The sequence below is a fragment of the Amphibalanus amphitrite genome, unplaced genomic scaffold (assembly GCF_019059575.1).
Source record: "Amphibalanus amphitrite isolate SeventyFive unplaced genomic scaffold, NRLGWU_Aamphi_draft 000305F_arrow, whole genome shotgun sequence".
Lineage (NCBI taxonomy): Eukaryota > Metazoa > Arthropoda > Thecostraca > Balanomorpha > Balanidae > Amphibalanus > Amphibalanus amphitrite.
This window is the reverse complement of record NW_024881800.1, coordinates 137,592-269,876: the sequence shown is the minus strand read 5'-3', so window position 1 is coordinate 269,876 and position 132,285 is coordinate 137,592. Positions and strand designations below refer to the sequence as shown.

The 132,285-nt window shown below is 49.5% G+C and overlaps 1 protein-coding gene and 1 long non-coding RNA gene across 3 annotated transcripts in view; one reads left to right on the top strand and one right to left on the bottom strand.

Annotated features, from left to right (window-relative positions):
• Positions 1–31,125: 31,125 nt before the first annotated feature.
• On the bottom strand, positions 31,126–75,460 carry LOC122387994 (ubiquitin carboxyl-terminal hydrolase 48-like). 2 transcript variants are annotated; one of them, XM_043378720.1, is made up of 22 exons: positions 75,207–75,460; positions 71,937–72,158; positions 71,347–71,553; positions 70,778–70,918; positions 69,946–70,128; positions 69,414–69,549; positions 66,541–66,647; positions 66,127–66,284; positions 65,659–65,760; positions 65,052–65,362; positions 64,512–64,742; positions 63,909–64,066; positions 62,484–63,529; positions 61,847–61,971; positions 61,100–61,284; positions 54,527–54,628; positions 46,605–46,717; positions 35,215–35,336; positions 34,751–34,879; positions 34,251–34,376; positions 32,446–32,527; positions 31,126–31,836 (listed from the first exon to the last, which is right to left on the bottom strand). In XM_043378720.1, exons 2-22 carry the CDS (start codon positions 72,071–72,073, stop codon positions 31,814–31,816), a joined length of 3,924 nt encoding a protein of 1,307 aa, XP_043234655.1. In that variant the 5' UTR covers positions 72,074–72,158; positions 75,207–75,460; the 3' UTR covers positions 31,126–31,813. The 2 variants fall into 2 exon arrangements, with proteins under 2 accessions (XP_043234655.1, XP_043234656.1); XM_043378721.1 differs by having other exon boundaries at positions 71,937–72,153; positions 75,207–75,459.
• A 53,758-nt stretch (positions 75,461–129,218) lies between these two features.
• LOC122388002 overlaps positions 129,219–132,285 on the top strand; it is a 7,771-nt gene continuing 4,704 nt past the window's right edge. The window contains exon 1 of the long non-coding RNA XR_006257721.1: positions 129,219–129,741. This is a non-coding gene — a long non-coding RNA (uncharacterized LOC122388002). The remainder of the gene's footprint in view (positions 129,742–132,285) is intronic.

Genomic DNA, 132,285 nt, shown 5'->3' with positions numbered 1-132,285 from the left:
TGCCGCCCCTGTCGACCCTGCCGCCCTCGACTCCCTGCGCCGTGTCACGCCAGTCGGGCGCTGAGGTCAAAAGGTCGACGGCCGCGGCGGACACAGTCGAACCACGAATGTTGCCAGCAGCACCCATTATCGCTCCATACGGCCGACTTTTTGCCCGGGAGTTATCCGGTCGTGAGCTCAGAGGTCCAGTGTTACAGAGTAGGGGCAGCTGCTGCCACCTAGGAGGGATCGGATGAACTGCTGGTGTGGTGAAGGCTGCTAGATGGCGTTGAGGGTTTGGTTAGCCCTTTGCTATATTGGGGTGATAAACGTATCAAGAATAGGTAGGTACCGTATAACTTAGAAGTCGGCGTGTTTTTGGATTAGGGTGCAGCGCTTGGGGTATGGGCGCCAACCAGGCGATACATTGTCATTTGTCTCGGTAGGGATGATAGGTATTGTACGGTTACACGTGCAGGGGTCCTTTCGACCTATCGAGGATGATGGCACCGAATCGCCGAATGCCGGTAGTTTTTTATATCTTAGTCTCCCAAAAGGTTAGCTATTCAAGCGAAAAAGATCCGCTGTGCGCCGATGTAGAACATACTCGGTAAGGGTGGCCAATATTATTTTGCACACTGCTAATTGTTTTTTTTCCCCGAGGCTGACGAAATTCGGAACAACTCTAAGCAAAAATATTCTCAGCCGGCGATTTTTATGTTGATTTACCTGGCCTCTGACATCTATCTCTGGCTTCTCCGGTGGCCACGGTAATAATGCTTCCTCACTCACTCATCTATACGGCGAACTTTGTACACATGTAGCGGTCAGCGGGTCAGTATGTAAGGCTCATGCTGTTCACTCACTCAGTCAGCTTAGTGTTTTCATGCGCTCTCCCCTGCAGCAGCAGCTATAGGTTATGTTGTCTGCGTGATGCCAGCTAAGGGCAGCAAACACGGAAGCTCGCTAGTAAAACCGTCAGGGACGCACCCATTTGCTGGTCCGAGTTACAACAAATTTCCGAATTAGAGAGGCAACGTTTTTAGCAACCTTTTTCTTTGCAAGAACGCAGGATATAAAGTGATCAATGCCTTAACAATGAATAACATACCCATAAAACGGGACTTGGGTGCGTCACTGGCTGGTATTCTACTATGCATAGCGTAAGTAATAGCGCAATAATAATTAGTCGCAAAGGTAGGGGCGGGGTTAGTAGCTGGGTTAGCCATTCTGTCAGATAAAAATGTCTTTACCTGAGCCTTGGGATCGTACTCTGGATAGACACCGTACTGGAAAAGAAACGCCACACATGTTACGCCAGGTCACAACAACACTTATTAGCGGACACAACGGCGGGATTAACACTCGAATTTTCAGTCCTATCCAGGTCACACGAACATTAGGTACTCTAGCATGTATGTGTTTATGTACACTTCTTCCTAACAATAGGTACCATTTAAATTTTAGGAAACATGAAGTTTGGGGTTTTTGGGATCTGAAACGAATGAATTTTACTCTGATCACTGGGGCGCTGGTTATCTCTTTTCTGTGCTCGGATTAGGGGTTCATGCTTCGAGAATTCACATCGTCCCTAGCGTGCTTCTTTCTAATCTAAATATTATTCATATTTTTTTAATATAATTGTTTCGGAAGCAATCATGGCATCAGTGGGTTCTCCTAAACATTCAATGCAATGCTTTTGATTTTTCTGCTCCGCTCCTTTTACCAACCATCAGAGTCACAATCACACTCATTGTTCAATGACAACTCCACCGCCAAATTACATAATCAATCTCTCAACCACAGTGCAAACGGCTCGCAGTTAATTGCCACTTATGATTGACGCCTCAACATCCGGTAGCAATGCAACCGCCGCCGCGGGAATTCCCAGAGGTCACGTGACTCAGCCGCGGTCACGTGACCTGCGCCAACGGAAACCGTATTGACCAAGGTCAGTGGTGCGGGCCCGCGGGCAGTCTGTTTACAGTGGGACAGAGTATCGGAGCGGGGGTAGAGGACCGGAGCGGCTCAGACAAAGAGCTCCGGCTCACTGGGGGCAATGGGAATTTCCAGGGTGGTCGCGGCGGTGCTCCCGGGGGCTGAGTGCTCATTTTGAGTCAGCCGAGGGCGGTCCGCCGGCCGGACTAGGTCAACCTGAGTCACGTCAGCTGTGAGACAGTAAAAAGTGTTGATGGAATAGGATGCATGTTCTTTTCAGAATATGAATAATTGAATGCACATTGCGTTTTAAATGTGCATTGGCGTGAATTATTTCGAAAATTGAATAAAGAATACCTACAAAAGCAAAAATTTTGTTTTATAGAGGGGTCATGTAACGAAACAAATGTCATCGATGAAACATGATGAAGTGGCAGCCAATCACAAATAATTGTAGGTTTACCTTTCGGGTGTGTCTTCTTGATCACTGGACTGTGATTTTAGCAACTGTGACTATAGTCACAGTTGCTAAAACACTAAAACACTAATCTAAAACACTAATCAGACACACGCTCATATGTAGGAGGTTCATCCTGCTGGCGAAACATTATTATGGAAAGGTGAGGCACTTTTACCAATATGGCGCGCGGTTATAATCTAGGCCAATTATTTAGTTGCGAGAATGAGGATATGGGCAGACTGGACTGGATCAGGACATGATAAGCCATGAATTGATTGATTACGTTTTCTAGAGATTTGAGAAACACGTATGATCTATGAATGTCGTTACCGCATAATGTCTTGCGCCATAGACACCTGAATTGTGCTTACTGCCGTATTGGTGACGCTGCATAAACTCACCTGAGATGAAGAACGGTAGCGTTTTATCTCATGTGCTTCTGGCACGTTCAACGCTCTCTCAAAGCTTCACTCAAGAACCGTCAGCGCAATGAAATACAACACTCGGCCCGTCTACAGATAAGTACCTACCTCGAGGAGGTCTTCAGTGGTGGCAGCGGTAAAGAACTCAAAATTGTCATACCATTTAGCTTTTGGTCCGTATCCGTACAAAGTTGATCTAGAAAACTATTCATTGCGTTGCCATGTTAATGTCATTAAGGTCATCGTTGCTGTTGATACGAGAGTGTGTTTTGTTGTCATCTCTGTTTTGCTCTTATTGTTCTGATCTCTGACGTGGGGCCTATTTATCATGAATGCCATTCATGTTATGAGAGTATCAAAATAAGCATGCCCCACGTTGTGCGCAGGCTCACGTTAGATAGCCGCTCCCGTCTGCATCGTGTGCCGGTCACACCGAATTTGTATTTGTGAGATATCGGACCATGTCTAGGCGTACTCGCATTGACCGTTCGCCAGTTGCTCGTTTTCCAACCGCGTCACAGGCCGCCCCTGCCGCAATGGCTAGTATGAATTTTTCATTTGCACCCCCTCTCTTTAATGGACGCGACGGCAGTTTCTCGCGTTTCTTGTCAGATTTCAACATTTTTGCAAGCTTGCACTCGTGGCCTGAAAACGAGCAGCTCCTATATTTACCGCTATGTCTCACCGGTCTCGCGAGAGAGGCCTTCGAATCCCTGGATCAAAGGCAGCGACAAAGTTTCAGCTTGGCAGTAGATGCCCTCCGTCAATGTTTCGCGCCTCTGGGGGTAGTGGAAGCTCACGCCAAGCTTCAATGTCTGACTTTTGACCCAAGCGAGACGGTAGAGGTCTTCTTGATCCGTTTTAAAGCAGCCGTGCGGGCCGCCTTCCCTGGAGAGAACCACGACCGCCTCCTATTCACATATTTCTTATCCAGTCTCCCTGTCAATATTCGTTCTGAGGTCATCGCAGCAGGATGTGAGTCATTTGAACAGGCAGTAGCCAAAACTAAATGCATAGTTGCAGCTAGCCGAGCGGCCGCCATGTCAGCCCAACATATTACCCCCGAAGTCCCTGTCAGACGTATTGATGAGGAAGCGACACTCGAACGACTGCTAACTCGCCTGGAATCACTGGAGGCAAAAGTTGACCAGGTAATGGCGGGCCCACAGAGCTTCGCTCAGCCGCCAGAGGCGTCGATCGGCCGCGGGCCGTGCTACGCGTGTGGGCGTGGCGGACACAACCGCGCGGCCTGTCGCTATCGCACAGCCACCTGCCACGGGTGCGGCAGACGTGGGCATATCAGATCAGCGTGCCGTTCAAAAAACGCGGAGCCCGGGGGGCAAGCCGCGTCTTCTGGAACTCTCAGTTCTTCCAGCAGACCTCATCCGGCGCAGTAGACACTGCTGTGCAGCTTGAGCCTCCCGAATACTCTTCACCACTTAGTCGTGTAAACGAACGGCATGAGACACGAGACCCGGCCAGGGCTGAGCGTTCACAGCCAGCTCAGGCTAGCTGCTCAGCAGCACGACCCGCCCAGGTGAATGGTGGCGAGTCGTCGGTGCTAACCAGCGTGTGTGACGACAAACTTAAGGCAACAGACGATTCATTCGCAGTGAGCGCGCCGGCAGCTAAGACAGGCGAATCGGCCGAGAGCGACCGTGTGAGAGCTGATTCTCGGTGCCTTCGCGGCGCAGTAGAGCCGGTCACCGCCACGGTAGAAGCTGGAAATACGGGACGTCAGTCCCCGGCATCCATCCAGAAGGCCGCAGCAAACGTGAGCGATTCAGCACACGGGGAGCAGGCGACTCCCGCGGCTGAGCCAGAATACCGCACTCGCAGTGTACTGGCAGCTGGTGACAGTATTCCGCTGGGGGATCACCTGTCATTTGATGCTTTGTTGGCAGGGACACAATGCAGTTGTGTGCTGGACCCCGGTTCGAGTATAAGCATCATAAGTCGTGAAATGGTTGGCAAATTAGAAGGGGTTGTCATCGACAAAACGCACACAGTAGCAAAGGTTGCAAACGGGCAGCCACTCCCCCTCGCAGGACAATGCCAGATCTCTATGAAAATAGGCAGTCATGATCTACAGGTACGATTTCATGTGGCAGAGGACTTAGATGTACCCTGTCTCATCGGTTTAGATTTTCTGGAACAAGTCCCATGCATCATTGACCTGGTGAGTAAGAAGCTTGTCTTTGTCCCTTTGGGGGCAGTACGATCAGTCAGCGCGGAGGTGAGATCGGTTGGACGAGTGGTAGTTGGCCATGATATATCGATTCCACCGGGGTCGGAACAGGTGCTGCAAGGGTACGTACATTCGTGTGAGTTCGACGGACCCGTCATCCTCGAACCGTCCCTCAGCATTTCCGGGCTGCAGGCAGCGCCCGCAGTGACCCGGGTCAGCAGCGGGAAGGTCCATTGCATAGTGAGAAACATTACTGCGGAACCTATCACGATTCCGCGTCACACCACCATCGGTGATTTGGAAATTGATTATGTTGAAGAGCCTCTCGATAACCTCTCTGACAGCGAAAGGTCAGCACAAAATGTAGATTTTGATAACACAGTGAACACGGACGGGGCCAAGCTGACTGATTCTCAAAGAGCCGCATTAATATCCGTCTTAAAACGTTACGAGTCAATGTTTGACGGACACCTAGGTCTATCCGATCTAGTCACGCATGATATTGAAACCGGAGAAGCGCCCCCTGTCCGTCAGCCCCACCGTCGTATCCCTCCTCACCTCCAAAAAGAAGTGAAGGAGCAACTGGACGAGCTCGTCCGCCTCGGAGTGCTCGTCGAGGCACATGGATCCTGGGCGTCCCCAATATGTGTCGTCCGGAAGAGGTCGGGGAAGGCTAGGGTTGTATGTGACATGCGGCGATTGAACGCCGTAACATCCCTACCCTCCTACCCTATTCCCAAGATAGCCGATGTGCTTGATGGGCTCAAAGGGTCGACTATGTTCACAACGCTCGACATGAACATGGCCTATTACCAGGTAAAGATAAACCCTGATCACCAGCACAAGGCCACAATTACTACGCCCTGGAACAACTACTCGTTCACTCGCATGTGTTTCGGGCTCAGCGGTGCTAGTTTCACCTGTGCCAGGCTGCTGAATATTGTCCTCGGTGACATCATCCCATCAAAATGCCTCTGCTATTTTGATGACGTCATAGTCCGTGGCAGTAGCTTTGACGAGATGATTGACAATCTTGATGAGGTGCTGTCACGAATGTTCAACGCAGGCCTGACTCTGAATCTCGCTAAGTGCCTGTTCTGCCAGCCCAAGGTCACGTTTCTTGGGCATGAAGTGTCCAGCGAGGGGCTAGCTCCCGACCCTGTCAAGGTGCAGGCAGTGGTCGATTGGCCAGTCCCGAAAACGGCAAAGGAAATGTCGAGCTTTCTGGGGCTTAGTAACTATTTCAAGGCGTTCATTAAAGACTACGCAACCATCTGCACACCCTTGTTCAGACTCTGTAACAGGGATGTCCGATTCGAATGGTCGGAAGAATGCCAGTTGGCTTTCGATAGGCTCAAACAGTCGCTGACGAAGGCGCCCGTGCTTACGCTCCCCTCATTTGACGAAGGGGCGGGGGACTTCATACTCGAGTGCGATGCCTCAGGTACCGGTGTGGGCGCGGTGCTCCTGCAAATTACGCCGGAGGGGGAAAAGGTCATTGCCTACGGCAGTAAAAAGTTGTCAAAAGCACAGCGCAACTATTCGGCGACAAAAAGAGAGCTCCTAGCGTGCGTTTTGTTCGTCGCCCATTTCAAGCACTATCTTTTGGGCAAGAGATTCTGGCTCCGAACTGACCACGCCAGCTTGCAGTGGCTGTACAACTTCCGCAGCCCTACGGGCGTACTGGCTCGGTGGATAGAGACGCTGTCTGCCTTCGACTTTGAAATACAGTACAAGCGCGGCTCCGCCAACGGCGCAGCTGACGCTCTGAGCCGTATGCCGGCTCAGATGGCTGACGTAGCCACGCAGACCCAGCTGGACGCTCAGACCTTTCGTATTACAGACAGCCACCACTGGTCTCTCAGTTTCATCCGTGCTGAGCAGGAAGCTGACCCAGCTATATCGGAGCTGACGCAGCACGTGTCGAGGGGCGTCAAACCGCAACGCCGGGAGTTGCGACATTGCACACCGTGGCTGCGCCACTGGTCACGCCTGGTCCTGCTTCATGGGGTGCTGTTCCGCATATATCGCGCACGCCCGAACGCCGAGGATGAGTTGCAAGTTGTCTTGCCAGTGTCGCTGAAATCGTCCGTCTTAGAATCATTACATGGCGGCCCCTCGGGAGGCCATTTCGGCTCGGAGAAACTCCTGGCAGAATGTCGCCGGCGCTTTTTCTGGCTGCACATGGAGATCGATGTAAAACAGTTCTGCCGTCAATGCCGCAGGTGTGAAGGTAGAAACGCACCAGTTCCGGCTCCCAAAGCTGCGATGGGCCGTTTGCAGGCATCTGAACCGTTTGAAGTTGTAGGACTGGACATCCTCACCAACCTCCCAACTACCCCCGCAGGCAACAAACATTTGCTAGTCATTGTAGATTTCTTCACAAAATGGGCTGAGGCCTTCCCGCTGAAAGACTTGTCAGCTGCCAGTGTAGCCCAGGTTTTCGTAGACCAATTCGTGTCTCGGTTTGGGTGCCCAGTTAGAGTGCACTCAGATCAAGGGGGGTGTTTTGTGAGTGAGGTTCTGGAACTAACATGTAAGAGGTTGGGGATAGAACGATCAACGATATCAAGCGCCCATCCCAGTGGTAACGGTATCGTAGAGAGGACGAATAGGACGGTTATCTCGATGCTGGCTAAGGCGCTTGACGATGACGCTCATAACCGCTGGGACGAGCATATCCCGCTGCTTATGTTAGCGTACCGTGCCCAGGCGAGCAAAACCACCGGTTTCTCGCCGTTCAAGCTGCTGCTGGCGAGGGAGCCCAGGCTGCCGGCAGAGATCGAGCTGGAGCTGCCAGCGAGCAAGGTTAGGGTGAATAGCACCATCGAATATTTCGATCGACTTCGCGAGTCTCTACGTCAGTTTCATGCGATCGCTCGTCGCCGCGCCAACACCCGTCACAGTACAAATAAGCGCGCTTATGACCAAAAGCTAAATGAGTTTGAGTATGACGTTGGTGAGCAAGTGCTGCTTCATCGTGCGGTGGTACCCAGAGGGCAATACTACAAATTTCTGCGACCATACCGGCGCGCGGTCATCTTGGAGAAGCTGGGGCCAGTGAACTACCGCGTGCGGCTGGAGGGAGCACGCAGAGCGCTGACGGTCCATCACAACCGTCTGGCCAAGGTGTCAGAGGGCTGAGCGGCGGCCACAAGTACTCGGACAGTCGCGCCGAGGCGCGCATGGCGCTTCGATCGGAGCGCACAGTAACTGCATGGCGCGATTATCGCCTATGCAAGACTGGAGCCAGAGGGTAGCTGCTCTCCCTCACGTTCCCGTGTCACACCGCGGGCGGCCCGCCTGCCAGCCAGCCACACCGCTGCCGGCGCACTTCCCGGACCGTGGCGCGCCTAGCGGGTTTCGGCCGGCATCAGCTGTCAGCGTAAGACCTTCGACGACATTCGACGAGACGACTGGCAGAGCTTGCTGGCCGAATGGACGCATCTGTGCGACTTTTCTTCGTGCTACGGCTCGGCTCGCTCTTGGCACAACAGAGTGAGCGGAACGATTGTCTCATACCTCAGCCAACAGTGTGTGACGAGGCGGCCGGGTTCGACGACGAAACGAACATTGACGACGTTTCTGTACGAACATTGACGTTTTCACACTGCCCGCTATTGGTGTTACAAAGTGAGCTGATATGCCGTTCTTGTTACTTACAACTCACAAGACCGGCTGGTGAACTGTAGGTTATCATATTGTGTGAGTGTGTGCGTGTGGATTATGTCAAATGTGTTTGTCACCCAGTGGCCAGCAGAGTTAGGAATGCGATATGGTGTGCTAGGGTATGTAATTGTATTTGCACTGAAGTAAGCTAGGAACTGAGTGTGTAATGTTGAGGTAGGCTTACTCTTCCAAAGAAGGGTGTGGTGTAGGAGGTTCATCCTGCTGGCGAAACATTATTATGGAAAGGTGAGGCACTTTTACCAATATGGCGCGCGGTTATAATCTAGGCCAATTATTTAGTTGCGAGAATGAGGATATGGGCAGACTGGACTGGATCAGGACATGATAAGCCATGAATTGATTGATTACGTTTTCTAGAGATTTGAGAAACACGTATGATCTATGAATGTCGTTACCGCATAATGTCTTGCGCCATAGACACCTGAATTGTGCTTACTGCCGTATTGGTGACGCTGCATAAACTCACCTGAGATGAAGAACGGTAGCGTTTTATCTCATGTGCTTCTGGCACGTTCAACGCTCTCTCAAAGCTTCACTCAAGAACCGTCAGCGCAATGAAATACAACACTCGGCCCGTCTACAGATAAGTACCTACCTCGAGGAGGTCTTCACATATACATATATGTATATGAGCGTGTGTCTGATTAGTGTTTTATCATTTACTTTGCCAAAGAAGAGAAATCTTTTTGTTCTCGGAAGTTCCTAGTCTAGAGCACTTCACGGATAGGCTTTTTAGGATCCGGCCCGGCCCATATCCGGCAAGTCATATCCAGATCCGCCCATTATCCGCCTTTCTTTGAATATCAGAATCCGGCCCACCCATGGCCCGTATTGCAGCCAAACTTCCAAAAAATATCCGTAATAATCCGTTTCACCAATAACTGGTTTCACCCAAAACTGGACTAACAAATTCAATCTAAGGGACCAGACAGCCATACAAGTCTTGTGACAAGTGAGTGTCATAAAATGATGCCTATTACTTTAATCAAACCTCTGCTGCCGCTTAACACATTATGCTAATTTTTAACTTCAATGTTGAATGTTAAAATTTTGATCCGTTTTGATCCGGGTTCAACCTTCAATTCCCAAATCCGGCCCGCCCATATCCGTTCTTTTTTAACAAATTTAGAATCCAATCCTATCCGGTCCGCGGATTTATCCGTGGATAACGGATTTATCCGGCCCATGAAGTGCTCTACCCACAAAAAAAAATACATTAGCAAGACGACCCAACCAATCTTAGAGTAACGAATAGCCCGCATAATGCTACTCTATAAATATTGCTATTCCAGTCATTTGCGAGTCACCAGCACACATCAATAGGAGGTAGGAGGCCGGGTGAGCCAGGCCCATGAGCTCCCACGTAACCCAGGAACGCGGAACTCCGGCAATCAACCATTTAGCCGAGCACCGGTTTTTGCCGCCGGACCCAACTGCTAAGTAATGCTTGGCCATTTCTAAACAATACCTGCCCACTCTAAACAATCCTTGCCAAACATGGCTGTAAATTCCGGACCGGTACCGGCCCACATTGCAGTGAGAGGTAAACCTCCTGGCGCACAAAAACCTGCCCATGGGCGGCCGACGCCGGCGCCGGCACGTGCGCTGGCCGGCACGTGCCGATTTTGGACGAGCGAACCACGCCGGACTGGCGCCGCGCGGTCAACTCCGGAGGAACCGTTACTGCTGACCAGCTAAAAAGTTGCCGCCAACTAAATTCGTGTCGGGTCGAAGGGGTATTCTGATGGTCTGGAATGAAGGTGAGGCGCCACGGTGGTCTGAAATGGAACGTGCTGCGATGGAATGTTGGACTGAGTGGTCGGGTGGCAGGGAGGAGAGATGACAGCGTTAACGGTGGCGTTAATGGCTCCAGGCAGTGCATGGTTGTCCATAACGAGTTTATCCCATCCGCCGTCAGATGGAGACTAAGTGAACGGTCTAAACCAAGGTTTACACCATCCCTTCCTAAGCCAGTCTTATAAATATGCCGTTCGCTTTACGAAGAAGCTTCAGCATATCTTAGCTTAGCAATTGTCTATAACACCATACCTTTGCACCATCATCTCTATTCGCCAGTTCTCTCTTCTTTTCTCTCTCTCTCTCTCTCTCTCTCTCTCTCTCTCTCTCTCTCTCTCTCTCTCTCTCTCTCTCTCTCTCTCTCTCTCTCTCTCTCTCTCTCTCTCTCTCTCTCTCTCTCTTCCTCTCCCCATCCTCCTTCCTTTCCTTTTTCGTCACGCAAATAGATTCCAGTATAGATCCGTCTTCAACCTACACTTCCATCGCTGACGACTTCAGCGCCAGAACGGCGCGCTATCCTTCAGGGCCGCCCAAGATAAGTGGATAGCGCTATCCTGCAGGGCCGCCTGTGATAGTGGATAGCGCTATCCTGCAGGACCACCTGTGATGATTGGATAGCACCTCTATCCTTCCGCCTGTGATAGTGGATAGCGCACCTATCCTGCCGCCTGTGATCCTCGAAAGGAGCAGTGCCGGTGAGTTTTTGCCGTACACTACCCTACCCGGCACCGAGCGGCATGCAACTGGCATGGCCGGCGTGCCATGCGACAATTATGTAAATGGGAAATATCAATTAGGTGAGCGGCTTCCAGAGAACGTGGGCGAGAAGAAGAAAAAGAAGAAAAAGAAGAAGAAATGTTAGGAGGATGACGGGATGAGGATGAAAAAAAATGGAAAAAGGAGACGAAAGACAAAAAGAAAAGCAGAGGATAAGAAATCGTTTTTAACTCCAAAGTACTCAAAACCACGAGCAAATGTAGTTTCGAGCACTTTACGCAGATCTCATAGTTGGCTAATACTTCAGGGTGTTTTTCATTTATCTCACGGCTTCCCTAGACCAGAGCAGTATACCTACTGTCATGTTTCTCTGTCAGAGGCTGTACCGGTCTCGTCCTCGCTCCAATACTGACTGAGCTCAGACGTTTATTATCTCTTGGATCCGCTGATAAACTTCGCAAGGTATACAGATTGGTCCGACTTCCATCTCTTACCCTACCCCTCCCTTCCCACGCACACCGACATGTGTGTATGTGTGTGCGACCGTGCAGTTGCAGGCCTAGATGACCTTGGAAGACATATGGCCAGCCCATATGTTGACAGCTGTGGCGATGGGTGCAATGTTGACCTACACCGCGCCAAATGGATCAAAGACCAAAGTGTGGCAGAATAAGGTCGTTTTTCACACATATGGAAAATAATGAAAACGAGAAGTCTTGCAACGCACCATTTTAATGTCGCCATATAGCGTTTTGCACACGTATTTCTCGAGCAATGTCGCTGTCAGAGCAACCTGGACTGTCTTCAGCTTGAAATATTTTACTTTTAACCTTTATCCACAGAAATGACTCCTTCAAAAATTAATTTTATGGCTGTAGCCAAATATAAAGATTGCTCTCACTCAGCCCACCATTTAGAGCAAAAGCAGCTCCGTAATGTGAGAAAATTTCGTTGTCGTGTTCTCTGGGACCAAAATGGCTGCCATCCCTCCCCCTCCTCTCCCTCTCCCCAGCATCCATCATGGCCCGTCCCCTGAGTCGTGTGTCTCTCAGAGCGGCGAGCGCTGCTGGCGCCTGGCGTCTGGAGTGAGCTGACGGGGCGCCATGTCAGCCACTGAAGACAGACAGGCCCCCGAGGCGGTCCCAGGAGGAGTGGGGAGGATAGGGAGATTGGGGGAGGAGGGAGTGACAGCACAGCTGGGGATAGGAGAGAGGGGTGAGGCAGAAGGAGGCGGCAAGTAATTGTCATGTGTGAGGTGCAGCATACTGCCATATACCAGATCCGCCAGTTGCAAGCGGATTCGAGCGCCAATGGCTCTTGATATTGAGGTCTGTCAGCCACCACTCTCGTCATCTAATGATTCCATGACGTCACCTGACCTCATTATGACGTCATCGGCACCTGACCCGGCCCCGGCACCTCCCACACCACCGCGCCGCCTGCCCGCGCGTCACTTCTTATAACCCTTCTCACCAGGTTCGGTAACTGATCGACGGTAACTTTCACGAACCAATCTCGGAACAGAGGCCCTCAGGTCGGCTGTGTTCACAGTGCACAGGTCTCTAGGGCGTGCACACAAACCCTAAACGGCAGTGCACACATCCTGCTTGAGCTTCAGGTGAAAGCTGGGACAGTTTTGAGAAGTGTTTTTGTTATACATACATAGTCTGCAGAGTTGGGTCAAATTGGAGTGAGCAATTACTAAAAAGTTTTGATTGTCGATGGGGTGATGAAATGAGATGATTGTTGCTGAGCGAGGAACTACCGGACCGTCAATGAGTCACGGACCACTTCTTCTGCAATCGGTTCGTCAAATCCGGTCACATAAGAGAGTGCTAACTGTAACAGAACATGAGTTACGCTCCGCGTCACTTTGCACTACATCTGAATCTCCATGAAATCATCTTTCGCCCTCCACTCCACTTTTCATCTCTTCTCCTCGCCATTTTCACTTCCTCGCGACTGCACGAGTATGCCGCAAATCTACTGGTATGCCGGCATGATGCATAATGTGCATATGTCGCACCAGCCATAAGCCTGAAGCCATCTCATTCGGGGCCCCATTCTGCTCTCTTGCCTCAATCCCGCGTCTCAGCCTCAACACATCCACTGTCACGCATCACTGATATGTCTCACCGACGTTCTCTCGTGCCTCCATGCCTCCATGCCTCCTCTCGTGCCTCCATGATCTCGCGTGTTCGGTATTTGCTCGAGCAGAGCGAGATCTGACTAAAGCGATGCTATCATACCTACTGATCCGCCGCCGGCCTCCCGACAAGAAATCGTCCATTATTCGTGTGCCGCCTGGGAGAATTGTCCTCCTGTGGAGGGGAGAGAAAAGGAAAGGAGAGGCAGAAGGGAGGAGAGAAGATAATATAGATAGATTGGGTGGATGCTTGGTAATAGTTGAAAGTCACTTAATCTAGATTAAGTAATTTGATTTAAAAGCGAAGCAGGAAGGTGAATTTGTGATTTATCGCTTCAAAATAATTTGCAAGCATTGGATCGAAAGTTATAGACCTGACGTATACGTTTTCTCGTTTTAGAAATGACGTATACGGCAGGAATTTCCTGCTACTCCTAATGTTCGTTTGTCATGAGGCGCACCACATCCGTTCCATGATAATTAGCACTGGCTGGAAAGTGGACTGTCCCATTGTTGAGGGCTCGCCAATTGTTGAACGGGTGACGAGTTATCTTGACTTCCATTGTTGGAGGCGCATGGCTTTTTCATTGCTGGAAAGTGATGACTGATGACTATCTCCTTTCCATTGTAAAATGAGTGGCGACTTATCTTGAGTAGATAATCTGTCACCAATGTATGTATGTATATGTATGCATGTATGTGTCACCCATGTATGTCATGTATGCAAATGATTAGAATAGCATTTCGCATTCCATATTCTAAAATACAAACAAACTGTCAAAATCGAAACCCTCGTTTGTAAGAGGAAACTGCTGATTACCAGGATACAAAAAAAAAGTTAGAAAATCGACCGTTTTCACGTCATTTCAGTTCAGGGTCACCTGTTCCTAGAGCCAGACCATCCTATTTCGCCATTTCACCAGATAACTTTCCTATCAGGCGACCACTACCACTGACCCTTTAGTAACAAATAGCGAGCACCGAACAATGTGACTCGAATGAGGCGATTCAACATTTTAATTATCTCTTTGCTGAGCCGCTGAGGGAGCTGATATATGCAATCTATCCAACTATATAGTGAGTAGTAACTACTCATTTCAAACGGCTAAGTAGCGCAGAGATACTCGTCATGACAATAAGTTTATTCAGTAGCTGTCACGTAGTGGCTTGCGTGTTTTACGCTAAATCGTCCCAATCTATTCGGGGCTTTTTCGACAAGTTTTTATATGACCCACGAACAATCAACGACTTCTTTAAATAATCACATTTGGTGATGGGGAAGGAATATTGTGCTGTAATGCCTATCCAATTAGGTACGCATATTGCTCTCCATGACAGAATGACTAAAATCCTGGCGATGGCTATGTAGGGATGCAGAGACCAATCGAAGCGAAAGAGGCAATAACGGATAGGGATCCTAAGACATTTTTAAAGAGAGAAATGATGCTAGGGCTTCCGCTAGCACATTTTAACCCTCGCCCGTAAACGGCGATCTGCCACCTTCGCCCATGCAGGGGGGGGGGGTGCGACCCCCCCTGGCGTTTAAAAACGGAGCGTCGTAGAGCTTAGCGGAAAAGACCAACGGATTGCTCTCGCCGAGATCTCGCGATTGGGGGTATATTTTTTGGTCCTAGGTCAACATTTGACCTACTTTTGACCGGTCAAAGGTCAAATTTTCGGAAAAATAGACTTTTTCAAATTTTCCGCGGCGATTGCGGCAAAACGGTGGAAGATATCGACTTGAAACCTTCACTATCGTGTTCCTTGATCAATTCTCTATCGTTTGGTATGTATTTCGTTTCCCTAGCTCTAAAAATGGCGCGTTGGGAGCGCCGGAAGTCGGCAAGGTCACAGTCGGCGGCAGAAATTCGAAAAATCAAAATTTAAATTTTTGAAATCTGATTGTATTTTTGGATTTGGGATGTCCATTTGCTCCCTATAGAAGCTAATATTGCTGCATATTCCCATTGAGGTGACAAGAATTAGCAAGATAGTGGTTCGGGCGCTTTTCAAAAATAGTACCGGACGCTGTTCCTCTTGTGACGTCATAGCTCCGTGACCTGACCTGACCCGGTCAAGTTTCTTATACCATATGATAGCCAATACTTGCTCCAACATGCATGGGAAGTTTCATCACGATCCATCAACCGATGTCCGTACCACCGGCAGGAAAACTCGGGCGTTGGCACTCAGTTTGTGAAAATCCGGCCGGAGGCTGTTCCCTTTGTGACGTCATAACTCCGTGACCTGACATGACCCGGTCAAATTTTTTTATCCAAAGATGCGCAAGGCTTGCCCCATAAGGTACCCAAAATTTGGCGGTGCTGCGCGCCGCCGTTTCTGCACTATTTCCGAAAAACCTCAGGGGGGGGTTGCACCAACCCCCCCTACATGGGCGAGGGTTAAATCGTTATCATTTAGTCCATCGAACCTTCCTTCTTTGTGCTAATTCAATGGATCAAAATACAACGGTGGTAGCTCGATAAAGTTCGCAAGTTCGTGTGACCAAAATTGGACATCATAAAAAGTTAAGCTTCCGTCTCACCTACTTATCAATATGAAAGCACCTTTCCTTTAAATAATTGTATAACGACTTATTTTCCCACAGACATTTATATTTTTGAGCCAAAAAGATCTTCAATAATTCCCATTTTCCATAGGCCTGTACACATTCAGCTGTTGTGCTGTTGTCAGCTGAAATAGGCTCCGCCCACCGCTTCTGGCTGACGGAACTGTATACATTTGGCTGATGAGAAATGTCAGCACTGGCTGACTGTTCACAAATATGGCGTTGTAAACAAATATTTCGTCTCATCTTCATGTTCTTTATTAATACAATACTTAAGCAGTTAGATATATTATCAAAATATTTACTGACAATGTGCGAAAGTAATAAGTATTTTTCTTGTATCGACAATTAATTATGAAACCAAATATATGTGAATAGCGCCAACATGGTGTCCAAATTTCATTTATCTGCAGTGCTCAATAAAAATCTGGCACGTGATTTGCTTTCATGCGCCACTACCAGTGTCTAAATGCGTCATTTATGGCTTTTGCTGACGGCTCGGCATCTCTGCACTTGCTTTCTCGTAGCAGCACAGCCCGTCAGCCCATGCTGCCGGCAGCAGAGAGGTGACGTCATGTTGCATGTGCAACATAACGTCATCAATTTTTCAGCCAATAGTGTGATAATAGTGTGAGTGATTTTCGGCTGACAACAGCACAGCAGCTTAATGTGTACAGGCCTCTAGATAGGAACAGTGAGAATACCTACATTTCTCACTTATCACTTCTCCCTTTTCAATATCATAATTTTCATTTAATCGTACTTTTAGACATTTCCACTTGACCTAAACTCGTTCATACCACTCCCCTATTGAAGGATTGGCACGACTGTAGCCAAAAGCTCTCCCCTTGGTTCGCAGCGCCGTCCTCTTCAGCCTGTTTACACCAATGACCGGCATCCGTTCACACCTGTGCACAGCATCCGTTCACACCTGTGCACGGTGATAACCGACCGGTGGCGCGTGACACCGACCCTATCAGCACCTGCACTGACCTTGTCACCCGGTCAGCAAGGTCAGATGCCATAGAAACACCCCAGCGACCCCTGACGTCTCTGCTCGTCCTAACATCCCGGTCAGCGTGGCACGATACCCCGGCCCTCCGTCCCAGTCCTTCGCAGAGTCCTACCTCGGGCGTGTCCCTGTGTCGCTCGCCGTTCGGAGTCACCCACGGCTCCTCGGTGTAGTTGGGATGCCACATCCTGTCGTCAGACACGACGCACTCAGCACGCGCTCGACTCGATTCCACTGCACGTGCTCCGATTGCCCTCAGAAGCGACTTTTTCGCGCGCGCGGCCGCTGCTTCGGTGCGCGCCGGGGACGCGTCCTTCCTCGTCGGCCACTTCTTGCGTCTGCACAGCTTTCCGTGGCAAAGACTCGCGGGGTCACGCGCGCACACCGCCGGCCAAAAGCCGGCTTTTTGCGAGACGTTTTTGCGCGTGCGCTTTTTGCGCGGCCATGTTTATGGCGAGGAGGTGGCGCCTCTGGCGGCGACTGTGCGAAACAGCGACCTGCGAGCCCGCGGGCGGCCTGGCCGGCCGGGTTTGCCACCCCGAATGTTGCCGGCGGCCTGACCTGCGTCACTGTGTGTGCATATCGATCGGAGGCGCGTCGTGCGCGTTGGTGTAGGTCAGCCGCCGGGCGGCCTCGCATCGGTCTGGAGCCGCGGCGGCGGCGGCGGCGGTGGTACGCCAAAAAACATGGCGGCGCAAAAAAATTTGGTCGTCCTTGGCGGTGCGTCTGCTCGAGGAGCGATGACCCCAGTGTCGGGAGTCTGGCCACCGACTCCGCCCTCAGGAACGCCGCCATCGCCGCCGTCCGCGAACGGCTTATATGGGCTGATGGAGTTGGCGGACAGGCATTCCGAGACGCCGTCGACTCAATAGCTCCTGTCAGGCGATAGGCTGAGGCGCCAGACGAATGGCAGCCGACTTTTCTTACAGGGAATAACGTCTGGCTGCTTGTCTTGCCCAGATGAGCTTTCTTTTAACGTTACCAAGATAAGGAACTAAATGTTTGGTTTGTCCTGAAAATTAATGTTTCATTACATTATTTCATGTCTTTACACGTTGCATAACATTCTGCTGTTTCAATTATGTCTTTAGTTTAGTGGACACGCCCTGTCATTTTTAACTCAAACAACCTCGATATCACAATTCCTTTGTACGTTTTTGTGTTGAAGGATGACCTGTTCGGTCATTCTTTATTCTCTCTACAACCGTCTAGCCTTACGCAGTTCGAGGAATGGTAATAAATGAAGAGATGGTTATCCTGATGATTGAAAAAAATCGTTTTGTACAAATGTTCTCTCATTCATGCCCCTTCCTCATTCTTTCCCCATCCCTTACATCATACACGCCCTTCCTTCCTGCATTCCCGCACCTTCTTTCCCCTCCGTTTTTATGTGCACCCCTCGTGCACCCCTCCCTGTCGACCCCCACTGCCTGTTTCGCGGCCGGGCAGTTTTGCGGCCGCGCACTGTGGCCGATTTCTCGCGGACGCCGAACCGGCAGCCTGGGCGGTTCGCTGGCGTTTTTGCGCTAACGTCACGGCGCCTGTGACCGCCACAGGACCTCCAGTGGTGCACCTGTTACAGACCAGGGCCGTTCACCCCAGCGGCGGCCGCCTCGCGAAAGGAGCGGCATGTTTCGCACCGGGTGGGAAAGAGGAGGTGTAAATGCAGGTGGTAACGGAGGGAGAAGTGGCCTGTTGTCGGCGGTCGCGTAAGGCTTCCAGAGCGATTATGAGAGCTAGCGAAACATGGCAATATGATCTAGCATCAGTTCGGCGCTCTTTTCATGTAAAAAAGAACCTATCTATAAATCATGAAACAGCAGTCCTCCCCTAAGCACTTACTTAATGAGTTCTTATAACATTGACCTACCCATATGAATTCGTGTTAGGGGAGGGATCGTGAAGCTCGGTGGCAAAAACCGCTCAGTATTCGTTTGGCATGCTCTTTGGACTGTTAACCACGACATAACACTTATCAAGGGGCGGATGACATGACGACTTATCCCAGGCCCAGGGTAAGCAGATAAAGAATCAACTATCACAAAAACCATGTTACTGGTGCATTTATCTGATGATCTGACCTAATCCAAAGGCAGTTGACAGGATCAAATCGAATCGGTCTGACCCAACTCATACTGCTTACGCTAATATCCCTGATGTAATGAATTATTGACGATTAATGTTTTTTTGCTCGTTGCATTAGAAATCAATCCAACAGTTTTATTTATTTATTGGTCTATTTCTTTTTCATACTCGTATTCAAGAATGCAACTTTCGCAGATGTGATTCCATCCGAACATGTCGCCTATACTCTCCTCCAACGCGTCCCAAGCCAATCCTGATCCTGAATCCATCCGTCTCCCTCTCTGCCTCCTGGATCCTGAATCCATCCGTCTCCCTCGCTGCCTCCTCGATCCGTCGCCGCCGCCGCGGCCCACCGCTCTCCCGGCGACGGCCGCTCCTGGCAGTCCGTTTTTGCGAGACGCCGCCGTCGGCTACACGGCACCAGATTATAAATAGCGGCTCGTCGCGACGCGCCCGGCCGAAACGCGGCAATTTCGCCGCAAAACTGGCAACTGCGGCGCACCCGGTGGTGCCAGGATGGCGCACATGAGCGCCGGGTTCGCCGTTTGCGGCTCATAAAGGATAATGAGCTGCTAGTCGTCTTGGTGCTGCCTGCTGCGAGAGCAGTCAGCCAGGTAGTCGGCTACAGCGTTATGTATTTTTCGGGTCATATTTAGGGATTGGATGCTTTGTCTTACTATTAATGTAGAAATCGGGAGACATATTATTCTGTTAGGTTTTTAGGACCAGGACATTTAGACACTATCAGAAGGCATTTTGAATGACACTTACGAGAGTATCTTCTTTCGACGGTTTACAGGAGTCTTACAGCATTAGTGCACACATAATAAATCCAATAAAACGCAAAGGCAGAATCATAACCAGTAGCGGCGGAACACCCTCAAGCAAGGGGGGCACAGCCGACTTTTGGTCCCATTCTGTCCATGCAACGCCCATAGGGCTAATGTTAAAATGCCAAAATCAAAGGAGGGCACGGTGCCCCGTTGCCCTCCCCGTTCCGCCACCTATGAATTCATAACAGAAGTGTACCCAGAACGGCATTTCTAAACAAATACACTATGTTCCCCTGTTGAGCGTCACAGCCACCTTGTAGGGTTGAAATGACAAATTTATCTTGACAAGAGCACATATATCTATGAAACAACTGCATTATGAAATGCTCGATTGTGACAGATACTGTATCTCTGTATCAGTCACCAACAAAGCTTGGTAAAATTTGCACACAATATACACAGAAGGTTAGCTCTAATGCGGCGTGTCGTTTACACATTCAGCGTCAAGAACAGAAATCTAGGTCAGCCTTTTTCCTTTGCGTTGATTATTGACCAAAGCAGACTTTGAGTGGTTTTTCGCCTTGCAGAGCTACGTTTTTATCAGCGCGGTCTTTTTGTCGTGCCGATAACGCCTGTCCTAGTTTGGCAGGAAAAACGTCAGAGTGACGTCACCAAATGACCAGCTGTTTCCATCTGGCGAACAGGGCTCCCGGGAGAGGAGGGTGCGCCCGGTCGGTGACATGCGCCCCGTCAGCCTTTCAACACTCGTTTCGACGTATGATCTTTATTCACCCAGCCCAGGGCATTCAGTCGTAATGTTATATGCAATTCAGGTGATTTGATGCAATTTTCATGTGGGCATTTTTAATTATTTTCAAACATTTTAAATCAAAGAGCGGTTCCTTCACAGTCCCGCGGTCGCTACAGAGGACGACCGCAGCGCGCGGCGTCGCTGCGCGGCGGCCGGAGCCATTTTTTAGGTGGGTAGGCTGTGCCGCAGCGCTCTCGTGTCGTGCGGCACAGTCTAGGCACAGCTGGGCAGGCGGCAAATGGCAGGCGCGGAAAAAAGACAGGGCGCTGTGAGACGCCTACGAGTTGAAGCAGCATGAATGCCGTCGCGGCGAGGCATCTGGTCGAATCGATAGCTTGTCTCTATTTGATATTTCCTTGGCTGGCTTGCATATAGGAGTCACTAGGAACCTACCTAATGCACTGAAACGTGTATTTGCTGCTGAATATTGAAATCATGCATTAGGTAATGGCACAATAGACGATTCGAATGTAATTGTCTTCAACTCTCTCTCTCTCTCTCTCTCTCTCTCTCTCTCTCTCTCTCTCTCTCTCTCTCTCTCTCTCTCTCTCTCTCTCTCTCTCTCTCTCTCTCTCTCTCTCTCTCTCTCTCTCTCTCTCTCTCTCTCTCTCTCTCTCTCTCTCTCTCTCTCTCTCTCTCTCTCTCTCTCTCTCTCTCTCTCTCTCTCTCTCTCTCTCTCTCTCTCTCTCTCTCTCTCTCTCTCTCTCTCTCTCTCTCTCTCTCTCTCTCTCTCTCTCTCTCTCTCTCTCTCTCTCTCTCTCTCTCTTACACACATTCTCCTGCTTCTTGCTGGTATGAATAATTAATAAAAAAATAATTGGTTGTAATTTCATTTTGCCTTTTGCTCATAGTATTTCATTCATAGGCCACAATAATCCGTTGCTTAGTAAGAAATAAATCAAACTGTCATTTATCGAGCTTTTACGAGAGCCATTTATTGTTTCCCGTCACCCCTGTAGAAGGTCCCAAAAAACCTACATTTAATAGATATCAGCTCTGTAAATACCACTGCGGAGGCCCGGGCAAGGCCCGCCGCCCGCCCACCGGCTCCGCGGCGCATTTGAGGCGCGTATTGATCCGGCCAGTCTCCGGCGCCGCCGCCCGGCACAGACCTCATTGGCCGGCCGGACGCGATGCCAGAGAGTGTATTTTTTCCGGCGGCCGGATCGCCCGCCGATTGGCCAGCAAGACGGTGACGCTCGAAGGTGGGCGGGGCGTCCGGGGAAAATCGTTGGCCGACGGCCGACGTCCGTTAGGCCAGGCTAGAGTGGGTGGATTTTTTAGAGCTGCTCCGCCAATCGTGAAGTTTGCCCGACGGGAGAAAAATGGCGGAGATTCATGGCATGGCACGATGGCCAGCCATGGCCGACTATTTTGGTTTCATGAGCAGAAAGGCTGCATTGTATCATTGAACAGCTTGGATAGAGTTACAATGCTGGTGGGTGGTGGCTATCTTTCCACGAATGCAGAACATACAAACGTATCGATATCATGAATGTTTACAGAGTACCTAGTTATGTCAGATCAAATCGGAAGCACGATCCTTTCTGAGCAAAATGAGTACCTATTGGTATAATTATTCATGTTTCGAGTGCACGATGACAACTAAGGTGCACAGATAAGCACGGGACCAAAATATTACGAAAGGAGCTTTTGGTAACTCTTCGTGTTTGAGCCACCTACGAATTACTGGGTTATACGGTAAGAAATGAAGAAAAAGCGTAGCATGGCAAAGTTTCTGCCCCGTTTATATAAGTACCTGATTCATTTGTCAATTGTTGCTGAGGCCCATTCATTCTCTTTCCTCCAACAAAACGTGCAGAATCGATGATGTAATCTATTTCTGGCAGGTCTTTACTGTTCAGTGTTCAGTACGTTATCACTTTTTGCGCCCGATGCGAAACATCAGTAATTGCTCCGGTGATCGCTGTTCTTACTGAAATACAGCTGAATGTACCGTAGCAATATTACCAAACGCGTTATAAAGTAAAAGCGGCAGAGTCCCTTCGTTCCATCACCTCAAACAGAAAGATATTACGGCACACGATCTAACCACGCTCTCCGTTGTGCTATTATGACGGAATTTTCAGCGGCGGAAAATATGACTTACACACCCAGTCAGTGACCTCGATCTGGCGCACTTTTTGCAGAGGTTTCTTGCTGCCGTTTTTTAGCCGGTGAAGGTTTTTGCTGTCGAGGCCATCGACCCCAGTGTCAGGAGGCGTGGAGGACAGGGGGCGGGGGAGGGGAGGGGGCGGGGTGCGGTTCTTTGGCCGATGGCCCAGGAGCGGCACAAAGAACGCCCGTCATGATGACCTACATCATACCTGCATGGCATGGCGATGGAGGAAGCTAACTAATAGGATATTGCTTGATGTTTATCAGGCGGATACATTCAGCATGATCGTGTCTTAAGACGCTCGCAGTATTGCATCATCTTCTAACCAGCGATGTTAAACGGTCATTCCAGAGAAGTTAGTTTTTTTGCATTGACCAGAGATATTTAAAAGCATGTTTGAAGGGTAATATTCATGCTCATAATGAGCGTTCAATTTTTAGCTTATCATTATACTCTGATCATCTAGCCAACGAGCAACCAAAGCAACATGCAGGGCAATGTTATAGGAAGATAAGCGAAAGCAGTAATAAGGTGCGCAGCACATCATTAAGCCTTCCTGGAATAGCCAATAGCCATGTTATATGCTCATTCGCCAGTTGTATTTTAAATTTGATTATTAAAAAAGATCCGTGTCCTGGTAAAGAAACTGAGGGTCTTGTGCTCTTAAATATATCCGGAGAAATGAAGATTTCAAAAAGGTATTATTAAATTTCATACTCAGGTTATCATTCTGTTCCTGTAGTTAATTGTTGTGCTTGCCGTGCCTCTTTCCGTTTTCGGCTACATGCAGGGGTCTCTGACAAAAAATGCAGACGAGGTCTAATTTAGCCCTCTTTCAACCGCAGACCGTGTTAATTACTATTACAAGCTGCATAATTATTTCAGAAATAGTTATAATGATATCTATATAAAAATGAGTTTCAAATATCCTAAGCTATGTAGACAGCCGATCAAAAGAAAAAAAACTTCTTGCAAATAGCAAGTGACGAATGCTGATGTGGAGTGCAGAGCTAAGGAACGGCATTACAGTTCAGTTAGTAACCTTCTTTTCAGCACCAGTAAGCTATTGTCATATAACGACGGGATTTGTATTGCCATCGGCCTTCGCCACGCAGACGCATAACTGAATACTTGAACGCCTGCAGTGATACTGCGCCGCAATGGTCACTATTTTCATCTTTCGCCGCTAGATGGCAGGAGCAAAGTGCCTGCATCTATGCTGTGCCGCAATGACAAAGGTGTCTTCATCTTCTACCGCTAGATGGCAGTGGCGGAGCGCCTGCAGCTATGCTGTGCCGCAGTACTTTTTATACTAAGAATGACCGCGCGTACAGAGCTTATGGCTATATGGAAGCCTGTGGACCGCGGTTACGAAACCGTTGTTCATGTTCAACGTAATGTCAATTATCTCTTACGCCATACCCTTAGGTTCGCTTTGTGAAAATTATAAGCGCTGCGCGACATACATAACTATCCCCTGATGCATCCTTCCTTTGATCATCAGTGCCATATGCTCAATATACACCACTTGATTGCGCATAAAAACCACAGTGCAGCCAGCAGCCACAATGTGTGTTTCTGCGCGGCCCGTGCCGAGCTGCAGCTGTGTGCCCCGCTGGTGGCGAGCCGCGGCTGGCTTCGGCAGTTCTCGCCGGCCTCGCCAGCTCGCGCCGGCCAGCCACTGTATTGATCCGAGCTTTTTTTGCTGCGTGCAAAAACCGCATGGCGCGAAGAAGCTAGAGAATCAATACCGTTGCAAAAACGAGAAGGAGGGATGGCAGCGTGGTCTCGAAGGAGGATTATTTGCGAATGTAGGTCAGAAGACGGAATAGAACGGCGAACACATACGGCACAAGGTCATTATAGGCACATTGCGCGCTTCAGCGGCGTCTGGCGTAAATTGGGCCTTTGTTCGTGCGCACTGTTGTGACGGGCTTTGATATCTGTGGTTGCAACGCAAGGAGCTGGCAAGTTGGCATCCTTGCAAGGTTGAACAATCATTAGTTTTGAAAAGCCAACACACTCAATGAAGTGATGACGGCATTTATTAGCCATTATGACTATGTTATGCCTGCTTGAAGTGATTATCCTCTGTTAAAGCAATAATTACTAGCTTTCTTATCTACCCGGTGACTATCATAATCAGGCACATTCGAAACTAAATAATCAATCGACATTGTTTTCATTAAATCGCCTAGAAAGATAATTAATTTATTGATCGCCACAGCTCAGATGGAAGAGAGCCGGGTCGCTGAGCCACTTTGCACTGAGAGAGGCTAGTCAGAGCTGCCGCGGTGCTCGCTGATTCCGTCCGACGGGGACGGTCTGTGTTCACTGTGACAGTGGTCACTGCAGCCAATTCGGCTCCTTTTCACAGCGCAGGCCACTCTATATGAAGTAAAGTAGTGTGGGGTTTGTCCAGCAGAAACGTTAACCTTCGCCCTAGTGGGGGGCATATGTTACCACCCTGTCGCGTTTTTTGCGTGTGAATAAAAAACCGCGGGGGTAGCTTTTGGTACATCAATTTTGGACAATGTGTGAAATTTTTGACCCCAGGTCATGTCAGGTCAGGTCACCAGGTCAAGTTAACTGACCAAGCCTAAAAAAAGTTTGCAATCATGTCCAGCCTGCAGTGTTTGTCAGAAAGGTTTGAAACTTGGTGGATTGCATGCTGTTATGGGCGCCTACAATTTGTATATCTCTGATTTTTTATATCCGTGACCTAAGGTCAGGTCAGTGGCGTGACCTTTGCATTACAAGTCAATGGAGAAAAATGAAAATGCCTCTAGATCCGTGTGTACGCATCGGAACAGTCCAAATATTTCAGAATCACAATAATTTAGTCCACTCGTGATGACCAAGGTGTCATTTTTGCTGATAGCCTCTAGACAGGTCATCCGAGGTCACTTGAGGCTACAAACAGTTTTTTGCCAATAACTCGCGATTGGAAAGAGATAGAACGCTGGGGATGGTCTCATTGTGTTTGTCTTGCTGAGACGCATCGACTGATATGCAACATGACCTTTTCCGGTAAGGTCATGACCTTGACCTGAGGTCAAATTTTCAAGTTGACCTTTCAAGGTCAAATTATAGTTCATTCGACGCGTCTCGGCGAGGGGAACACGATTCTGGCAATAGAAATGTCGTGGCTTTTTGTAGTCGAAAGTGATTGTCGAAAAACACTTTTCGTAAAAACAGCTATTTTTGGAGTTTTTGCCCTCTGGAGGCTAAACCGTTGACCTGAGGTCAATATTGATAATGACCTTTTTAAAAGAAGAGTTCAAAAGCTATCGATTGCTCTTCAATGCGTTTTTCTAGCTACCACAGTTCCTGAGATAGCGGCATGTTTTCTGAAAAATATAATGACAATTGGCAAATTTTGACCTTTGATGACCTCTGGTGACCCCAATATTGCTCTAAGGTGAAAAATGACTGAAATACTTTCAAACGTACGCATTGAGAGCTATCGACTGCTTTTTACCGCGTCTTTCTAGCCCTCTTAGTTTTTTGAGTTAGAGGTGGGTGGTAACATATGCCCCCCCCCCCCCCCACTAGGGCGAAGTTGGCTGAGACCGCCACTGGGGCGCGGGTTAACATCGTTTATCCACTAATGCAGTGATGTATTCTGTTTCAGGCTACCACTGGGCATCATTGGCAGGCGCCATGATCGGCGCGGTCCACCAGCATTCTGCGCGACACGCCCGCCTGCTTGACTACCATATGTATGTGGAGACTCTATTCATAATGCTTGTCTACATGATTACTATCAATGGAACCCCAGCCGGCCTATCCGCCTAACTTCTATCTGGGTAACGCCCGTCGGGTCGGATGAAAGGCCTAATTAGCCCGGATTGACTGAATGGTGACGATACTTGCATAAATAGGCGACAAGCTTGAGTTGAGTGTGGGTGGTTCACTGGTATCATTGGCGTGTGGGTGGTGAATGAAGTGACACCAAACTTATGAGTGTGGTGATGTCATAGGGATTAGTAGCGTGGAATATTGTCATGGGTGTGTGTTGGAGTGGAGTAGTATCATAAGCTTTGAGCATGGGTGAACCAGTATGCCACAGGTAATGAAGAATGGGTAGCGATGAATGCACTGGATGGATAAATCGTAAGCTTTTTCGTCTGTCTGCAAATCGTAGTGATCATCCGCTGCAACCCATCCGCCTCTAGCCCGCGCCGTTTGCGCTCCGGCAGAGCCCGCCCAATGAAAGCAGACCACTGTCGACGGTGTGTGAGCGGTCGCGGCGGGTCGGTAGTGTCACCTTACTGAGCACACACCATCGAACTGGAGTCAGCGGAGATCGCGGCGTCGAGCGGCTCCAGAGTTAGTGACCAGCGCGGCGCCGAGCGGCTCCAGAGCGTGAGCTCAGGTCAGCTATGGCTGAGGGATTTGGGGAATGCAGCCAACTTAGATTCGATGTGTCGCGGATATCTAGAATCTCAATTTACCTTTTTTTGGAAAATAAAAAAGAAAAATGCTAGATTTAGGAGTCAGCAACTGAACGGGATCGCTCATCTACCAGATTGTTCTAGTCCTTCAGTATTTATTCACGGCGATGAAAATGGAAAATAGTGTTGCCGGTATACCGTATTTGCTGCGCAGAATGGTGTTGCATGTATGTAGCGTACTGCGTGACTGAATATTCAATATTGTTTACGGATCGGTACATGTCATATTGCTGATTGGATTGGTGGAAAGGTCAGCCACTGTAATGACTACTAACAACATTGCCAAGTGTCATTTGATATGTGTACCAAGCGTACCAAAAAGTACAAACTGCTCTCAGGGAAATATAACAGAGCCAATGTGTTTGTGTTTCCTATCCAGATGCGATGTTTTGATGGGAGTACATAAGGGGCGTTTAGCCTTTGGAAAACATTCCTGCTCACGTCCTACAGTTCTCCCTGACCTGTCTGGCTCTCACTCTACCCAGACTAGACTTCAACGCACGTCACCTGATACAACTGAAGGATGATACGAGCATCCCGTATTCCTACGACCTTGATATGATGCAGGAATCGGAATACCATTGGATACTTGATCTGAGGTACTTCACGCGAAAAACGCGGAAGCTGATAACGTCAGATAAATGTTTGTGGGTATTTCATTATTACTTATCTCACTGTGCGGGCAGATATTTCATTACCGAAAATATGCCTAGTTTTCGTAATTCCAGTGGGAGCTCGGTCTAAGTTTCATCAACAACATGCCATAGAACAGTGCAATATGATTATCTGCATCAGACACACAACAGAACAGACGACCTCAATAACATTGTAATGCCTTTCACAGAAAGACGAGCGAAACGCTCGTTTAGCCAACGCCCACTTTTCAATAAAACAAACCACACCCCATCCCAACACTTTCGCAGACGGCACTGCTACCTCCCCTATGACTCCCGTCTGTTTGGCTCACCTGTTTGTGGTTATACTCTGTTGGAAACTGCATACAATCGCTGTAGCATCCCGTCTCCGTCTTGATCGGTCCCGGCGGCATGCCAGACGAAAACTGCTGTACACTCTCCCGGTACCACGGGTACATGGTGACGGTACAGGCGGGTGTACTGGTACAAGGCGAGAGATCGGACGCAGTCCAGTGGCCAACGTGGAGCCGGCTTGATAGTCTGATGCGCGGAGATTTGGTCTGATGCTTGCGGTCGATGAAGTGATGTGTAGGATTCTAGTTTTTCTTCGGTTTCTCCCGAATGCTAATTTTCCTAGTTGATCTGGTTTTAGACGAAGTCGTTTCGGTTTCGACAATCGCCTTTACTGTGTTCTGTTTTCAGGAAAGCTTGGCACTTGACACTTCGAGGTCTTCAAATATCCTTCAGAAACATAAAAAGCAATATGCAAAAGAAAATACGGCTTAGTGTGAAAGTCCTACATACACTAAATTAACAAAACTTTAATTTTTCACCGTAACCAACTTCAGCCGTCGATCACAGTTCCCACTTAGAGTTGTCCTCAGCGGCACGACGCATGTCCAACTTTCACAAACGATAAAACCCACGACCGATCGGTCATCCGAGCTGTCTGGTCCACAGTCTCCCGTGACACGGTGTCCTGGCACTATCAGATGAGGCAATCTTGCCGCTCGTCCGGGAAGGTTTGTTGCCGGGGCGAGCCTTCCAGAGGCACCCGTAGATGCCGGTCAGGGCTCGATGGCTCGTCTGAAGACGTCCGTTTGATGAGACGCGACGGACTTGCAAGAGATCCTTTCCAGGAAGCTGCAAGAGATGGTTATGTAATAAAATTGTACGAGTCTTGAGACGGAAACATTAAAAATGTAATAAAACTCTAGCTCATTTAGGAACGTCAACGTCCAAGCGACTACACAGTAAACTGCATCAGGGATAGGTAATTATTGAGTGAAAAACGGAGTTACTGAGACTGAATAACAAACCAAGCACCTACGTGTAACCTAACTATCAGCTGAGAGTCATTGGATTGGATAGCTTTTCAATTAAAAAAAAATCAGAGGGATAGGTATACTTTATTAATTCGGAACTAAGGAACATTGGCAAATCCGATGTAAAGCCATAAAACATAGTATTCTTATCAGCACTCGAATACCTACATATTCCTACAGTCGATAATAGATGAAAAGTATTAGATGAAGTCCAAAGACCAAAATGAGACAAGAGTTTAATTTTACAAAAAGAAATGCATCCTCTAATTGCGAATAGTTCTGTTATTTCCTTTTACGGTACAAAACAATGAAACTCATGCTTAGATATTACTAACAGCGGCAACAGACACCAAAGGACCGAGCCTCATCAATATAGAGCACAGACACAATCGTACAGCCGACATCACCGTGCCACCTAATCTGCATATCTGCCCAGCACACCTCAGTCGCGCTGGTGTTACCCACCCACCCAGCACCGCAGTCTCCCTGACTACCCATGGCACAGCCGTCCGGCGTCCACCCCAGTTCTCACACCCGCACCCCGTTCCCACCCCTCCCCTCCCCCTTCCTATCGCGGCCGCGACTCGTCCCGCGCAAAAAGACCCGCCAAAAACCCACCTCGCTTCCTCGTAGACCGCCTCTCGCGGGCGCGGCCGCCTCTCCTTTGAAATCGTCGCCGATTTCAGAGAACCGGCCAGCGCTCGACGCAGCCGCCGCGTCGTCCACGACGCAGCCGCTCCGACGGCCGAAGGGAGGGGACGGAAGGGGCGAGACGGGGACGGAGGGCCGCGGGGCGGCACAGTGGGTCACTGTTCTATTGGCTCTGTTGAAGAATGTGAGCTAAGCAATAAGCATAGGTCGGATAAAATGGAGATGATCAATTTGCGGCATACAAATTGGTCGGGAATGGAGCACCAGCTTCCAGGCTTCTATAGAAAAGGGATAGTCGATACAAAAAAGTGGCAACGGCAGGTTTTCCCTAGCTTATCTGACAAGGTCAACCATCTGGCCGTGGCGGGACGGAAGACTGGCTGTGCGGGCCGCTAGTCGACCTGAGTGACCTTGGTCCGCTGCCCGAGGGCATTATCGACCGCCGACCCACTCAAACCCTGTCTAGCTGGCTCAAAGTAGCTGGGTAACTCAAAATCTGTCAGGTCAAACAAGCCTGCTCGAGTTCCTGGATGGGAACCTAGCTGGCTTTATTAACCTAGAGAAGTGGATGTTTTACCTGGAGGGCCCTCGCATTTGACACCAGTCGAGTCGACCTAACGCACCTGAGCTTAGTCTGCCTGCGTGCCCTCTGGCCGGCTGGCGGGTCGGCAAGCTGGCAGATTTCAGGTCCTAAACTGAGAATCGCTGGATACAAATCAAGCCTGGCAGGATTCCCTCCCACAGAGAGAAGCATATAAATGAGCCTCATTGCATCGGAACCCAGTAGCACAGCCAGGCACTCTCCTGCGTGACACCGGCGAGGCCATCATTGTCGGGCGACCAGCCAGTAGAAGATATTTACGTACTGAAGTGCCGCTACCTCGGGATTCGGGAGTTAACAACTTCCGACGAATACGATAATTGGGAGGGAAATGACAAATGTTGCGCATTGAACGCTTGTTACCCGGTGACAGCACTGCGTTGAGGGCAGAACTTGTTATGCATCTGAGCTTAACCATCACTTGGGGAATATTCGGACAAGCCGCATAACTGAAAGTCAAGCATCGAGTGTGCAAACCGAACATCCCACCCAGAGTAATCAACCGCGCAATATCCTTCCTTCCTTCCTCCTTTTTAGTCACTGCCAGCGTAGGCCGGGTCTCGTGGGAATCGGCTCCTCTCCACCAGGAAGCTCCGGATGGTTCCGATCTCCTAACTTTCGTTCTCACCTCCCTTCATTCTATCAAGCTCTCATTTTCTCACACTCGTCTTTATCGCTACGGCTGCTTCCAAAACACGCTTCAATTGCAGCCGAGCCCGTGCCATAAACCGCTCAGCAAAAACCCTACAATCCACGTCTCAGCACCAGTTTATTACACACCAGTCGGCGGACACAGCTCACAATATACAGCGCCGCGGCCTCAATCCAACGCGATCAACAAAACCAACACGGTATGGCCCCGCTGTGGACACTGTCAGCGGCCGTACCGAGTACAGAGTACCGCAGGCAGCGGTACACAGTACCAAGGGTACGCAGTACAATGGTACACAGTACACTAGTACTCAGACACAGAGTCTGGTACGACCACTCGCGTGGCGGTCTTACCTACCCCGGCTGAGCAGCGCACACACACATACAAGCAGAAATACAGCCCACCGCGGCCCGGCACTTCGGTAGAGAGATCGTCACATGCGGCCTTTGGCGACTGTCCTCCACAAGTACAGCACATTTTACAGTGTTCGCGTCTCTCTTGTCACGCTACAGTAGCGTCCGTCCAGATTTGTCGCTCACACAAAACTCCAGTCATCATCACAGGTAGGTTTTGTAAGCATGAGTCTCCTGTTGCGAAAATCACCATCAGACAGGGAAGGCAGTCGACTGTCATGCCTCCGTGTTGAGTGACGAGCATTGTGACGGACGAATATCATGGTGGACGAAGTCGGACGAGCAGAGTCGAGTGAATATCCGAACTGCTTTGGCTTGGTCTAGGCATGACCCGATACTAGACGTCTTCGGGAAACATCGATGTCTCTTCATGTCACGAGCTCACGAGGCCAGTTCCTGCGGCACACGGGTTATCATCGTGAACAACTTACTCTTGTCACCCTAAGAAAAGCGATATGACTAAAGAAACATAAAATAAGAACGCTGTAATAAACAACCTGCAGCCCCCCTACACACAACTTGGCAAATACAAAGTGCACAAAAGCGCGTGACATCACAAGCGAAACGTCACCACATCCCAGCTTTTATCAAAAACAAAGGCGGCGATAATTTCGCCGTCTAAGTGTGGCGATTCCGTATCAATTCTTCCCCACTTTTACTCGGGTGAATACCGTTCGTTTCTGGTCGGCCTCTCTGCCGTCTGGTCAGCCACCGACCCCGGACGCAGGCTCCTCGGCAGCCGGCAGGCCACTCAACCTGTCTCTAAAACCGGACCACTCAACGGAAGACTTTTTGCCCGAGATAAATGTCAAGAGTCGTTTAAAGACGGGACAGAAGCCGCCCAAGTGGCCAGTGGTGCATGATTTCATCTTACCACTTAGAGAAATAAGTATACATTGTTATAAAGTGTTGCGGAGAAGGCCTCGCATTTTCCCAAGGTGAGCTGGTTGCAATTTTGCGATTAGCAATCTGATGACGAGGGTTGAGGCTTACGTTCTAACTGACCTTTAAAGCCCATCTCGGGGTTCGCGGCGGCCGTGAGGTCCTCTGAAGAGGTAAGGTCGACAGACTCAGACGCCTCGTCCACCTGAGAACACAGGTCAGGTCAGGTCAGCGCAGGTCAGGTCAGGTCAGGTCAGGTCAGCCAGATCAGATCAGGTCGGGTCGACTGATTCGGACGCCTCGGTCACCTGCGAGCCTGGGTTAATTCGGGTCATGTTCGATGAAGTCGGGTCTGTTGTCGCCAGAACTTGGCTTGCCGGCAGCCAGCATGGCTTTAGGTCACATGGGAGGGCTTCGTGAGCAAAAACGCCGGTCCTCTTTTACCCACAAAGTAATCAAGACACGTGTTTCGAAGCACAAAAACAGGTCCAGTTGACTGGCACAACTAAACTCTCCGGACCACAACACCACAACCCCTTCAATAATACCGCCCTCTCTTGATCAGTACCGACAGAAGACACTGTCCTCCCCCTCCCTTCTCAACTCCCACCCGTGGCCGCACCTCACCCCTGCCGAACAGAGCTCAGGGTTCACACACAGGGCCCACCGCCGCTATCTGCCGGCCACGGTCCATTACATAAACACATCAGTCGGTCCGGGCCGCGCCCGTGGCCGACAAAATGCGCCGTCACCGCGCCGACCTATTTGCAAGAAAAATGAGACGATCAGGGTTTATGTGGAATGGAATCACGTAACTGGTGGATGTTTGAACAAAAGAGATAGTCAGACAACGTTAAAAAGATCGGGATAAGCGATAGTTGATAAACAACGAGTCGAAGACAATTGGTGCATGAAAGGGTTTGACCGAATAATATCACCAATTTGAAGAACAGTCTCGGCTTCAGCTTTGAAGATATCGGGTCAGGCAGAAAATGATGACCTAACAATGTCAATACTACGGAGGGTCGATAGTCTTAATCCCGACCACCAACAAGACAAAACAAGACAGATTTAAAGCGGGATAGATAACAGGTTTTTACCGTGCCCTTCACATAATTAGGCCTAATTCGGCGAACTGCTCACAACGTAACCTCATTTGTCCGCAGTATCTCGACTACTATCAATCAATACACATTAGGTACTATCTGTCGTTCCCATTTTCAGGCAAAGAACTACACTAAAACAAAAAAATATTTGTAATTTAACATTCTAAAACTTAAACCCACTGACCTAACGAGCATAAACGTCACCTTGAGAGCCCTCCCAAACCAGTAGAAGGGGACACAGCGTGCGGAGACGCCACCCGGCGAGGACACAGCGCCACCGATCGCAACATTTATCACCGGCGCTGCCTGAATGAAATTCGCGTTGACAAGCCGCTTTATTGATTGTACCGCTTCTGTGGGCCTGTGAGCCGACCCAGCCCGGCCCGGGGAGGGGTGTCTGTCTGAAGCGCGACGCCACCGTATAAGAGGGGGCGGTTCGCCTCGTCTTCGCCAGTTGCCGGCTGATGGATCACCAGAGGATGAGCCCCCCCCCCCCCCTCCCGGCGGTGGAGGGGGAGGTGAATCATATCAACGACATCGACCACGGCCGCGGCCGGACGAACGAACCGGGGGAGATTTCAACAGGGAGAGGATGGTGTGGGAAAGGAAAAAAGGAAATATGGACAATATCGCAGCTTATGACAGCTGCTAGGTGTCGATGATTGCAGTTTGATTAGCGTATCGCTCTTATTATTCGTAGTTCATAACACCGCTTTAATTAGCTGAAAAATATAGCAACAACACGTAGACAATACTTTGACATTCACTTCATCACGACTTCACTAAATCAAAGTTATCATTCTGTGCCGTCATTGTCCCCACCTTGAGCAGCAGCGTGGATCCCGGAACGATGCCGAGGTGCCCCAGCGTCGACAGGCCGTCCAGAAGGGGTACGCCGTTAAACATCAGGTGCTGGTCATACGGGGCCACCTTGAACGCCTTCATTATCTGCCAATAGCAACACCGGCCATTAGACGACGCAACATTACATTACATTGTACGGCCATTGCATTATACGACCTCGACGATGAGCTAAAAATGATGCCACAGTACCTGGTAGCAGGCATTCAGGAAATGACCACAATTAATGTAATCAATGTCGCTAAGCATCATCGAACAGTAAAATAACAATGTAATAATGGCCAGTCTAGCTTCGAGAATCCCCCCTAAAAACCTGTCTGCCCGATGACGATAATACCCACAGAAATACCATTTCGTGTAACGCTAAAGACGTCCAGCCTCCAGCACTGACAGAACCGAGTAACAGCTGAGCTCACCAGTAAAACCAATCCCCGATCGTCCCGGCTCGCTCGCCCACTCACTTGTACTTTGAGGTCCCGCAGGGTATCTGTCGAGGCGACACTGAGCGGTTTGGAGCCGGGTGCCCGCCGGGGTCGGCTGCTGCGACGGACCGGCTCGGGCGCGCCCTCCAGACGGGGACGCTTCGACGCCTGCAGGAACAGCGAGGGTAGGGTTAGGAGAGGTGTAGGGGATGATGCATGACTATGCTAGAATAACAACTGATGGCAAATACAACTGAAACGGTCTCCAAATTTTGATAATGAACGAGCAAGCGCAAAGAGTGGCTCGATACAATGAGCATGCCAAAAGTGGGGTTCCACTGTTCACAACGTTTTGATTAGGGCCTTGTAAGGGGCCATTATAAAATACAGTCTTCAAATGGCCATAATCAAGCGTCGTGGACCGATGTAACTAGTGAGTGGGACGGATAAATACACTTCATTCTTGTCATCCCAAGAATTTTGATGCAGCGGACTCAACTCACCAGTTCCTCCATCTCGTCCTCGAGGCTGTCCACCTTCCTGATGAAGATCTTGGTGGAGGCGTACTGAAGCTGCCGCTGCTGCTCCTCCGTCCGCCGGCTCTGGATACACTCCTCGCAGGGGGCTGGGGAAAAGACGAGAAGGAACGGTCACCTCACACGGTACCTCATACACCTCATACACTCCTCACAGGGGGCTGAGGGAAGAGAAGGAGGCAGCTGAGTTTTAGCTGAGTGTAAACTGTACATTACGAATAGTACTCTCATTACAGGGGAACACTGATGCACTCAGTTCGGGATGGTTTGGGAGAAAAAGGATAGGCAATAGGCATACAGGCGTTTTAAAGTGTCCACCGTCACCGATGTTCGATACTTTCCTGCGATCGACTTAGCCAATAAGCGAGCCTATCCCCTGATATCTCTCGAGGTGTTCCAACCATTCCATCAGCAACTTTCAACTGCAGCAACCACACCAAATATTCATCTTCATACCGGTACCCAACTCAGACGCTTTTCCTTAGGAATATCGCACACAGCCCTGACCTCAGCATCACAACAAACACTGCCACACTGGCCCAGTCCCGTCAGCGCGTCCTGCCGGCCCGGTGATCCGCGAAACCACGCACGACGGCACTTTTATGTACCTGTCAGACGGTCGGCGCATACCGGCGCTCCGCAAACGTCGACAACGACGAGCGTCGACAGACGGGACGACAAACGACGCGGCCCGAGCGGTGGGGTGGGAGGGAGGAGGAGCGGCAGAATGCACAACACTGGTGGGACAGAGCAGGGCAGAGGATTTACGAGGATTATGAATGGTACCCCCATAACAAAGTTGGTATGTGATTTCAGGGAATCTCGATACAGGACCATGATGCACCACGCACGGAATCACGATTATTTATTAATGCATCGTATATTCCTCCATGCAGTATTTCAGCATCAACGTGGCTTCAACATGGGACTTCCGCCATTGGCGGTCCGAGGCACAAATGAACCAGACAGTGACGCAACTACCCAGTAAAGAAGCTCCGTATGATCCCGATACACGACAGGAGACGGACACACCAAGCCTCTGGAATGTCCAGCCAGCCCCTGGAATGCACCGTCCGGCGTCTCTCCTGGCGCCATTGAGCTGTCAGCCGCCCGCATTCAGCCGACGTGCAAGGGGCGCCGCCTTCCTCATAAGAAGCGTCCGAAGAGGCGGGCAGCGGTGTGCCTCAAAGGTGGGAAAAGCTCGCCGGCTTCTGGCGCAGGGGTTCCCGGGAAAAACGCTGGAGAGACCGGGCTCCGGAATGCCGGCGGATTAGCTACCAACAAAGGTGGACAAGAGGCAAAAGCTGCTCGTGCAATTACATATGATTCACTTTTGACCGACATCGTTGGCATAAAATCTCAGACGCAATCAAGGGTGAGCAAGAAAAAAAAACTTCAAATGGATGCCTAGCACCTAATCAATAATGAAAGTTTTTGCTGTTCTAAAGCACAACTTAAACCCCTTTAATAACGTACCAGACACATCTCGAATGCCCGAAGAAATGTTAATAAATCGTGTATCTGACAGCGCCCAAACGCTGCTAAAACCATGAACCACAAAACCGTTCCACAAACTCAGTTTTTCTCCCCGCTATCACGACATGGGGTGCCCGGGGCACTCCGTTTACAAAGGGGCGGTACGGCACGCGCGTCGGAGGCGCGTGCCTCAGGTAAAAACCGGGACGGCCCGGGCGGCGGGACGTTTTTCGGGGGCGGCACCGGGGTGCTACCTGACGAGGGGCCGACGCCGAGTGGGGCGCTAACCGCCGGCCGCGCACCGCTAATGAGATACCCGTAAAAAGGAGCAGATGAAGTCATCGGACGGCGGTGCAGGCGAGGACGGATGGCCGTCACGTCCGAGGGTGGTGGCGGACGCGGCCGGAGCTGCGGGAGAGCTAATGTCCGAGAAACGTGCGGAGAGAACGCAGACAGGCACACGGCTACAGCTTCATCAAGCACAATCGGTAACTAAACGAGGTCGAGGCGCACGAGACATCTGTAACGAAACAAACAAACCTCTGACACCCATACCTAATCCCCACAAATACCAAAACCGCTCCACCCAAACCCTCACCACCGGCACCAATCTCCTCCAGCCTCATCAGTAAAACCTCTCTCCACCTGCGGCCCCAGGGGAGTGCACCGCGCGCGGGCGGGGCGGGGGCGGCCTCTCGCCAAAGTCGTGCCGAGGAGGCCCGGTTCGTGACCCCGATCCTGCCCCTGTGACGTCGCGAAAGCTCAGCAGCGGAGCGGGGACAGTCACCGTGACGACGGCGAGTCTCGGCGGGACGACGTCCGGTCGGCAGGACGGGTTTTTGTGCCGGCGAGGAGCGGGCCGCCGCCGCGGTCGGTGGTGATCCGCTCTGACAGCGGTCTGACGGCGGACCGTGCGCCGTCAGACGCGGTGAGACTGCAGAGACAGGTCAGACTGCAGAGACAGGTCAGACTGCAGACAGGTCAGACTACCGACGGCGGGCCGCGCACCGTCAGACTGCAGAGGAGGGAGGGACGGGTCAGACTACCGGCGCAGGAGGTCACATTGCCAACACAGGACGGATGACAGACAACCAGCACATGACAAAGCCGAACTCCCGAGCACAAGAGCTTCGATTCCGGCTCAACTTGCGACCCACCCAGGTTCCAAGGAGCGCATACCAAGTTCAGATCCATCGTGGTTGAACTTTTATTCCCGAATTAAGACTTTGAGCATGAAACACTTGCAAGAAGCCTCAAGCACCTTGGCAGGCGCTCCGATCCCAGGCTCCCAAAAATCCATTCGGAAGATGAGCATCACCGTCAAAATAGTCACGTTCGGCGCTTCAGCAAATCATCGTACGTCGTGAACGCCCTCAAAGCGCATCAGCAACGGAAGGTTCATCATTACTCATCATAACCCACTACAAGTCATCAAAATAAAGGGGCACGATCTCCTGTCTTGAAAATCCGCAGGCACATTTATCGATTTAAGCAAACCACGCAAACAATAAGACCCAAATCACATACCACTCTTGACCCCAACTGGCAGCGATATCCCTGTCGTTGCAGCGCCGGACGCGCATTCCGCCTTTTTGCAATCGGCAACAGTGACACAGTCATGACTGATCGCTTCTTTGTCGCCATCGGTTCTCTTGTAAAAACGACGAGCACCCGGACACGGTGAGCTGCCGGCCGATGGAACGGTAGGTCAGACTACGGGGGATGTGTGGCAACTCGTAACACACGGCATGACAGTGCCGACTGGATCATTGTGTGGGCGAGCGTTTGTGCCGACAACCCACGGGATCAGTAAGCTCAGACAACGGGCTCAGACAGTCTAGAGAACAGCTGAGACGTATGGCAAAAAGGTCGCCAGGCTGGAGAAATTCCGGATAATCCCTAGTCCAAAAATGCCTATATGACATTGGGACTTGAGAAACCTGGTAAAAGCAGAGATGTATGCTGCTTGGTGACCGGAACAATCCAAGATTTCTCAGAGCACAGGTCTGTACCAGTTGTACGGACACCTACATTATACGTCCCATCATATTCGTTCATGAAGCAGAGCAGGTAACATCTCAAGTCTACCTATTGCCTATCCCATCCTCACTAGGTGAAAAGCAAACACCCAGCTACCTCTGACCAGAGCCGCGGTCACTGCCATGTCGGACGTTCGACGACCGTTGACGGGCGGCGTTGACGGGCCGTCAGTCCGTAACCACCGCCTGTCATACCCTGGAAGTGCACCTCCAATAAGGGCACGTGACGAAACACGGCTTCTAATAACCAACAGCACGCCATGGCGGCCGAAACGCAGCGAAAAACACGAGATAGGCATCTCGGGGAGTGGCCCGGTAGATGGGCTTGGCTCGTGTGCTTTCGCCAGAAGTCTCTCGCTGCATTTAGCTAACAGACTTTTGGTTTATCACTCACTAGTCACTTCAAAGTAAACCCGTACGAGCAAGAGGTTATTGACGACCAGGATGATGCCTACGAATTGGTGTGTAAAATTCATGAATGGAAAGATGGATGGAATCATAATTCCAATGCTCTCAAAGAACAAGTAATCCCCTATCGTTTTCCTTCAAGCACAGTAAATCACTTTAGTGGGTGATTGGGTGTATCACCTGACGGGCACGTACCAAAACCCGACCTCAGTCATACAGGGTGTCCCAGAATTACCCGGACATTGTTAATTAGCGTATAAAATAAGGCAAACATGATTGCGCTTTTTTCTATTTATTGTCCTATATAGTCAACTAGGGTGGCTGTGAAGTAGCACATGCAATAGATGCGCTTGTTACAAGATCAGCCGACAATGATTGAAAATGCCAGCCATTGCTGGTCTCAGTTGTTTTACGGCTCTCCCGAAACTGGGTGAAGGCCTGTTTTCTTTGACCTGTTGCCGGAGGATAATACGATCATATAAGATAAACTTAACATCAAAGTGTTCCCAGGTCATAAGGCATTATCCCCCAAAACAAAAATTGCTGCCTACACCACTTTTGCCGCGTTTTTACATCTGAAGTGGAGAAGCTCCATGTCTGAACATGGCAGGACCTTTGGCTTCCAACAGATTTGGTTTCCAAAACAAACCCTTTCATGGCCATTTGGCTTACGGCATCCAGTTTTTTTACTGGTAGAATATTACCGCAGTAGTACTCTGTGCTAACGGTTGTCTTTGGGCCATCATATCAAGCCCAATGAGTGCACGGTGGCTCAAAATGTCTCACAATTTGATTTTCGACGGGTGCCTGGCCGTCTCTGCTGTTGGGGCGTTGTAGCCATCTGACGTTCACACACGCCTTTTTCGGGCGGTTCAAATGACAGAATACCTTCGTTAGACCACAAAGTGTGCTTCAATTTAATTTTTTGTTGTATAAATTATATTTTTGGGATGCATTGTAGTGATTTTCGCTGCTTTTCCCGTAGCTTTCGCATATTTTTCAGGCGAGGGACCCCAAATTCCAAAATTTTGCGAAGATAGTGGTGGAAAGTAGACTGATGTTCTTTAGATAATCCTGATCTATCGTTTAGCTAGTTTTTAGCTAGATCAGTGACGTTTGTTGTCCATGACAAGCAACCACCCGTTTGACAACTGGTGCATGGCCCTTTTGGCCGAGCCCAAGCTTGTCAATCAGGTTTATCTCTTGCTCTCTCTGGCTTCGTTAGCTGATATAATTGCGCTTTGCTCAATCCTAACTGCTTGCAGATGAGCTGCTGAAGCTCTCTAGCAAAAACCATGCCGAAAGTCCGTTTACAAAGTTGAAAACGGGAGTTGATTCACCATGGTTGCCTATTAGTGGCTTAAGCTGAAAACGGAAAAGTACTACTCTTACTTGACTCTGGATAATATTTGACTCGAGTCGTTACCGGTCACCAAAAGCACACAGTCCTCAAGCTCGATAGCTAAGGGATATCTTATAAAAGTATGATGCTTGTATATCATTAGAATCGAGCGCAATCGTACTTTTAGCCAGAAAATAAATGTCCGGGTAATTCTGGGACACCCTGTAGTTTAGAGCACCGACGGTGGCAGACTATCTCACTTTTTACCTCCACAGGTCAATACACGCACCCCGGGCGATAGGCCGTGCGTGGATACCGCCATTTATCAGCGAAATGACGGAACTGTCGGTCTCGTATGTCAAACGGAGCGTCCCGCCCTGTGCTGTTCACAGGAACCTAACACGGGAGGGCACAGGTGTGAGATGGTCACGTGAAGAGGGGGTGAACAGTGAGCTCGATACTGGGGATTACACTCATACACGCAACATAGCCAGGCTTACACCGTATAAATGGTGTAATGGGTTTACGCAAGGCAGCAGATGTGATACATTGGATGTGATCAGTGAAAGCCGAAAGGTTCACTTAAGATCATATATTTTTTATTTAACATGTAAACAACGACAGAGCTAATCAGGAATTACAGCAGCAAACAATTGGGTTCACGGGCCTCGAGCCAGTCCCAGCATCTTATTTAGATCCATAATATACGAATCAGGGGTTGGCAAGCACGACCTCTAACTCTCGAGCTGAGCTTGAAGCCGTTAACCCGCACTCCTTTCTCTAAAACGATGGACATCGGCCGCTCTCAAAGCCCGGAATCCCCGACCCCAGGGCTGAAAATCCTCTCTCCCCGGGTAAACCCCCACCGTCCCCAGTCCCGGAAGCGGCGCCGACTCGCCTCCGGCGGCCGACTGCTCGGTTCGTGTGCCGTTTCTTTCAATTCGGGGTAATTTTTCTCGGCGGCCGAGCAGTGCCGCATCCATCACCGAGATCGTTAGGTTTTTGTCGAATGTCCTGCGCCGCCGGCCCTAATGCATTTTCAATGATGGTTTTTGCCGGCGGTAAATGATTCGGAGGCATGTCGAGCTTAGATTGGTGTCGGCCGGCCACTGGACGGTGGAGCGGCGGACTCGGAGGGGACAGGAGAGGGACAGGAGAGGGAGAGCGGAGGGACAGGAGAGGGACAGGAGTGCAGGGTAGTGACACACCGGCGGCGCCAGAACTGACGTACGGGAACAGTCGAGAGGTGAGGTTGACTAGTGATGTCAATTACAGAAAATCGGAATACCGATACCAAACCAAATACCAACCAAAACCGTGGGAAAATACCGAAACCGAATCAACTTTGAAAGATGAGGGAAATACCAACTTTTTACCAATTTCTTAGCCTCTTATACATTAGAAAGGGTTCATAATACCAACAAAATACCAAACACATTAGGATTGAAATACCAAATACCAAGTTGGTATCGGTTTGGTATCGGTATACCAAAAAGTTGGTATCCGATTGACATCTCTAAGGTTGACAGCCCGAGCGGCAGGGTGAGACCGGAGAGGCAGACGCAACCACTGAGCCTTCTCAACGTCCATAAATAATAGTGCTTCGTAAAAAATGACTACTCAGGGTTAGCGGAATGTCTACCGAAACACAACTATATGTATGCAAAATAAAACGATATCGAGGTTTCATTTTAGCGAATGATGACGAGATCATGATTTATTATCAGTCATGAGACCTGGAAAGCAAGCGTCATCGCAATAATCCAAAATCCAGCCTAAAACCAGCCCCATGTCCCCTGACACCACATCTCTCTCGCCTCCTGCCCTCCCTGGCGACTGAAGGGCGCCGACCTGGCCTGGAGACGGTGCCGGTGCCAGGCGGCCCGGGGCGTGTGCAAAAACCGGCCCGGGCCGACCGAGGGCTCCCACGCGCCTCCCACACCCCGCGTCAGAAACGGCACCGCCGCGCGGACCAGACCTGACCTCAGCAGCGACCCGTGACCGGCCCATGACCCATGACCCATGACTCATGACGCCTGATTCAGGTGTCCGACCTGACAGGGAGGTGAGCTTTGTGTCATCGCCTGGGGTGCCAATAATCGCCATAAGAGGGTGCAAATGAACGCGCAAAACAACTCAAATCGACTGAAAATTACCCAAATGGGCGAAAACGGGTGAGATTACCGCAGCAAAGGGCCTTTTTGTACGGAGGTATACGAGAGAATAGCGGAATAGCAACAGTAGGAGCAGAGCGCAGAAGGATACCTACATAATAAGTGGGCGTAGTAACATGATACAACGTCGAACGAACGGTACAACAGCGTCCGACGACCTTGATAGCGAAGGCATACGTCACCACTAATTCACGAGGCGTTCGTCTCGAAGTCCGCCGGCCCGCAAAAAGCCGATCGATCGAGACATCGGTCAATGCTGCCGCCCGAGCACGCTTCAAAAGACGATCGGACGCCCTGGCGACCAAAGAACCACGCCTCGTCTTTGGCTTTCTCAGGCCAACAGAAGCTCCAAATGACCAGTCGGGAGTACAATTAATAGCACTAACGAACTCCGCTCCCCAGAGAGCCAGAATACAGCCTCTGAGGGGACGCGAGACTCTCCATTTATTAGCACGATAACTTTTTCTCACCGCCACCGGCGGCTCAGTTTTGTCCCTCTCAAAAACATTTACGATCGGCGCAAAGCGCCGACTCGTGTACAACACCGTGTTTACAGAGCGGGCATAGTGGGACAAGATAGCTCAGTAGCCCTCGGACACTAGTGAAGTGGTTCGAGGCCGGTTACACTGAGACAGCCGGCCGGCGGGCTCGTCATTTTCACATCAGACGAGGGCGCAAAAGTAGGAGCGCTTACTGTCATCTCCGTCGCCGTCTCCGTCGAAGGTTTATTCCGGTTCGCTCGGCCCCCGGGGAGCCGAGAGGAAGGGAGGAGCGAGGGGAGAGCTCAGCGTGTGACGGCGCTAAGAGGCGGAACGGGACCAAAGAAGTTTTATGGCCCCCTGAGAGCGCGGTCAACGGTAGGATTTACTGCATGGCAGCGGTGGTATAATGGTGCATGGCTCCTGCACCAATCAATGGATGGAATGTTTACGGGATACAACCGTAGTAAACGCTACTGTTTGATTTCAGATCCACGCGCCATAGAATGCTAATGCGTTGCAGAGCCATGTTTAAGAATGGCTTGAATGATTTGACGGTGGCACGCCCGGGTTTTTGTGGGTTTACTCGCTATTTCACATTAGTTTTACGATGTTAAACAGGAGCCACAAATCGTTAGAGCATTCCACAGGTACCCTAAAGAGAAGATCTCAGCGCACGACCATCACACCTCACCCGTGGACCCAATTAGTTTACACCGACTCCGCTCATGATCTGCTGGGTCGCCAGCGCTCCACAGAAAAAAAATTAATCCGTCTTTAACCATTGAGCTTTTTTTGTGTTGAAAGTCCTCTCCTGTCATCTTCCCACACCCAACCAAACAACGCCACTTCAGGAACGCCTGCTTCTGAAAGTAGGCGGGAGATGCCACATCTCTCCCCTTCTCTTCGCGCCTCGCCCTGCCAAAATCAGTTCCGTTCTAAACCACGAGCGTCGGTGGCTTCCCCATTGTTCCACCACCGAGTCTCGTTTCAATATCAGGCTGGCGTGTGAGACTGAGGACCCCTCTTCTCCAAACCGGCCTGACTCGCTCTCAGGCGCTGTCCATTCGCTCCGAGCGGTCATTCTTCTGTCTGCGCCGGCCGGGACGGTGCCACCTCCGCCGGCTCTCTGATGACGTCCCCGCTCCGATGACGGATCGCCCCGCCGCCGCCGGCTGAAGCGTCATCCATTAGCTGGCGCCCCACGCTGTGAAGCCGCCGCGGTCGCCGCCGGTGGCGCGGCTTCTAGTCGATCCGACATGTCGGGTGGTCACCAGCGGTCCCCACAGAGCCGAGAGAGCTTTAACCTCAGACCGAGGCTCGAGCAGCGGATGAAACCAGCGGCGCGGACCACCCGCCAAAAATCGTCGCCACAACAAAAGTCGCAAACAGGAAGGAAACGTCTCGGACGGATGCGAGGGGCGCCGCTCGGGCATTGTTCATAAGCGAGTCGTTTTGAGGCGTCAACAACCTCTAGGGGTTCAGTCATCGACTCATGCGGACAGTAGTCTCGAAGTCTCAAACGATTTCACAGACCCGCTGGCCGCTGCAATTTTACTGCACTTCATTTTTTTTATAAATTTAGTCCGAACCTTTTGATGGGAAGGATTCACAAGGACAGAGCCACCGCTAAGCGAAGCTTGTTGCGATGACCCTGCCCTCTACCCTCCGATCGCGCAATTCCGATTCTATGGCAGAATTTAGAGTCCAAAGTTTAATGTGCGCACAAAGCCGCGCACGGCCGGTCCCCTCGCTGACTTCGCCTGGCTACGGCCTGCCACCAACCGCAGCCATACCTGTCAGGAGGCCCATAAATGTCGAGCGCCCGTCGCGCTTCGAACCCGGACTGTCATAACCGGGAACGCGTGCTCTCACCACGCGGAGTCCAACGCTCTAACCAACTGAGCTACGGGACCGGCAATTTCATTGCATCATTGTCTATGATTGTAACAGGCGATACCCCCCCCCCCCCACCTGTTCAACGTATCACCCCTTGACTTTCAACTCCCTAGCCCTCCCCTCTACCCCTCCCGGCGTCGCGGCCGTCGCAGTCAGCATCACTGTCCCTTCGTTCGCCAACGACGCGTCTGTTGAAATGAGCCGGCCGGCGCGGCGGCGTGGACAAGGCGATGAGGAGCACGGCGCGAATTAGGGCCGGCGCGCCGCGGCTGTGGGGAGCGGTAGACGGCAGACGGCCGCAATCAGCCCGCAGAGCTGATAAATCACCGTCTGGGAGCGGGCAGTGTCGGTGCGGACATTGAAGGAGGGGCACGGGAGGGACGCAGACGGAGGAGCAGAGACGGAGGAACGTGGACGGAGGGATGGAGGCAGGGACGGAGGGACACGGAGTGACGAAGAACACTGCCGGCAAGGTGCAGATCGAGGGACAGGAACGAAGGGACAGGGATTGACGGGCGGAGACGGGGGACACTGCAAGAGGGACAATGACGGAGGGACGTGGACGGTACGGTGCAGATCGAGAGGCGTGAGTCGAAGCTCATAAGAGGGTCATGGATGGATGAACAAGCGCGGCGCAGAAAAGCGAATTTGGAAGCAGCCTATTCCCGACTTGATCCGATATCTCAACGAACCACCTGCAGCCTATAAAAATTGCAACACCTGTGTTGACGTGTTTCCTATACAGCTGATTTATTCAATGTCCATATTTCTCACGCCTGTTAACTGAACCCCTTTATCAAGCACCATCTACCCCTCCACCCTTCCCCACCTCGACCCTCTCCGCCCGAGCCGGGAGCTCACAACTCGTTCGCGCTCCTCACTTCATCTCCCCCCATCTAACACGACACGGCTCATCGCTACTCCGCGCGACCGATCACGGGGTACAAAGGGGTACACTCTCTCCCCACGCTGCCCCAACGGCAGATCAAACGTGACCAATGTCCCAACTGGCCAGCCGGCCGGCGGCCGCCGCTGCTCGATTGGAAGGCCGCACACGCGCCCAACAAAAGTGCGACCAGAGTGAATCAATCGGGACCTCTGCTGACCATTAGGCGTTAATAGAGTAGCGTTTGTCATTGGGAAGATAGGGAGACAGCTTCGGCAGGGGAGCAAATAGGGCACGAACGTCACCAGATGCCGTCAAAGATTAGAAATGTGGGAGAGGGGAGGGCAAGAGCTATGGTGTGAAAGTCTCCCACATCTTGTAGTATAGAGAAACAAACATGATGGAAATGTAATCCCCCGAAAGATTTGCGGCAGCTGGATAAAGCTTCACCAGAGGTCGTGAAGAGTCCAGACAGGCCGATATGATCCGACTCACCGGGGTGAGTGGCGAGGGTCGGATCTCCCTCTGTCTTCGTGATCATCACCTCACAAACCAGTCCCTCCACCGATGTGACCCCACTTACCTGGTTGGGTGGCGAGCATCGAATCGCCCTCTGTTCTCGTGATGATCACCTCACAAACCAGTCCGACTTACCTGGTTGGGTGGCGAGGGTCGGGTCGCCCTCTGTCCTCGTGATGATCACCTCACAGCCGTCGTGACCGGACCGCTTCACAATGTCCCACTCCCAGTCGTGCAGAAACACCATCCTGGAAAACACAGATGAAATTAGGTCGTTATACTTTCCAGTCGAAGAGCAAAATACTAGAGCGCATACAATCTGCTGATATAAAGGAAGGTAGTGAACCAATGTCTACCAGAAGTGAAGTGAAAGACAAGAAAATGAAGATTTTTCGAAAAATCACGAGCTTTTAGTAAAGGAACTGCGTCTAGTGGCATGCTCCTTATCGATAAATTAATTTGACATCCGATACCGAAAAAAACTGTGTTGACTGTTTCCATGCAGGTTTTTACTGTGCTGGGTTCCACTGAGCATTCAAGCCCTAAAACAAGGAAATATGACTTCGGTATCCAACTCAGGTGGGCAATGCACTAATTAGAATGAGCTAGCAACAAGAGTTTTCTCAAACCACTCAGTCTCTAAGTGGTCGAAAAGCAAAAATTAAGTACCATACAAGTCTCGGTACAACCAGAAGCCTTTCTGAACAGAATCGCTATAATTACACCATAGAAATTGTGATGAATGTTGCAGGAGTGACTCTTAACCCGCGCACCGATGGGGGTCTGCGCCAACTTCGCACCGACGGGGGGGGGGGCGGATGACCGCCCCCCCCCATGAGATCTCGAGAACGAAGCAAGATAGCGACAAGCGGTAAACGGCATCGGATACGCACGGACAAGGTCTACAATTTTTAATAAGGTCATTTTCAGGTCAGATCAAAGATGACGTCACAGGGGTCGAAAAAGTCAAAATGGCGGCGCTAGATATGGAGAGAGTTTTTCTCGAATAACTTTCGAATTAGTCAAGATAGGAACAAACTAAGGGCATCATCGTGATCCTCTCGTCAATCCGCATCGAATGATATATATGTTGACCTCGAAAGGTCAAGGTCAAAGGTTGACCTCAGGTCACGTGACCTCGAGGTCATCATGTATATCATTCGATGCGTCTTGACGAGCTGAACACAATGAGACCATCCGCGCGGCTGTATCTTGTTCCTGTACGGAGTTATTGGCAAAAAACCGCTGGTGGCCTTTGATGACGTCACATGACCTTACAGCTTCCCAACAGCAAAACAGACCTCAAGGTAGTGAAGGTTGATCGTATATGAAGTCATGTATGGTATATGGGGCCATTCCGACCCGTTTTAGTGGTAAAAACAGGGAGTTGATTTTTCCCCCATTGACTTATAATGGGGAGGTCGCGAAATTGACCTGACCTTATGTCACCGACATCAAAATTCCGAGATATACAAATTGTAGCTACTTATGACCTAATAACATCCTGCGACTTTCAAAGGCCTCCGACATCTACTGTAGCTCTGGCACGGTGACAAAGTTGCAAAAAAGTGTCTTGAGGTTGGGTCATTCAAAGTGACCTGGTGACCTGACCTTAAAAGTTAGGAGGTTCAAACTTGCACACCATGAGTAAAATTGATGAGAGAATAGTCGTACCAAATTCCGCGGCGCGTATTTCCCGCTATCCACGAAAAACCTCAGGGGGCGGATATCCGCCCCCCCCCCCCGTCGGTGGGCGTGTTAAGCGGATACAGAGCGGAATGCGAATGAGAAGTGTGTCACTTTAGCCCCACCACACACAGCGGTGACCCCGAGGTCAGGTCACAAACCCGCACATCATCATCCCTAGAAAGGGTCTCCATGTGGCGCACACACTGCCCATACGCCAGCCTTACAGATCAGCGCCGCCCAAAGTAGGCCGGCGGCGTCTTTTTGCGTTATCGAGCAGATTCCATTCAGGGGGCGAAAGTCCGCCGGTTTTTACCGCGGGGTGGCCGGGTCACAGTTGACGGCCCTGTGCAGGCTCATGATCGATGATGACCAAACGAGGCATAGGGCGGGAGCGGGTTCCATATAGGGGCCGACCAGGAGACAGCGTAACCGATACAGGAACGTGTCTCGATGGGCATACCCAGCTAACTTGTGGGATAAAATATCCATGATCGACCTAGCAATGTGTTAGAGAAAAGTGCTGTCTCTTGTTGGTGTAAAATCAGTGGCCATTATCCATCGGCATCCTAGATGCTGATTTTTTTAATTGAATACCCACCGGATAACGTCAATGAATTCCACGTAGTTAACAGCAGTCAATAGGGAGAGACACACCGGCCAACAGTCCACCAACACAGTCCTAACTCGGAAGCCGCACTGTTCCGGCGCTGTTCATTAGCGTGATCAGCTCCCGCTAACGTGGGCAGCAAAAACAGAACAGTGTGCCAGAGCCAGCTCCACAACACGGCAGTCCGATATTTCCCGTCCAAACGAACAGCGATCGACCGCGCAGAGAAGCATCGCAACGTCTGAGCGGCTGAGCGCAAACGTCTGTGAAGACCAGACAAGTCGGCATTGGTTGAGATGACAGCACCGACCGACGAGACGCGGTTAATCCGTCTGACGATGCAGGAGCTGCTGAAAGGATAGAAAATATGCTGATATGAAATAGCAATCCGGTGCATTCCCGTTAAAACATTTTTAACGGATCAACTGCAATGTGAAACACAAACGATAGGCGTAGATAAATGTCAGCTTTCAAAGAAAGTCCTGGCTAACGGAGCTCAGCGCCGATCTTTAATTATGTGCGTCGGTGGTGGCGGGCTATGGAAAGCTGGAAAGCTCGGATGCATCTAAACATGTCTGATATTTATCGGCAGGGACTGCCCGTTGTCCGGTGGGTGGACTGTGACCGTCACTGTCACTCGCTGGTCATCATAAACTACTGACTCCAGCCTGGAGAAGCTTGGAGATGGAACACGGAGAGCGGAGGATGGGCAGATAAAAACGGACGGGGGCCGAGATTATGAGAGTCCGGCACGGCAAAACCGGGGCGGACAGCGTTTGTTTTGGAGATTAGAGAAGATCACATTTATTTGCAGGACATGTGAGCCAAAAGGGTGCGAGATGCAAAAGTTATACAGCAGCTCACAAGCCTTTCAATCGAGCAGAGCGTAATTTAATTATCTAAAATCTAACGAACAATTATGAGGGCGATCGTTGAGAAATTAGTATGCTTAGTCGGTTGGACTCAGCCCGCCGTAAGCAGCATAGCGTGAGCTGAGGAAACCACATCTGCCAGTGCGCCACACAGGACGCCATGCCCCTAGGCCTCGCCATCCGGGCAGCCAAGAGACACGGCCCCCACAGTTGAGTAAACACCGCCTCTCATCCACACCAAACAGACAACCAACCACCTCGCCAACCGCCGCCACCTGCCAACCGTCAGACGAACCGCGCGCAGCTTTTTTCCCTCTGACTTTGCCGCGAGCCGGAGGTCGAGCTTCAGCGGAGGAGGAGTAGGGTCAGCCATGACAGGCACTCAGGTCAGTGACCCCGGCCTCAGCGTGACTGAGACATTGTCGGCGGAGGGCCTGCCTCATGAGGCTGAGCGTGCCGCCGTCTGATCGCTTAATCACGTGCCGCTCAGGTATGCGCCGCCGCGGCTCGGGAGAGGCGGGATCGCCACGGGTCGCTGATGGTGATGGACCCATGGCGCAAGTCACGCACTCACTCATACTGACGCCGGGTGGAACAGCGCCAAGGAGCTCTCTACGGCAGCGTGGACCTCATGTCGGCGCTGGAAGGAAGAGATATCAAGCAGTCCTTTGCAGTAGCATTGAAGCCAATGTACTGAAGCTAAGCGGAATGGACCCCGAATAGTCCTTCATGGCAACACCGAAGCATGAAACTCACACCAGCGCTAGAGAGAGAGCCAGCCCCAATCCCCCTAACAGTCTTTCGCAGCAGCGACAAACCATAGATCCTCTTCCATAGCCAATGCGATACCCTCCTCAAGCACCCCATCCCATGTCACCCTCTGCGTCATCCCGTCAGTCCAACTCAGCCCGGAGCCGTCAGCGGCAGCCACAGCTGTCGGTCCCCGCCGCCGGCGATGCAACCAAGCATTTCGGCCGCCCCCGCCCCCGCCCGCCGCCAGAACAGACCTGCGCTGTCTCCGGGCGCGCGCAAAAACCGCCCGCGCAAAAACGCCGCCCAAAAAGTGCGCGCGAAAAAATGGCGCGTCCGTTGAACCTGTCTGTCTGACGGTGAGGGGGCGGGGACGGGGGGGATGCCGAGTCACCGGGGTCAAACCAGGTCAGTCAGACTTGGCTCTGCGAGACCTCTGCAAGGACAAGGACAAGGTGAACCACCGGTGAATTCGGGAATTTACGAAAATGACATGCCGCTTGGCAACATCTAGATTCGGCAGCGCGCATGTGCCGTCGCAGATCTAAAAACTCAAGAGGTGAAAAGAAAGAAACTCAACCACTCCTGGCGTGCTGAACATTTGCGTCACCCATTCGCGAGTGCGAATATCCCTCTCCATCATCCTCGCACCTCAAATCCCGCATTAAACCTCGACCCAGCCACCTCACCGCCACCGCCATACCCCAGTCTCCACCACCCTTCTCCCACCACCACCACTGTCATTTGTATCAGCTAACGACGCCCCGGCCGTCCGCCGGTGGCGACGCAGCGGAGCCACCGGCCGACGATCCATTACCGTCGGCAACGACGGCCTGGCCGAATCTCAACAGTCACGAACCATGCATCAGCGTTATGCGCACATCATTACCCCTATTCCCCGGGCCGGGGATGGACCGGTGGGAGAAATCCGACGGCCACGCGAGAGGCAGACGAGAGACGGAAATTTAAACCGGGCACAGACGAAAAGGGTTGGAAAGAGAAGGGATTGAAATAATTCTATTCAGCATTTTAGAACTTACTGACGCACCGGCAGCAATGAGAAGACATGCGCCGAGCACAACAGCAGGAAGGCGCAGGAGACACTGAGACATGACTTAACGGACAAGAGACGCCGAAGACCCCGCAAATATCGCAGGTCACGGAAACGACGGCAGACGGCTGACAAGACATCTCGAGACGATGAGGCATAGCGCCAGTAAGCTCGTAAGACAGCAGAGACGCCGATGAGACACCGAAGAGACAACGAAGAGACGCCTGGGAGACATTCGGGAGACCCGGGGAGGCCCACCGAACCGCGGAGCCGCCGGGCAGCGGCGGACGAGCGAGGGGTGTGAGCCCTGGCAGTGACGTCTGAATTTGTCACGCCGCCCGACGCCGCCGTTTTTGCCCCGGGGCGATCGATGACCAGTTTAGAGGCGCCGGAGCGGCGTTTGGGCCACAGGGGTATCACGGGTGAGGACGGGTCGGCGTCTCCAGCACAGGGCTATCAGTACGGGCCACAGGGTGAGGATGGGTCGGTGTTTGGGTCGCACGGGTATCATGAGTAAGGACAGGTCAGCGTTTGGGTCATAGGAGTAGCAGCACAATGGATTACGAAGAGTCGGCGCCCGGACGCAGCGCTATCAGTACGACGGCCCAAATGACTATAGAGGTCCCCGGTATCAGGTTATGAACTGAGCTGATGAGTAGGCAGTGATAACAACAGAATAAAGAACTTGCCAATTGTGAGATAAAACTCAGGGATTTATGCATAGAAATGACAAAAAAAAAACGTGCAAATATCCAAAGTTCTGTACTGGTTCCACACATGTCTTACCACTGAAGTAACCATCCTTTAGCCCCACTCGGCCACGGCTCTCGGTCTGGTAAGACCCGTTCCCACACACCGGCGCTCCCAGCCAGCCAATAATCACCGTCCGTCCATCAGCCTGTCAGCAGCACCGTCTCCCCGCTCCTCCGCTGTCTCCAAGTCAGTAACCGACATCCCTGGTCTGTGTGGTTAGGTATTGTCCGCACTGCAATTATAACAGTGCCTTACAGTCGTCTTTATCTTCTTGAGTATGAACACTCAGACTCAACTGGTCTTCTGAATTCATCATATGCCGACTCCATTATCCATAACTATGTGATTTTTAAGTCAGACCTTTATCAGTTTTCGATCAACTCTGTTATGCTATCTCCGCCCCCGTTCTGCATCTCATTTCAGACACATTTCTCATACACCACATCCCTCTAAAAAAGCATTCACCTCCTTTCCACCCAGCACCATACCTGGCCAACGACGCACCATCCAGCCCTCCCCGCACCCATAACCACCCCCCATCACCCACCCGTTCCCCGTTCCGTGCCGTTCCATCACCACCGTTCCCCGTTCCTTTCCGTGCCGCTCCAGCCCGGCTTGGTTGTCCGTGACCGCCAGTGGTTACGCTCGGTAGGTCGTCCGCCCCAGTCTGCATACGAAATGCGGACCGCGCCGGTCTTGACAGCGGATGCTTGTGGTATGCTGGGTGATACGCTGGCGCAGGACAGTCGAAAGGCTGTCGGGGGCTGGGTAGCGTCCCAGGCACTCGTGGTTGTCTTAGTCTTGTCAAATCGGCGATGGTGATTTGACATCGCGAGCTACACAATACTGCAGTGTACCGCACTATATTTCTATGAGCTGTGTTGTGCGGTGAAATGACCTAATGCAAGCACAACACGGCACAGTACCAGCCGCCACAGCTACCAGCCAGAGTCGCGCGATGAACATATCACACAGCGTGTCAGACAGTATGACAGGCATTGTGACAGGTCGCGTGACGGGTGCTGACAGCTACATGACAGGGAAGAGAGGCGAGAGGTGACTGCCACTTCACAGCTCTCTCCCTCTTTCTTCCGCCGCTGCGCTGCCGCCGCCGTTGCCATGACAACAGACGGTAACACAGCTGCATCGTAATCCACCCGTGCAAGTAGCTTGCAGAGGAGAATAGAGACAGGTGAAAGCAGCCATGGCGACATAGACGCGGAGACAGGACGGAGACGGGACGAAGACGGGGACGCAGAATGCAGGGGCCAGCGATCAGATAGCCGGTAGTCGCTGAGATCCCAGACGTTCACATAGGTGAGCGGTTGACTGCCCTGACAGGCGAAAGAATCGGCGGGGCCAGTCATGAATACAGAAAGGATTGCTGACTTTGCAGATTCGGCGAGCTTATCACACGCATACCGGTTGTTATTTAATCGATTTTCGACCAATAAGAAGAATCAAAGATACCGACTCGAAAAAGACGGATCTTTGCTAATGAGAATCCTAGCATGGAAGTTGGGACTGATCTTCGGATCGTTTCTTTTTTTTACAAACGCCAGCGAAATCAATTCTCCATCTTCCCCACATGGCTCCGTTTCTCATCCATGCTCTGCTCACCATTGCTAGTCATTATGAGACACCAAGACAAACCGGAACGCAAAAACACCCCGGAGCATATCTCACCCGAGGAGCCGAAATTTCGCCAACAGCCTGCGAGAACGCATCATCAGTGGCTTTGTGCCCCGGGCATACTGAACATGAAATATTCATGTGAATCAGTCACCGCTTCGCAGGGCTCAGAACTGATAATGACGACAAAACCGGAGCCAAAAACGAGACGGCAAATGATAGAGGTATCAAATTACTGATACCGGTGATGGAGTGGTGTTAATTGACGCAGCAGGTAATCGATAGGTTTACCTGGATAACATTCTTTGTTATTCTTTGCTACGTTTTGCATGCACACAACAGCTGACTTCATGCATTCATTCAAATGGTGCCATGAGATCACAGAACTATTTCAAAGCAGACCATGCCAATGCAAGCCCTATTCTACAGCAACGAAGTGACTCGAGTTCCCAGCCATGAGAATATGTGTTCAACTCTGTTTCTCGCCCGCTCACCTGTGCCAGTAAATGGAGTAAGAATCGCCAACCATGGGTGAGTGCTTCTGCTTCCCCATCCGCTCACCTGTGCCTGTCCTCGGGGTGGGAGTCCCACCCCACGCGGGGTGAGCTCTTACCATCTATTCTCACTAGCTCACCTGTGTCTGTCCTCGGGGTGCGAGTGCCACCCCACGCGGGGTGACCTCCAGCTATGCTCACCAGCTCACCTGTGTCTGTCCTCCGGGTCGGTCGGTGAGAACACCAGTCCTCCATGTCGGCAGAGCAGACTCCGGGTCTCCAGGTTCGCCGGGTCTCTCCGCAGAGGGTCCCTGAAACAGACAACGGCACGAGTTTTACACACAGAGGCACTGAAAAACATACACCACAGGACACACACTACGAGTAGGCCTTGACGAGTACGACACTATAGCACAGTGAAATTCAATATGGGTACGCAGCCGGTATTTTCCGATGAAATAACGTTAGATTTATTAAGTCAAACACCAGCTCAATGCAGCCAACTAGAAACACAACAGACAGCATAACAAATTGACGCTGCTAGAGAAAGCAAGATAACCGACATCATTAACTGAACACTGACATCAAACATGATAGGCACAACTGCACGAACTCCCCCAACAAAACACCACAAAACAGCGCTGAAAGCCCACAACAAATGGTGCGTCAGCGCCCCTGACTTCTCCGGTTCACATTCGTCATTCCACGGCGTCCCAATCGTTCCTCACATAACTGCTGATCGTAGAACATTACCAGACCCCCGTGTTCTACCGTGACCCTCCCCCTCCCCCCTCGGCCAGGCACCCCCGACTGAAGCGCCCGCACGCCGATTGGTTACGGTTACGGTAAGCGATTGCAAATACGCCGCTGTCTCATTCCCGTTACGTGCGAGCGATGGCAGCAATTTGCCTTCATGTCAAGAGCTCAGAGGGAGAGGGAAAAAATACCTGAGACAAAAAGACAACTACGGCAAAAAGAACTGAACAAAGTAAGAGCTCAGTGAGTGGAAAACAAAGTGGATAATGTTGCAGAAACAAAAGCAATGAGAAGACCTAAAAATATGTTGCTGAACATAAAGAAGCTATTGTGCGCAGCAATAAAGAAAGACAGCATGTCCGTATCTAAAGATACTACTGAAAATCCGGGCCCTCAGCAAAACAAAACCGCAAAAAAAACTTACGCCGTGATATTAATAATAAGCGTACGACAAACCAAATAAGGCGATCATAACCAAAATACGCTAGTCAGACTTCAATCATATTCGTTTTCGTCACCACAAATCTCAGCTGATTAAATCGAGTCATTCAGCCAGCTCTACAGCCCAGCACCGACTCTTCATTAAACGGGCCGCTCTTTACACCACAGCTCCGTCGTATTTCAAGCATTTCTTCCGGCCGCAATAAGAGGGAAAGAAAATTGGCGCCAGTTATTTTTACGAGCGCCTCGTCGAAGAAACAGCCCCACAGAGGCTGTTGGCGGCGCGCCGGCAGACTTTGGTTCCCGGCGCGGACACGGAGAAACGAGAGAGACGGTAGTCCACTGGTGGGGGAGGTTGGGTTGGAACAACACACCGGTAGAAAGTAACTCACGGGCGGTGTTACGATACCAATACACCGTACGGTGCTGGCAGTTATAGGAGGTATCACGCGGTAATAGAGAGATCATACGCCACAATACACACATTGGTGGCCACTAATTTCGGATGAAGTTGTTAGAAGTCACGGTGGATGCCTGAGAGAAACGAGAGAGAGAGAGAGAGAGAGAGAGAGAGAGAGAGAGAGAGAGAGAGAGAGAGAGAGAGAGAGAGAGAGAGAGAGAGAGAGAGAGAGAGAGAGAGAGAGAGAGACAGAGACAGAGACAGAGACAGAGACAGAGACAGAGACAGAGACAGAGACAGAGACAGAGACAGAGACAGAGACAGAGACAGAGACAGAGACAGAGACAGAGACAGAGACAGAGACAGAGACAGAGACAGAGACAGAGACAGAGACAGAGACAGAGACAGAGACAGAGACAGAGACAGAGACAGAGACAGAGACAGAGACAGAGACAGAGACAGAGACAGAGACAGAGACAGAGACAGAGACAGAGACAGAGACAGAGACAGAGACAGAGACAGAGACAGAGACAGAGACAGAGACAGAGACAGAGACAGAGACAGAGACAGAGACAGAGACAGAGACAGAGACAGAGACAGAGACAGAGACAGAGACAGAGACAGAGACAGAGACAGAGACAGAGACAGAGACAGAGACAGAGACAGAGACAGAGAGAGAGAGAGAGAGAGAGAGAGAGAGAGAGAGAGAGAGAGAGAGAGAGAGAGAGAGAGAGAGAGAGAGAGAGAGAGAGAGAGAGAGAGAGAGAGAGAGAGAGAGAGAGAGAGAGAGAGAGAGAGAGAGAGAGGAGTGATATCATTTCATGGTTGTCCCGGCTCCAGAGCTCCGCCGGACAATGGTCCCAATGATCCGCAGCGATTGCGCCAGTGTGGCAATACTGGAAGAAAAGAGAGGCGCAGGTAGATGAAGGGAGGAAACAGAGTCGGAACTGAGGCCAGGGATCAGATCGACAGCAGTCGAATCAGAGGCTAGATAGGCGAGACTGCAGGTCAGAAGATCGGAAGTGTTGCCAATCAGCATTCCAGCAAACACAAACTTTTTTATCGAGACCAATGAACAGAGATCAGCTTGAATGTCAGATAATAGACTCAACCAAACGACTTAGCACTGATGACAAAAAAAAATAGGCAGGTTATGAACTAATGCTAAAAATACCGCACCAAACATGACCAAGTCCTCAGAACATTCACAAAAGTAAACAATAAATCCAACAGAAGCTCACCGTAAACATGACTATTGACTACTCTCTTTTCCCAGAAGTTCCTTCGGTCCCTTTACACCCCACAAAAACATTACTGAAGAAGTTGTAGACCGTTACCCCCTCCTCCCGCTCGGTTGCAGGCGGCTGACCAGCGGCGGCCCCAATTAAAAACCGATCTATCACAGTGTCGCCGGCCAAAAACCCAGAGAAGAATGGCCAGCCGCAAATAAAAGAAGGAGAAGATGGATGGGGCGCCGGCCAAAAACGGTCCGCGCCTAGCGACAATGACGCAGGGCTGAGCCGACCGGCGCCCGGAGGGAGAGGAGGGAGGAAGAAGAGAGGAAAGAAGGGGAGGAGGAGCGAGAGCGAGAGGGAGCAGAGATGTTGGAGGTGGGCGGAAGACAGAAAGGAAAAGAGAGAACAGAAGGATAGCAAAGAAAAGAAAGAAGAGAAACGAAGAGCAGTTCGTAGGGAGAGGAAATAGAAGTTGCAGAGAAAGACGAAAAGTGCGTAGCCGTCTCTCGGTGGTAGCAGATGTCCTGAGAAACCCGGTGTGCGGTGCCGTCTCCCAGTAGAGTCCGGCGGCAGTGGTGGATTGCGGACATCCTCGGACACGCTCGGACACGGCGGACACGCTCGGACACTGATGGGACCGCCCGCGGACAATGGGTCGGGACTGAAGTCGATGGACAACCTGGCATGGGATGGTGAGGGAGACGGACGGAGGAGAGAGGAGGTAAAAGACGGAGAGGAAAACGGACCCAGGGAAGGGAGGAGAGATGAAGAGATGAAAGTGGGAAATGGAATCAGTAATGTAAGAAATCACGGTGAAGCTCAAATGGACCGGAGAAAGCAGCTGAAACCAAAATAACGAGTGATGCTGTTAGGAACTAAACACGGTACCAATGAAACTATAACTCCCAGTCTTCTGCCATCAGACCATTGGGGCATTCCACGTCAAATCGAACAAAAATCGGCTGTTTTGCACCTTACCATCAGCGATTTCATTATAAATTTGTGAGCGAGTTCCTGTGTCGCCCCGGACATTACATTGATGTTTTTTGCACATTCTGACCACAGGTCTTCTAAATATAGGGCATCAAATTTTTACAAAATGTTGCATCTTTATATTTTTGAACGACCATAACTTTGGTTTTACTTGTCTGATTTGAATGAAATAAACCTTACTGTTTAGGTAATTTCTTAAGCATTTGTTTAGAATTGCATCGACTTAAATATATGACCTTGAAATTTGCTTAACTCTGTTCTTAAGCACAAAAATTGAAATAGCAAAAAACACGCCACCTTCGATTTGGCTCATTTTCATATATTTTATTGCCTACCATATTCTTAACAACCTGTGAAAAAAAATTAGAGTGGGCCATTCATAAGTTTTGAAGAAAATGGCACATATGCAAACGTATGTTAGCACGCGCAGTGGAGGGGGAAGAGTGAATTTCGCCCCACCCCTCCTGTTTTTCGCCAATATCTCATAATATTGATGCGAAATTACTTATGGATACCTGTCCAGAATAGAATTGCACATCTCATCGTGCAAGCAATAAGAAAATCGGTTCACAACTGTTCTAGTAATGGCGGTGTAAAGTGAACATCCTGTCGCCGCGGCGACGCGGCGACTCGGCAGCCGGCGCCGACCGCTACGCGCCGCCTGAATTGTAGACTGTGCCGGGACGGAACGGAACGGTTCCGTCTTTACATCGCGCTCCTTACCGCTGATTACGTTCGATTCGCGTCAAATTTTGTGAGAAGACTAAGAAATGTACAGGCAATCTTATGGTGAAAGAATTCTGAAAATAGGTTGGTAAACAATTGAAATATGAACGTGTAAACACAAAATTGTGACTGCTGCGTTTCCCGCGTCGGCCGATCCCGCCTCAGCCGGCGGCATGTTACTCTTAGCAGGACTCTAACTGCCATATTTATTATCGGATTAACTAGAAATTCCCCATACATACTCAAAAATGTATGTTCTTTCGTATAGTGAAGATCAAAAGACGTGAAGATATCGTTGCGTGATAATGTTTTCGTTGAATTTATTTCATGATGCATTTCCACACGGCTCAAAATTCACCGCAAAATACCGTTTGCCTGAGACACTTTTACAATGGAACGTGAATGCTTGACTAGGATGACTATGCATTTCCATTCTCGCAGAGTTTGGGATATCACTTATCAGCAATCATTCATTTCAGAAAGTGTACACAAGCAAGCATGTCTTGACTCTGTCTTTCAAGGTCACGCGCGGTTGCGTGATGTTGATGCATGAAAACGGCGTTTGCCGCGAAAGTTATGAATGGCCCACTCCAATTTTTTCACAGATGGTTAGGAACATTGTGACGGACATAATATGTAAAAATTACTCAAATCGAAGGTGGCGTGTTTTTTGCTATTTAAATTTTTCTGTTTTAATTCAAGGTCAAATGCATTTCAAGGTCACTTCAATTTAATTTTATAATTAAAAATCAAAGCCTTATCAATTGCCTACAAGACCCTGTTAATATCATTTTGATACCAGAAAAGGAACCAGAGTTATATGCATTTAAAAAAATGATGTGTGACATTTTTGGCTATATTCGATGACCTATATCTCGGCGATACGTTATCAAATTTCGAAAATATTATACGTAACTCAGTTTTGAACCATGCCCAGTCTGCCGACAAATTTTCAGAAAAATCGAAGGGGATGACGGATTTCGGTGTTTGATTTGACGTGGAATGCCCCCATTGTCTTCTACCCCCATTCTCCCGACACCTGTCATCTTTCCCTTCCCCTACTCTATCCCACCCTCCCCCGCTCTCCAGGGTGACACGTCTCTCTCTCGGTCTCATCCATCAGGCTCAGCCCGCTCCGGCCGTCCAGTCTCCTCTCTCCCGGGGGTGTCCACGCCACCGCCGGGCTCAGCGCGCAGAGACGGCTCATCCGGGGAGGTAAAAAGGACGCAGAGCCGGCCTCAGACACGGTGATGGTGTTATACCAGATGGGGTTGATATGGTTGAATGGACAGGGATGGTGGGAGCGGCGAGGGTGGGGGAGGGGCGCCTTACGGGAATGAAGGAGAGCGGGACGTATGTACCTATTTAGCTTAACTACGGTCTTTGAAAGGATGTATAGCTCATAGCTCACTGGTGTCTTTCCTAGTATAGCTGTGGTGGCCAGAGCACACCTGAAGACACGTCTTATTGTGAATTGAGCCCAATGAAAGCCAGAGACTAGACAATAGATTGAACGTTACAATACCGACTGCCGAGGCAAAAAGCAAAAAGTAACTGGCAATGGTCTTCGCAATAGCGTAGCAATAACGTAGACCAAAAGTACGCCGTATAAACGAAGTTACGCGGTTCCAGGTGCCATCATCACCGATCAGCTGCCGGACTACCACGGCGCCGGGTTCACAGACGACCGGTGACGTCAGCCGGCCGAGCCGTGACGTCAGCGGGCGGTAAAAACGCGTCATTAGCGCGGCTCGGCTGACGCTCCCGGTTCGCCGGCTCCGACAGACAGCTCCGACGGTACGGGAGCGGGAGGTGGGATGATGAATTCGGCGGTGGGATGAGATGGGATAAGGGGGGAGATGGGCTGGAGGGAGGGGAGGGGAGGGGAGGGGAGGGGAGGGGAGGCTGGGCTAGGACGCAGCTGTGAGGTAGGGTGGGATGCGAGACTATTCTGAAGAAGTGCATTTCACTGACACCAGCTTGTATGGTTAGGAGCATGGGCCCGAGTTCTTGTTAGAATAGGATAGTGGTAGGAGGGTTTTAAGTGCATTTTAGAACATAAAATAGAGTGCATCTTCCATTGTTTTCGAAAGGCAAACGACTCGAATAAAGGACAAAATACGAGCATTATCAAAGCATTTGATGTAGGTAACTCTTGACGTGCAGCGTACCCATGTTCACACTATATCGGTCGTCCCAACCCAACCATATAAGTCAAAAGTCGCACTCACTTGAGGAACTTCCTCCAGAGCTCTGTCGACTGCCGCCCCAGGGCGTGGTAGCGGCCGGGCGGACACGACGGTGCTGCCACCTGCGGCCGCAGCCGGTCGCTATAGAGGTCGCTGAGAGCGGCCCGCTGCTCTGTGGCCATCTGCCGGTACAGCTGACGCATCTGCTCCTCTTCAGACACCTGCTCCTGAGGACGGGGAAGAAATAGGATGTCAGCAGCTGTATTCCTCCTCGCATACGTGCTCCTATTTTCAGGGTTGGGATGGACAGGGTGTCAGTGATCCCCTCGGATCCTGAGGAAAGGAGCGGGGTGGTACCGTTCAGTGAGTAGGACCTCCACGGCTCTTATCATAGCAGCCGAGAGTGCCGAACTGGGCTGGAAATCGGGTTGTTTGTTTGCTTATTGGAGCTTTAGGACGCGCCGACTACTGGGGTCATTTTGCGCCCGTAGCTCAAAGGCTAAGCGAAGGCAGATTGAGAGGACCGTTGCCAGGCGACACAAAGGAGCGAGCCCAGCCAGCTGTGTAGATTGAGCGCTCGTAATGGATGAAGCTTAGAAGTACCCGTATAGCTGGGGCATTTGCCAGGGTGAAATGCCTCATTCTTAATCTTATTTTTGACCACATACTTGACCACATTTGACCAATGGTTCCAAGACGAATGCACCCGGAACAAAACACCTTAGCAGCTGGCTAGGTCCCCAAAGCGCTTCCAACTCATAGCTTACAATGCGCACCACACTGCCTCACCCTGCACTGTTGGCACAACTGCCGGTCCCTGCCGTATTCCGGGGCGTCGGGGAAGTATTTGACCAGTATTGACCACACTGAGAGCGGCACCAGCCTTCGGACGCCCTCCTCCACACACAATTCACCTGGGGAAGGGCCAGGGAACGGTCAGACCAGGGGTAAGACAGGGTACCGGACGTCTGACGCCCTCCTTTACACAGTTCACCTATGGCCTTGGTTCACCTGGCAAGGGGACGGGACACGGTCATAGTGGATGGTAAGATAGAGCAGCAGTTGTCGGACGTCCTCCACTACACACAATTCACCTGCGGACAGGACGTTGGGGGCAGATCGGGGGGTGGGGTGGGGGTGGGGTACTGCTGTCATGGCATGGTGCAGACTGCGGAGTGCCAAGAGGCGCATGTCGCAGCTACCTTGCTCGTATTCTGGGTTCGAAGACAAGTCAGGTATGCTTATCAGACGCATTTCCTGTACAATATTGAAGTAATTCGAGACTGCCAACAACCAAAAAGTAGCAAGAGTCAAAGTTTTTTAAGATCGGGAATCAAATAACCAGCATATTATCTTTTCGACATAACGATTCATCTACCCTTACTAGCCGTCTAAAACCCCCTCCCGTCAGTCTCCCCCATCTTACCGTGCGCGCAGCGCAGGTCGCCGTTGAACTCCTCCTCCTCATCATCGTCCTCGTCCTCCGGTCCGGAGGTGTCCTCCGTCTCCGTCCCGGGCCGGCCCCGAGCCGTGCCCTCACTGTCTGTCTCCGGGTGACCGTTCGAGCGGCTCACGGACGACCGCCGGGGAGCTGAAGAACCTGCCGCAGCTGATGTGGAAGCACATGTGGAAGCCGCGGATGGTGTTGGTGTTGTTGCCGGTGTTGAAGCGCATGTTGAAGCCAGTGAGGCGGCTGTTGATGCGGGTTGTGAGGTGGACGATGATGCAGAAGGTGATGGTGAACGGTTGGTGGGGTCTGGGGAGGTTTCCGTTGGTTCGGTCTCCACAGAGGAAGGTACAGCGCCGTTCGTTGGCGCCTCTTCCTTGCCGGTTGACACGTTTTTACTTTCTGCAGGTATCGTCTTATCAGAGTTTGTTTCTTCTTTCAAATCCAACGCGGAAGAATCCGCCACTTCACTCGCAAGAGCGCCATTCTTCTCCCCACCAAGCGCCATTTTACACTTCCCCTCCACAGCCTCTGAAAGACTCTTGACCTCACCCTCGACCCCCACATCACCATTGGTACGACCCACCCCACTCTCCCCCTCTTCCTCCGTCCCCTCCCCCGCTCTGTCCACCGCCATTTCCACAGCCATGTCCTCACTCAGCCCCACTCTCACAGTCCTGTCCTCCGCGGCCGAGGCCCGACGACCGGGGGTCCGTTTGGGACTCGAGTCGCCGGCATCCTCCACCGAGCTAGCCGGCCTTTTTCTGGAAGGTTGACCGGTGCCGTTGGTAGTGGTTTGGTCAGCGGGGGTGCTCGAGTCTGTCTCAGGAGCGGATGTGACGGTGGCCGGTGCGGAGCTGGCGGTGGTGGTGACGGCAGCGGCAGGGGCGGTCCCAGGCGCGGAGCTGGGGGTGTCACCGCCGCCGGTTGGAGCTGAGGGAGGGCTGTCCTGGGGTAGAGACTGCAGAGCCAGACGTTTCCAGACGCGCAGGGTGGTCTTTCCGACCCAGACGGCCGGGTCGTCACTGCGGGGACACGGTGGCTGGCGTCAGATAGGAAATGGAATACGAGAAGTGGGCATGAGAGACGAAAAAACGAAAAATGCATGAGACAAAAAAAAGAAAGAAAAATGTTTAAAGTTCATAAGAATATCCTTGTATACGACGCGAGACAATATGGCTAAGCTTAAACCATAAGCATGAAATAAGATAGCACACACTAATGCAACATTGAAAGATTGCGAACAGCGCTATCTTATATATACTATATAGCGCTACCTCGAATTCGTACTACGACTTCGAAACAACTGAAACCAAAGCGGAAGTGAACAATGTAAGATGCCCACTGAACCGATAGCAAATAAGACCACGGGAACGCTTGCTCCCCCTGCTACTCCCGACTCACGGCTTGAGGTCCTCTTTGAGGAGCGTGGTGACGGTGCGTGCATCCTCCTCCAGTTGTTGGCGGGCGCGGATAGCCCGACATCGGCTCTGGACACAGTCCCGGCAGAGGCCGGAGCGATCGAGGCCGGCACCGCCGTACAGACAGGTCAACAGAGAGCCCTGAGGGCGGGGAGAAGGTCAGTTATACCGAACCCATTTAGAGGAGGGACAGCTGAAAATATCAGTAGGTAGTACTGTGGGAACAGCAGCCAACCCCAGAGAGCGTTATGTGAAGAAAAAAAAACTTCAGATGACGTCGAACAGCTGCTCAGAGCGGCGTGGCGGCTACGGCCAATCATGATTAATTGCTAATAATTGCGGATGAGCTGACTGAGTCATCACATCCGACAGGACAAACCAACTTCAGCTGCATCTAACTATACACTCTCCTCAAGTCTCCTCAAGCTGACTCCCAACGATCACTAACCATGATCACAAATCCAGTTCCTACATTATTTGATAGTGATTTGCAACTGGCCACCAACCTCCAGCTGTCCTCTGCAGTCCGCTCCTCTCGACCTCTCCTCTCATCTCTTTCCTCGCCTCTCCTCTCTCATCCACTCACCGCTCCCGGATCGACACACTTCATCTTCGCAGCGTGCCAGGGTGACAGTTTCCCATGATGACAGAGCAGAGACGCCGGGTCCACGGGGCCGGGCGTGTCTCCGGCCAGCCAGGCGGAGAGCCAGGCGGCAGGCAGCAGCAGAAGACCGGCCCGTACGTCCGAGCACGTGAGACGAGGGTAGATCTCACGCACCTCCCGCTCACGGGTTCGGTACTCCTCGACGGAGACACTCTGAGGGGGAGGCGGGGAGCGAGTGAGTGGGTTTAGGGTGTGTTTTGGTAGCTCAATGAACATATTCTTGCTCAGAATTGTTCATGAAAAGTCAACGTTGAATCAGCGAAGGAAAACACAATCACCAATACAAAAGCTGATAAGAACTTTCCCAATAATAGGCGAATACACGAGCACATAGCATTGACTACAGTAGACTAAGGTGTACTGTAATTAGGTAGCATTTAGCAATGCATTCATAAAAAGAATCCATAACGGTAAACTCCACCATTGCATAACACCGTTCATCAGCATCCCCGCTCTACGCACCTTGGCCTGTTCGTTGAGCTGCACCTGGTCATTGACCGTCGCATTCATGGCATCCACCATCGTCTGAATATGATCAGGCAGCGTAATCTCCGCCTCCGCCTTTAGTTTCGCCTTGGAGTCCACCTTCGCCTTCGCCTCCGCCTTTGCCTGCCGTCCCTCCGCCTTGGCCGGTTTTCCGTCCGCCTGAGAGGCGGTCGGCCCGTTCGTCTCTGCCGCCTCGGGGACGCGGTAGTAGACCAACATGTAGGCTTGGTTGGACGAATGGTAGCCCTTCGGACAGCGCGTCTGCTTCGGCTTCTTGGCAGCTGAGTCTGTGCCGGGAGGAGAGAGTGGTGAAAAGGGAGTGGTGAGACAGACTTCAGAGACGCTGATCTCAGGCATAAATATGTAGTTAGGAAGCATCACAATCGCGAGGCGTCGCGGGACTTCCTTACCGGAAACTAATATATCAATGTCATTGGTACACATTAGCAAACCAGATAAAATTAAAGCGTCACTTTCAAGCCTCAAGCGCAGGGTCACCATTTTTTTCACGCCCACCTGCGTGCCGCCCCACAAGTTCATTCCATGCCGCGCCTGTCCAATGCCCACGGCCTCCCCGACTTACCCTCGAGGTCATCCTCTGCGTTCAGCTTCAGCGACTTGATCTTTTCCACCTCCTCGTCGTTGAAGCGGAACCACGCACCCGTCTCGCTGTCGCAGATGTGTGCTGTCGGGGACAGAGAGAAGGGAAACAACTCAGAGGTCGGGAGGAGAGACGTGAGGCTGGTTATTCCGCGAAAGTGCAGTGTCTGCTTTTCAGTACCTGTGGCCGCAGTTGGTGGGCATGGTCGACCCTTAGTGCGGTACCTAAGTGGTGCTTAGTCCCTTGTGCAGTGTGCACCGTCCAATGGCTGCGCAAAATCAGTAGTGTTTAACGGCTCGTGCTGCCCCGAGTAGGCGGACGGCCCCTTGACTGCAGCAGCATGGCCTGTGTTATGCGTGTTTACCTAGCTGCAGTTGCCTGTTCAGTGTTCCGAGCCAGTGTAATGAATGCCCCGAATAGTCGGACGGCCCCGTGTGTACTGTCCCTTACCTGTGTAGTGCCCCGAGTAGGCGGACGGGCCCTTGTGCAGCAGCACGGCCTGCAGCCGGTAGGTGACGGCGCCTGCCGGCCGGCCCACAAACTCCGATACGTCTAGTAGCTCAGGGAACCGCAGGTGGGAGGAGAGCTTCTTCTTCAGACCCGTCTCACTGAGGGGGACAGCGGACGTACATAACGTCAGAGGAAATCCGAGAGATCAGCAAGACTAACGTTCAGTGCCACACACAGTAAAAAAAAAAAAAACGAACAAGGATATTAGCCAGCAAACTCCCTTAAACCTCCAAATCAGAATTTCAGTTACAGATCAGCGGCTGCAGAACCACCTCATAGTTGAGGCTGACGTAATACTTTATCTGCAGAATGAGGGAAAAGGCAGCTGAGGGAAAATCGGCTCTCAGTCCTCACCGGTCAAAGACGAATCTCATGAGCTGAAAGTTGAGCACCGGCGGCAGTTGTGTGAGTCGAATGGCGCGGGACGCGTCCCTCTTGCACTGGCACGTCTGGCAGTTGTACTGTAACATAGAAAAGGGTAGATAGTAGCGGGTGACTGTCACCGGGACGCGTCCCTCTTACACTGGCACGTCTGGCACTGCTGTACTGTAACAGGGGAGGGGGATGGATACAGGAGATAATTACTGTGGGGGACGCGTCCCTCTTGCACTGGCACGTCTGGCAGTTGTACTGTAATAAAGCAGAGGTGTTGCATGTACAACAATCATTGAGCTGCAAAGCATTAATTTTTTTGTCACATAGCACGTATCCATCCTGTATGACCACCTAAAACCAGATTGCAAATGAAACTGATTAATTTTCAATACATTTAATTGGTTCAAGCAACCAGCGTGCTACTTTACACAGTGTCCTGATTTTCGTGAATTTGGGTGGAAACCCACACCTTAACGGATTCTCTTTGTGACGTCCCGGAAAGCCAAACGACGTCCCTGACAGATAAAAGTGGACAGGTATATCGAACACCAAAAGCAAACTAACAAAAAGAAATATCACCCCTGTAGCCTAAAAACACGGCTATGCAGAATGACGATAATTATATCCTAAGTCCTCACAAACCCACTCTTACACTCACTCCCCTTTCCTACACCGCTGGCCAACTGCCGCAACAGTAAACAACGCGTTTTTTTTTTTTCGTTTTCTGTGCGTCAGATATGGATAGGTTTTTTCCTTTACCATGTGAATGTAATCGCTGCCATATGAAGGAGAAAAGATGTCGGAATAGAGGGATCTGAGGACGTCGTTTTCCACTTTTCAGTTTTAGTAACTGTGCAGTGTATAGATAAAAATTAATCATACGAATATATTACTTCGACATTTCTCTATAAGCATGCAACATACCTTTTGTATCAAATTACTGTAACATATTTAATTATTTTTCCCTTCAGAAGGTCACAGTAAAATTCAGCGCCAAGAAAAATTCAGCGTCCAGCTGGGAGTTTTTCTTTCGTAGCGCTGCTCCTGGGACATGCCCTTCAAAAGTAGTTAATTTTGCATATGTTGATTGTGGTTGGGGACAAAGTTTAGTGTTTATCTATTTGAATTAAAATAAAGTTAACGAATTTCAACAGTATTAATTCAAGTATGTCGTCCTTGCCTTAACCCTCGCCCGTAAACGGCGATCTGCCACCTTCGCCCATGCAGGGGGGGAGTTGGTGCGACCCCCCCCTTGGCGTTTGAAAACGGAGCGTCGTAGAGCTTAGCGGAAAAAACCAACGGATTGCTCTCAACGAGATCTCGCGATTGGTGGTATATTTTTTGGTCCTAGGTCAACATTTGACCTACTTTTGACCGGTCAAAGGTCAAATTTTCGGAAAAATAGACTTTTTTCAACTTTCCGCGGCGATTGCGGCAAAACGGTGGGAGATATCGACTTGAAACCTTCACTATCGTGTTCCTTGATCAATTCTCTATCGTTTGGTATGTATTTCGTTTCCCTAGCTCTAAAAATGGCGCGTTGGGAGCGCCGGAAGTCGGCAAGGTCACAGTCGGCGGCAGAAATTCGAAAAATCAAAATTTAAATTTTTGAAATCTGATTGTATTTTTGGATTTGGAAGGTCCATTTGCTCCCTATAGAAGCTAATATTGCTGCATATTCCCATTGAGGTGACAAGAATTAGCAAAATAGTGGTTCGGGCGCTTTTCAAAAATAGTACCGGACGCTGTTCCTCTTGTGACGTCATAGCTCCGTGACCTGACCTGACCCGGTCAAGTTTCTTATACCATATGATAGCCAATACTTGCCCCAACATGCATGGGAAGTTTCATCACGATCCATCAACCGATGTCCGTACCACCGGCAGGAAACCTCGGGCGTTGGCACTCAGTTTGTGAAAATCCGGCTGGAGGCTGTTCCCTTTGTGACGTCATAACTCCGTGACCTGACATGACCCGGTCAAATTTTTTTTATCAAAAGATGCGCAAGGTTTGCCCCATAAGGTATGCCGCCGTTTTTGCACTATTTCCGAAAAACCTCAGGGGGGGGTTGCACCAACCCCCCCCCCCCCCTACATGGGCGAGGGTTAAAAATACACGCAATATTGGGGACGTCGATTGACCTTGTTATTCCCAATTAATCGACGTCGGTTCAAAACTGAAAAGTGCACAATGATTTCACATTTTTTCCAGCCAAGAAAAATTCAGCGTCCAGCTGGGAGTTTTCTTAATTAAATTTCATAACAGGAAGCTATGGAAATTAATTTTCCGAACTGTTTTCCACCTCTTTGTTTGGACGTCTGTTTTTTACGTCAGTCCTCTTGCTCGATATAATATCCCTCTTATGACGTCAATTTTTAGTGATAGCCGCTGGCTCTTGGGCTGATTTTTGTTGAATCATATTTGTTGTTGACTGTTGTGTACGATTATGGACAAGAACTAGACATCTTCAAAGTGTTGTTTTGGTGTTTGTGGTGAATGCTTGAATTTTGTATTTTACTAGGGGTAAACTGGCATTACTTTGTGTCTATATATGATCATTTGAGGTGCCTTGAGGTGCTATTAGTCAATATTGCCAGTGAAAATCGCTAATTTTAAGACATTTAGGTAAGGGATCTTCAGTGGCTTAGGCTCCGCACCGATATCGACGTCCTTTCGAAATAGCGACGTCCTCGCGGCTTCAATCACACTCTCCGAAAAATCAATTTCAGGACACTGACTTTACATATCAGATTCCACTCCCCACGTCAAACCCCGGTAGCTTATTCGTCATAATCAATCTAGTCTCCACTCTCCATACGTCCTGATTGGCCCCTGTGAGGCCCTCCTCGTACCTGATTGGCTCCCGTGAGGCTCTCCTCTCGGAGGAACTCTGTCAGGCAGTCGGAGAGCTGCTTCTGGCCCTGGATCTGCAGGTCCAGCTCGTAGAAATAGGAAGGACATGTGGACTCCTGCAGGCACTCGTTACACCTGGGAACAACCAAACAATTACCTACTCAGAAGTCATAACACGTGTCGCAAAAAGTTATTGATGATTAAATGTCTGCAATACAATTTCACGCAGCAGTGAAAAAAAAAACTATCAGACGGTTCCTAATGACAGCCATAATCGACAAGTGTTCTCACGCATTGCCTGTAATTGGGGCCCAAAGACAATTTTCACTACTGATGTGAGCAGCTAGGGTGCAAAAATAAGCATTACTGCGTATAGCTATAGCAATGCACTTCAAAATCCAAGCGCACATAGAATTCGGCAACTTTTTAAACGCTTCACAGTGTCAAGCGCCCCGTAACTTGTCCTGAGCAAAAGAGTACGAAACTGTCCCGCTGATAGAGCTGTCTGTCTACCTCGCTAGCATTTCTCACCTGGTGACATACTCGTACTGTCCGCGCATCAGGTGCTGCACTGCGCCGCTGACCTCTGGCCGACTCTGGTGGGAGAGCGCCTCCTCCAGCAGCGTGCTGAAGAGCTTGCTGAACTCCTGCGCGTCCTGCTGGTACATCGTGTCCAGCCGGAGAGACAGGATGAATGGCGACGGGTCCACCGTCCTGCGCAGCAGCGGCAGGGGCAGGGGGAGGTAGACCGTGGTCAGGTACAGTATCCTCTTCAAAAGGGCGCCGACTAACCCCTTGGTAAGCGTTAAACAGTGAATTTTGTGATGTATACTGTGCAGCCTCTCCTATATTTTTGACATCCTTTCAGGTCATCCTGTTCAAAAGGTCACTGCATCTGGTCGCATAGAGACTAAAGTTTAGACCTTCTGGCATATAAGATTATCTAGCGCAATATCGAGTCATTCTTTCGCTCTTCAATCAGAATCAACGTATTTCAATGAAAAAGATGGCAGGATGCGTTGTGTAACACATTCATTAACTCATCAACAACACATGCACCAGAACACGTGCAGTTATCGGTCAGCCCTATCTTATCAAGGCTTTAGGCGATAGGACAAAGCCAGCTCACACATCGTGTAAGCCAACCTTGACAGCCACCGTGAAGGTGTGTCCCTTGCCTCTCCTATGCAGTCCGTCGTAACATTGCTCCTTCCTGTCACTGCTTAGTTTGCGGTGTATCCAAGCAGCCCGTTGACTCCCCATCCCCCCCCCCCCCGCCGCCACACTGCTTGGGCTATTCGTCTCACTTTAGCATCCCTCATTAACACTCCCCTACTGTCACTGTCTGGAGTGGGTGTCTCACCTGAGCATTCCTCCGTGCATGTAGCCAAAGATGAGTTGCAGGTGACCGATGGGTGTCAGTGGTGAGTACTGTGACGTCAGCAGCGTCTCGTTCAGCTGCTCCACAGGGTCGGCCACAGGGTCCCACTGCAGGATCGCGCGTCTGAGGGAGAAAAGGGGGGTCAGAGCTGGGGAGGGCGACTGTTGTGTGCGTACATTTTGTTAAAATAGCCTGCACCTTGCAATCAATAATCTTTAGCATAGCAACATTACCTGTTTCTGAAAAGACACTAGTTGATATCGGCACCAGTGAATAAGCCACTCTTTATCAGCCAAACACCTTACAGCATGAGTCATAGTCCTGATAAACTGAGAGCCTGTCCGCTTATACCCTGTCCCTGTCCGTTAGATTGCATTTATACCTACCTACCATGTGATAATAGCCAACGATACAAAAGCAGCCACTAACTCTCTGAAACACACACAGAGGGAAATAGCAATAAAAAATTCTACATTTTCATCACATTACCTACACTTCGTCCTTGCCGCACAATCAATCAATCATCCGCACACAATCACAATCATCCGCACCTGAACTTCCTGTTGTGGAACCACAGCTGCAGCAGGCTGTTGACGTAGCAGGTGGCGCCGAGGTTCTTCAGGCCGGCGGGTACCTGAGCGCTGCGCACGTCCGGCTCCTCGCGGTCTCCGGCGTACAGACGCGTCTCGTCACTGTTGTAGAGCCAGTCGTGCTCGCCCAGGCCGGCGATACATAGCGGCTGGTGGCGGCAGTTCTTCCTGAGAGGGGGAGATGGGATGGGGGGTCAGTGTTAGGTGATAGAGGGTCAATATAAGGCCTATGTAATAAGGCTATGCATAGAGTCAACATGTGACGCCAGCACCATCACCTCAGTGTGTTAGCCTGCCAAGTTCTCAGCGAGTCAGATGCATGAACATATTCCAACAGCAATTTGCACGATATTCCCCTGCAACATAATTCCAGGCAGAACAAAATATGTTGAAAAGACTACAATCAAGTTTTATCAGCTTCAAGTGAACTTTGTTTAAAACTTAGCTTTGCGGCATGACTCATGTTTCTGACAAATAGGTATGTGGTGCACTTATGGCTACTGCATTTGAAGTTCGCCAATAAGTCCGTCCATTTCCTCTGCGTTACTGACTTGCAGGCGGTTTTTCGGCTGTGCGGCGGCTGCAGGATGTAGGCGGTCAGCACGTGCTCCTCGGTGACATCCTCCGGGGGCGTGGTCTCCGCCCACTGCCACGCCTGCCGCTCCACTTGGTCCTTACGGGGCGGCATACCGGTATAAACCGGTTGGAACCAGACACAGCCGGCTAGAGCCGGCCAGCAGCGACGCCAGCAGACTGAGGATGACTAGCCTGTGCTGCAACAGGTCACTGTAATGTCAGTTGATGTCAGTTGAATGTCAGATGAATGTCAGTTGAAAGTTTTAACCCAAAAATGGCAAATTTAAACCTGGAACTCGATGCTTTTGATGGCTTGAAGTCTTGGACGACCATACTGCGATTATTGTTTGCTTGAACTGTCATTGCAACTACACAGATCATTTAGGATTGAAACTGATTCGCTGTACAAATATGTAAAATGTACGACTGTCAATAAAAAAGAATAAGTTGCAATAAGCAGGGAAGAAAAATCAGGCTCGAGGATCTATCAGGTATTGCATTTTGCAAACAAAACAGCACAAAAGTAGGACAGGTAAATCTGTCAAACATCAAAGATGACATACTCAGACAAGATTAATTTGCCAAAGACAAAATATACCTTCTCATAAGTCATAACAACATAAGATTCCTAAGTGGTATTACATGCAAGTGATGCCCATCCTCAAAATATCTAGAAAGGACCACTCTGCTCACTAGCCTCATCTTTCCTGTAGTGTGAGCCCTGGTGCCAAAGGCTAGCTTAAAGGGACCCTCCCACCTTCAAAAAAGTTAATGAACTGGCATGAAAGTGATGTCGCTCGGTTCAGAAAGAGCAAAAACGAATATCTACCAAATTTCATCGAAAAATATTCACCGGTTTTCAAGATATTAGACTTTTACTTTTGTTTACTTTTTGGGATCTCCGCTGTTCCTAGCGACTTTATTTGAAAGTGCGGCATTTGTTGCGCGCAAAGCAGCATATACCACCGCGTGCTACAAAACGTTTTAGTCAAACATTTAACGGACGTTCGAAAGCCTGATGACGTCATCAGATTCCCGTAATGGTTAAGAGATAGGGACCAAGCTGGTCCCACCCTGCAAGTAAAGGGAAGAAATTTCTTGAACACCATAAAGCTGCGGGGGTTGCGACCAGGATAAATGGTGGTTTCTGAGCCTGGCCGCAAACTTGGCTATCTCAACTCAAAACTAATGTCAAGGTGGGAGGGTCCCTTTAAATGGCCAACCACTAAAAACTCAAGCCCTAAAGTGACTAGACAAAATAGGATCTCACTGCACCCACATACTCGAGAAATCAGAAATCTTTCTTATGAGGACAGGCTAAGGAAGCTGGACCTGATGAACATGAAGGACAGGGCTGCTCGTGGTGACCTGATTGAAACCTACAAGATTCTTACCAACAAGTTAGATATCGACCCCACGAAGCTGTTCAAACTACAAGATAACACAAGGACCAGGGGACACCACTTGAAGCTGGAGAAAAAGAGAGCAGCCCATCACTTCAGAGCCAAGTTTTTCTCGAATAGAGTCGTTACGCCCTGGAATGAGCTCCCTGATCATGTTGTTTCTGCGCCTTCTACAAATGCCTTCAAGAACAGACTCGACCGACACTGGGCTACCACCTGCCATTCCTAGTCATCAATCCTACATATGTCTACTGTTGATCCTTCTATGTACCATCCTACCGGACATGAGCACCAAATAGACCAAGTCTAACCTAGCTCATCAACCTTAACCTTAACCTTAACCTTAACTCAGCAGCTGGATGATCTATCAAAGGAACTGATGTGTAATTAATTGGCATTGTCTTATTCATCTTGAACATGCTGCATAACTGCATGAGGAAGCTATTGCCATTCAAGCTCCTGGCCAATCTGGTGTGTGACTCATTATGGAAATATGGAAAGAGCCTCGGGCCTCTCCTGAAATATTTGTGATCAATTGCCTAGAATTTATCTTATGTAGGTAGCCTGTTATGGGCAGCAATCTGAACCTGTCATCTCAATTATAGTTTACTTGTCAACTTTAACATGAGCATGGTTGGATGCTGGGTAAATCATGAAGGATTGATAAATAATTACTACAAGTCCTTGAGCATGAACTCAATCACATATATCTGATGATTCATCTTACATCTATCTTTATACAAATGCTCCTTGTTCCACAAATTAACTACCTACCCACTTGGTAACTCTAAATACTTTCCAACTATATCCTTGCATAATAAAGCTCATAATGATGTATTAAATTCTTCATTTTAGCCAATTAACTTAAACTGAGTTCCATTAAATTCTAGCTTAGGGACTTCAAATGTTCAAACTAAGTTAAAATTGATACAGTGAATATCAAAATATTCCATCTCTCTGAATGGATAAAAACTGAAAAACTAATATGGGATTGACTAGAGCATCCATCATCAATTTTAGTCAAGGCAAATGATGAAAACTTTAAAGGGACCCTCCCACCTTAACATTAGTTTTGAGTTGAGATAGCCAAGTTTGCGGCCAGGCTCAGAAACCACCATTTATCCTGGTCGCAACCCCCGCAGCTTTATGGTGTTCAAGAAATTTCTTCCCTTTACTTGCAGGGTGGGACCAGCGTGGTCCCTATCTCTTAACCATTACGGGAATCTGATGACGTCATCAGGCTTTCGAACGTCCGTTAAATGTTTGACTAAAACGTTTTGTAGCACGCGGTGGTATATGCTGCTTTGCGCGCAACAAATGCCGCACTTTTAAATAAAGTCGCTAGGAACAGCGGAGATCCCAAAAAGTAAACAAAAGTAAAAGTCTAATATTTTGAAAACCGGCGAATATTTTTCGATGAAATTTGGTAGATATTCGTTTTTGCTCTTTCTGAACCGAGCGACATCACTTTCATGCCAATTCATTAACTTTTTTGAAGGTGGGAGGGTCCCTTTAAATGACTCAGACTTGCACGCATAACTAAAAGCTCACGATTTCAACTACTTTTCGGATAAAACAGAACTGAAGCCCCTCCCCCACGGCCCACAATAATTCTAATATTCCTCAAAATTGGTTTCAGCTTTGTTCTGTATCCACTTGCAGATTGCAACAGTTAAGCCTTCCTGTTGGACAGCCATTCTGACCCTCGGACTCATAGCTCAGGGTTTATAATATCATGGGCATAATAAGAGCAAACTAAAGTTAAGGAATTAACGAAAAGAGCGTCTGTCTCATTCTGCTTTTTGTCTTCTATAAAACAAAAATAGGTAGGTAGGTACTCACCGTGCCCGACGATAGGACGGCTAGAGCTTGGGCTAGAGTTCCCAACTGAACTGGGGGACGATTGAATCAGAATGCAACGGAGGTGTATCAATATGCAACGATTCCGTTATTTCCTGGAAACCTTAAAAAATTACTCAGCGAGCAAATATGGTACAAAATCACGCTAGATATCGAGATATCGACATTGAAACTTGTTTATCCGCTCGATCCAGCTCGATCCAGCTGCACACACAAAAAGCCCTCACGCGCTTATCATATTGCGCCAGTTTCGTAAGAGAAGCGTCATTCTCATAATCCCCGAATTGAAGCAAAATAACCGCAAAATATTTTCAATTCCACTAGCAGCTACATGTAAAATGTGTCTTCCTTTCATTCATCTCTGCTAAAAATCTGAATTTGTAATGGCATAAACAAATTTAAACGAAATCCATAGGTATCAGTGAATATTGTAGAGCAACTTTCATCTATTTATCAAACAACAAAAGTGGTCAATAGAGGTCAGGACCGGTACCGTAAAATTCATAAGAGATGTCGCTGCAAACGGTAATAAGAGCAGCTATTTCCCAATCTTATTGAGGAATGAGCCGGACTTTGAGGAACGGCCCATTCGGCCCATTCCCGTTCGGGTTCGCTCCAGAGGATCGCCCATCGCAATGCTCGCAGACCTCTATCGACGTGAAGCGTGCACCTTGCCAAACTCATCGAATGGGCTCACTGGCGGATCCAGCCATTTTCAAAGGGAGAGGGGCCATCCCAAAGCCACTGCCACTTTTTTGCAAAAAGTGGCCGCAAAAGCACCCATGGGTGCAGGGCCTCGGCTAGCATGTTAACTACTGGGGCAAATGCCCCAGTAGAGTCGAGGAATGCCCCAGTAGTGGTCAGGCTTTGCCCAACCTCCACAAAATGAGAATATATCGTACATTCTTTCATTCGGAAGCGGTTGAAGGCGTTTGTGGCAAGAAATCAGGGGCGGCGGAAGAGGGAGTGCACGGTGTGCAGCTGCACCCTCAATTTCCATTCAAAAACATGGGCGTGCATTGGCAAGCATATCTTTTTACATCCCATATTCTATCTTCGTTCGAAAGAGCGTCAAAAATAATGACGAAATTTCTTCGGCCACTTTTTTGGTCAGGTCAAAGGTCAGGTCATGATGAAGGCCAAATTTCGCCGATTTTCAGGTCGAATATCGACAGTTTACAAGATGCCGACGCATAACTCGGGAACCAATTAGAGCTATAGCGCCGCGGTCAATTGGTCCATGAGGATTACGAAAATCGAACCCATTCACCCCTAAACCCTGACCTTCAAGGTCAAATTCAAGGTCAAAGGACGGGGAACTGAAAAAGTGCCACTAAATAATGTCCGATCTTCAAAATTTTTGCACCAAAATGTAGAACGTGCAAAGTTCTAGCCACACATCAAAAACCATTTTCATCAAGGTTAAACTTCAAGGTCAAATTCAAGGTCAAAGGACAGGGAACTGAAAAAGTGCCACTAAATATTGTCCGATCTTCAAAATTTTGGCACCAAAATGTAGCGCGTGCAAAGTTCTAGCCGCACTTCGAAACATATTTTCATCAAGGTCAAAGATCAAGGTCGAATTCAAGGTCAAAGGACGGGGAACTTTAAAAATGCTACGTCACCTGCGACTTTTCCAGCGACGAGCACCGATTTTAGCCAAAACCTCGTACAAGGTCAATTGGACCATGAGGATCACGAAAATCGAACCCATTCACCCCTAAACCTTGACCTTCAAGGTCAAATTCAAGGTCAAAGGACGGTGAACTGAAAAAGTGCCACTAAATATTGTCCGATTTTCAAAATTTTGGCACCAAAATGTAGCGCGTGCAAAATTCTAGCCGCACATCGAAAACCATTTTCATCAGGGTCAAACTTCAAGGTCAAATTCAAGGTCAAAGGACGGGGAACTGAAAAAGTGCCACTAAATATTGTCCGATCTTCAAAATTTTGGCACCAAAATGTAGCGCGTGCAAAGTTCTAGCCGCACATCGAAAACCATTTTCATCAAGGTCAAAATTCAAGGTCAAATTCAAGGTCAAAGGACGGGGAACTGAAAAAGTGCCACTAAATATTGTCTGATTTTCAAAATTTTGGCACCAAAATGTAGCGCGTGCAAAGTTCTAGCCGCACATCGAAAACCATTTCCATCAAGGTAAAACTTCAAGGTCAAATTCAAGGTCAAAGGACGGGGAACTGAAAAAGTGCCACTAAATATTGTCCGATCTTCAAAATTTTGGCACCAATTCTAGCCGCTAGAACTTTTCAATTCTAGCCGCACCAATGTGCGGCTAGAACTTTGCACGCGCTACATTTTGGTGCCAAAATTTTGAAAATCGGACAATATTTAGTGGCACTTTTTCAGTTCCCCGCCCTTTGACCTTGAATTTGACCTTGAAGTTTGACCTTGATGAAAATGGTTTTCGAAGTGCGGCTAGAACTTTGCACGCGCTACATTTTGGTGCCAAAATTTTGAAGATCGGACAATATTTAGTGGCATAGTTTTTGCCCTCTGGAGGGTAAACCGTTGACCTTAGGTCATTTTTGATGATGACCATATCAAAAGAAAAGTTCAAAAGCTATCGATTGCTATTCCCAGCGTTTTTCTAGCTATCATAGTTCCTAAGATAATGGCATGTTTTCTGAAAAATTTAATGACAATGCGCAAATTTTGACCTTTGATGACCTCTGGTGACCCCAATATTGCTCTAAGATGAAAAACGACCGAAATACTTTTAAACGTACGCATCGAGAGCTATCGACTGCTGTTTACCGCGTCTTTCTAGCCCTCTTAGTTTTTTTAGTTAGAGGTGGGTGGTAATATATGCCCCCCCCCCCCCCCCAGTAGGGCGAAGTTGGCTGAGACCGCCACCGGGGCACGGGTTAAGGAAATGTACGGAAGTGGACCTTTTTTACGATTCACTGTCATGTATAAAACGTAAGATCCAGAAATATGTAAGATCTGTAGTAGCGCCAACTTTTTAGAGTGTTGTGATTGGGATTTTATGGTTTGACTTTGATCTTAAATGGGCTAGTCCCGTGATCAATTCCATGAATAAATGAAATGAAATGACATAAATGACGTTCGTCCAAAAGAAGCGCCTTTCAATTTTTCCGTTTGATTTATGACGGAGGGGGCGCAAAATTGATCTCTTTTTGATTAACGATATCAAAATTCCGAGACACACACTTTATACGCAAAACAACTGTTAACTTTATCCATAGTTTACGTTACTCCCTCGCCCCGTTGGGGGGGGGCATTTTGCCCCCCCCCCTGTGGTTTTCCTGAATAGCAAGAAAACGGCGGCGCGCAGCGCCGCTAAATCTTCAGTACCTTCCCGGGCATCAATTTGACACCTTCACACCAAATTTCAAGTCTTAGGTCACCTTAGGAAAGGAGTTATTGAGGTCAAACTGAGGTCATGTTCGAGCAAAAATGAGCAAAAAACATGCAATCTTGAAACGCTCACCAAATCTACAGTTATCAAGCAATTTCAAAGTTCTTTATATGTTCTAGTAGACAAAAAGCGGCGCTACAAAACTGCTATCTCGGATTTTCAAAATTTTAGGTTTTTGACAAAAAAAAAAATCAAAAAATTGATTTTTTTAGAAAAAACTAAAAGAAATCCAAAAAATTCCGATTTTCGAATAAACTGGAATATATGTGATAGTCATAGCGCTCTTCTATATACATACCAAATTTCAGATCGATATCTCGTTTTTTTGGCCAAGTTATAGCGAAAAAGCTGTTCAAAAAGATGACGTCAAATTTTTGAACTTTATTTTTAGCTATTCTAGACCACGTACGGCAAAACAAAGACCACCATTGAACTCCCCGTGACGAGCTGCATCGATTTGATACCCACTTTATGCAAAAATATTAACTTTTGACCTAATTTGACCTGACCTTGACCTGACCTTGACCTGACCTTGACCAAAACGTGACCTAAGCTGGCCCCAAAGGCTGCCTGACCCACATAATCGCATTTGTCATGTAAAATGGACCATAAAACATGTATCACACGACACTTTCATATTGTGACACCCCCCCCCCCGTGACCTGACCTCTGTGACCTGACCTGGTATCAGTGACCTCAAATAGCAAAATATGTGTTTAAAGAACATTTCCCCATCGATGATTTTCAATGAAATGCATTTTACTCGATTTTACAACGCATTTCTTGAAATGCCTGTGAACGGTGAAAATTGGACCTTTGACCTGACCTGTGACGTCATCGTTTTGACCTAGGTCAATAAAATTGGGTCACAAGGTAGTTCCTTGATAGGGATATCCAACACCGTTTGCCGCTTGTCGCTAGGTTGCGTGGTTCTCGAGATCTTAGGGGGGGGGCAAAATGCCCCCCCCCCCCCAACCGGGCGCGTTGCTCGGCAGAGCCCAACGGGGCGCGGGCCTTCGCCCCAGTGGGGGGGGGGCATATGTTACCACCCTGTCGCGTTTTTTGCGTGTAAATAAAAAATTCGCGGCGCGTAGCGCCGCGCCGCTTGGGGTAGCTTTAGGTACATCAATTTTGGACAATGTGTGAAATTTTTGAGCACAGGTCATGTCAGGTCAGGTCACCAGGTCAAGTTGACTGACCAAGCCTAAAAAAAGTTTGCAATCATGTCCAGCCTGCAGTGTTTGTCAGAAAGGTTTTAAACTTGGTGGATTGCATGCTGTTATGGGCGCCTACAATTTGTATATCTCGGATTTTTTATATCCGTGACCTAAGGTCAGGCCAGTGGCGTGACCTTTCCATTACAAGTCAATGGAGAAAAATGAAAATGCCTCTAGATCCGTGTGTACGCATAGGAACCGTCCAAATATTTCAAAATCACAATGATTTAGACCACTCGTGATGACCAGGGTGTCATTTTTGCTGATAGACTCTAGAAAGGTCATCCGAGGTCATTTGAGGCTACAAACAGTTTTTTGCCAATACCTCGCGATTGGAAAGAGATAGAACGCTGTGGATGGTCTCATTGTGTTTGTCTTGTTGAGACGCATCGGCTGATATGCAACATGACCTTTTCCGGTCAGGTCATGACCTTGACCTGAGGTCAAATTTTCAAGTTGACCTTTCAAGGTCAAATTATAGTTCATTCGACGCGTCTCGGCGAGGGGAACACGATTCTGGCAATAGAAATGTCGTGGCTTTTTGTAGTCGAAAGTTATTGTCGAAAAACACTTTTCGTAAAAACAGCTATTTTTGGAGTTTTTGCCCTCTGGAGGCTAAACCGTTGACCTGGGGTCAATTTTGATAATGACCTTATTAAAAGAAGAGTTCAAAAGCTATCGATTGATTTTCCATGCGTTTTTCTAGCTACCATAGTTCCTGAGATAGTGGCATGTTTTCTGAATAATTTGGCAAATTTTTTACCTTTGATGACCTCCGGTGACCCCAATATTGCTCTAAGGTGAAAAATGACCGAAATACTTTCAAACGTACGCATTGAGAGCTATCGACTGCTTTTTACCGCGTCTTTCTAGCCCTCTTAGTTTTTGAGTTAGAGGTGGGTGGTAACATATCCCCCCCCCCCCCCACACTAGGGCGAAGTTGGCTGAGACCGCCACTGGGGCGCGGGTTAATCCATCGCCAAAAGTTTCAAGGCGATTGTTTCGTCGGTGAAGCTCTGGCGAGCATTCTAACTTTTTTCTGAGGTGACGTCAATTGACGTGACCTGGTAATCATATGGATCTGAAATTTTCACATGTGAAGAAAAGGTATATGAACAGGTGTGCCAAAAGTGATGGCGCTCCGCATCCCCATTTTTTTTAGATAGCTGAGAAAACCGCAATCGGGACATCCATAGGCTTCGCCAGAGATTATTTTGAGGGGAATGTCAATTTTGGCGTAAAATTTTCCCTTTATACAGTCGGTACACACTCATTTTACATATCATTCGACGCGGCATTGTGCAAGGAATGCGATGGTAGCAGAAGTTGTCTTCTAGCTATGACATGATACTTTTTTTGACAGAAAAAGCGACTTCAATTCGGTAAGATAAGATAACTGGCCTTTCGTCCGTTTAGCAGGGCAGTGATTTTTGATGAGAAGTGCACAGTGGGCGTGGTAGAAGTCCCCTATCAGATGGCCCCCCACGCAGATTCTCATGATCCTCACCAAAAAAAAAAAAGTTTAAGCCCTCCAATTAATCGGAGCTCTTACGTGAAATGCATTGGGCTTATGGCAGCCACTAATTGTAGCCAAGTAAAAAGAAGACATTCGGCAGAGAGTGAATGTCAGAAGTGTGAAACGGAAGTTTTTCATCTTTGATTCAGTGATAGGAAGTGTTTTATTCACACACTTAGGTACACGTTTTTTTTTTTCGTGTTTAAGGAAGCACTGCAAAACGCAAACAAATGCGGAACGAAACATTTTCAACGAATAGGAGGAAATGGATCCCTCAGAGGCGGGCTTGGGATTCTCAGGTATTTGTGGATCACTAGTAGTAGTAGGGTCAGTTCGGACACTCAGAGGTATGTGTAAGCTATAAATATGCAAAAATGATCAGTAACATGGCAGAAATGTAAAACTTTTATTGTAAAATAGGCCAAATATGCGAATGAGCTTTCGCTTTGCAACATCATGATGTTGTAATGATGATGCTGTAAAGCGAAAGTTCATTCTCATATTTGGCCTATTTTACAATAAAAGTTTTACATTTCTGCCATGTTACAGATCATTTTTGCATATTTATATCTATTCATCATGGCAAAAAGCACCATCTCACATATCAAAAGTGTGTGTAAGCTTCCGGAGATCGGCGTGGCTAGCAAACATTATGTGGGACTTTAGCGCTTTCTAAGCCTCAATATGGGACCTTTAGAAGCCAGGTGTGGGCAGCGGGCGAATAAGCGACCGGGGTGGTCCCTTAGATAACAGCCCTTAGGGTCTGTCGAACCCTCAGGGCCCTATGCGGAAACATGAAAATGAAACTCTCAGAGGCTAGATGGGTCGCGGTTCCCCCATATTCCGGCTCGGAGTCCGCAAGTTCCCAGCCGCAAGAGCTCGGGTGAGCCATCAGAGGCCTTTTCGGAGGCACCCTCAAAGATCCGTATGGCCAGTGGCCATTCAGATCCCTACGCAAATGGGATCTTCAAAGACCGCTAAATGGACCTTCAGAGAATATGGGCACCAGTGGGAATCTCATAGGCCGTTGGGGCCCTCTGAAGCTAGCTTGGGATCCCTGTTTAGGGCTCAGTTTGGTTCCTTAGGAGCCCTTTTTTCTACGCCTGCGAGCCTGCGTGAGAACTTTCATGAGCCCAATGGCACTTCAACCCGCGCCGTGCTGGGTGGGGGCGTTTTCACGTTCACGTCCCCACCCAGCACGGGTCAACATCTGAACTTGACCTTACCCAAACAAAAAGTATACAGTTTGACGCGCCTGACCGAGGCAAACACGATGATGCCAAAATCGCGACTCTGCGACCGTTTTTGAGAAGTTATTTATGAAAAACTGCACCCATGCCTTGGGTCACTTGACCTGACCTCAGAGGTCACCGGTTGACCTGAGAAATGAAAATCGAGTACCAGTCACTGCGTCTCGTGACGGTGCACACGCTCGTTTTTTCTTCGACGCTCTAGCTCCATCAGGGGTGAAACGGCGAGGGGGGTGTACCCCCCCCCTCGACCGTATGTAGAAAACCAATAGGGCCGACGAGGGTTTACTCTCTTCTAAGATCCCAAATCTAGTGGGCAGAGTGATTGTACGCATCACCCGATGCATGTGAAGTTTATTTTAATAAAAAAGAAGGCATTAAAAAACGTAGAATACGGAACTCGTTTTATGCAAAATACAACGAAGAACGGTAAACGAAAATGTGTACTTGTTCATTTTAGATCTTCATACAGGGCCGTAGGAATGCATACCATTAAAAATAGAGTTTGGAGCCAGGACACAGAAGACGCTATCAAGAATAAGCTGCAGGGTGATATTACGTCGTCTTGAAAAGATGGTATTTTGAAAAGATGGAAATAGTACGCAGTGCTCTAGCGAGAAACATCTTGATATAGGTTGCTTGATTTTCAAATGACCTTTTTCCTCGATAGTTGATTGAAATTGCAATAAAAAGCAAATATTGTATTGTTTGGCAAATTTTCAACAACAGTTCATTCTCAAGCCACATGAAACAATTGGCAAACAGCATGGATGAGATAATAATGGATTGGTGTCTTCGCAGTTTTTGGCGACATTGAGCTCAGGCCTGCCATCTAGCGGGAGAATTATCGTAAGTTAGGAGCAAGCGGAGTGAACGCCGCTGATTAGCATTGTGACACACGGGAGTGTGGTGTAGTAGCAGGCTTGATGTGTAATTTTTAAAAATGTTATGTTTTAATATGTCAGCAAAAGCGAAGAAATTAATAAATTTATGTGTAGGGTGAGTAATAATATAAGCGGTTCCCTGTTATTTCCTCTTTAAATCGTGAAACAGGGAGTTATTGGAGACTTCGCCAGCACGTGTCGTTTTCGCTATTTTTCACACGAGTCTTTCCTTGGCCTAAATCAAACAAATTGTTCGATCAAAGAACAAAACTAACTTAAGTACTAGGGGAAAGTGGGGTAAGACGGGCACCTTAACTTTGGAGCCATTTTTCGGCCGGTTAGAAACATCATAGAAACGGGAAACTGGGTGAAAACCTTTTTCAGACATTTTACTTTCATTTGCCAGAAGATGAGACTTAGACCTGATTCAACAAATAAACTGCAGCTATTTTTGCAAAACCTTGCAAAAACCCGTCTTACCCCACCCCATGGGGTAAGACGGTCACATGGGTAGGGCAAGACGGCCAGCTTCTTTCACCGATCAGCGCAGCTCGCAACAAATGCCCGAGATTAGCCGCATTTATACAGTCGCTCGTTGGTCTCAAGTGCTTCGGAAATGGCAGTATACGAGATTCGTGCAGAAGGCGTATGCTCCTATATAGGCCCTAGTTCAGAAGCCATGTAGAACCGTTTTTCACATTCATTATTCGAGAATAAACTGTGCCGAAGGAATATTGCTAACATGTCTGTGAGTATCGGAATCGAACATATTCTTATTAGAAATGCTTCTTTTTTCCTACAGCAACAAAAATATTTTCACCATTACAGACCCATTGGGTTCATAGTTGCCCGTCTTACCCCAAACTCAATGTCAGAAGTTCAGCACGATTTTTCGCTGTGGACAATTTGATGCAGACAAAGCAAATCCGCCGTAAATGAACACTGTTGGCATATGAGTGTACCACAAGTGATTGCGAGTTTTTAACTCTATAGTGCTGTACACAAAAGCTTGCACAATACATTATGGATGTTTTCAATGAAATGAGTGTTTTAAAGAAATCAAAATAAAAGATTATCGACTGAACACAAATTCACCAGACTTGAATGGTGGTGTGTAGTGGGAAAGGCAATTCTGGTCCTAACTTTTCTTGCTCGTAGCGCTATTGGTTTGGTCTGCAGAAGGGGTGCCCGTCTTACCTACCCTGACCGTCTTACCCCACTTTCCCCTAATTAATATGTCTAATGAAAAAGTTAAACGGAATTGCTAACGTAATTGCCGCTCAATATGTCATTCAAGACGCTCTATGAAAAGGACCCAACTAATGCTGCGTAGTCGATGAAATTTCAGTGACTGGCTCCAACTCCGATTCCGGTATCCAAATATCGACTCCGACTCCTCCGGGCAGAACTGTCGATTCACACAGACTCCGACTCTGACTCCGACTCTGCAGCCCTGGTAAGTCTGTGGAGTCGATGACTTTTCGGTGACGTTCGACAATCGACTCATACTCCGACTACAGATTTAAAAAATCAACCGACTCCGAGTCGGAACAGAACCGCTGGCTCTGACTACAACTCCGCAGCCCTGGCCCAAGATAGCCGCCTAAAACAACTTTGATGTGTGATCTTCGTACATTGTTATGTTATTTTAAACAAGGAGTGGAAAAGGGAGACGAAGCCTTCGCCCTTCACAAACAAGGATCTCCTGTTGCGGATAAATCAACTGCTGGAACAGAAAGGCATAAACACCACGCATCTCAGTTCATCGTTTTCCTAACGACTCTGCACCAATGTAAGTACTGATCAATGCAGTGCGAGCATCGTGTGACATTTGAGTACCAAGTTTGAGCGTTATCCGCCCAGCCGTTCTTGAGATATGGAAGCGGCACCCCGCACGTGCGCACGTGCAGTAGCACCCACCATGGTGACACATGGAAATGCATTGGCCACTGGGTGCCTAACTATTGAGGAAGTTTTACTGTTATGGGCCCAGTCATTGCGGAGTTACTTTATGTGGAACAATTTCGACACCCCTAAGTTGGCACGTGGCACGTGCCGTAACATTAACTAAGATGAAGAACATCGGGCGAAATTCGGAGAAGAAGGAATAAGCCTACCAAATGTGCATTACATATTGTCGAACTGCTGTACCATTGTGAGTAAATGACCATATAAAAGGTCATACAAGCCGATGGGACTGGGCGTTTCAATACACACCGTCTTACGCATTTTATTTTCGTTAAATTACCTAAAGGCTGCTTGACGTTTTTGGCCTTCAAGCATTTAAGACATTTTTTGTCGTCTCAGGTCCAGTAAGATTACCTCCAACTCGTGGAAATATGCACTTCAAGCCAACTAACACACCACACCCACGTGTCTCATAATGCTGAGAGATGGCGTTCACTCGGCTAGCTCCTAACTTACGATAATTCTCTCGCTAGATGGCAGGCCTGATCCCAATGTCGCGGATCCCAATGTTAATTTCCACGAGACACCAATCCAGTGTTATATCATCCATGGCAAACAGTTTGCGTCAATTGTTTCATGTGGCTTGAGAATGATCTGTTGTTCGAAAATTTGCCAGGCATTATAATCTTTGCTTTTTATTCGGCAATTTTAATTAGGTTATTTGAAATTCTAACTAGGTACATTTATAAGCCATTTTGACACAAAAGAAACACTGAAGTATTCCTGTAGCAGGAGAGGTATGAATTCCGACTATAAGAGTAGTTCAAACATGAAGCCATTTTGACAGAAACAGACACAATGAAACATTGGAGCTCCGTTGTAGTCTGAGCGCTCGGAGCCTCCATTTTGTCGGCCCGCCATTCGTTTCCTACAAGTCCAATGAATTGCAGAACGACACAATCACGAAAGCTGGAATCCATTAGAGGCTAATTTGTGTCATAACTCATCCGAATGGGCATGACACACCACAGTTGTCGCCATCCGGCTCGGTATAAATGGGCCCACCTGACCACAGTCGACCCATCACTGGCGCAAAAATGACTTTGCCGGCGAATTTAATGTCGCTGGGCGGCGCCTGCGCGTCGGTAATGGCGTCTGCAAAGACATTTTTCTTTCATAATTATATTACAATTACGAAGTTCGACGAAAAGCTGGCGGGACCCGGGCGCCGGCGGGAGGCGTGGGATTTTGGTTTTATGACCGCGGACACGCGCCGAAATGGCGTGTCAGTGCACAGTCTCGGTATATTATTGCATTCTAAGTGCCGTGATTGGCATTTAAAGGCAATAAAGAGTCGTAAAATTTGTTTGCACGTATTATTTCTCGTGTTATTAAAGCCATAAAACGTAGCAAATGCTTTCAGGGATGGCCGGTAGGCGTTTAAAAAGGCGGGACTAAAGCATTTCAATAGAAATGTGAAGTTTATGAGCTTCCTTCACGAAAGTCACATTGCAAATCATTTCTTGTCTAATTTAGCCGAACAGGATATGTCTTTGCATGCATTCAAATAGTGTTTCAGCAGTCAATTCATCATCGTTTCACTCATTACATGAAAGCCGGTGCATGCTTATCAGCCTATTTTCTAAGCAAGACAAAAAATGCAATTTATGTGCCCAAATGCTGCGCGCAATGCTGAACCTCGTGCTAAAAATGATTTGGACATGAAAATGAAATGAATTTGATTTGTGTGTTCCCTGACTTTCTTCTAGCTATGGCATGTAAAAGAAAACTCCGGTTTTTTTTTTGGCAGAAAAATAGAAAAATCATTTTTTTAACGACCGGTAGAAATAGTGCACAAGGGGTGCGATGGCCGACCCACTCAGAGGGAGGGGCCTCTATGCAGACGCTCATGATCCTTGCCCAGAAGAAAAGAGTTGAAAACGCCCCAGTCAATCGGTTCACCATGTTTAAACCTACATTCACGCATGTCGAGTTTCTACGTGAAATGCATTGTGCTTAACCCTCGCCAGGCGAGGGCCTTTTCCATAACACGGATGGCGAAGGGGGTCGGAAGCCCCCCCCCCCGGCGATTGGCTCTTATGGCACTTAGAAATGTCAAGTTTACCGATAGGCGTTATCACAAGTGTATTCGCGGCCATTGGGGCGACGTAAGAAAAGAAGAAAACAACTGGCCCCAAGAACTTTAAAGTATCAGTTAGCATGCACTTTTTCCTTGATCTGTAGAGAATTTACCATTAATTGCTAGAGAAAATTGCATTTAAAATCTTCCATTTATGCTTTTTTCATCGTTTGCACAATATGTTCTTTTACTAAGCTAGAAACACTACTTAGAAATAGTTCCCGCATCATCGTCAAGAACAATAGGGAAGGCTTGAAGTGAATACAATAATCTAAACGGTTTTGTAATCTATGAGAAGACACTTCTAAAATTACCTGTAGAAATATTGAAGGCAAAAGTTCAACTTTTTCACAAGAAGGATGTCTATAAACCTACTCAACGTGTGACAACTCAGCCGGTATTTCGTCGCCTACAGCCCAGCTTTCCCTAGTGACCGATAGAGGCGCTGCTATCGATGTCCGCCTGTGCCACCTAACGCAGGGTAGGTGGGCCCATAGGAGATCTCGTCCTCCTAAAAATGTGGTGACTATAAGTCAATATTTAGGGGGGTTTTGCAAAAATTTCGCTAAAACATGCCAAAAGGTTTTCGCTTATAACTTTTTACCAAGTGCAGCTCGTCCTGCGAATCGAACGATGTACTTTATTACCAGCTTAAGAAAGTTGAAATTTTCTTAAAATCAAGTGGACTTAAAGTAATTAACCCGCGCCCCATAGCTATTAGGGGGGGCAGCCCCTCCAGTTTTTCTGCAATAACATACCGCTTGACGTTTTGACGCCAAACTTTCAGTACCTTCGACTGCATTAATTTGACACCTTGTGTCAAAATATGAACTTCATAGCTACAATAGATCGGCCGGAAATGACGTCAGACTGACGTTAAAGTCGGCTAATTTCGACGCAAAACATTGAACCACGGCAATTACTCCCAACTCCCAAGAGCTCACTTTTTAAAACCCTCGCCCGCACATGCCATTTTCCCATCCTAGAATGCACATGGGGGGGGGGGTTGCCACCCCCCCCGAGCCATTTCGTTCCTGTTGGAGATAGAGCTTCGCGGTAAAGACCAAAAAGATTCTTTTGGAAGAGACGAATCCAATGATACCCAGTTTTACTTTTTCAGGTCAGTCATTGACCTTCCAGGTCAGGTCAAACTTTAAAATGGGTGATGTTTGCCAGCGTTGCCTTTCTTTCACGGATTTTGTTTTCTTGTTGGATTTTGCTGCTCACATATCGATTCACACATACATCACTCGCACTGAAGACTGAACAGTGAACATTCAACTCGACTAATGTGCCCCGCGCCCTTGCCGACGGCTCGCCGGCGGGCACCCGACTCCGTCTCCCGGCCGGCCCGGGCGCGGCGCTGCGGCGCGGCCGTCCCGGTTACCTGACCCGGCCGGCTAAAGGTCGGTCGGACCGGCTCCGGCCGCCGCTGCCTCCCCGGCGGGCCCGGGGAGGGGTACTACACTACATTCTTCCAGTTCCATTGTCGTGGTAACACCATAGTCTTCCTACGTCGAACAGGTTCCACACCAACTAGCATCAGCGAGAGTAAAACTAGGATCCTAACAGACCCGCCCACCGCCCCTATTAGTGGCAGGGGGGGGGGGGGTTGTTTTTATCCACCCCTCAGGTTTTTCGGGAATATCTCCGAAACCGCTGAAGCTACGATGCTGAAATTTTCTGACTTTTCCTAAAACTAAATTGGGCACATTCCCTGAAAATTTCAAGTTCATAACTTTATCAGGGGCGGCTCCAGAGCACTGGGAATTGGGGGTCCTATTCGTGAAGCGAGTCATTTGGGCGAAGATCACGATGCTGCACCAGTTTTACGAACAGTGAATGAAAGGTATCATGTGATAACATATAAAAAGTTATTGTGCATCCTCTTTTGACACGTTTTTGCTATAATAGGCGGATCCAGGCGTCCAAAAAGGGGGGTTATTTTTTACCTCCCAACATAGGTGCCCTGACACCGCCTATGCATGACCAATACAATTTTAGTCGTTCTCTCATAAGAAAATTGTAACATAACAAGACCATTGCCACCCTTTTAGAAACAGTACCAACAAAAACCTTATTTAGGGGAAGTTGGGGGAACGCCGAATACTTTTTTTCTGACGCCCGTAGCACGCAAGGTAGACAACATAAGCTATTCTTGTTGGCGTCATTCGAGAGGCCAGTCTTTTGTCTTTCAAACATACCAGGCGCATTTGATGAATTCGCATACCGTTGAGCGCAAAAACTAAAAATATCAAAGAACTGACTTTTTCGGCGTTGCCCCGGACTGCGGGGAAAGCCGAAAATGGGATAAATGATCTACAAGGAATGCCGACATTGATGTTTTGCCAATTTATCTAAAATTTTATCCAAAATTCATCAAAGCTGACACGCGTTTTAAGAGCTTGAGGACGCTTGGTGCACACTGGAAGTTATAATTGTGTGACATAATAAGAAAATGCCAGGTAAATTATTCCTTATAGGTAACAGGCCGTTGTGCCGGCTGAAAGTGTAATTTGTTTGACTAAAAATACGCGTTGCTATTCTACAGCAGTAAAGTCCACGTAGCGTGCTTTAACGTGCGTAATTGCACGTTTTCGGCATTACCCCAGCCAGCCATACTTTCATTTGCAGGCCCATAACTTTTAAACGTGCTGTATAAATTTCAAATAGGTAGCACACTTATGCAAAGACATGCTGAAGATTACTTGACCGAATTGGCCAGACAAACGGTAGCAAAATGAGTAAGAAATGCAGCTTCAAAGGCGCATGTAGTACAAGGGAAACGTACCTTGAAAACGCTTTTGGCGCCCTCACAGCCGAAGTATTCCAAATGACGACTCGTAACAAACATGCGATAATTGTAGTCACTTAAGCTTCAGAGCATCACTGAGACGTGGCATCCATGTCGTACGGTTTCATAAATATCTCGAATTTCGGCTTTGCCCCAACTCCGGCATTGCCCCAACTTCCCCTACTATACTTTTTGTGTACCCCCAATCTCAATTATCTGTATCCGCCTATGATTTTTGAAAATGCATATTTTTAGGATCCATGTGAATTCCTGGTTCATTCTCTATCGATCGGCAAAAGTTGCGTTAAGATTGGTTCAGAAACCTGGCCGTGATAAACAGTCTAAAATGTATCTGCAATTTGCCCGTTTTTACCCCCCTCTACCCCCCTATTGAAATTTTTAATTTTATTTTTTTAGAAATGTAGATCTCGTTGAGCCAAATCGAATGCCGTTTTAATTTTGAAAATCGGCCGGTTAGATCTCGAGATATCAAGGGGGGGGGGTCGTAAACAGCCCCCCCCCCCCTGCCACTAATATGGGGTAGCCAGGAGCCTGCCACTAATAGGGTTAAAAATTTGTAAACATGTAGTATTTGGGCTGTAAACGAATTCCAACATTATAGCGCCATTTTTTAGGGTGTTCAGCGGTTCCAAGAGCAATTTCATCTAGTTCTGTACAGCCATGACGACTTAACCCTCGCCCGCACATGCCATTTTCCCATCCTAGAACGCACATGGGGGGTGGTTGCCACCCCCCCCCCCGCGCCATTTCGTTCCTGTTGGAGATAGAGCTTAGCAGTACCTAAAGACCAAAAAGATTCTTTGGGAAGAGACGAATCCAATGATACCCAGTTTTACCTTCTCAGGTCAGTCATTGACCTTCCAGGTCAGGTCAAACTAAAAAATGTTGCTGTTTTGGGTCACCGTTGGATATCAAGTGCGCTGCTTATCAAATACCGATGGCGATGCTGTTTTCTGGTGTCAAGCCAGCTAGAACCTCTTTGTCACACTATCCGACCAGAATTTTGCTGCTGAGGTCATTTCAGGTCAAGTTAGGTCAAGGTCAATTATATGTGTTTGTATGTCTGTGTGTGTCTGTGTGTATACTGATGTGTGCACCGATTGTTTTTGGGTCCATATCACATGAAATCATGATCTGAGAAGCTTTCACCAAAAATGCAGTCAAAAAACTTCACAAAAAGTAAATTCAGCTTGCCTAAAACGCAATTATCTTAGATGACCTAGGTTGACCTTGACCCTGACCTTGACCCCTGTACATCGTCGAGCAACATGTTCCATGATAGGTGGGAGGTAAGACTGGCAAAAAAGGCCGAAATCAGGGTGTCAAAAGCTCACAAGGCCCATGGCAAACGCAAGATGTTGAGAATTGGCCATTTGGGTCATGACATGACCTGAAAAACAAGGTCATATCTCCGAAACCAAAAATCACAGAAACTTGAAATTTTCAGTGGACATCAAGAAAGGATAGACGAGCAGTTATACGAAAAATCAGCCTTCTAGCTCTAAAAATGTTGGGTGCAGAGCAGAAAGACTGCCTGGGGGGGGTGGCAACCCCCCCCCCCCCCATGTGCGGGCGAGGGTTAATAGACAAAAAAAAATTCAGAATGGCAATGTGGGGTTATTTGACCGGGACTAGCGGGGCAACTTGGCCGGTGCACTCAAAGTCACTATGCTGGGACGGCCGAGTTGTCATGGTCAATTATACCATAAAGGACATAATTCATGACCAACTTTGCCTACCTTGATGCCATATTTCCTATTGGACAACTGTAAGGGCATGTGACGTCATCAAAGGTTACCTAACGCTTTTTTGCTAATAAATACTTACAGAAAAAGATACAGCCGCGCAAACGGTATCATTGTATTCAGCTCGTCAAGGCGCATCGAATGATATACATGATGACCTTGAACTCACGTAACCTTGAGGTCAAGCGACCTGAGGTAACGTGACCTGAAGCCAACCTTTGACCTTGACCTCTCGAGGTCAACACATACATGTTTCGATGCGGAATGACGAGAGAATTACGATGGTACTTTTAGTTTTGGTCTAGCTTGATTACTTCAAAAGCTATTCGTAAAAAACTGTCATCGCATCTAGAGCCGTTATTTTGGCTATTTTCGACCCCTGTGACGGCTGAGTCAACCTCCAAAATGCTTAAAATGCGTCGTAGGACACGCGTCATTGCTGAATGTGAAGCTGACTCGCCTATAACAAAAATCATGGCCTCAAACTAACACCGGCCAAATTGCCCCACACCCCCGGCCAAATAACCCTGCTAGTGCGGCAATTTGGCCGCTTTGCAGACCTTTGTAATACGTCACAATTTCAATATAAGTAGTTACTCTATCATTTCAAGTTTACTGTCCAAGAAAGTAAAATGTATGCCACACCTGTCAGCGTTGAGAAAATGCAGAAATGTGTTGTCGATTTTTAGTTGAATCGTTTCCTAAAAAAAGCGGCCAAATTACCCCACTCTCCCCTACCGATGACGATGCCGTTTTCTGGTGCCAAGCCAGCTCGAACCTCTTTGTCACACTACCCGACCAGATTTTTGCTGCTGAGGTTATTTCAGGTCAAGTTAGGTCAAGGTCAATGATATGTGTTTGTATGTCTGTGTGTGTCTGTGTGTATACTGATGTGCGCACCGATTGTTTTTGGGTCCATATCACATGAAATCATGATCTGAGAAGCTTTCACCAAAAATGGAGTCAAAAAAACTTCACGAAAAGTAAGTTCAGCTTGACTAAAACGCAATTATTTTAGATGACCTAGGTTGACCTTGACCCTGACCTTGACATCTGTACATCGTCGAACAACATGTTCCATGATAGATGGGAGGTAAGACTGGAAAAAAGGCCGAAATCAAGGTGTCAAAAGCTCACAAGGCCCATAGCCAACGCAAGATTTTGAGAATTGGTCATTTGGGTCATGACATGACCTGAAAAACAAGGTCATATCTCCGAATACAAAAACCACAGAAACTTGAAATTTTCAGTGAACCTCAAGAAAGGATAGAGGAGCAGCTATACGAAACATCAGGCTTCTAGCTCTAAAAATGTTGAGTGCAGAGCAGAAAGACTACCTGGGGGTTGGCAACCACCCTCTCCCCCCTCCCCCCCCCCCCAAGTGCGGGCGAGGGTTAAGCTAGATCCCATTTCTCTGCATGAAATGAGCATTTTAAATAGTACATTTTAAAAATCAACTTTCAGTACGTATTTGATATCGTACACCGATATAAATAGCACCATCGTGTTTCTGAGCTCAAGCTGCATCCGATAGACACTTTATTGAAAAATTTCAACTTAAAATTTGCTTTGTTTTACCTGAAAATGGCCTGACCTAAGCTAAATTCAACTCAAAATGACCTCGAATGACATTAAGGACATCAAATTCGAAATCTCTATGGCCTAAATGGACCATAAAACATGTGTCACGTTACCGACGCATGAGATAAGATTTCCGTGACCTGTGATGACCTGACCCTGACCTGAGAGTAAAAGAACAAGTTTGGTACCCTCAAGGTATCTAAATCATCTGCTCACGAGTGGGTAAATCAAAAATGAGCCTGATCTGACTTGTAAGACGGCGGCCAGAGCAAAAAAATGTGAATGAGCCAAACGTCGATAGCTTTTACTTTGACCTGACCTTTGACGTCATCGGTGACCTTAATGTCAATGAAATTAGGTGTCGTTCGATGGTTTTTCCGGGGCTTTAAGACGCCGTTTGAATTTTAACGATCGGCCTAGTAGTTTCGCAGGTAGGAGGGGGTCTATGAATAGCCCCCCCCCCCCCAGTAGGGTGCGTTATACGTAGACCCCAGTGGGGCGCGGGTCAGTTAAATTTATCAAAATGTGTCATATTGCATATCATTGGAACCGCTTGATCACGAGGAACACAATGACACCATTTTTGAAGTTCTAGCCTCATTGTGTGCCAAGCTATTAGCAAAAACGTAGTTTGACCTTAGTTGACCTAAGTTGACCCGACCCTACCGTTCTTGCAGCTTTACAAACACCCAGTAGATGTAAATCAAGGTAGTACAACACAAAAACGTTAAGATGGAGCACAAATATCTTATATTTACATATTCGAGCACATTTCCTTAAAAATTGTAGTGACCTATAGATGACCTCAGGTCAATCAATGTTGAAAAAACTGGGATGCACATGATGGCACTCGGTGACCTTAGCACATCCAGCAAGTTTGAATCAAATCGATGAAGAACTTTAGTTTTCAAGAACAAAATAATGCATTTTTAGTGTCATTTTGATGATATGCTGGTTTTTGTGACCTTGTGACCTGATCTGAGGCCACTGAAACCTAAAACGCCCAGGTCAAGTGACAAATAAATGCCCCAAGTCGTGTCTGAAATTTGGTAGCGCTACGTACCATAGCATTCACGCTATCAACGAAGAACTCTGGCATTCAGTTGCCGCTAAAATAGTCAAATTTTCCCCTGACCTTGTACCGGTTTTTGTGACCTGTTGACCTGACCTGAAAAGACTGAGACCTGAAATTTTCAGGATAGGTGCGAAAAGGCTGCCCCAGAGTGTATGCCAAATTTGGCGGCGCTGCGCGTCGCCGTTTTTACATTAGTTGCGAAAAACCTTAGGGGGTTGCATCAACCCCCCCCTCGCCGGGCGAGGGCTAAGACAGCCGCCGATTGTAGCTGAGTAGGCATTCGGCGGAGAGTGGATGTCGGAAGTTTGAGTCGGAAGTTATTCATCTTTGCTCCAGTGAGAGGAAGTGCTTTGCCTCACACTCCCGTTTTTCTTGTGTAGGGAACGCATAATCGAGAACGTAGAACGAGGTCTACGTAAGGTCCTCAAAGATCATGGGCCCTCAGAGAATAAGGACAACAGTGGGACTTTCAGAGGCTGGTTTGGGGCCCTCTGAAGTTAGCGTGGGATCCTTTCTTAGAGCTCAGTGGAGTTCCTTAGGAGCCTGCGTGAGAACTGAGAAGCTCATGAGCACTGCGGCGCTTGAACGGTGCTTGAAGCTGTCGCAGACATTTGACCATAGTTGGGTCAAACTCCGAACTATGGCCCTGGAGATTTCACGTCTGGCTTTGAACAGAAATGTTGTGTCAGCTCTTGCACAACTAGTGAAGATCGGCTGTAAAATTTAATAAAGAACCAACTAGGAGCATGGATTGGGCCAAACATTGACATTTGCGAGTCTGGAGTCGGAGTCTTGTAGATTTTGGCGGCTCCGACTCCGTCTCTGGGTAGAACCGCAGGCTTCGACCGGGTCCGAGCTAACAGACATTCTCAGAAAACTACCCCTCATTTTTCCCCACCCCAAAATCTCATCGGACCTGTATCTATCTCAGGGGGTGTCCGGTTGGAGTGGGGGGCAAGCTGCCCCGCTTGCCCCCCCCCCCCCTGTGGCGACGCTAATGCCCCTGTGCCACCCTCTGATGCTCTGGTCCTCCTCTGCGCCCTGCCCCACTCTACATACATACCATCTGTCCTTCCTCCATCTGTCCTTTGCCACCCTCTCCCATCAGCTGTCTCTCCCATCAGCCCTACTGCTCCCCTCTGCTGCCCTCGGCACCCCTACTGCTCCCCTCTGCCGGCCCACGGCACCCCTACTGCTCCCCTCTGCTGCCCTCGGCACCCCTACTGCTCCCCTCTGCTGCCCTCGGCACCCCTACTGCTCCCCTCTGCTGCCCTCGGCACCCCTACTGCTCCCCTCTGCTGCCCTCGGCACCCCTACTGCTCCCCTCTGCTGCCCTCGGCACCCCTACTGCTCCCCTCTGCTGCCCTCGGCACCCCTACTGCTCCCCTCTGCTGCCCTCGGCACCCCTACTGCTCCCCTCTGCTGCCCTCGGCACCCCTACTGGTCCCCTCTGCTGCCCTCGGCACCACTACTGCTCCCCTCTGCCGGCCTCGGCACCACTACTGCTCCCCTCTGCTGCCCTCGGCACCCCTACTGCTCCCCTCTGCTGCCCTCGGCACCCCTTCTGCTCCCCTCTGCTGCCCTCGGCACCACTACTGCTCCCCTCTGCTGCCCTCGGCACCCCTACTGCTCCCCTCTGCCGGCCCCACCAGGCCGCCACCCTCTCGCTGCTCGATCGCGTGTCACCTGGCCGTCTCCCCGGCTATCGCCGTCTCCTCTCCCATCTCCCCGACTCCCCGTCCAGTCGCCAGCCGCTCTCAGAGCCGACTATCATATAATAAAATGACGTCACCGACAGCGGCGGCGCCGATTGGTTGTTTGTTTGACGCCATGCACCGCCGCCCGGTTTGATTATAACATGTGCGACTGTAAAGACGGTCATTACTGTCGGCCGGAATTGGGAGGTGGCTGGCCGGACGCTGGTCGGACCGCTCGCTCGCTCTCCCCCGTCAGTTTCGGTGGCGGAGCGGTGCTAGGATCGTGTGCCAGTCTCCGCGCGTGCCCCGCCGTCCGTCGCCATCGCTGCAGGGTTGTCGTTGCCGTCGCGGCGGGGCTGGATCGTCGGTGGGTGGCCGCCTCCGCGTGAGTGACGCACTGAGGGGCGGACCGGGTCGTGACGGGGCCCCGTGACGTCAGAGAGCCGCCGCGCCGCGCCGCCGACCGGTCAGCGAGCTGCGACTGACGGCGGGCTGAGCAGCGACGACAGACGGCCATCGCAGACGACGGCGACGCACCGCGACAACCGTGGCGCAGCGCGACGATCACGACGCGAGAAGGCTCGCCGCTGACGCTCTCAGGTCAGTGCCGATCATCTTTTTGTGTCCGATTCATTGCTGATGCACTGGAAGTTTGCCTTGGGAGAGTGCCACCCGTGGAAATTTACCAAAAGATGTGGACGTTCAAGGACTGGCGATCGATTAGAAACAATCGATAGAATAAGAGGCAGTCTCTGTCATGACTGACAAGTCACGATGCAGACTATATTCATTCGACAAATGTATGAATTCAGCTACAACAATCAACAGGCAAACAAAAAAGGCAAGCATAAGCTAGATTGACCACCAGTATCAGGTTTTATGTTGGGAAACTTCACATAGCAAAGATACTTTACTATGATAATAACAGGGCATATTTTAACACACTGACTGCGTCCCATTTTGGGACGCAGCCCCCTGCCTTTGGGACGTAGTCCTCGCGAAATCTGGACCACTGCGTCCCACAATTGCGAACTTCGAGACTGGCCAAAAGCAATTACAACAGCCCGCTCCCAATATCCCGCTTGCTGCCCCTCCACCAGCACAGTACACAATGGCACATGTATCTGTACATTATCTCACTTGCATTACATATATTTCGCTTGCAATGTGCCCTTTCAGATCGAAGCATGTGCCCTATGACACCTTTGGGACGCAGTAAAAAATCCTTAAAATATGCCCTGGATAATAACGACAGATGACATATCTTTTGGCTTTTATGAGTATTTGTAAGCCTTTCAAATGTCTAACAAAAAGTGTCAAAAAGATGTTCTGGGTTTGCGCACCTGTGTTCGACTCTGATTAAAAACGTCAACCTGTCAGTCTGTCCGCCCGCTTAAATAGGTTATTCTGAGTCGCGCAGCACTTGTGAGGTGCCGCCGTCTGTCACCACGGCCTGTGTGATAGGCGAGCGGCGAGATGTCAGCTGACAAAATAGGGAAACCCCTACAGCTTTTCCGAGCGAAATATTTGTAGATTTTAAAACAATTTCTTGCGAAAGTATCATGAATAAATATCGAATATGATACAAAAAATGGTTAGAAACTCGTCATTTCACGAAAATCACGCCGTGCCGTCACACAGGCACATGTTTTATCGTTTTATCATCACATATAATTTCTTTAACGAGAAAAACAAACATATAGTTGAAAAGTTGTCTTACCTAATGAGCGAAGCAGGTCGATTGCAATATGGGCGGTCTAGCTGCATGAAAAATTGACCACGGAATAAAAATACAAAATCCCTTAAAATATGTATGTTATTTTTTTGTCCATTCACATTCTAAAAAGCTTACAACACACTAAGTAGGTTATAACTTATAACTAAATTACTGTGGGATGTAAGAACGAATTGATTCCGTAGATTTGAAAGCACGTAACGGGAAAAACTGATAGGTATCCGATGGCACCATCTGCATAACACTACGGATATCAGAGCCAGCCACTTTGTTTTCAGTTGTAAGCACATACCCATGTCCTTCCAGTATCTCCTGTAGTCTTTCCTAGCTAGCGCGACCGGGACGGGTGTGTCGGCATTTTCGGCCCGGGCCATGCCGTAAACCGCGATCGTCGGCGCATGGCGGCGGCGGCGGCGGCGTGGGCGGCGGCGGCGGTCGGCAATGGCGGCTCCTACGTAGAGGTGGTGGTCGCGTCGGCTCTGGTGGTTATTTTTAGCGCTTATCGTATCGAAATAATTTCAAACTTAAAGATATTTCAGTGAAAGAAAATACTTGACAAGATTTGGTTGCATTTTTGGTGCCTTTTGGGGATGTCAAGTCGTCTTTTTTATGCTTGAAATTAACCTTGGAATGAAATATCGAGTCATTCACCACGTTTCCATGACACGTCTAAATCGATTTAGCGAAATTTCACGTGCGCTTTTCTAGGAAACTATTTACCTTATGCAAAAAAATGAACGCATAGGTATGGTTTTAGCTAGCACCTAATCGTAATCCTATATTTACATTTTTAAATTATGCCTAAATGCTATGATAGAGCAAATCTATTTTTCAAAATCGGCTTAGCTTGTGCCATGGAAACGTAGCTACTATTTGGTATATGAATATAATTTCAAGCGCTCTATTATATTATATATACACTGGCAGAAAGCATCACAAAGCTCAGATAGGTATTTGGAGTGGAGTACCGAGCTATGCACAATTACTTTCAAATCTCACTTACACATAGGAGCTGTTATTGCATTTTATTTAGATAGACAAATAAAAAGTACTTTCGTTTAAATAAGAAAATGACTTATAGCAAAGTCGTTTTTAATGAAGGGGACATGTCATAAACTATCAAGCAATATTATATCTAACAATATTAAAGCGTCTTTTTAAAACAGTATAAACTAAGGAAATGTTCATGATTCAAGAATTCACCTTTTATTCTAAGCCGCGAAATACCTAACTAGGTACTTAGCAAAATAGCAGACCCAGAACACTGCTTTATCTTTGAGTTATTCATCACAGCTGCCAAAAAAAAAACATGTGATAATAGAACGGCAAATTTGGCGAAGATTCAAATACCCTGCATTTATGACGATATGGAGCAATTTTATAAACCCAGAGTTGTGACAACGATACATCGTTCAGCAGACCCAATCAATATTACAAGCCCAAGTAACGGTCATATCATGTCCGGTGACCGGTGAGCTGTCCACGTTTCCATGGATTGGACAATATCCGAGGCTGTTATCCGAGGGCGTTGTCCACTCCACGATACATTTGGGTGGACTGCAACCCAGCCCCCTGTCGGGGCGCCCCTCCCCCGAAATCAGTCATCCCCACACGCTAATGGAATCCCCACCCCCACCCCCACTCCACCCCCGCCTATCAGCACCAACTGGTCGGGAGAAGCAGCTTTGTATTCATTGGCTCAGAGTTAAAATCATGAAACGTTGCTCCAAGACGGTTATTGCCATCCGACATAAGTCAGACAAGGAGCAATATTTCGGTCCAGGAGCATGAGCTGTTACAAATGCATGAAAATTTTATGAATATGAATGGTGCATTAGCATGAAGATGACGACACTAAATAAGTTGAGCGTGACCCATTTCATGAAAATAAATTGAAGAAATAACTGTTATATTGCATCATAGCATGACCGTCAATCCATGTCGGTATTGTTTCTATGTAAATTAATATCTCAAAAAGACACCATCAATTTACTTGCTATAAGCTTTCATTTTTCAGTGATGTTCCCAATGTTAATTAGTAAAAAAACGTTTTTAGACAATAAATGTTGGCGTGTACAAAGGCAGAGACTTTTCAGACACTTCAAATTTTAACACAAATATTATTTTTGGAAACACACAAATTTGGCTGTAACGAAACGATGATTCAGAATTGTTTGAATAAAACTTCTGACATTTTTATTTGTCTTGGTTTCCTTCTGAAGCGCATCATTCCTGATCACTTGAAGATAAAACGACCGGAGGATAACGACAGAGGCTAATCGACCCCCTCCCGAAACACCCAACCGTTGTCACATACTCTGATTGTTTGCGATGCATTGTGCCGTTATTGAATGATGCTCGCATTCTCCGTCGATGTATGGTAATTTATGGACGCCCCATCCGTTGGGACTGAAGGCGACTGTCACCCCTGAACGGTGCCACACGCGCGGAAAGTTGCCCGCATGAAAGGCCTCTCCGGCGCCTGTAGAGAGGACACAGGCACCGACCAAGGTCTCAAATGGAGCACTGAGGCAGGCGAGGTCGGGCGGGTGAGGCTCGTGCTCAGAGCGGCACAGCCTGTGTGATAGGGGATCAAACCGCGGGTCTGGCGAGCGGAGGTTCTGAAATAAATAGACTAAGTGTGATTGGGCCTATGAATTTGTTCTGTCCAAAAATGCTTATTTATTTACTTGAAAAATTTGCTAGTCCCTGGATCAGTTACCTTTACATCGGACAGAGCACACCAAATGCCTCGCCTGCTTGCTTTGGTTTAACGGCTGCCTTCTGCACGCTTGTCTTCTGCAGTCTGTAGAATCGGCACAATAAGCTTGTCGTGGGAATATCTTGCTCCAGCTTTTTACTGTCATTAAAAAAGATATTCGAAGTAGTTAGTTTAAAGGAACGCGATTATTTTTATTTCACACCTTTCGCTTCCATTTTAATTGTTTTGGAGCCTAAAAATGTTTTGAACATTTATCATGCATAGGTATATTTTTACATAAGATAAAACACGATAAAGTCCGCGTACATTTTTCGCGCACATATTATATTCGTGCCAAACTTAGCTGACTGTTTCTCAATCACCACGGATTATTTAGTCAGGGGTCGCTCCACTAATGGGCCCCGACATGTTTGGCACCGGCGGGCGTTTTTGGCCGGCCATGTCAGTGGACATGTCACCTCACCGTGACAGCTGCTCCCCTCCTCTCCCCTGGACCGTCACGCAGTTAGCAGCCCCGCTCTACCCTCCCCCGCCCTTCCGGTCACTGTCTCGCGCCATTTTTGTGACAGTCGGCCTGTGGAGTGACGCGATAATGGCCCTTATGATGTGGGCCGCGCAGTGACACAGCGGGCCAGAGTCGCGTGCAGCTGGGACAGGTAGGCGGGCCTGTTAAATCAATAGAGACCGCCGCCTCGCCGTCCGCCGTGTGCGCGCTCACAGGGGCGGCCATCGCGGCGCACCGCACCACGCCGCCGCCGGCGCCGGTGCGCCACATTCGTAAACAAAACAATTATCCGCAATTTACGGCCAACTTTGCAGGATTTTTTGCCCGTCGGGCTCTTTGGAAAATAACACGGCCACTGGCGCGGCCACCCAACTGGTCATTCTTTCTTCTGTGTGATATTGATCAGAAATAATGCCCCCAGCGGAAGGTGTGTTTGTCTTTCATTGTTGCCGGCCACCCGCCGGTGCTGGGTCGTTGCCTTTCAGGCAGAGTTGCTTGTTTTGCGGTGGTGTGCGCCGCGTGGCATAAAATCATGCAATTATAATGCGTTGGGCCAATACTGGCGCGACACAATACCGAAGTGCCCACAATTTTACAAATGCCGGCCGATGTTATTTTGGCATGTGCGTCCTCCGAGTGATGGACGGCTGCACATATTTTCTCCTAACTGGACTGGAAAAAAATACGACTTCCCTGGCATAAGGATTGGCAAGAATGCCTCATAAATCGCTAACCACCTTCATTACATCCAAGAACAATATCCACTAACCAATCCGCGAGCACGAAGCTACACGACTACCTGCACGTGTGGAACAGCCCGCTACCTGCCTACCTACCACCCTGAGCGTCGCGCCTCTACAATCCCGCTTTGTTCGCTGGTTTGCCGCTCTTGTTCTTAGCCGCCCCGGAGCTCATAAATTGTCGGAGATGCACCGAAAACCTGTGGTTAGGCGGTGCGGAGCGGGCTGGGCCGCGGACCGGTGGTAATCTGCAGAGGGCCGGAGAGGAGTCCCGGACCGCGATCTGCATGGCTGTGGTCGGACCTGCTGGAAGCCAGCCGCGCAGAGCTGTCCGCCTTTCGGCGCACCGGAGGCAGACACGGCGCACCAGTGGCGAGCGCGGCGCACTTCTGCCGCCGCCGCGTCACGATCGCCTCGGTCCCACGGTGCGGCGCCGTGTTTTGCCGCGGTGCGCCGCTTTGACCGCAGGTGGTGTGTCGAGTGGTTGAGAAAACAGGCTTTTGGTTTTGGAGGGAAACAGGATGCCAGAACTGAAAGACAAGAATGGGAAACGCAAGAACGAAGAGAGGCAAGGTCAAACAGAAAAAAATATTTTCATAGTATTGTCCCGTCGTCCAAATTCTTATCCAATATGTTCAGCTTTTAATAAACTAAATTGAAAAGCTCGGGCTGTAGGTCATATTTGTAATCAGTTCTACCTATGCGTGCCCTTCTCACTTTTCACTTGCATCCTGCACACTCGCCACGATCACACTTTCATCACGCGGCTTCTGTATCTCGCCAAACGAAGATCGACATCCCGCTGCGTGCTGTGCTGGCGATCCACCGTCAGCTGACACTGGGGCGGCGGAGGGCGGGCTGAGGATCGGCACCCCGCTGTGACCTGTCCGCGGGGCGGGCGTCCGACCGACCCCCGCCGCGCCCACCGTCCCCGCCCCCGCCCCCGCCGCACGCGACGCGACGCTACCAAAGCCGCTCGCTCGCCGCTGCCGCTGTCACTGTCACTGTCTGGTGTCACGGTGTGTTCTGTGCCGTCACAGCGCGTCACAGCGCGTTACGCGGCGTCACGCTGTGTCCCGCGGCGTGGCGGCGTGTCACGCCACGTTAGGGAGAGTGGGAAGAGCGGGTGAGGCCCAGAGTTCTGTGAATCCGTGAGCTTGGGAATTCAAGGGGTCATGGAGTACGTACCGTGATTCGTTGTTACGAGTGAGCGAGCGCAGCGAGCGAAGCAAAGTCTTCTCAATCGGGAAGATCTCAGTATGAGTGGCCAGACCCGTCCCGACCCGGTCTGTAACGCTTTTGAGAGGCTTGTAACTCATCAACCCATGGGCCGATTTACATGCGGTAATTTTTTGTAGGGTAGCTTCCTTCCTTCTACCAAGTATTGTACTATTCCCGATGCATGTGGGTGACCCCTTATGCACGTGCCACGTGCAAAGCGAAGAGGTGTCAGTTTTGTAACAATTGCAATATCTCGGTAACTATGTACTTGGCCGATTGCGCTGAAAGTTGGCATGTAGGTAGGCACCCACTAGGCAATGCGTTTCCATGTGCCAGAGTTGGGGTGCAGCTGCACGTACGCACGTGCAGGGATCGATTCCAGATCTCGAGAACGGCTGGAACGATTGCGCTCAAATTTGGTACAAGGCTAGGGACCGGTTAGTAGAGTGCCGTGCAAAAGTCAGTTGGGACCCCGTTGCACGTGCGCACGTGCAGGGTGCCGCTTCCAGATCTCGAGAATGGCTGGGCCGATTGTGCTCAAACTTGGCACATCGCTTGAGACCCGTTAGTAGGGTGCCGTGCACGAGTCAGTTGGAAGTATCCCCTCACAACTCCGCGCGTGCAAGGATCACCCTCTCGCTCGCTCGTTTGCCGCCCCAAAAGACGTTTTACTGTTTCTATTTATGCTTTTCAATCTCATATGTGGCGTAAAACCATAGATATACAGTCTATATATCTATGCGTAAAACAATGTCTTTTTTTCAAAAATCTCGCCTTTCCTTTCGTCTTGTCTTTTCCTTTCTTTGGTCCCCGGAAGCGGCCATTCGTCACCGGTCAGACCGGCGTGGCCACAACAGACCCACCGTGGGAACGGGCCTCGGCAGCGACCAGAGGTCCGACCGCAGCGCTCGCACCGCCGCCGGTGTGTCTGTCGCCTAGTGGTGTGTCGTGCGGCGGCCGCGCACCCACCAGTGAGGTTTTTACATAGGGTGACATACCACCGCCGCCGCTGCCACCACCGCCGCGCCGCCTGCTTTTTCACGGCTCCAACAGCCCCAAACAAACTCACGCCTTCACAAGAACGCCATGGTTACCGCCGGGACAGGAGCTACAGCCGAAGCCAGAGGAGCCGGAGCCGGGGCCTTAGCCGGAGCCGGAGCAGAACCATGGCGGTGGCAGTGTCCGGAGCCGGGGCCTTACAGGAGCCGTGATAGAGCCAGAGCCTTAGCCGGAGCCGCAGCCATGGTCGTGCCGCCGCCGGTTCTCACCATTCATTGCACGGTTCATGTCCCGGGGCCATCCATTCTGAGCCGTCCACCATCGTCACAGGGGCGGACAGCTCTGTACCGGTGACATGGACGGCCATCAGGGGCGCCATTTCTCACTCGGTCAATGCGTGACATGTGCCCTGTCCGAGCCAGTCGGCCGCCTCGCCGGCGATTCGCTCACGCAGCTAGGGGTGACGATCAGCAGTCGCTGTGAAACTCCCCGTGACGGCCGGCTTACTGCTGTCACGTCAACGCAGTGGTGATTTTGTGACGTATGACGTCATATTTCAGACGCGTGACGGCCTGTCGTCGACCAATCCGATTGGACAGCGGGCATTTTATGCCGCGCTGCGCAGAAAAACGCCGCAGTCGACTCGAATAAAAACGCCCGCCGTCAACCGCCACACAGGGTAGAGTTGTGCCCGATAATTACCGATCATTACGTGTTTTGTGGCGAAAAACAATTTACTAATCTGTTTTTGACGCGGCGGCTGCGACCGGCCATCGGGTGCGTGTGACGTCATTATGAGCATCCTGCGCGGTGGAGTCGCAGAGTGAAGAGCGGTGAAGACGAAAATAGTTTGCTCCAGTCGTTTGCTTCGGTCGAACAGAGGCAAAGCTGAGATGACAAGGAGTGAGTGGGAAGATTGTTGATAATTCATAAACCTGCAACAAAGCTAAATCTATTGCATTTTGTGCCGTGTGGCCGCGAAATTAGCCTCTTATGAAGGCCTTGCGCACGCTTAATGGCTTTATGCCAGTACATGTTCCCTGCCTTCGGTGTCGATGCATTCTTTATACAGCTTCCATGCATGCATTACATCCACCCCTTACTTCCACCCATCCACCCACCCAACAGCTCCCATCTCCCTGCCGGCGAGCAGGCTGCCGAACCGGCTGTCCCGCCCCCTCCCCTCCCCCGCCCCACCCATCACGGCAAGGCCAGCGCTGGTTTGCATTTAAATTAGCCGCTTCATTAACCGTTGGGAGATGGCCGCCCCGGCCGCCGGTTCAGGCTTGGTGAGCGCGTGGCTGCATGCGAACAGCGAGCAGACGCTGTGGATTGTGGACGGTAGACGGTGGACGGTAGACTGTAGACAGTGGATTGTGGACAGTGGAAGGTGGGCACTGGACGGTGGACGGTAGATGGCGGACGGTGGAAGGTGGCAGGCAATGGAAGGATAATGTAATGGCCAGGCAGCCACTATACTCGTAGTTGACGTAGGCGCAAATAAATAGTTTTTAGTTTGAACAGCTGCAATCACTGTATGCAGAAGCAGAGCCACTTGTATGTACGGCAGCTCATCTTGCATACATATGACCATTTGCATAGAATGTAGCAGCTCAGCGCACTGAGGCATTACGGAGCATGTGCTAGCCAAGTTGTAGGACCAGTTGTAGCAGCCATAGTTGACTGTTATGTGAGTTGCTCTCAGTTGCATCTGGTGCACTTCAACGCCAGGCACCTGGCGAATGTGGAGCGTTTGGTGGGCTAGGAGGGGATTACACACGGAACAGCAATGGCTGCCAGGTAACGGTCACGAACGGTTTGAAGACGGTTTCATCTGCCTGAATTTGAAAGAGCTGTGAAAGCTCAACGACCTGTCTCCCGTAGGCGTATTTAGTAAGTCCAAGCCCTTTTTAGTTTTAGGTAATTCGTTTACATGCATGTAGTCAATAGAGATAAACGACATTAAAAATCAATAAAGATTTTACCACCTTTTCACCATTAATCATAGGCGGCGGAACGGGGAGGGCACCGAGGCACCGTGCCACCCTTTGATTTTGGCATTTTAACATTAATTAGCCCTATGGGCGTTGCATGGAAAGAATGGGACCAAAAGTCGGCAGTGCCCCCCCCCCCCCTTAATTGAAAGTGTTCCGCCACTACTGCCATCAATTGGACACATCAGCTGCACAGATTCTTTGTTTTACATCACATCTCAGCCCCGACTACGTACTACATTGGTAGTGCATAGATACTAAACAGCGAAAAAAAAATATCGCCCTGTCACTGAACTTAACCGGAGCAGCCGACTAATTGAACCAACTACGCGAACTGTAGCCATAGCTCACCAACTCTGACCCCAACTCTGACTCAGGAGCAATGATGCACGGTCCTCAGTGGGACGTTTCGGTATCCGTTCGTGGCTAGGCATGCCTCTTCTGGTGCGATTAGCGGCGGAGCTAAACGGTCTATTGCACTTTTGAGTTTATGATCAATGCCAGGGCGGCATAAAAATTGAAGTTTACGGCTTAGGTTGGTCTGCAAGGCACAAAAATAGAACGAGATCGCTACAAGCATTTGCGAAACACATCTCCGAATGTTTCTGAGCTGGACATTTTGATCAACGTTGAATCAGGCATGCGATTCAGCTAACAAAAACACGAAGCTACGATAATCCTGGTCATTCTATTACAATGTGATGCCTCACCAAGAGATATCCCAACCAAGCCCGACAACAAAAAACAACGTGAGAGGGACCACACTTGGGCCAACACTTTCCAATTACGGAGGCATTTAGCTTAACTGCAAAGCCGCACGTCGGTGCCATAAGCTAGAGTAGAAATTACATATTGCCAGACAGGGAGGGCATCCCACTAATCCGTAATGTTACATTATCGCCGGTCGACTATGCCACGTTTGCTCAGTCATGCTATCACTCTTTCTGACCTGTCATTACACCAAGAGCACGATGCTTTTTGCTCTTATTTAAATACGCACTCTGGTCTTCATCTCCCCTCTGAAACAGCCAGCTAACATCAGTCGACACTTAACTTTTTCCCGAGAAAAATCGCGGACAGATAATTGATACGTAAAGTAATGCTCGGAAGTTGGAGCGAGGCGGCGGACGCGGTCGCCGGGTGGCATCCCGAGTCATGTCAGGCATTGTGTCGGCACTTGTAAGACTAATACCTCGACAGTGTAATTACACCGGCAGATTAGTAAATTACCGTAATCCACCTGTACGAACACAAGAGTGACGAGTCTCGGCGGTCGAGCCGGCGCCCGACGAACAGTCCGCCGACCGTCCGACCGCTCCTCCCGGCTCTTCTCTCCACCGCGGCAAAAACATGAAACGCACCGATTACACAGCGCCCCGCTGTCCAACATGAGATTATCGGCGATTACACTTACACTGGTGCTGTATTGTTCTCTGGTGGTGGTGGTGGCGGTCGGTCCACGGCCCGTGCTCCACGCCACGAGCCGCGCACAACCTTCACTCAGCTGAACCACCGGGCGATAATTACAGTGTGACCGTGCGGACCGAACTCACGTTATACATCACCGAGAGATTTTTCTTATAATTTTGCGCCGGCGGATGCGCGCGCCGCGGTAGGGTTGACTAGGGCGCGTTTGCTGCGGTGGACGGGGGGCGGGTCGCCTTTACGGCCTGTCCGCTGTGAGGGGCCGGCCGCTTATGTTGTATGACCGGCGTACAAATTCGTACACGGTGTAATTATGGAGTGTGGGGTGTAATTTTCGACACGAAACATGGTCGTCAGAGGACGACCGCGCGCCGACCGGCACCGCGAGATGGCGAGGGACGGAGCCACGGAGACGGAGACGGACCAGGAGAAGGAGACAGGGCATGGGGCAGGGTGAGACAGGATGTGACAACTGACAAGGCGGGGTGCGGTGGGTATGTGAGGGACGGAAACCTAACTTTTACAAATGTGAGACGGATGTCAATGTCACGAAATAATCATGACAAGGCTACATGGGTCATCCACGCCCCTGATTATAAGGGGACTGCACCACGTTGCCCCTTTCCAACCCTTTTTCCTTCTCTCCCGACCTGCCCTGCTACGGGGTAAAATGGCCACAGGGTATGACTCAATCGGTCAATAACATAGGCTGTCGTTTCAATGACCCCGGCACCAGCGGCGGGGTGAGGTACTGAGCACCTGCTGAAAAATATAGAAATAAGGACACCTATCTGCAAAGAAATTGGTCTGGAGATCTTCATGAAAACACTAAAGGCTGTTTAAGTCAGTATTGAGATGGTTGATTTCAAGGCGGAAATTCATCGAGAATGCAGCTATTCGTATTTTGGTCGCAATTTTTTTTTTCTCAGTTAGGAGAAAACACCATGACCATTGACCAATGAGTAATGACCATACACCACGGATCCTTTTTATCACTAGATCCCTTTTAGAAAAAGAAAACTATTCAATGCACTCATATTAACCCGTTTTTCAACTCTAATCATTTACATCACACACCCTTCTGCACCTCTCTCCTCTCGCAGGTGGATCCACAATACTCAGTGTTGTCTCCACCCGGCATCTCCTCTCCCTTTCGTCCACAGTTGGGGCAAATTAGCCCCGCTCAGAAAAAGTCAATTGAAATTCGGAATAATGGCGCACAACGGAGCCACGTGTCGGCGGCCATTGGCGCCAATTGAGGCGTGTTAGCGCGCCACGGGGGCCGCGCGGCGCGCGCGCCACGTGCGCAAAGGATAAACGCAGCGTGTGATGGGGATGGAGTTGGTACGGGAACGGATTACGAGTAGGAAGCCCGACAGCCAGATAATAAAATTAGCTAAATTTTCTTTTTGGATGAGGTTTCTAAGCGGTGAGCGATTAGCTTCAAATTAGATCATTTTTACTGGGTACTGCATTTTCTTCACGTTTGATAGAAATTGCATCGGCAATATTTTATGTAATTATGGTAAAACAAGCAGAAAACTTGAAGGATGCAGGGCTAGCAGATGATTTATCTTGCTGCTTGCTGGGCTAATCTTTTCAGCTTAGCTGCATAGATCTTTGCACTAAAAGGGAAAACATTCATGAGACATGTTTGTTAATGAGTTTTTGAGTCATTAAGCTGAACGCAATGTTATTTAGCATTCGAGCCTCCATCATTTTCCAAGTTTTCAATACAAAGCTATCAGCTGTATTCATCATAGCTCGTTCGTGACCGTAATTAGTACATCTTGCGACCCCGCCACTAATGTAAAGTTTATTACAAACTCTGCTATAACTTGTCCCTCGCTTATGATTCATGACTTCTCGCCACATGGCCGCCACTAATTGTGGAAACAGCATCAAAAGAAAGCATTTCGACCTCATGTTTATGCCTCGCTTCATCATTGCATTATGATTCGACACTTTGCATCCAGCTGAATGGAATTGAATTGGACGACCATTCAGGCCACCATAAGTTTACCATATGAAAATTGTTAATAACCCGGCACGCTGTCATTACTTGCACCCATGGGCCACAATTTCAGCCAAACAAATTGACAAACGTGCCCTCATGGCACCTTTGCCGACGGCAATATAGATTAACCACCCAGCACGGGCTGTCGCGGCGCCAATAGAGACATCGTCTGACTCCTTTCATCGCCGCGCAGTGAACGTCGCCACCCGGCGCAGTGCGCCACAATCGCCGCACTGCAGTCCGCTGCCGTGACGTTTGTAGTTTACTTGAACAAACCGCCACTGTGGTCTGAGCCTAATGAGGCTCAGTCATCAAACAGCGGCAATGGGAAGCCAGTCGGGTGGGAGGGTTATATCGGGGGACAAAGGGTCGCGGCGCCCCCACCTTCACCTCCGCCCCGCCCTGCCCCTGTTTCCTGCCTGGAGGCAATATGACTGCCACGGAGGGTCAAACGGCGGCAGTTTGTGCTTTATCGGCTGTTTGGGACTAATGACACCACCCGGTAGCTGCAGGGGCGGCGACATTGATTCAGTTTCATATTTCCCGGAAGGTGCGCCGTGCATATATTCGGACCGGAGCACGATTATGCTAAGCCTGGCTTATTGAGGAGTCGACTCATATCCGCTAAATGAAGCCGTATGCTGCATTTGTCGTAAAGTGTATTTATTAGATGTATCCTTAATTACTGGCATGTATCTTATCATTGGACAGAAATGAAGATTGCCCAGTGAGTTGTAGTTGATGAAGCGAAGGCCCACGCATGCGGCTCCCTATGGTAAATCCAAAGTGATATCTGGACTATAGTCAGTTTGGTGTTCGATTTTCCAATGATTTCACCAAACCCTGCGTTTTCGGCAGATCAAATCTGATCAACATAGCCATTATTTCTCGAGCATCATTCTCCGGGATTGGCCAGTGCTCAACGTTCATTTATTAGGTCGTTCAATAAGTAACGAACAATCGGTCATAACTTCTTTATTTCTTTATTTAACACTTTCAAACTTTCACAGATTATAGATCAAATGTTTCTTAATGTAACCTTTGCCTCAAACCAGTCGCCGCCCGCCTGCACACACTTCTCCCAGCGTTCCGGCCAACGCCGGAATTCCGCCCGAAAAAACGCGTTTTCCGTCTTTTTTCACCCAGTGCTTGACAGCGCACCTGACTTCAGCGTCGGTATCGAAGTGTTCACCACGGAGGCCATCCTTCAGGGGACCAGAGGTGAAAATCTGAAGGAGCCAGGTTCGGACTGTAGGGCGTCTGGGGCATGATATTCAGCCCTGTCTCGCGATCTCCTCGCGTGTGGCGTGAGACATGTGCGGACGAGCGTTGTCATGGTGTCATCCTGGTGGGCTTTCTTGAACCTGGGCGGACTATGGACAGCGGGCCGCTACATCACAGTCCTGCAGGAGACTGAGAAAAGCAATCCTGAAGAAGAGGCGCGGCTCGGATGTCAACAAAATCACCATACACCATGACAACGCCCGACCGCACTTGTCTCACGCCACGCGCGAGGAGATCGCGTGACAGGGCTGAATATCATGCCCCAGCCGCCCTGCATTCCGGACCTGGCTGCTTCAGATTTTCACCTCTTTGGTCCCCTAAAGGATGGCCTCCACGGTGAACACTTCGAGACCGACGCTGAAGTCATGTGCGCTGTCATGAACTGGGTGAAAAAGACGGAAAACGCGTTTTTCCGGGCGGAATTCCGGCGTTGGCCGGAACGCTGGGAGAAGTGTGTGCAGGCGGGCGGCGGCTGGTTTGAGGCATAGGCTGCATTCAGAAATGTCTGATCTATAATCTGTGAAAGTTTGAAAGTGTTAGATAAAGAAATAAAGAAGTTATAACCGATTGTTCGTTACTTATTGAACGACCTAATACCTACAGATCGTGCTCCCCGCTGATCGTGCGGAAAGGGGATGATCGAAGTTACCTATACTGATTGTGCTACTGCTCGTTTGACTTTGACAGTGTTACCTGCCTAACCTGCTGAAGCCCTAATTGTGCAAGCAAAACAAAATGATGTTTCCATAAAAATATTAGATTTAAGTTTTCGTGGAGATTGATGCTAGCTCCATGGTTGTTACCTTTGCTTTGGTTTAGGTACTCCAATCTCAATGCAGTTAAGAGTTTAACCCTCGCATGTGTGCGGCGTTTGCCAGCTTCTAATGTGTAGGGGGGGGGGTCGGTTGGACCCCCCCCTTGCCGTTTGGCCCCTGATCGAGCTAGAGCTTCGCGGAAAAAACAAGCGTGTTGCCCGTGACGAGAGGAAGCCGATGATACCCAATTTTAAGGTCCTAGGTCATTGGTTGACCTTCCAGGTCAGGTCAATGACCCAAAGTCGGGAAAATCGGGACCCGTTAGAAAGTCGTAAAGTGTGGCTGCTAAGGGGTTTTTCGGGTTGCTGATCACGAATATCGTGTTAGTTTTGATCACAGATGATGTCTTGAAGCATTTAGACCAGGTCGGGTCAGGTCAGGTCAGGTCAACCAGTAGGCGTCGTGACGGGTATTCGTAGTACGTGTCAACCGCCTCTGACAGCTTCGTAACATGTTACGAAGTCACCAAAACTACTTCGTAAATGTTCAAATGGTTGCTAAATTCGAATTCAGCTCCAAAAACTAGCCTAGAAACATGTAAAACTCGAAAAAGTGACCAGAGGTCACCCGAGGTCACCAAAGGTCAATGACCTGACCTGACCTTCAGGTGACCTTGACACACACGGGAGTAACATCAAATCACATGTTTGAACGTTTGAAACCGCGAAAAGCTTGCAAACACGCGGCTAGTGCGAGCCGACATACGCGAAATCGCGATTCCGGCCAAACATGGTCTCGGAAAAGAGGTCACAGGTCAAAGATCATTTGGGTCAGGGTCATGACGTTTTCAGGGTAGGTGTAAAATTGATCAATGCGAGGGTACTGAAAGTTTCGTTGCAATCGGCCGCTTTTTACGCGAGTTATTCGCGAAAAACCATGGGGGGGGTCCATCCGACCCCCCCCCCTACACATGCGGGGGTTAAAGTATTTATCGAGTTCCTTTGTCTTGTCACAGACTATTTTTGCTTTCAAATATGTGGTTGCCGGTTGGAAAGGTTGATATGTGCCAGCAAGTTAAAAGCAAAGGAGTGTAGCAGCATAACTTTAGAAATAGCCCACTTGTTTGACTTTTATGCTTGTCGGATGTAAAAGGCTTCCCCAATCCTTGCAAAGTTATGTCCATTGTATCCGTTTAAACGTCGTCAAAAGTCGTTCGATAGCCGATAGAACGAGTCTACGCACTGAAATAACTCTGTTATGCGTGTATTTGTGCGTGTCAAGCCCCAGTTTGTCTACAATAGAATGGCAGTAAGTGAATAGTAGGGCAGCAGCCAATGGAACAGCTTAGAGCGGTTCTCAGCCCGTTATTTCGTGGAGAGCACGATCAGCAACTTTGCCGATCGGTCGAAAAGCCTCTTCTAAATTATGAGATGACTGGCCAAAATATACGAGAGCGACCCAAATTGAATGGGTCGATTAATGATAATTAATTATCGAATAAGAAATTTGAGAATGGCAAGGGCCTACAATTAGAGCTTGTTTGGGTGGATGGATATGAAAGATGGAAGTGAAATAGTTTGGTCTCTGCAGAATCTGATGAGCACTGATCTGACATTGTAGGGTGATTACTTGTTTGCGTGATCGCTCACTTGCCAAAGTTTGAACATGTGGTACGGTCACAACTCACAAGTTGTCCATTCCCAGCAAGAAGTTGCTAATTTTCAAGGCGATGCCATTTTTTATACATTTGATGTCTTAATGTTTTTAAAGGTCTCTGCATTAAAAAAATCCCCCTCTGTATATTCAAAAGAGGTAGAAGGGTTCACAACACATTTAACAACCGGATATCATAAGGTTCAACAGCCGTTTCTCATATGGACCTGAAACAACTGAGTTTAAATCGTCATGAGTAACAGCGTTCGCACGGTGCGCCTTCCTACCTACTCCCCTCCCCAGTCTTCTGAACATAGGCGGCGGAACGGGGGGGGCACCGGGGCACCGTGCCCCCCCTTGAATTCTGCAAGGGGGGCACCAATAGCAAGGTGCCCCCCCTTAAATTTGATGTATTAGTACCAGGGGCGGATTCGGGAAAACTCTAAGGGGAGGTTCATGAATCGAAGTGGTGCCCCTATACCTATGCCCAAAATCAAAACCTCAACGGATTTCGGCCACTTAATTTTGGTGGTGCCCTATTTTCAGTTTTTTTTCTTTATTTTTGGTTAGTCATGTGATGACTGGTGCCCCTGCTAAGCCGCTGGTGCCCCTGGAAAGACTGTGGTACCTACCTACCCTGCCCCCTGACAAGCCTACGGTGGGCCCTGACATGACTTAGGTGCCCATGGGCCCTGACAGGCCCGTGGTGCCCCTGACAGGCCTGTGGTGTCCTTGCTAGGCCTGTGGTGTCCCTGGGCCTTGGCAGGTTTGTGGTGCCCCTGTTAGAACGCAGGTGCCCTTGACAGGTTTGTGGTGCCTCTGACAATCCTAAATTGCCAACGACAGGCTTGTGGTGCCCTTGACAGGCCCATGGTGCCCTTGCGAAGCCGGTGGTTCCCCTGCGAAGCCGATAGTGTCCCTGACAGGCCTCTGGTGCCCCTGGCAGGTCTGTGGTGCCCCTGGAAGACCTGTAGTGTTTTTGCTAGGCCGATGGTGCTCCTGACAGGCCTGTGGTGCTACTGACAGGCCCGTGGTGCCCCTGCTAGGCCTTTGGCACCTCTGGCGGGCCTGTGGTGCCCCTGTCGGCTGTCAGGCCTGTGGTGCTCCTGGCAGGCATGTGGTGACCCCAGGCCCTAAGTCATGACCCATGTGACCTCCACCCTGGGATTCGCCACTGATTAGTACTGCGATGGCTTCTTGCGAATTATACATGTAGGATAAATGGAATTTATCAAACGACAATAAGGAAGAGACAAACACATAGGTACTTGAGGATCAGCTTAAAGTTAACCACACATACGGGCAGGGGTGTAATTTTCCTAAAATGATTGTGGGTGCCCAGCTGTAGGGGCGCCCGGCGCCAGGCCGTTTTGGGGCGCGATAGATATTCTTTATGTGGGAGCCTAAATTAACACCGAATTTGATAACATTGCTAGCCGAATGGCGCTTCAAGTGACGTGTCTGACTAAGCAAATACACGCTTAAAAGTGGAAACTGACCGGAAGGACGTAAAAAATATGTAGAGAGGCGCCATCCAGTAGGAGGGGCACCAAATGTGGAGGCGCCAGACGGTTACGACTTACGAGGGCGCCGTGAGACGATGAAAAGGGCGCCATTCTCTTAGGAGGGCGCCGAGTGATTGAAAACGCTATGTGGTCCAGGGGCGCTAAGAGGCCAGAAAGGCGCCGCACAGTCAGTAGTGCTACGTTGGTGGGGACGTGGGGGCGCCAGATGGTTACGAGGGCGCCTTGAGATCATGAAAAGTGCGCCATTCTCGTAAAAGGGTGCCGAGTGATTGAAAACGCTATATGTGGTTCAGGGGCGCTGAGAGGCCAGAAGGGCGCCGAATAGTCGAGGGATGCACGGTGAACAGAGACCTAAGGACGCGAGACGGTCAGTAGGGCGCCGTTAGACCATGAGAATGGCGTGGTGCTGTCAAAAGTGCGCCATTCTCCCAGAAGGGCGCCGAGTGATCAAAACGCTATCCATGAACGCGAGACGGTCAGGAGGACGCCGTTAGAGCATGCGAAGGGCACCGTGCTCTCGAAAGGACGCTTGCAGCCTTGTAAAAGACTTGTGGGTGCCTTTTCATCATTGTGGGGGCATACTTCAGGATTGTGGGTGCATATGCCCCCACAAAGAGATATAAAATTAGGTACACCCCTGCATACGGGGGTGAACTGCCATTTTCGTTTAGTAAAAAAAAAAAAAAATATCGTGTCAGGGCTGTGACGAAAAATAAGTGGCCTAAATCCGATGAGAAAACAGGATTTGGGGGTACCCTAGGTTTGGCTCCTTGAGCCATGGTGCCCCCCCTTGTCTCAAATCGTTCCGCCGCCTATGCTTCTGAAGGATCAGACACTTTATTTCCTAAAAACCTCGCCGCCCGTCTCTAGGGGCCATGGCCGTTCTGTTTGCCAAGCGCCGCTAATAGAGGACCGCCCACTCGGTTCAGGCCCTGTGGCCGCACGTTTCCCATTATATCGCGGTCAGGGGTTAACGTGCATTAAATTCACCGGCCCAGAGAGAGAGAGAGAGAGAGAGAGAGAGAGAGAGAGAGAGAGAGAGAGAGAGAGAGAGAGAGAGAGAGAGAGAGAGAGAGAGAGAGAGAGAGAGAGGGGGGAGAGAGAGAAAGGTGGGAGAGAGATAGAGAGAGAGAGGGAGAGAGAGTGCGAGAGAGAGTGGATTAAAGAGAGAGGGAAAGAGAGAAAGAGAGAAAAAGAGAGATTGAGAGATAGAGACACTGAGAGAGAGAAAAAGAGATTGGGAGAAAGAGAGAGAAAAAAGATAGTAGAGAGCGAGAGAGAAAAGAAGAGGGATGAGAGAGAAAGATAGAGATCGAGAGAGAGAGAGAGAGAGAGAGAGAGAGAGAGAGAGAGAGGGAGAGAGAGAGAGAGAGAGAGAGAGAGAGAGAGAGAGAGAGAGAGAGAGAGAGAGAGAGAGAGAGAGGACACGCGCCCGGCGGCGGGAGCGGCGGCAGAGCGTCGGAGCGGCCCGGCGCCGCCGAGGCCGGCCGTCGTCCATAATTGCTACGTGTCCTCCCCCGGCGACGTCGACGAGACGGCCGTATTCTTACGGCGTTTCCATTTATCATAATGCGAGAGATACGTGCCACGATCACCAAAGAATGCCCTAATGCTATTGTAATGGGCCGACCGCGAGATGCGTGGCGTGGGGTGTGTTGTCGGGTGGGGAGAGGGAGGGGGAGGGGCGAGCCGTTCGGTGTCCGGTCTCGATTACGGCTCGATTCAGGGTGGTGTTTTGTTGGCGCCGCCTTCCAATGTGTCTTCTGACGGAGATCTGATCCATAAATAAGGGATGATTAGTCCCTCAGGGTTGACCGCTGGGCTGGAGAGAATCGCCAGAGGCGGAAGTTTATCAGAGCGACAGAGAAACGGCAATTTTTGTTTTGAAACTCGACAGTTACCAGTCACATTTTGACATGCCTCTGTTATTTCTATGATTTATTTACTCTTGCTACACTGATGCGTAACACAATAACACAATCGTGTCTGAATCAAATATGTAAAATTGCATTAGGCTACGATAAAACGAAATGCTTCGGTACCTACTGTAGAAGAAAATTAATTTATCACATGCAGTTTTGACATGCTCAAAGGCTTCTCCATTTCCTTAAACCATATACCATATAGTCAACGTCTAGTAGAATTGAGCATTTTATTCTTCATCACAAACAAATACCTAGCGAAAACAACAAATACACATTTTGCTTGAGTTTTGTTCATGCAGAGAACAAACGCTGTTTTTCCTTCAAATTTTGTTAGCACTTTTCAGTCGTCTTTTTTTTTTTTACTTTCACATTTTAGCTGAGTCATGTAAACGAGCCTTCGTCACCGCGTCTGCCCTGTAAACGAGTGCACGCTGGCATCATCGAAAATCAATTATGTGCCAATGATTGATTATCTTCCAGCATTGTCGACAGCCTGCAGCAACTCCGGTCCTTTGTCTGAGTGTGGTTCCTGGCGAGTGTGTGGTTCTCACCGGTTTCCGTGGGTTCTCACCAGTCTGTCTGTGGTGTGGTGTTGGCCCGCCGCGCCGCTCCGCCATTGAGTCACGGCGATCGATAGGGGGCCGAGCGGCGGTGGGCTGGGTACCTAAGGGTAGGGCGGTGGGATCTAGAAGCCGGGCGGCGGACGGAGGGTGGGGTATGGGGTTAGGGTGGTGGTGGTGGTGGTGGGACCCGGCGGCGCGGCGGTGGGGTGACGACTGTGGGGTATAGGGCTGGTGGGACCGCCTGGTGGATGGTGGGATCCCAGCCTAAACCGAGCGGTAATGCGGCGGTGGGATGGTAGGGCCAGGTGGTGGGTTGATGCGGTCAGTCCGGAGCAAAATATGATATAGATATATAAATCAGTTATCATTGCTTGGTTCGGAAAATAGATCAACAAACGTGGCTCTCATGTTTGCTGCAAGACTTATCTTGCATGGTGAAATGCACAAAGCACAGCAATATTGAAGTCCAATCACGGATTGGAAACGGTAAACGACTATGACGTTACTTGAATAAATAATCCAACTTACATTCATTATTCTTCACAAAAAAATGATCACCACAACTGCAATTAATGTGACTCAGAGCAGTGCCATTAATTATCAATGTGCCTATTATCACGTCAACAACGACGTTGCAGCGTGATTTATCATACCAACCTTATGCACCAAGTAAAAGCAACATCATCAATATCGGTAGCATCAGGAACACAGCACAACCGGTAAAATTGCCGCCTCACTTAACGTTTTGTCTGCAAGGTAGAATCATTTACAAATAATTAACAAACAGTGTATGGCCAATCAGATAGGGTTCCCAAAGTCTGATAGATATCGGTTAAGAAATGTTTTATTAATCAGCAATAGAATATTCAATTATTATTAGTGTATCGATGAAACCTTGATGAGATAGCCATCCTGCTAAACTTCCATCACGACCCGGAGGCCCAACAGATCCCTCTCCACGACCCCCCCCCCCCCTCAATCACCCCCTGCGGCATTATTTATCTTCCTCCCCACGATGATACGGGCCACCCAGGCACAATGCAATTTGTCCGCAATCTGTCGCGCGGCAGCCAATGCTACGCCTGATTACGTCAAGTGGCAATAGCGCGGTTTGTGCTTCTGTGAGCGCTGGTGTGTCTATGGGGGTCTTCAGAGAGGCAGCACGACCCCCGGGCGGTGTGAGGGTACTTAGTGCCCGGGATAGATGACCCCCCGGGGAGCACTCTCCCAGTCAGAGGGGAGATCGCCGTGCCGCCGCTGGTGTCAGGTGGTCGATTGGAGAGATGATGTTTTCATTAGCGGTCAGACGATGAATGGTTGGGTGATTATCAGCGGGGAGCGATATAAATATTACGAAACTATGAGCACGCAAATATCGTGGCTTATGGCTATGTGATTTCTGAGGCCAAAGAGCATTCAAATGAGCCGCAATTAGGTGTTTGGCTGAGAAAGTATATCAGAACTTTAATGCATATTTTAAATGGTTTTAAATTTATGCACTTCAGTTTAAACCGTGGACTGCCACAAGAGATAAAACGTGAGCACAATTTATAAGCCACCCGATCACCAATCCATTTGACTGGTCTCAGGAATATTTCAGCGTTGTGCCCGTCCGGCTTTCGGTTCCCCCTCAACCCTGCCCCCCCCCCCAACCATCTGCGGTCACCGGCGCGAAATGACTCCTGATTATGACCGGTGGGGACGGACCCCTAAGCCCCCCTTCCCAGAGGGGTCACAGGACCCCCAGAGATCAATGTGACTAACCCGGCGCACCAGGCACTGATTACGGCGCACCACAGCCGGGCCGCGCCGCGGATAAAGGGTAATCCGTCTAGCGACACCCGAGTCTCATTGTGTGCCGCACCCGCAGTCATTGTGACGTCATCTGGGCGTCATTATGACGTCACAGGAGCCATTGTTGGCTTGTTAGTGGATGGTCTGTTAGCGGATCAGCTCGTTGGTCTAATTGGTAACGCTATCGGTCTCAGTGCACCTGCTCCGGGTGGGTATTGCAAGGCTCCATGCTAGTTATCTGATCGTGGTATCTCGCTGTGTTACAGATATAGACTGGAGTGGAGGGCACCAGCCATGGAGCCAGCACTGCTTCGACATCTGGTAAGTTCGGGGGTACGGTAGGGCCACGTGTGTTGAGGGATGGCTCGGTGGTGCCACGTGCACGTATGAGGCACGTGAATGAGCGCCTCTGAGTTGCGCGAAGTGCTATGATGGGATCGACAAGACCCGCTGAAGACGTAGGGAGCGTGCATTCCAACATGCGTAAATATCATGCGGGCTGCTGATTTATCAGGGCTGCTTTGTAAAATGCAATCTTATTCCAAGCCAAGAATGTGATCGAGAACTCTAGCCTACCATCTAAAATTTCCCAACGAAAGGAAAACGAGGACCGCTCCTCCATCATTCTCTCGCTACTATGCCTCCAATCACTTTGACAACGCATGTGCGCTTTCTCGGTCGTCGCGTCCCAAACACCCGAAACACCTGGTCACACAGTTTTACGAACAACTGTCTCGCCATGAAGACATCATTGGCGCATTGGCGCACATTGACGCGCATCATTTGTGTCGCAGCGACATTTGCGGCGGGGCGACAGAGCGCCACCAATCATCGACAGTGCGCCACGTTCGGCACTGCCGCCGACGCGGCGTCACGGCCGGCGCGCGCGTCACAAACGCCGCCGTCGTGCCGTCGTTTGTCAGCGGACAGTCGGGTGCGGAAAATCGTTAATCACCTCCGAGCGAGCCGTTCGTTCTCGTGTGTAATTTTCGCGTTTAAGGGCGCCGTAGTGCGGCGGTTCTGTGCGGCTCACCACGGCACCATCCAGCGCGACAGAATTGAAACAAATGACAATTATTATCGCGCTGCGAGGGGTCGGGTGTGACGTGTCGGGTAATTAACTGCTTACCATGGGCGGCCTGGTCATGCATGAACCCTCGTTTAACACAAAATTTGACCTGCCAAACGTAGGTATGTGATAGATTGAAGCGGGGGCTTGCATGGGGACTGCAGCAAGGTGTGCACCAGAAACGTCAATGGTAGTCTGGGGTTTCCCAGAAATTATCGAACTTGCTCGCCAGCTTTTTTCCTTCTTGGTAAGCTCAATGCATTTATGCTAGCTTCAGCTGAGTTTCATATGTTCATTTTTACATGAACTCTAGACTCGCCTGACTTGCCTGAATGCCTACCCGCTACCCCGCCGGCCAATTTAGTACGGTCGGCCGTTCCTGTGCCCGGGCCGCCGCTTGGGTCGATCCACAGCCCGGCTGCGGCCGGACCCACCATTCCACCGTTGCCGGGGCCATCTTGCGTGGCGGCCGCGGCCCGGGGCGGATTGACTTCAATACGTTCCCGGAGCAATAATTGCCCGTAATTCGTCGGCCGCGCCGGACCATTAGGTGGGCAATTTTCCGCCGGTCGCGGACCGAAACTCAGCCGTCCGAGCCGGCCGGCGGCGCAGCTGATTGGCTGCAATCATCGTGACGTCATTGAGTGACGTCTCAACAGCCGGAGCAAGCCGTCAATGCGCTCCTAGGATAAGCTCCTGTTGTCTAAAGCAGCGTTCGGTCATGATGCTCGCGATAATCGCGGTCGCGAAGAAGCGAGATTGAGACTGAGCCTCAGCGTCTCGGTGGTGTGACGCCTGGGTCGAGCGGTCGGTGGGTTTTTAGGACCACCATCATCATCATCCACATGCGAAGTAGATCAGTTAACTGCACGCGAATCGCTCATGATGTACCCAAGGATGCATAGAATGCACTCAAGCAACCACCGTCAGATCGACTCTCCTCCGGCGGTCCGACTTGGATACTCGCCATCATTTTCATGACCTATCACGCATGGAAATCGTTCATTAATGTCGTTGATTGGCGAGCAGCTGCTCGTGAGGTCTGTGCCGGGAACTGACAGCGCTAGGTCGCTGGGCGTCGGTTTCCGGGCCCGGGACGGACTCCCACAGTTCAGCTGAACAGCCGAACGGTGCTGTGTCCGGTAGCTTGTTGGGATCGTCGTCAGTGGGAAGTGGATTTCGCAGGGCGCTCGTTGTGGTAGGGAGTTCGACCGCTAGCTTGAACCACGTATTTACCCAGGGTGATTATATGGAAAGGTCGAGTTCAATTATATCAATGGAAATAGCCTGTTTTCATGCAGAGCTGGAAATTGGACAGCAATTCGCTCTAATAAGGGCATAATATGCATATTTAACGCAACGATAAGCAAACAAATAAATTGAATCATAAATCAAACTCGCAATATTTTAAACGCCATCTTCGTAAACTTGTTTTCATGCGATTTATGTAGGACCTTTTATTACTAGTCAAAAGGCGTAATAATGGCACAGCTGTGCGCTTCGTTTGTCTTTTATATAATACAGTTATTGAAACTTTTTATCAAACGTTTGCTTGCTTGTATAATGCAGCTGTCGAAACTTTTTATCAAACGTTTCCTGGACTGTACCTGTACTTGCCGGTCTGTACTTGAACCAATGCATGCGTGACTGCTTGGCCCCCTCGATATGGTCTAGTCGTAACAATAACCGTAACCATAAGTTATGCTCGTAAACATAACAGATGATGGCTGTGGGGCCATCAAAAACCATTTGATGGCCTCCCAATACATCCTTCTTTCTATTTAATAGTATCGTGGCCCAGGGCTGTGAACGTTTTGCCAATGAGACGAGATCATGTTTCTCAAATGAAATGTGGTATAATGCGGTTAAAAGGATTTTGGTTGAAGCGTAGCGGCATGCCAACACTGATCATGCTCAAGCTGTTCAACAACCGGCAATAAGGCATAAGTCGGCAAGCCGTGTCTTAACGACAAGCCACGAGTAACATTTTACTCTACATGTATACTTGGAACTGAATGCATGGTGCAAAATATAATCTTATTTCATTGTATTCATTTACCTACATATTTAACGTGTGGTCGTTGTATAGAAAGAAAGGACCAATTCGCTGGTTGAAGCTTTGCTTTGGACCAATCGACCACAGTGTCATTTGCGTCCAAAGAAGGAATGTTTAATCAGGGATGTAGCCAAGGGGTCATGCCCCCCCCCCTGATGGCGATAAATAAGATAAAATCAAATTAAAAATAAAAATAAATAAAAGCAGCTGCACCACACCCCCAAAAATAGTGGGCCAAATCCGAGGAGTTTTCCTTTTTGGAGGGAATACGACACTAGGCCGCGCCCGCGACATGTAGCCCCTCCCTGAGCAAAATCTTGGCTACGTGCCTGTGTTTATTCGTTACAGTAAACTTAGAGGATACTTTTGCTTTGATTAGGTTCATCGTTGTTCATACCTTGAACCACTTCTGTGTAAACACCACTACCGCCACCGTCGTGCCGTCACCTCCGCGCCGCCACCGTCGCTGCGCCGTCACAAAGGGCGCATTAGTTTGATTGCTCGCCGCCGACCGATCGTCTGACGAGACTTTGATAATGGAGCGGTCCGACAACGAGCTCAGACCGGCATTGTACCCGTCGCCGCCGCCGCCACAGCCATTCCACACAATGACTGGACGCCTTTGGTTTTTGCGCGGCGACGCTTCGGCGATGCGATGACGCTTTGGTGGTGGTTAGGATGTCGATGACGGTGACGGCAATGACGTCGGTGACAGTGACAGTGACTCTGACAGTAGTCGCGATGGTGGCATGCAGTGACTGTGACAATATGAGAAGTTTAAAACAGAATGACATGAAGAAGAGGCCGCGGAATGATGACGAGAGAAAATGTGAGATAAATCGATGAGATGGACCAGAACAGAGGAGGGCGGACAACGGGACAGCTTTGCCACCGGCCGGCGTGAATCAAACGCCGGTTTTCTGTCGTTGCCGCTGCCGCCTTTCCACCTTTCCGCCCCGCCGTCCCTGTCCGCCGTCGCTTTTCCAAGTGACCCGTTCCCGGCACTTCCCGGAGGCTGCAGCCGCTGCCCCTCCCGGCTCCTGATCGCTCGCTCCTCCCGGCTCCTGATCGCTCTTTCCTCCCGGTTCCTGATCGCTCGCTCGTCTTGGCTTCTGGCCGCTCGCTCTTCCCGTCACCCTGCGGTAGCCGGCCGATGCTGACTCTCCGATCAGATAGTGGCGGGCGTGAGATGGAGGTACTTAGTCGGACGTCGGCCCCTTTGTAGTGGTGGCCGCTGCTTTCGGCATTGTGACGCTGTTGTGCGCCGACAGCTCAGAGGCGGCAGGGCGAGGGAGCCGGTGTCAGACACCGGCGATCCCGCAGAAATGAGCGGGTGAGCGCTGAGTGAGTGAGCAGGTGAGCGGGTGAGCGGGTGAGTGACCTCAGGGGCGCGGAAAGCATTATGGTGAAGCACGGCATTGCCTAGGCCTTCGCATGCCGATGGCGCTTCCTCCGTCCTCGGATGAGAGAGGTTTAATTCATCCACGACCTTGCAGTAGATACATAGATGAGTTGCCTTCATTCTTGGAACATACCGGCTTCATTTCCGATCGCTGCGATGCGGTGCCGTCTCAAACTTAGCCATCCAACCCACACTCCCCCACGCGTTCCCACCCCGTCCTTCCCACACCTTCCCCTCTCACCCTCCCCACTCCGACGCCCTTTCAAGGGAGCCGCGGGCCGTCGATTTGGCTGCGATAGCGCCGCCGTGTTTAGGGCAGCGTGGTGCGTTCCCACGCGTAAGGCGGCTTGGCCGGCAGCGACTAAAGGTGGAGTGCCAAATGATCAACTTTTGGCAACTGGACATCGTGGGGAAGCTTAGGCAAAGTAGAGCTTGACATGCTGTTTGTGATAGGTGTTTCAATATTTACGAATCTCAGCAAGCCGTTGCTAGGCTCGAGAGGATGATCCAGCCACGCGGCTCGCCCCTGAGTTCTCCGAGCCCGACTCGACCGGCGCTGGAGAGGCGAGAGTTGCGGTCAGCCGTCGGCCGGCCCTTCGCCTGTACCCAGTAATTAGGCAGCGTCGCCGGACAATTATTATCCTGTCTCGGCGCGCCGTATATATCCAGGCCGATCTGACGCGTCGGGCCGATTTATTTAGATCGCGCCCCAGCCGTGTGCGATGGGAGGAATTCCGCTCTCCTCTCTCCTCCGCCGCCACTGCGGTTCAGATATCATCTCAGCAGCGCGGCTGCCCATATTTTGGTGGCAATTTAGAGAGGGCGGGACGGTGGGCAGACCGGCCGCCAGCCTCTGCTGAGCTGTGGCTGAGGCCGCCCCGCACCGGGCGTCCCCAGACCCAGAGGAGCCGCTCCCACAGCAGGGAGATTGCAGGGCACGGGAAGGGCTATTAAATATTGATGAAGAAATGCGTTTTCTGGAACGAGTTGCGTCCGGTAGACCGGGGATGAATAAACAGGAGATTGGAGAAAAGTTTTATGAGCTGCCGGTGGTTAAAGTTGGAGCCAAAGGCACAGGCGCGGATACAAGGGGGGGGGCCATGGGGGCCATGGCCCCCCCCCCTTGGCCGATTTTTTTCAAAAATAAAATAAAAAGTTAAAAAGTTAAAAAGCTGAAAAGGGGGCCTCCTGAAAATAAAGTGGCCGAAATCCGATGAGTTTTTTTTTTAACCTACCCACTTAGTTATTTCTTAGAAGACTAGCTGAGAAGACTTCTTTGTTAGAAGATTGGTAAAGCTTTTCATAACTTGGAGGTCTCTTATACTCACAGAGATGACCACTTTTACAGGGCCTCCTAACCTGCACAGAGGGCCTCCAAGCCTGCACAGATGTTGAGATGTTGCCTGAACAGCTAGATAAGCTCAATAGACGCAGTTTTTTTTGGGGGGGGCCCAACAAGTGGGAAGATGGGGCCTCCAACAGGTGGGATTATGGGGGGGGGGCCTCCTGGTTTCTAATGGCCCCTCCCTTGGAGATTTTCTGGATCCGCCCCTGCAAAGGCAGCTAGGTATTATTCGGATTTACTGCCTCTTCCTGGGATTGATAAATAATGCATTAGGAAGTAAGCATAACAATATCCGGAACATCACTATGTACCAAGTTGTGATGATCTTACCAATGCTTGCAGTTGAAGTTTATCATGCACCAAGAATTGAGTGAAATATTCCTGAAATAATGCAGCTGGCTCCTATGAGAAAATGTTATCCATTTTTGTCATTGATGCGGTGTCGACAATAAATATCCTTATCTTTTTTGGTATTCGCATTTAAACCATATGTTCTATTATCTCTATGGATTAGAAAAAAAAAAACATTCTTCACATGCTTATGGAGAGATCAGTATGCGATTTTTTAATTCTTACATTTTGGAAGCTAGTTATTAACATCATCTGAACATGGTGTTCGCGTGATTTTAGAAGTCCATTCCAAGATTAATTAGTGCCTTTAGATCGGCAAGTGTTTTGCGCCCTACTGAACGCACGTACGACGCCTCCAGCCTTGGCGAGACACAGGTGAAGAGATAATTGTAGACGAGGAGCGGATCTAAGCCGAACAGAGATTCAGGAGGTAATTATCTCAGCTGAGAGGACGTCATCCGGACGGTAGTGACGTCATCCGGTGAGCAGTGACGTCATCAGGTCAGATGGGAGCGCCTTTGGATCTGAGAAATTCCATCACTCCATCTGCTCTGATGTAATTGCTGCTTTTGGGCAATCAACTATCGAAGGCGTGTGTATTTTGGCTTAATGGTGACATCGATGCTCCATTGAATTGCCATATGGCGCAATGCAATGGTCAGTGCGCTGTCAAATATATTGCATTAACGCACTTTGCAAAAGAGTCATGAACCCTCCTGCTAAAAACGTTCCGACCAAAACTGCATTGCGATTTGACTTCTCACGAGGCCTCTTGACGCATTGTCAGAAAACAAAATTACAGGTCGGAAACAAGCGCTGATGAGTAAGACAGCGTTAATAAACCAGCTCAAATCACCTACTGGGGCTGTTGCCGCTCACAAACCAAGCTTACAGAGTGCGAACAGGCGCCATTACAAGGTGTTCCGCTCACACTGGAACGAGCGTTAAGCGCTGCTCGAGCTCTTTAGCCACGCGTCGGTGTAACCCTGCCACTCCCCATTATAGCACGGTATAGCGACCCACACCGGGCGAAACGGGGTGCAGTGACGGGCGGAATTGATTCATGTCGCAGAATTTATTTCGCCGCAGTGGGGCGGCCACCTTTCCACACAGCCCACCTCCCTCTAATTTTCTGATAGCCACCCACATGAGCATATTTCATTTCTGTCCGTCTAGCTAACCGAAATAGGCACCATGATTATCAAGCGATATTCTGCGATGTATGCATGAATATTGGTGAAGTTAGCATCAAAGAGAGGCTTCAACCTTCATCGAAACTTTGGGAAAGATGAACAGCCATCCAACGATCAGCTACCAATGATTAGAGTTGACCGTGCCACCCAACATTAACTCTCTACCCGAAGTCTGCAACGACTATCTCTGATCACAGAGGCTCGACCCACGTCGCACTGTTAGTGGACCGTCGCGTCGGAGCCGTTGCGCCGGTGCCGTCGGCCGCTGGCACGTGACCTGCCGTCCCGAAACAGAGCTATAAAGCGCCGCTGACGAGCTGCCCGGTCCAACCGCCCCGGGGCACGCGACGGTGACCTGCCCCCGTCGGCGGGGACCGCTGGCAGCCAATAGGGAGGTCTAATGGGTGAAGAACGGGCGGCCGTCAGGAGCGGACAGGAGGAATTTGGACCGGCCGCCGCACGCCGGCCGGCTGGCGACACAGGCGGGCTTATGGGGAGGGTTTGTTGAAATGGTTCGGAGACACGCACTTTGCATAAGGTACTTGGTTATTTCTGTATCCACCTATAGGTGGTTGAATATTTTCGGAAGCTGATGTAGCAAAAACCGACAAGAATAAGCGAAACCGGGGCTCATTGGAAAGAGCCAGTATCCCCCAGAATATCTCCCACCAGGTGTCAGCACTGGCCTGCAACGAGCGTGCAACTGCACACGGCTCCCATTGCTCTGCATGCTCCGCCGCCGCCGCCGCCGCCGGTACCTCGCGCCGTGCGGCTCGCGCTCGTCCAATGGCCGAGTGCGGGGGGCGTGGCCGAGGCCGGCGCGTCCTGGGGGCGTGGTCGCGCCAGATTGAGCGCGGCACAAAAACGCGCCAGAGACGGCACAGGGAATACTGATGGCGCAGGGAGAGAAGAAGGAGGAGAGGAGGAACGGTCGATGGGAGATGGAGCAGGGGTGGGGAGAGGGACGGTCGATGTGGGAAGGGGAAGTCAGAGGGAGACGGATGGGAGAGACGGGAGCCGGGAATAAAGACGTCTCGTGCTGGGGCCTAAAAAAACAAAACACATGATGCAGTAGTAAGGTATAGATAATTTGCCGCCCAAAGTGTTCTACCATCTGGCATTGATGGCCTGAGATGGAATCCCCTAGATGTTACTTGTTCGTGCTTCTCACCTGTTACGCCAGTCGCCACCTCAAATTTCATAAAATTGCTAATTGTAAGGTAGCCCAATGTTAAAAGTCAATGTCCTTTTTATGAGAAGCTCCCATAGTATAAGGAATGTTGGACCACCCACCCGCCGTTCATTCATTCAAAATTCCGAGAATCGCCGTTTCATATGGGAAATTTCCCGGGGAGCGAACGGCTATAAACAAAGCTACTTGAAATGCTCTCATCGTAAAACTAATGATGTGGTATTTATTAGCAGTTTGAATTAGTAGCAGGAAAATTGCCGGATTTATGGTCTCATCACGGCCGTTTATGTAGATGCCGGTACATGAACATATGCACACGTCGTGAGTGGACCGGCGGCACTTAGGGCCCTGACGAGTGGCTTTATTGCATGGACACGGACACATAAATCAAAACGGAAGAAGTGTTACCAAAACGCCATTTCAGAAATATAATGGCCCATTTGCATGTGCTTGTCCATTCTGAGACGGCCGTCCTAAATCATGGCACCCCGTCGTTATGATCCCATCTGTAAGTGAATATTCCTTCTCATTTCGAATCTTAAATTGCTGTCTTATTTCTCATGTTTAACAAGCGAGAGTTCTGTTGCAACCTGCTGCCTCCTGCAATGTTTAGAGTAATTATGCTTTGCGTGGTGTCTCAAATTGCAGAATGCACAGACACTCAGTATGCCAAATTCGCAGGAACCAGTTGAGGGGTTTCCCCTTGCCTTTACGCTGAACTCCTGGTCGCTGATCATTTTTTTTTTTGCCCTTCAGCCCAAGATACCTTCAAACACATTCAACCGGCTCAATTATTGACTGTTGACCGTCCACCTCATCCTTTTCACCGCTGATCCACTGCCCATTCGCCTTTCTCCCGTCCATCCCTTCCACTGTCCACTATCCACCCCGCCTCGTCTGCACCCTGTCCCGTCCACCATCCACCGTCCACCGCGTCCACCCAGGGACGCCACTGGTCGCCACTCGCTCCGTTCCAGTCGAATAGTCCACCGACAGCCTCACCGTTCCACAGTGGCAGCTTCCCAACGCTAAACACCACGTGCGCGCGGCAAACTGACGCGAAATTCGGCCGCTTTTTAACCGCCTTTGATCGGATCAAACGGGCCGAACCAAGGCCGAACCGACATGCCCTGTGGCGGCCGGATGACGGTGACATATCCAAACACGTCCGTACCCCCTCCAGGTGGGGGTGGGGGGGGGGGGCAGGTGTCGTTTTTGTCAAACGTCGGTCGAGCACGACTGGCGGCGTCGGACGTGCGTTTCACGAGCCGCGCTAGGTCACCACGCTAGTAGATGGCTGTAACGAAATTCGTTCCTACCCCGTCCTCCACCTCCCTCTGTACCTACTTACTGCCCAGCCCCCTCGCCCACTTACAATACCCTTATATGGTCCTCACTCCTCACCTGCGACGCCTGTCCTCGCCCGCTTCTGATTGGTGCTATGATATGACGTACATCTATATGTATGACGTGTGTGTATGACGTTTGAATATAGCGGCCGACGCCGAACGCCGAGCAGTAGCTGTGAAAGGATCAATCGAAAGCCAACCGCCGTAGCGGCCTGACGTATCGTTATTCAAAGTCTCGGCCGACTGTTTATTACTTTTGGATTCTGTCGTCAAATTTGCAATACATACTTCAAGAAAAGAAAAACCGTGTTGGTTATACGGCTCGAACAAGAGGTCCCCAAACAGACTATCACAGAAGAAGAAATTGTTTATTTACTTTTTACATTTGTTACAAATGGTGCCGTGACCCGGATCAAATAAAAAACTCAAGAATTGAAATTGGTTCCGCAAGAAATTGCTCTACAAGTCTACGAACAGTAAGCTGTCACTCTTTCCTATCTTTTCCCTGAACGTCTTCGCCCACATTTTCGCTTTCGATTGCTCAACTGTTATTGTGCCTGTGTACATTTGTGTAATTTTTGCATTGTGTGACTGTTATCTCCGCAGATGTTTTCGTGTGTCAACTGAACTGTTTATTTGTCAACGCTCCATAAACACCACTTGTTTGTATTCGCTGATTGATTTATACTTACCAGAGTTTTCAAAATGTCTGAGGCAGTCATCACCAAAGCGCTCCAAAATATTTGTCAGGAACTCCGTATTCAGGGTCTAACTCAGCACATCCGAACATTCTCCGGGGAGGGTTCCGCCAAATTCGCCCAATGGTTAAACGACATGGATCAGATATCTATTACCTGCGATTCAGAGCGTATGTGTGTTTTGGCGACCATCACTTTAAACGGATCCGCTGGTGCGTACGCTTCACGCATGCTAAAAGAAAACCCCCAAATCACGTGGTCGGAACTCCGACGCAAACTAAAGGAAAGGTATAGCGAAATGACTGATCCGTACCTGGCTTCGGAAAAATGCAGACGTCTAAAACAGAACCGTGGTGAGTCGGTACAAAATTTTGCTGAAAAGCTGCGGACAATGGCGTCGGAGGCATTCGAAAATCTCTCTACCCCTGAGGCGCAACGCTTCCTAGTAGAAGTGTTCCAAAAAGGCGTGAGCGACGACAGCTTGGCGCGAAACTTGATCAGGAAAAGATTCACTAACCTCGACGACGCCCTCGCTTTCGCTGAAAGTGAGCAGCAGGCCGACAGGACTTTCCAAGTCTGCCGCCATCACTCCCCTCCTCAGTCCGACGTCGAACCCATGGACTGCAGCGGTATTCAGTCCGCTACAGACTCTGAGCTTCGGACCACTATTCAGAATCTAACCTCCCAAGTGCAGCGAATGTCTCGCGACATCCAAAAACTGAAACCGCAAAAACGTGCTCAGACCGCCCCACCGCAGGTGCGTTTCAACGTACCTCCGACTACTCCCCCACCGACTTACTTCAACGTTCCCCCGACAGCTCCCCCGCAAGTCCGCTTTGATGTTCCACCCCCGCTGATGTCGTACTATGGCAACGTACAAACTCCCCCTCAAGCCCCTCCGACTCCCAGACCGAACTACCAGTGGACTGAAGATGGATCCCCCATCTGTATCGCTTGTGGCACACCTGGACATGTACGCCGTACGTGCCGACGCAACTCCACCCGTCCTCCTCCCCAAAGTACCCAGGGAAACGCGAACGCGCGTCTCGAAAAATAGCGACCAGAAACGCGCCAAAGAAAGACGGTCCGAAACGGAAAGTTTCTACAAAGAAACCTGGACCGCAAGCAGCACAAATTAAAATTAAACCTGATACGCCGATGTGCTATGTATCTCTGAGCGACCAAAAAGCCTATTCGTTAGTAGATTCAGGAGCGGACATATCCCTTATTTCACGTGAAGCTTTTGATAAAATTCAGTGCAGGAAAATCAAGGGTTTTTCTACGAGGAACTGCGTTCCTATTCGTTCTATCTCTGGTCATAGACTCACAAACTTCGGAACGGCCGTACTACAAGTCAAAATTGCAGGATTTAATCAACCGTTCAAATTCCAAATCGTAGAAGGTCTGAAAAACGACTGTATCCTAGGCAACGACTTTCTCTCCGCATTCGGTGTTCAATTGGATTTTGGACAAAAGACGATGAACCTCAACGGTAACGTCATCCCTCTGCGACCGCAACGTCTGACTTGCCAAACGACGACATCTTTGGTTCGAGTGCCTCACAAAGTTACAATTCCTGCTCAGTCGTATATAGAGATTCCTGCGTTAGTCAACCGTGTTCAATTGCTAGATCAAGATTGTATAGTTCAACCTTTGAGCAATGCACCCGTTCTAGGAGAAGAACCTGGTTTGTGTTTGGTTGAAAGTGTAGGTCACGTAGACAAAAACAAGCGTATTACAGTCGTGATAGTGAACGCCACTGGTAGGGATTACGTTTTGCCTTCTCGATCAGTCATTGGCATTGCGGAAGTTTTAGAAGACCCGGAAGGATGCATATTTACAGCTAGTGAGGAAGGTGACCAGTGTAGTGAACCGTCAGATGACGTCCCCGAAAGTCAAAAAGCGCTATTGTCACATGTGTCCGAAGATCAACGTAAAAAGATACAAGACTTCTTGGCCCAAAATGAGGATTTGTTTGCAAAAAGTGATTTGGATTTAGGTTGTACTGATTTAGTGAAAGCAACAATTGAAACTGGTGATCATCCACCAATTAAACAGCGACCTTACCGGTTGCCTTTCAGTCAGAGAAAACTTGTAGAAGAGCATATCCAGAAAATGTTGCAGGCTGGCATCATTTCCCCTAGTCGTAGTCCCTGGTCTAGTCCGATTGTGATTGTAGATAAAAAGGATGGACAAAAACGGTTTTGTGTTGATTTGCGTGCTTTGAACAAGATCGTTGTCAAAAATAGTTACCCTCTTCCGCGCATAGACGACATTTTGGCTTCGCTTGAAGGTGCGAAATATTTCACTTCTTTAGATCTC

Coding starts and splice junctions, on each gene's coding strand:
- LOC122387994 (XM_043378720.1), bottom strand. CDS start 72,073: ATGCCGCCCCGTAAGGACCAAGTGGAGCGGCAGGCGTGGCAGTGGGCG. Junction 70,129..70,777: donor ATGCACGGAGGAATGCTCAG/GTGAGACACCCA, acceptor GCTGCTGCGCAG/GACGGTGGACCCGTCGCCAT. Junction 66,648..69,413: donor GCCTCACGGGAGCCAATCAG/GTACGAGGAGGG, acceptor TCTATGTTACAG/TACAACTGCCAGACGTGCCA.